This window comes from Schistocerca cancellata, chromosome 3, assembly GCF_023864275.1.
Source record: "Schistocerca cancellata isolate TAMUIC-IGC-003103 chromosome 3, iqSchCanc2.1, whole genome shotgun sequence".
Taxonomy (NCBI): Eukaryota; Metazoa; Arthropoda; class Insecta; order Orthoptera; family Acrididae; genus Schistocerca; species Schistocerca cancellata.
Window position 1 is genome coordinate 749,082,768 of NC_064628.1, and position 144,179 is coordinate 749,226,946.

At 41.8% G+C, this 144,179-nt stretch overlaps 1 protein-coding gene across 3 annotated transcripts; it reads left to right on the plus strand.

The window, feature by feature from the left end:
- The first annotated feature begins 8,659 nt into the window (after positions 1–8,659).
- On the plus strand, positions 8,660–88,957 carry LOC126175773 (hatching enzyme 1.2-like). 3 transcript variants are annotated; one of them, XM_049922743.1, is made up of 8 exons: positions 8,660–8,758; positions 50,533–50,640; positions 50,925–51,025; positions 66,117–66,213; positions 69,697–69,826; positions 70,192–70,388; positions 82,608–82,707; positions 88,437–88,957. In XM_049922743.1, exons 2-8 carry the CDS (start codon positions 50,541–50,543, stop codon positions 88,609–88,611), a joined length of 900 nt encoding a protein of 299 aa, XP_049778700.1. In that variant the 5' UTR covers positions 8,660–8,758; positions 50,533–50,540; the 3' UTR covers positions 88,612–88,957. The 3 variants fall into 3 exon arrangements, with proteins under 3 accessions (XP_049778700.1, XP_049778702.1, XP_049778701.1); XM_049922745.1 differs by lacking the exon at positions 8,660–8,758 and adding an exon at positions 19,414–19,436; XM_049922744.1 differs by lacking the exon at positions 8,660–8,758 and adding an exon at positions 49,589–49,662.
- The last annotated feature ends 55,222 nt before the right edge of the window (positions 88,958–144,179 follow it).

Sequence of the window (144,179 nt, forward strand, 5' to 3'; positions counted from 1 at the left end):
GCCAAGTACGGTGGCCAGCCGCGCACCTGATCAGGTTGTGGCCAGGGAGGACGTGTCCATTCTGAATGACTCCAACGTAGACTGATTCAGACGCCGATCGGAGATGTTACTCCTCCTGCGGCGCCCAATGTATTACCTGTGTCTTACGCGTCTGCGGCGGTGCTGCCTGCTACGCCCCCTCTGAATCAGTCGGTGCAGGCGCCTCTCTACGACGTGATGGACGTTTCGCTTGTCTCTCCTACACCCCTGCCGGAAGCAATACCAATGAGCGACGACCGTCAGCCGGCACAAGCTGTCTCTCCCTACCCCATGGTTACTGATCATGGAGCTGTACCTGCCTCCGACTTTCTGCCATCTGGCCTTATGTCGGACGACAACCGCCTGCTATTTGACACGGAACAGAATGTTAGGAAGCAACGGTCGCCGAGGAAATGGAAGTGACAACGTCGTACCCCTTCTGATGACTGCGTCCATCGGAAGTCTGCACAGGATGATGACCTTGTCGCTGATTGTGCGCTGTCCTCTGACGCCCTGCATCCATCTCCTGTCAGCGTCCACCTCCGGACACCGACCTTCCCCCGCCTGCATCTGATGCGACTGCCTCCCTGTCTATGTCTGACGCTACATGTAGGAGCACCCCTGATAATGTTCCACGAACCGGCCCGGTGACACGTCTGTCTCCTGGGCGGACGACGTCGATGCTGAAGATGGATATTCTGGAGGTGTACAGAACGATGGACCCCTCTCGGTGGTGTCGGCTCCCTCCCTGTCACAGTAATGTGACCTTCCGTTGGAGCCTAACAGGAACTTTCCTGTGCTTCCCCCGTGTTTGAATCGCCTGTCCTCCTGGCGTTGGCAGCTTTCCAGACTTATCGCATAGCCACGGCCAATGCCAACACTATTCACTTACGCCAAAAACTGACTTTACTCCATGTCATGCAAAATCCCGCGGACGTTGACGTAGCTCTCCTTCAGAAGATGCATGTTGCAACTTTCTGTGCTCTCCATGTCTTTACAGCACATGTCTCTCATGCTTCCCCTACTGGTAGTGGGGTGGCGATCCTCTTACATGACGGTATCCTCGCTGATGCAGTACCCTATCTCCCTGATGCCAGAGGTACGGCTCTCACGTTTAGTGACGTCAGGATCGGCATTGTCTATACTCCATCTGATTCGGGTCGCCGCCGTGAGCGTTCCACCTTCTTCTCAGAGACAGTCACGCTTTTCGTCCTAGGTAGGCAGAATGTATTTATCATGGGATGCGATTTCAACTGCACCTAGGCACCCAAAGACCAACTAGCACGTCATTGTCTGCGTGCGGCGCTAGCGACAATTCTCCAGCACCTCAGCCGAGTGGGTTCTTGGCAGTCCGGAGTTTACGCATTTCACTAGCCATTCTTCCAGCCAACTCGATCGTGTTTATATCTCCCACTATATTGTCAGTGGGGGCGGAGGGGGGGGGGGGGCAGGCTGCTGAAGTCTGGCCCACTGCTTTCTCTGACCATGACGCATATATCCGCGCCATCAATCTCTGCCACCAAAGGGTGTGGCGCGGCCGTAGAGCATGGAAACTGAACACGATCCACCTTACTCCACCCGCCTGGCGGCAGCTCATCGAGACCACTTGGGCAATTTGTCGTCGACACCGTGGTGCCTAACAGTCTGCCGTAAATTGGTGGGTGCTCTGTGCAAAGCCTGCTCTCCGCAAGGTCTTAAATTGGTTAGGGAAGGGAAGTTGTGTTCTGCCGCCGACGGAATTAGGAATTCTATTTCTCCATTCTCTGGGAATGTACTACTATGCCGTATTCGCCAGTGCCAGACGATGGGCGAATTGTGCCAAGGCACAGCTGATGTCTGTCTCTAGCCACCACCTTGAAGGAGCTATGGCCAGGGCGCTCACACAAGAGCATCCATCTATCTATCATGTTATGTTGGAACGACGCCACTGTCGGAGGAATTTGATTAATGTTCTTACGACTTATGATTGGCAGCGTTTTGATACCCAACAGGATATCGGGTCTGTCCTCCATGTACATTATTTTACACTGTATTATGAACAACGTCACCGCCCTCCCAACATTGCGGCGGTCTCCAGCCTCTCCTTTGGCTCGGTTCCCGTTGATGCGATGATGGATCTGATTGCTGACGTCACGGAGGACGAAGTCCATGACGCTATCCAGACGGGTTCTACGAACAGGTCGCCTGGCCCTGATGCCCCCCCCCCCCCCCCACTGGATTTTCGTCGGACATTTCGGCCCCTTCTGGCGCCAATGTGGACGAAAGTGTATGAAGATAATATGTCACCTTTCGTGCCGATTCCAGACGCTTTCCTCGATGGTTTCCTCATTCCCATTCACAAGTTCGGGATACCTCATGGATATGTGATTACCTGCCGTCGACGTTACTCAATAGCGATACGAAGATCTTTACTCGGCTGTTGGCTGCGCGGCTTAAACAGACAGCTCGGTAGTTGGTTTCCCCCGATGAAACGTCTTTGGGAGGTACCAATAACAGTCGCACGGCCCTCTGCCACTATCGGGACATAATCGTCCTTGCTCACGTTCGTTGTACGCCTGGACTTTTGACAGCTCTTGACTTCAGCCAGGCGTTCGATCGAGTTGATCACGACTTCCTGGAAGGGGTGCTCCGCAATATGGGCTACCCTGATACTATCGTCGACGTCGTAATGCGTCTAGTATGTGGAGCTACGTCTCTTGCACTCTAGAAAATGGCTCTGAGCACTATGGGACTTAACATCTGAGGTCATCAGTCCCCTAGAATTTAGAACTACTTAAACCGAACTAACATAAGGACAGAATACACCTCCATGCCCGAGGCAGGATTCGAACCTGCGACACTAGCGGTCGAGCGGTTCCAGACTGAAGCGCCTAGAACCGCTCGGCCACACCGGCCGTCGTGCACTCTAGAATGGCCGTCTTACTCCTCCCATCTCGATCCGTCGATGACTGTGTCAAGTTTGCCCGATCTCTGCACTGTTGTATGCATTCGTCATGGAACCGTTGGTATGCGGTCTCCGTCAATGACTCTCTGGGATGTCTCTCGGTGGCCATGTATTTATGCAGACCATCTCGTCATCGTTCTTCGTAGCGGTACTGAGGTCAGGGAGTCACTGGTATGGGTCACCACCTACTGAGAAGCTTCTGGTAGCTGCCTTAACGTCCGCAAATCGAGCGGTATGGCTATAGGTGCGGGACTTCCTGCGGACAGTGCTACTCCTTTGGGTGTAGCTGATACTCTCCGATGCTTAGGATTAGATTTTGCAAGTGGTCTGCGACGGACAATTGCCTTCAACTGCCGACGTCTACTTTTCCAGCTACGAGCTGGGCTCTTAGATCACCGTTTACGAGCACTCGATCTTCTGCAACGCACACAATACGTAAATATTTATCGTCACTTATCCCCCCACGTGACACAGACACTTCCTGTTCCGCCCTTCATGGCCCGGCGCATGCTAGCGGCATTGGGTTCATTTATTTGCCACGGCTTGCTGTTGAAGGTAAGGTAAGAAACAACTCTCCCGCGGTGCAGGGGCGGTTTAGGCCAGTATCATGCGCCTGACAGAGCGGTAGCCCTTCTCATTGGCTCCCACATGACATTGTGGCGCCGTAGTCCTACGTGCCTTACCATCCTATTGCTGGATGCCCTTGCACCACACTCTCTCTCAGCACCTATGCAACTTTCGGAAGTCCCGCTGCCCTTCTTTTACTTCCGCCACTTTTTCCTTGAACTGAGCTACGTCCGTACTGTCGTACTGCTGGCGCAACTGACATCCACGAATGCGACCTATGGTTTCCTTAGCAGCACAGGTCACCGAATGTGGTTGAAGGGAAGCTTCCCCACGTCGACTGGCGTGCCGTTTGGCGATCGATGATCGCTCCCTATCTTGACACGTCCAGTCTGCATGGTAGCTTACTTTCAATGCGAAGCAGGTATGCCGGCCACGCGCTACAGTCTGGAACCGCGCGACCGCTACGGTCGCAGGTTCGAATCCTGCCTCGGGCATGGATGTGTGTGATGTCCTTAGGTTAGTTAGGTTTAAGTAGTTCTAAGTTCTGGGGGACTGATCACCACAGCCGTTGAGTCTCATAGTGCTCAGAGCCATTTGAACCATTTTGAGCTGGCCACGCCTCCACAGGATTCACCTCGCCGACACCCCGTTGTGTGTCGACTGTGATGTTATACGAGCAACGCCTGGTGTGCAGATCGGCAAGAGGTGTCTGGTTCCTGGTGCGACAGATGTTGTCCCTAATTACCCGTCCGACTCCTCATCAGGTACCTCCTCAACTGCTCCTCCTTCCGGACGCGGGAGGTGAATTTGTGGACACGCAGCACACCACTTGTTTGCTGATGGCGAGAAAAGTAGGCTTGACCTTTGGCAGTTTGTTAATGAACGCCATTATGCAGCTGTCCACAATCCAAAATACAGACAATTTTTCTCCAATTTCCTCTGCTGTGCCTTCCTTAACCCACACTAGAGCTGGGGTGTTCCTGTCATGAAGAGTTGATTCCCGCCTCTTTCACACTTAGAACCGATGTGTTCACTGGTAATCGGAATGTTCTTTCGAAAAAAAAAATGCGTTGATAGTCTTAAGTAGTCTGATGTCTTGCTTCGTCCTCCTCCTCGCGTGACGCCGCTTTCCTGATATTCTCGGTGGTATTAATGAGAAAAATAAATATATAAAAACAAAAACAAAAAAAAACGAAAAGAAAAATAAATGAATAAACGACGTTCATACGTTCATTGTACCTCTACTCTACGTCCCCTACGCCTTCCTTGGTTCATGGAGGGTGGGAACGGGACATGGTGGCCAGGCCTCGAGTTGTGATCCGTGCCCACTTTGCCCCCACCCCTCCCTTTGGGCGCCGGGAAGATTCCTTGTGTTTGCGTTGTCCTCATCATTTCATCATCATTCGTGAATGTGGCGAGATAGGACTATGTAAAGATTGGGAATTTGTACGGTCGCTGATAACCGCGTAGTTGAGCTCCCCTACTGCTCTTACTACCCATCCCACTATCACAGAGGTTTTTTTTCCCACGGCACGAGCCTTGGCACTTTTTTCCCTCTGCTCTTCAAATTGCTACCCTTATTCGCGTTTCGTCCACTATCTATCAAATGATGGACCGTGTTAATGCGTAGTCTTACCCAGACGCACGGATAACATCACAGCCCAGCATCCTGTGATCCACCTTTTAGATAACTAACATGTTGACGGAGGTGACAGTAGAACTTTTGGTCTGGTCACCACGTTGGTGCGGGCGTGGAGGGGCCCCATCTCTAAAATCCCCACCAACCAAAAGATCGTCATCATCACATCATCAACTAACTGTCGTGCGTACAACATATTCTTGAAATGTTCGAATACACAAAATTTTATGTCAGTGATCTACTATATTCTGTGCTTTAAAAAACTGCGCAATCATGTGCATATAATCCTACACAGTGAAATTATTTTCAATCGAAAACTACTACTGGCAGATTTCTCTCATCTCAGAAAACAAAGGAAGTAGGTTACAGTACGCTTGTTCGCCCACTGCTTGAATACTGCTCAGCAGTATGGGATCCGTACCAGATAGGGTCGACAGAAGAGGAAGAGAAGATCCAACGGGGAGCAGCGCGCTTCGTTACAGGGTCATTTAGTAATCGCGAAAGCGTTACGGAGATGACAGATAAACTCAAGGGGAAGATTTTGCAGGAGAGACGCTCAGCAGCTCGGTACGGGCTTTTGTTGAAGTTTCGAGAACATACCTTCACCGAAGAGTCAAGCAGTATATTGCTCCCTCCTACTTATATCTCGCAAAGAGACCATGAGGATAAAATCAGAGAGATTAGAGCCCACACAGAGGCATACCGACAATCTTTCTTTCCACGAACAATACGAGACTGGAATTGAAGGGGAAACCGATGTACTCAAAGTACCCTCCGCCACACACCGTGGCTTGTGGAGTATGGATGTAGATGTAGAACGGCTGCAAAGGGTTTGCAAGTAGCCGAACACACACATTTCCAGTGAATGATAGGTTCAGTTGAATCAGAGGACCCAGTTCATTCCATGTAAACTGAGTTCATACCAGTTCAGCTTGCAGAGTGCCTTGTCAACAACTCGGGTCGATAGCTTCATGGGGTCTACGCCACACGCGGACCCTACCATGAGCTGTTACCAACTGAAATCGGGACTCATATGACCAGGTCACGTTTTTCCAGTCGTCGAGAATCCAAGAAAAATGGTCACGAGCTCAGGAGAGGCGCTGCAGGCGATGTCGTCCTCTTAGCAATGTCGATCGTCTGCCGCCATAGCCCATTACCGCCAAACTTCGCCGCACTGTCCTAACGCATACCTTCGTCGTACATCCAATATTGTTTTCTGCGATTATTTCAAGCAGTGTTGCTTATCTATTATCACTGTCATCTCTGCGCAAACGCCGGTGCTATCGGTAGTTAGATGAAGACCGTCGGCCACTGCGTTGTCCGTGGTGAGAGGTACTGCCTGAAACGTGATATTCTCGGCACGCTCCTGACACTGTCGATCGCGGAATATTGTTTCCTACCGATTTTCGAAACAGAATGTCCCATGCGTCTAGCTCCAACGACCATCAGGCGTTCAAAGTGTGTAAATTCCCGTCGTACTGCCGTAATCTTCCCGGAACCTTTTCACATGAATCACCTGAGTACAAATGACAGCTCTGCTTTTTTTTTCTTTATTGTTATTTTGAAACATGTGTACAGGCAGGCCAGCAGCAGCATACTACGCCGCTCTTGGGCCTCAGAGAAACACAAAAGATACAAATGAAGACATTTAGAGAAAAAAATACGGTGAACTGACAGCTCTTCTTTTTTTTTTGTGGTGGTGCTGAAGTCTGATCAACTTCGTTGATTTTTACTTCTGTAGGGAATGGAAGGGGTAAAAATTTTCTCTTTATTTATTTATTCTTCTTTCAGCTTTAGTTTGGGCACACAGAAGGGTCCTTTAACTCGCTGCTTTTGGTGTGTGTTTGAAAACATGTGTGGAGAAGTGCTAAAGGACGATATGTCCTTAAATTATGGAGAATTACGTAGGGATATCATTTACGGAGGCTCAAACACTATCGCCTTCGGTACTTTATATTTGTGGTTGCGTAAGGGTTCTACCGCACCTACTGTGGTGAGTTGTGGTGTACTGTCACGTATCATGTCCAACTTCCGAAATAAGGTTCGTGCCTTCTCCTTGACCTTGTCTGAGAGGTAAGATTCGCTTAAGGCGCGATGAATGTCATGATTTCGGATCCACCATTGGGCTCCTGTGATCCATCGTAGGCATCTGCTTTGTACAACCTGTAACTTCTTGTAGTTAGTGGCACACGTAGTACCCCAAGAGGTCGATCCATACAAAATACATGGTTCGACTGTGGCGTGGTACAACTGGAGTTTCGTGCGTTGGCTGAGGTATGAGCTCTTCAGAAATGGGAGGAGAGCTCCCAGCCTTTTGAGGCCAGACGTCTTCTTCTCCATAATGTGATGACTATACAACAGTTTGGCGTCCAGATGCACTCCCAGGTATTTTACAGTTGTTGCCCAGGGGAGTGGATGGTCTGATATCCGTAGGCGTTCATTGACGATGGGTCTCCGACGTGTGAAGACAATAACTTTGGTTTTCTCTGCATTGGCCGTTATTTTGTTCATGTGGGTCTAGTGGTCCACTAAATCTAGTTGGCGCTGCATCCGTGTGACGAGGTGGTCCATTCTGGTGCCTGCAGTCAGGAGCGCTGTGTCGTCGGCATAGAAACTGGCAGTAACATGTGGCACCGTCGGGAGGTCGTTAATATATAAATTAAACAGCAGTGGAGATATGGCCGATCCTTGTGGAAGTCCTTCAAGGACAGACCGTGTTGTTCTTGTCATCAATGCGAACATATAATCTGCGATCCTGAAGAAAATTGTCGAGAAGTTTTAAATAGCAGTCTGGTAGGGGAGTGGTACGTCGGACCTTGACGATCAAGTTGCGTCGCCATACTTTATCGTAAGCATTCTCTATATCGAGAAAGACTCCAATAGTATGTCGTTTCTTGTTGAAATTGTCTTGGATAGATTCCGTGATGCGCAGTAGTTGTAACTCAGCCGATAGCTTCGCCTCGAAGCCAAACTGCTCCAGTCGGATGGTGTTGCGTGCCACAAGGATGTACAGCATGCGTTTCAGTAGGACACGTTCCAGTACCTTTCCCAACGTCGGCAGGAAACTTATGGGTCTGTAGCTGTCAGGGTGTGAGAGATCCTTGCCCGGTTTTGGTATTGGCACTATTCTGGCAATCTTCCAGGCCTCTGGGAAGTATCCCTGACAGCTCTGCCAACGCAGTGCGCTTTTATACCGTGTGTAAGCGATACTGCTGCCATCTGTACTTGTGCATGTCGCTATCCCATGGCATTTGTCGCCTCAACATTATGGTCCCGTAACAGTTCCTTGAGGGCTTCTTGTCGGGAGGTCTCCGCTTGCGATGACGCACTGGAGGTCCGCAGATGACTGCGCAGATACATCTTTAAAAAACCAGCTCGGATGCAGATGAGGGAGCGGTGTGTTTTGTTTTTGTTCCCACGCAGAAGCGGCGGTCGCGTTTCTGTGGCAGGTCGGGTGGCTTGGCGGCGCAGGTCGCCCACACCTGCGGCAGCCCAGCCGCAGCCGGCAGGTCAGTAACCAGCAGCAGCGGCGCGTGGCGTGCGCAGACCAGTCCGCCAGCAGCCGCCTCCTCGGACGCATCGGATCGCAGGTCAGTGCACGCCGGCGCCCGCTCCTCGCCGCCGCAGCTTTCTGCAGGGCACACGCACCCACTGGACTTTAAAATGTAAATGGTTTCAGCCAATGTAGCTGATGAGAAAAGTGTTCTCAGGTCGAGCATTAATATACAAGTGTGATTAAAAACTAACGGTAATTTTTTAATTTTGCAGGTTGTGTACATCCGATTTTCAAAAATGTTTTTATCTTGTTGGCACACATGTTCCTGATATACGGTTGCATTTCAGCTGTTTTGAACAGTTTATTGTTGACAGTCGAAAGAGTTGTACATGCTTTTGGGTGCTTGGCGAATTTTTACTTTCGAAACAGTTGGATCAAGCAATCTGCAATAAATTTTGTTTGAAAAATGGAATTAAGTACAGCACCACATTCGAAATGTTCACTGTGGCTTTTGGCGAATCCTTTCATAGGTGTCTTCAGTTTTGGGGACAGCAAAAAGTCGCATGGGGCCAAGTCTGGTGAATATGGTGGCTGAAGCATGATTGTCGTGTTGCTTTTGCCCAAAAAATCTCTCACAAGGAACGATAAATGGGCAGGTGCATTGTCATGTTGCAAAAACCATGGATTGTTTTTCCACACTTCCTGACATTTTTCTGCTCATTCCTTCTCGCAAACGGCGCATAATGTCAAAGTATTACTCCTTATTGACCGTACGACCTTGAGGTAAAAATTCATGATGCACTACGTCACAGTCATTGAAAAAAAAAACAGTGAGCAAAACTTTGACATTTGATCGAAATTGACGTGCTTCTTTCGGTCTTGGCTCTCCGGGATGCCTCCATTGGGACTATTGGGCTTTCGTTTGGACGTCATAACTGGAAACCTACGTTTCATCACCAGTTATGACACTTTTGAGCAAGTCAGGATCATTGACGTCATTCAAGAGCTCCTGAGCGATGCTCATGCGCCGATTCTTCTGATGAAAATTGAGAAGTTTTCGAACAAACTTCGCTGACACACGTCTCGTGCCCAAAACTTCCGAAAAAATTGCATGATACAGCCGACCGATATGCCAACATCCTCAGCAACTTCTCTTACAATAATTCGACGATTTTCCTAAACAATTTCCTTAACAGCTTTGACGTTATCATCTGTTGTTGATGTGCTGGGACGTCCAGAGGTTCATCAGTCATCTTCTCGGCCATCTTGGAGGAGCTTGCGCCACTTGTAAACATTTTTCTTTTTTTTACCTATAGCAGACTCACCGTATGCCACTGTCAACATTTCAAGTGCTTGCACCACTTGTAAACATTTTTCTTTTTTTACCTACAGCAGACTCACCGTATGCCACTGTCAACATTTCAAGTGTTTTAGAGCACTTGATTCCATTTTTCACACAAAATGTGATACAAATACTTTGATCAATATTTCATAATAATCGAAAATCGCAGAGCACACTAAAACACGTGTAACCTTCCTATCTGTCAAAAACAAACCAAGTAGTCTATGCTGTGCACTTTAAACTGTTAAGATATGTTCGGGACATGTGTACCAACATAGAAAAAAAATCGGTCGATAATCGAATGTACGTTGCCCGCTCAATTATAAAAATCACCTTACTTTTTGAACAGCCCTTGTATGCCTGCAAGAATGATCTTTTTGTAACGTGAATGTTCCTTCACTGTACAGAATTCGCGCTGAGGGCAGCATCACATCCTTCTAAATGCGAGCGTACCGCCTGCTTTCAAGAGTCCCCTCAATTCTGTACAGTACTCCTGCTCCTCCCTCAAAAATTAAACTCCAGCAGCAAATCGATAGTTGCCCACATCTTCTTGTCATCGCTACGTGTTTTTCACGTATAGTCCCTTGTGACCTGTAAATTGCTGTTGGATAGCCATCGCTTGTGTAAAACACCTTCTTATCAGTGAAAAGTGCGTTGTTCCTCGCGCACTCAGATGGAGCACACTGTGCTGTTAAATGCAGAATACGAACGTAGGTATCTGACATGTAAAATTAAGAGGATTACACGAGGATATGAGAAATAAATTCAAGAAGTATAGCGTATAAGCAAGAACCCAAGACTCAATACAAAATGCACGTGGCACATGAAAAAAAGTATAGGCGTTGTAGAGGTAGGGTTTATGGAGGTGACAGTCTAACGAGGGGACCGCGTCCAAATGGCTCTGAGCACTATGCGACTTACCTTCTGAAATCATCAGTCGCCTAGGACTTAGAACTATTTAAACCTAACTAACCTAAGGACATCACACACATCCATGCCCGAGGCAGGATTCGAACCTGCGACCGTAGCGGTCGTTGGGCTCCAGACTGCAGCGCCTAGAACCGCACGGCCACTCCGGCCGGCTGGACCGCGTCCACATTTATGATATATGCAGGGCTTTGTCAAGACGAAAGTACAGGGTGACAATTATCGAACTATATGAAAAATAACGTAAATTACTTACAAACTACGGCGTATACGCACTTTATTCAACATTTGAACGTCACTCCAGATATTCGGATTTAGATTATGACATATTCGATATGCTTGCCATCCTTGGCGATGACGTGGCGCAGACCAATAGCGAAATTCTGCAAGACCCGCTGAATTGTCGGAACATCGATGCTCTCGATGACCTCCTGAACGGCTGAATAAAATCTAGGCGCTTCAGTCTGGACCCGCGCGACCGCTACGGTCGCAGGTTCGAATCCTGCCTCGGGCATGGATGTATGTGATGTCCTTAGGTTAGTTAGGTTTAAGTTCTAGGGGACTGATGACCTCAGATATTAAGTCCTATAGTGCTCAGAGCCATTTGAACCATTTGATTTTGAATAAAATCTTCTAAGTTTTCAAGGCGCATCAATTAGAATAAAATTCTCGATCTCTTGAATGGCTATTTTCAGCTGAACAATGGTTTTGGGATCATTGCTATATTTGTCTTTAATATAGCCCCACAAAAAGGAGTCGCATGTGTTCAGATCCGGAGAATACAGCGGAAAATCGAGGCCCATGCTAGTGGCCTCTGGGTAAGCCAGAGTCAGAATGCGGTCCCCAAAGTGCTCCTCCAGGACACCAAACACTCTGCTGTAACCGTATCGGGTCGAGCTCCGTCTTGCATAAATCACATCTTGTCGAAATCAGGGTCACTTTGGATAATGGGGATGAAATCATCTTCCAAAACCTTCCCGCACCGTTCGGTAGTCTCCGTGCCATCAACGAACATCGGACCGATTATTTCGTGACTGGACATCGCACCCAACACAGTCGCCCGTTGAGGGTGAAGAGACTTCTCGTTCGCGAAATGCGGATTCTCAGTCCCCCAATGCGCCAATTTTGCTTATTGACAAAGCCATCCAAATGCAAGTGGGATTCGTCGCTAAAACAAACCATACTAATTTCCATCATGCCCCGCGGCCAACGGTACAGTTTAAATGTCCTAACGCAAACCGTTTAGAAGTTATGACGATTTTATTTCATATAATTCAATAATTGTCTCACTGTATATATATGTTGTTTGTTCTTTCGGACAAGTCCGAAAGGACAGATGCCCACGTATACAATTAAGGCGATGCTGGCTAATGATTCCTTGATTTATTCAGTGCAGATACACACCACGGTCGGAATCTTACGAGAAATGGCGAAACGCCACGAGTAATGAAGACAATAGGCAGGGGCACTACATCATTAGTGTGTGGATATTGTGAATTTGGGGCTGACGGGAGGTGTTCCAGCATAAATCCGTGCAGGTGCGATGAACACTGTGTCCGGATGGCTTAGTGGTCAGAGCGCCTGCCTAGTAAACAGGAGACCCAGGTTAGAATCCCAGTCCGGCACAAAAACTTTCCCCTTCGATGTAAATCAGTGCCCACCAGCAGCTAAATGTCAACAATTCCTTTGTGTCTAGAAATGAAAGTCACTGAAGTGGGAGCTCTAGATCGCTAAGCATTTAGAAATAAACAGCATTTTTAACGCGGGTCGGATTCGGATTGAACCATTTATGTGGAGTATTTGCCAGGCAGCCGTTGGAGCCGGGCGAAAAGTACAGAACGGTAATCTGAGGGCGTGGCATCCAGTCCTTTTGTGGGAATTTTTTTTATTTTTAATTTTTGCGTTACTTACATTGCAAATAAAACGAAATAATGGTCAAAATATTGTATTTATTATTACTTTCATCAAAGGTATGAAACAAAAAGGCAAAGGAAAATTTGGGATTTCAAATAAATTTCCAAGAAAGTATTGTACCGTACGTACAGCATCCATAACGAATCTGCAAATAACTTTCCGGCAAGGGCTGTAATTAAAGGGTGCTGTATATCGCATTCCGTTAGTCTTCAGCAACTGCACGCAAACAGTAGGTTTTCAGTATAGATAAAATTGGGCCATCGAGGGAGGAATCGAAATCACATCGTGAGAAGACTGCATCAAAATACATTCCACACCTCACCAGCCATCCTCATCAGTATTTGACGAAGTAATGCAAAAAAAAAAAAAAAAAAAAAAAAAATTGTTCAAATGGCTCTGAGCTCTATGGGACTTAACATCTGAGGTCATCAGTCTCCTAGAACTTAGAACTACTTAAACCTAACTAACCTAAGGACATCACACACATCCATGCCCGAGGCAGGATTCGAACCTGCGACCGTAGCTGTCTCGCGGTTCCTGACTGAAGCGCCTAGAACCGCTCGGCCACAGCGGCCGGCGAAGTAATGCATCAAGCTCGGTTTGCTGCCAAGCTGTGCGATGAGAGAGAGGGAGAGAGCGGAGGGTGGGGCGAGATTCTTTTGCGAACGTCTACAGAAAATTGAAAGCAACCATGTAACTGCAAAAATGCGGCGACAAGAACGTGTGCAAAATGCCGAGGCAATTACCGCTTCCATATTTTGACGAGCACTTGTAAACCATGACCTGCAAAATAATAAAAGTCTCTAATTTTATATATGAAATTCTGCCGTACACCTTACAATCCCTTCCTGGAAATTTATTGACAATTCAAAATTTTCCTTTGCCTTTTCTTCATTATTTCGATTAATTTACAGTGTATGTGAAGCAAAAATTGAAACAAGAAAAATAAAAAACTTTTGGCATAGGGATTCAATCCCACGGCCCTCGGATTACCGTTCTGTACTCTTTCCGCTGTGCCAGCCTGCCTAGTGACTACGCAAACAGAAAAGCCTCGTGTGTCTCCGACGAGTGCAATTTTTTTTTTTAACGTGTGGCCGACTAGAGCTTCCGCTTCTGTCACTTACATTTCTGTCCAAGCCCTGCATGTACCATAAATTTGGACGACATCGGTGATAACAAATAGGCACGGTCCCCTTGTAATGATGTTTGGTTTGTGAGGCTATCAGCGCCCGGCCCTTGTGAGAGCTGTAGGTCTGATCATTCCGTACTCGGTGTTGGATAGATCGGAGCCTTTGCGTTTCTAATGGACGGTTCCGTTAGACATTAATGGAGCCATTATAATTTTACTGTAAGTAGCGCGACTTCACTGTACAACAGGAGTTACTGTTAGCGAAAAGTAGTTAGGTCCTTCCAGTCGTCTAGGTGCGAGGCTAACTAACTTTACCTGTGCTCAATACAGTGTATAACCCGCCGTGCGTAGTTCAAGTCGGAGATGGTTCTCTGATTTTTTGTGCTGTTGTTTTTGTACTATGACTTGGGCCCACTATTTCAGGTTACTGTAAACATGAACTAGGATGAAACTTCCTGGCAGATTAAAGCTGTGTGCCCGACCGAGACTCGAACTCGGGACCTTTTGCCTTTCGCGGGCAAGTGCTCTACCATCTGAGCTACCGAAGCACGACTCACGCCCGGTACTCACAGCTTTACTTCTGCCAGTATCTCGTCTCCTACCATCCAAACTTTACAGAAGCTCTCCTGCGACGAGATACTGTCAGAAGTAAAGCTGTGAGTACCGGGCGTGAGTCGTGATTCGGTAGCTCAGATGGTAGAGCACTTGCCCGCGAAAGGCAAAGGTCCCGAGTTCGAGTCTCGGTCGGGCACACAGTTTTAATCTGCCAGCAAGTTTCATATCAGCGCACACTCCGCTGCAGAGTGAAAATCTCATTCTGGAAACCTCCCCCAGGCTGTGACTAAGCCATGTCTCCGCAATATCCTTTCTTTCAGGAGTGCTAGTTCTGCAAGGTTCGCAGGAGAGCTTCTGTAAAGTTTGGAAGGTAGGAGACGAGATACTGGCAGAAGTAAAGCTGTGAGTACCGGGCGTCAGTCGTGCTTCGGTAGCTCAGATGGTAGAGCACTTGCCCGCGAAAGGCAAAGGTCCCGAGTTCGAGTCTCGGTCGGGCACACAGTTTTAATCTGCCAGGAAGTTTCATATCAGCGCACACTCCGCTGCAGAGTGAAAATCTCATTCTGGATGAACTAGGATGTTTATTTCTACATCCTCTATTAGCCACTGCTGTCATTTCCTCTAATATCTTCATTATGAATATGATGTGTACATTTCTGTCTTTCAAGACGACAACGGCCGTGTTCGCAGGACTGCTCGTCTACGTTCGTGGTTTGATGAACACACAAGCACCCTAACATACGTCGTCTGACCTTGAACGCCACCTGCTTCTAATCCCCTATCCCCACTATTTGGAACGGCGGCTGAATTAACATTCTCACAGTTTGGTAATTCTGCTGCTTCAGCTGAATGCGGTATATCGAAGGTCATAATCAAGACTAGACTGGAGTCCGTGTTACACGGTATTGGCGTGATGTCTCCTGGAAGGGGGAGGGGGGAGGTGGGGTACTAGTTCATTCTGATTGTAAGAAGTATAGAGGGAGTGCAAGGTTTGGGCAAAAGTATAGAAACACCGCGAGAAATGCATACTGGAAGACGTTCGAGTAAATCGTGATGATAGCCAAGTCTGTAGATTGCGCTGTTGTATTTCACCACGAATGGTATCTGTGCAGTGTCCTCGATAGGCTGCATGCGAATTATGTCTGAGCTAAGAGGATTCGAACATGAGAAAATTTTTCGTGCTCGTATGTATGGGTGCTTACGTAATCAAAGGAGCCGAAGATTTTGGTGTTTGAAGATTTATACCTCATACATGGGGAGCCGGAAAGCATCATCTGCTAAGTCACAACGCGGACGAAAGTGTGTGTTGAACGATCGTGACAGACGGTCATTGAAGAGCATTGCGACGAAAAATGAGAGAAGAGCTGGAAAAGTGACTACAGAACTCACGAGCCCTGTCAGCACCAAAATAAGTAGAGAATTGCAGGGCGAGCTCAAATTCCAAAACCATTCATGACTGATGCATGGCCGGCCGTTATAGCCGAGCCGTACTAGGCACTCCAGTCCGGAAACCGCGCTGCTGCAACGGTCGCAGATTCGAATCCTGCCTCGGTCATGGATGTGTGTGATGTCCTTAGGTTATTTAGATTTAAGTAGTTCTAAGTCTATGGGACTGATGACCTCAGATGGTAAGTCCCATAGTGCTCAGAGCCATTTCATTTCACTGATGAATGTTTGCGTAACAGGAAAACGTGGTGCCGAAACAATAAAACCTGCGCTATGAAGCAATGGAAGAAAGTCAGTTGGTCGGGTGAGTCTTGTTTCACACTGTTTCCAACTACACCCCAAAAGTGAAACTTGCAGCGGGTTAGTGATGATACACGCAGCAATATGGGTTGCATGGGTTCTCTGCAAGATTACCAAGGATTTCTGGCCGATCAGGTCGATCCCAAGGTGCAATGCTTTTTCCCCAATGGTGCTGCTGTGCTCCAAGACGATAAAGCCATGTTCACACAGCTCGCATCGTCCAGGAGTGGTTTTGTCAGCACTAGGATGAGTTGTCGAATCTCCACTGGGTACCAGAGCAATCTATCTCCAGATGAGCGCGTATTAGTGGTTAATCATACCCAGATGTACGCAAACATCGCAGTACCCAAATCCAGCGAGACCTCACCTAGTGAAAATTAACCAATGTGCAGAGATGGCGGTAGACCTTTTGTGTTGGCAATCATGCCGAATTATTGAGCCTTTGTGGTCTTTATGGTCCACCTCCATCATCGTTACCTGAACGTGCCACTATTTTGCAGGAGGAATGGTACAATGTTACCTCGAAAACCACACACGAGCTGCATTTATTCACTCCGAGACAAATGAAATTGTTTCAAATGCCAACGGATTTCCTACAACTTATTAGGCATGGTAATGTGTTGTGTTTTAGGTGTTTACATATTTTTGTCCAACCCCTGTACACAAAGTGTACTATTAAACACGAGAAAGAGATGCCCTTGTTGTCCATTTGGAACATGGTTACAATTAAAAATATGGCGTTTCAGTCTTTTGATCGCTACTTTTTATTTTCAATGATCGGTTTCAGGCTAGCTGCCCATCTTCGGATCTGTTACACAAAGTTAAAAATATAATTAACAAGAGAGATACAGTTAGTGATAGAAATATCCTAGTTTACAAAAAGGAATTTTGGAACGTTTTAAATGCCAACATACCATATATTGCAGTTACAGAGTAACTTGTCACTACAGAACTATCGGTTCTCTGTCATAACTAAAGTAAATTTTAATCTGTTAAAACCTTATGTCGCAGTTTTAGAGAAACGTGATTGGTAACAGTAAAAAGTGCCCTCTACCTTTAAGAATTGTGCATATGTTATTATTTCACCGTACATATTAATGGCGGATGTACTTTTTAATAAAAAAATTTTAAAGTAATAACATATGAATAATCTTTTTTTGAGTGGACCATGAACCGAAATAATTTACACTAATTTAAAAATCTTTCGAAAATGTGCGTTTCCTCTTCTTTGTTTTGATTGGTGGTGGAGAGGATTTCCCTACGTCAGAACGTATACAACGCCACGCCACGTCCTCTTCCGCCGCGCCCAATTCACAAATGAAGGTGCTACACTTAGCTCCAAGAAGTCTCTATCTCAACGTGCTCGAAGACATTGAAATATACGCTCATCAAAGAAAAACCCCAGGCCTACCACTTAATGAGCGAAGTGATTTTATGCACAGTAGTTATTATGAGATTTTTAAAGACCTGTTTTAGACTTACTCTTGAATGCAACATCACGATCCAGTAAGAAGCAGCTGTAGCGGAACGGCCCTCAGCGTACTGGCGGCGAAGTGAATTGGGTGTTCTGACGTAGGGAAATCCTCTCAACCACCAATCAAAACAAAGAAGGGGAAACGCACATTTTCGAAAGAATATCTACATCTTAATTATACTTTTAAGTTTCTTTATAAAGAAATTTTAAATTAGTGTAAATTATTTCAGTTCATGGTCCACTCAAAAAAAGATTATTCATATGCTATTACTTTAAAAATTGTTTTATTAAAAAGTATATCCGCCATTAATATGTACGGTGAAATAATAACATATGCACAATTTTTAAAGGTAGAGAGCACTTTTTACTGTTACCAATCCCGTTTCTCTAAAACTGCGATATAAGGTTTTAACAGATTAAAATTTACTTTAGTTATGACAGAGAACCGATAGTTCTGTAGTGACAAGTTACTCTGTAACTGCAATATATGGTATGTTGGCATTTAAAACGTTCCAAAATTTCTTTTTGTAAACTAGGATATTTCTATCACTAACTGTATCTCTCTTGTTAATTATATTTTTAACTTTGTGTAACAGATCTGAAGATGGGCAGGTAACCTGAAACCGGTCATTGAAAATAAAAAATAGCGATCAGAAGACTGAAATGCCATATTTTTATTTAATGAACGATCGCGGAAATCCCATTAAGACAATCATGTCTAGTTTTGATAATATGGTTACAATTCACTAGCCTCCATTTTCAGATGGCTCTCCGAATAATTTGCGTACCAGTTGTAACCTCCCCACAAAAATTTTAAAAGGAAAGACAATATTTAATAAAAATGGAGCCAAGTGTAACCTCCCGCAATGAAATTTACTGACAAAGGCAACAAAAATGTGAAATTCGCAATCTGACTCTGCTGTAAGCTCCCGCAAAAATAATGAAAAACAATTCAGTACTAATGAAATCTCAGTGATAATGATAATTCAATTAAACCGAAATATCGGTCTTTGGCCCTATGCAAATCAGAATTAAATTCTTACCTCATTGTAACTGCTAGTCAAATTTCTGCTCTTATTCTTGCGCACAGCTTGGAGGAACTGCATTGCAAATAATAATATTCCTTTTTTTTTTGAAATTTAACTGAAACTTTTCTTTAAGGGAAGTGGAATGAAATCGTTAATTCAATTAAATAAATTTTTTTGTAAAATTGCTTTTGAAATCAAAATTATTATTGGGGCACTTGTTGGAAATTAATTACAATAAATAAACTTTACATTATCTGATGATTACCTTAATTAACAATATACCTCATTCAGCATCTTGACCAGTGTTGCCGACAGACTACATCACACAACCGCACTGGGCTGCTACTACTGACCGACTGCTCTGCATGACGACTACTACCGTACTGCACGACGACTACCACTGTACTGCTCTACATGACAACTACAACAGAACTGCTCGCAACACTCGCGCGGTCAAGCGCAGACTAACCACGAAAATAGGCTCTCTGGTCAAAGATTTTAACGTGCCTCACCATCGCTGCTATGTTACATACGTGTTTCACAGTACATCAGCCACTTTCTAGCGTACAGCAGACCAAACACAAGATACTTTACATGCAGTGAAGAAACGTCGCGTCGCCAGTTTTCATAACAACCACATCATCTGTCTACCGCCAGGTTTGGGTCTCTCTCATAACCTCCTCAGTTCTGAGCTTAGATTTTGTGAATGAAAAGTGTATATTGGTGGTCACTGCGTTGTTCTGAAACAAAAATGACTGAAATACTAAATTTAAAAAAAATTGGTGTCATTCACCAGTATACAGTCCGAATAATGTACTTTGTAGACTAATTGTCGCATACAATTGTGTTGTATACAGGATGTTTCAAAAAGAATGATCTGATTTTGGACGGTAATAATTACGAAACATGGGACGAGCCGACAAGGAAATGTGTATTGTGTGAATGGGCGTGACCTGGAGTTTCAGAAAATCGCCATTAGGTATCACTCAATGCGTCTTCTCAATTTACAGTCAGTCACAAATAAGATGGCATCCGCTCAACACAAGGCGTTATTTTTACTGCAGTTTCCAAAGCGTGAATCAGTGATTTCAGTCCAACTTGCTTTTTGTCGGCGTTTTGGCATTTATCCGCCAGCACCCAAAAACATTTCTCGTTGGTATCGACAGTTTGAACAAAAAAGGTTCAAATGGCTGTGAGCACTATGGGACTTAACATCTATGGTCATCAGTCCCCTAGAACTTAGAACTACTTAAACCTAACTAACCTAAGGACAGCACACAACGCCCAGTCATCACGAGGCAGAGAAAATCCCTGACCCCACCGGGAATCGAACCCGGGAACCCGGGCGCGGGAAGCGAGAACACTACCGCACGACCACGAGCTGCGGACGACAGTTTGAACAGACAGGGTGCTTGTGCAAAGGTAAGAGTCCAAGTCGACGTCGCACTTCCGATGACATATTGGAAAGATTTAACCAAACATTTGAGGGGAGTCCCCGAAAGTCTACTCGCCGTTCAAACAGACAACAGGCAATGTCTCATACGACTATCTGGCGAATGCTAAAGCGACATTTGGTCTATAAACCATAGAGACCACACTAGTGCAAGCTCTTGTGGCTGGTGATAAAAGGAAACACGTAGATTTCAGCAACGCTCTGCTAGAGGACATGCAAGACGATCCAATTTTCCTACATTTAACTTTCAGTCGTGAAGCAACATTTTATGTTAGCGGTAAAGTAAACTGGCATAATGTGCGCATATGGAGACTCCAGAACCCTCATCGCATTATTGAGCACGAAAGAGACTTTCCAAAGTCAACGTTTTCTCTGCCATTTCTCTTGAAAAAGGGTACGGTCCCTTCTTTTTTGAGGGGAACACAGCGACTGGAATGAGCTATATTCAAATGCTGCGGAATTGGCTTTTTCCACAACTTCGGGAGGACTCCATTGATTTCATTTTCCAACAGGATGGAGTTCCACCACACTCGCACAACAAAGAATGTCAATTTCTCAATGACACTCTGGCTCAACGTAGGACGCCGAAACGCCGAGTCACTGCCCTGCCTTCTAGGCCTCCAGGATCGCCAGACGTGACCCCATGCGATTTTGAGGATATATGAAGGAAAGTTTGTTCATCTCCCCTTTTCCTCGTGGCACAGAAGAAGTGTAGAACAGAATAACAGCCTCCGTAACTTCTGTAAAAGCAGATACACTGTGTAAAGTTTATTACGTATTGAGCATTCTTCTAGATGTTGTTTTTGCTGCTGGTGATGGACATATGGAGCCTACCTAAAACTTAAAAATTTTGTTAGTATTCTGCAATCCATTCCACGTTTGTAGAATGTTTTTATCAATAAAAATGGAGTTCTGAAATCATACTGTTCTTTTTGAAATACACTGTATTTTGTGATGAAATCGAACAAATGTCTTGTTTGTATCATTATGTGACTTAATTGCGTATGATAAAATAGACTTCGCCTCAAACCAAACAAAATAAAAATAAAAAAAAACAATAAAAAACTGCTCAGGTAGATGCTACATGAGAGGTGTTGTGCATCATGGAGATTTTTACTGCTGAAATTCGGAGAGAGCTGGGACATACGTTTCGCGAAATCAGTAACAAAATCTGCATCACAAAGCACTGACGCCATGATTTTTCCAGCTGAGGACTGTTTTGCCCCTATCTGACGACATTCCATGGACTGGCGTTTCGTCTTCGGTCCTTTGTGATGTACCCACATTTCGCCTCCCGTCACAGTTGACTGCAGGGAGGAGTCGTCTCTATTCTTATAATATGAGAGGAGTTCCTGGCAAATATCAGGTACGTGCACTTTCGTTTCAGGTGTCACCGCCTGAGGTACCCATGGCAGTATGATCTTCCGATAAGCGAGCAAAGTAACAATGTGACCTACACACTGTTGTGATGATGTTTGGTTTGTGGGGCGCTCAACTGCGCGGTCATCAAAGCCCATATAAACTCCGAATTTTTACACAGTCAATTTTTTCACAATCCAATCTAGTTACTGTCACAAATGAGGAATAAGATGATGATGAAATGGTGAGAACAACACAAACAGCCCGTCTCCGGGCAGAGAACAATCCCCAACCCGGCCGGGAATCGAATCCGGGACCCCGTGATCCAGAGGCAGCAACGCTAGCCACTAGACCACGAGCTGCGGACTCACACTCTTGTGAAATGCCGATTATGTTTGCAATTTCTCTCTGACAAGAGAAGTGCGTTGATCTCGAGCGCTCAGAACAGCACAAAAATGTGCTTCGGATATAAATCACTATCCACACAAGCAATAGTATGACCCCTGGCTTCAAAAAAATGGTTCAAATGGCTCTGAGCACTATGGGACTTAACAGCTATGGTCATCAGTCCCCTAGAAATTAGAACTACTTAAACCTAACTAACCTAAGGACAGCACACAACACCCAGCCATCACGAGGCAAAGAAAATCCCTGACCCCGCCGGGAATCGAACCCGGGAACCCAGGCATAGGAAGCAAGAACGCTGCCGCACGACCACGAGCTGCGGGCCCTGGCTTCAAAACTGCGCGTCTTACTACGAGAGACATTTGAGTGACCACCTGCTCAAGGTGTAACACAGGAATTTTCGTAATGCCAAAAAACGAAATACCGAAATAATAGGACCGAAAACGCACATATTTCATTGTTGTGACTTACTGTATATCTCCTTAGGCTTACGCTGAGGTGACAAAAATCATGGGACAGCGATGTGCACATATACAGAAGGCAGTAGTATCGCGTGCACGAAGTATAAATGGACAGTGCACTGGCGCAGCTGTCATTTGTACTCAGGTGATTCAAGTGAAAAGCTTTCCCACGCGGTTATGGCCGCACGACGGGAATTTACAGACTTTGAACGCGTAATGGAAGTTGGATCTAGAAGCATGGGACAGTTCATTTCGGAAATACTTAAGGAATTCAATATTCTGAGATCCACAGTGTCATGAGTAAGCCAAGAATACTGGATTTCAAGCATTATCTCCCAACACGGACAAAACAGTGGTCGACGTCCTTCACGTAACGGCCGATAGCAGTGCCGATTCGGTAGAGTTGTTGGTGCTATAACGCCGGTATTACATTATCAAATTTCTTTGTCCAGTTGTTGTTGTTGTTGTTGTTGTTGTGGTCTTCAGTCCTGAGACTGGTTTGATGCAGCTCTCCATTCTACTCTATCCTGTGCAAGCTTCTTCATCTCCCAGTACCTACTGCAACCTACATCCTTCTGAATCTGCTTGGTATATTCATCTCTTGGTCTCCCTCTACGACTTTTACCCTCCACGCTGCCCTCCAATACTAAACTGGTGATCCCTTGATGCCTCAGAACATGTCCTACCAACCGATCCCTTTTTCTAGTCAAGTTGTGTCACAAACTTCTCTTCTCCCCAATCCTATTCAATACCTCCTCATTAGTTATCATCTTCAGCATTCTTCTGTAGCACCACATTTCGAAAGCTTCAATTCTCTTCTTGTCTAAACTATTTATCGTCCATGTTTCACTTCCATACAAGGCTACACTCCATACAAATACTTTCAGAAACGACTTCCTGACACTTAAGTCTGTACTCGATGTTAACAAATTTCTCTTCTTCAGAAACGCTTTCCTTGCCATTGCCAGTCTACATTTTATATCTTCTCTACTTCGACCATCATCAGTTATTTTGCTCCCCAAATAGCAAAACTCCTTTACTACTTTAAGTGTCTCATTTCCCAACCTAATTCCCTCAGCATCACGCGACTTAATTCGACTACATTCCATTATCCTTGTTTTGGTATTGTTGATGTTCATCTTACTTCCTCCTTTCAAGACACTGTCCATTCCGTTCAACTACTCTTCCAAGTCCATTGCTGTCTCTGACAGAATTACAATGTCATCGGCGAACTTCAAAGTTTTTATTTCTTCTCTATGGATTTTAATACCTACTCCGAACATTTCTTTTGTTTCCTTCACTACTTGCTCAATATACAGATTGAATAACATTGGGGAGAGGCTACAACCTTGTCTCACTCCCTTCTCAACCACTGCTTCCTTTTCATACCGCTCAATTCTTATAACTGCCACCTGGTCTCTATACAAATTGTAAATAGCCTTTCTCTCCCTGTATTTTACCCCTGCCACCTTCAGAATTTGAAAGAGAATATTCCAGTCAACATTGTCAAAAGCTTTCTCTAAGTCTACAAATGCTAGAAACGTAGGTTTGCCTTTCCTTAATCTTTCTTCTAAGATAAGTCGTAGGGTCAGTATTGCCTCACGAGTTCCAATATTTTTACGGAATCCAAACTGATCTTCCCCGAGGTAGACTTCTACTAGTTTTTCAATTCGTCTGTAAAGAATTCGCGTTAGTATTTTGCATCCGTGACATATTAAACTGATAGTTCGGTAATTTTCACATCTGTCAACACCTGCTTTCTTTGTGATTGGAATTATTACATTCTTCTTGAAGTCTGAGTGTATTTCACCTGTCTCATACTCTGCTTTCCCTTCTTTGCTTAGAACTGGGTTTCCATCTGAGCTCTTGATATTCATACAAATGGTTCTCTTATCTCCAAAGGTCTCTTTAATTTTCCTGTAGGCGGTATCTATCTTACCCCCAGTGAGATCAGCCTCTACATCCTTACATTTGTCCTCTAGCCATGTCTGCTTAGACATTTTGCACTTCCAGTCGATCTCATTTTTTACACGTTTGTATTCCGTTTTGCCTGCTTCATTTACTGCATTTTTGTATTTTCTCCTTTCATCAATTAAATTCAATATTTCTTCTGTTACCCAAGGATTTCTACTAGCCCTCGTCTTTTTACCTACTTGATCCTCTGCTGCATTCACTACTTCATCCCTCAGAGCTACCCATTCGTCTTCTACTGTATTTCTTTCCCTCATCCTGTCAATTGTTCCCTTATGCTCTCCCTGAAACTCTGTACAACCTCTGGTTTAGTCGGTTTATCCAGGTCCCATCTCCTTAAATTCCAACATTTTTACAGTTTCTTCAGTTTTAATCTACAGTTCATAACTAATAGATTGTGGTCAGAGTCCACATCTGCCCCTGGAAATGTCTTACAATTTAAAACCTGGTTCTTAAATCTCAGTCTTACCATTATATAACCTATCTGAAACCTGTGAGTATCCCCAGGCTTCTTCCATGTATACAACCTTCTTTCCTGATTCTTGAACCAATTGTTAGCTATGATTAAGTTGTGCTCTGTGCAAAATTCTACCAGGCGGCTTCCTCTTTCATTTCTTAGCCCCAATCCATATTCACCTACTAAGTTTCCTTCTCTCCCTTTTCCTACTACCGAATTCCAGTCACCCATGACTATTAAATTTTCATCACCCTTCACTATCTGAATAATTTCTTTTATTTCATCATACATTTCTTCATCATCGGCAGAGCTAGTTGGCATATAAACTTGTACTACTGTAGTAGACGTGGGCTTCGTGTCTATCTTGGCCACAATAATGCGTTCACTATGCTGTTTGTAGAAGCTTACGCACACTCCTGTTTTTTTATTCATTATTAAACAAACTCCTGCATTACTGCTATTTGATTTTGTATTTATAACCCTGTATTCACCTGACCAAAAGTCTTGTTCCTCTTTCTCTTGATAACGACGTGCTTTTGACTAGTCCCCACCCGGAGATCCGAATGGGGGACTATTTTATCTCCGGAATATTTTACCCAAGAGGACGCCATCATCATTTAACCATACAGTAAAGCTGCATGCCCTCGTGAAAAATTGCGGCCGCAGTTTCCCCTTGCTTTCAACCGTTCGCAGTACCAGCACAGCAATGCCGTTTTGGTTAGTGTTATAAGGCCAGATCAGTCAATCATCCAGACTGTTGCCCCTGCAACTACTGTAAAGGCTGCTGCCCCTCTTAGGGAACCACACGTTTGTCTGGCCTCTCAACAGATACCCCTCCGTTGTGGTTGCACCTACGGTACGGCTATCTGAATCGCTGAGGCACGCAAGCCTCCCCCCCAACGGCAAGGTCCATGGTTCATGTCCAGTATCTTTGTCAAATATCTTTGTCAAAGAAATTTGATGGTATAATAGGGAACTTTTGGCAAATGTCGTCAAATATTTGATCAAATCAAGGGCCTCGCTGTAGATTTGATCAAAGAAGTCGCTTGTCTTCTGTTCACTGCAATGTGACATATTACCACGTGGAGTGCTAGCACCGCTGCAGCGTTCTGTCATCTGTAGTGTTTTTCTAACATTGCCGGTAAATACAATTTGTGTGTACTGACAACTACAAAATTAATAGAGATGTATAAAGCTGATGAGGCGCTTTACAACGTGAGGCACACTGAATACCAAAATAGATTAAGAAGATTGGAGAGCTATAAAATATTGCGGAGGTTACTAGCCGTGAGATACGGTTTTCGGACACAAAAAGTAATTGATTTGTTTGTAAAATAGCGACAGTTCTTAATGCACATAAAGTGTATTGAACATTTATTTACCTTCAGACATTGGTCCTTTAGTGCTTTATAAATTGCTGCACACGTTTCAGGTATTATTTTCCTTAATGTGCACTGTGATATTCGAGTGCTGTACTGTAAGCTAGAGTTAACTCTCTCCTGTAAAAAGAAATCGGAGTGTTACAGTGAGCCCGTCTTCTGCATATGTAGGAGTTCTTAAGTGAGTATTGTGCATTGTGATACGAGGATACACTTCACTGAGCACTTACTGAAACGTATGTTCATCCATTCTTAAGCAATTTATGTACGACTTGACGTCCTCCACTACAAGCTCACGTAACAAGTTTTGTCGAATGCTTTTATCGCCTCGTCGTAAAAGTCACGGCTTGACCCAGGTACGTTTCCTTTTTTTCCCCCGCTTCTCTTCCACATGTGCACACAGTGCGATTGTGGTACATGCAACTGCTGCGGTTAATAACAAGTTGTTGTTGTCAGCTATCTTGAACTTTGACGAAAAATATGATGACAGTGTAATAGCCCTTTTTAGCGCCACGTCAAAGATCTTTCTCAAATATATTTGACGAATATTTTATCACATCTTTGATCTAATCTGTGACAAAGAAATTTGATAGTGTAATACCGGCCTAAGAGGGAAGCAGCACTGCTTCAAATAAGCACAGAAATCCATGTACGACGAACGTATCCGTTAGGCCAGTGCGGCGAAATTTGCCGTTAATGAGGTATGGCAGCAGACGGCTGACGCGAGTGCCCTTGCTAACAGCGCGAAGTCGCTTGCAGCGCCTCTCCTGGACTTGTGTACATATTTTGTGGACCCTAGACGACTGGAAAACCGTGGCCTGGTCAAATGAGTCTCGATTTCGGTTGGTAGGAGCTGATGGTAGAGTTCGAGTAGGGCGTAGCCCTGAACCCAAGTTGTGAAGAAGGCATTGTGTAAACTGGTAGTGGCTCCATAATGGACTAGGCTGTGTTTATGTGGAATTGACTGAGTCCTCCGGTCCGACTGAAACGATCGCTGACTGGAAATAGTTACGTTCGGTTACCTTGATACCATTTGCAGCCATTCTTGGATTTCATGTTCCCAAATAACGACGGTATTTTTATGGAGAACAATGCGCAATTTGGGAACAGCCAAGACGGTTCGAGCGAATGGTTTGGGCATCCAGATCGCCCGACATGAATCTCATAGAGCGTTTATGGTACATAATGCTGCACTGGGAACACTTTGGCAAATTTGGCGGCTACAGGGGCAGCATGGCTCAATATTTCTGCAGATGACTTCCAACGACCTATTTAGTCCACGCCACGTAGAGATGATGCCCTACACTGAGCAAAAGAAGGTCATTTACAGTATTACGAGGAATCCCATGACCTTTTCGCCTCAGTGCGAAATAATTACGCTATGTGAACAAGAAACTTTTTCTACTGATCTGATAGTGTTGCACAGTTATTCAGACATCGAAGTGCAGATTTCAGTGAAGTGGTCAAATGAAGGTGAAACAGAACAGTATGGATATCTGCCTAGGGCCACTTCTCCACACTGAATATTACATCTGTATTCAAGCAATCAAGTATCAAATGCCACGCCAATTACACTTTTAAACAATGACATTGGTGTGTCAGTGTCATAACCTGCCTTTCGTCAAGCATATTGTTACATAGGCTTGTATTTCGGTCAGAAAAGTTGATTGTATAGTACAGAATAAAGTCTGATGATGAAATGACGATCGTGTAATTTTACTTGTAATTTTACAAAATCAACGATCATTCTCAAGTAGATCGTTTATTGCCTAAAGGAGTACACATCAAGATGCTGCCAATATTTTGTTATTTTCGGTGTGTTTCGATCCTATTACATTGATATTTTGTTTCTACGTTTTACCAAAGTTGCTCTCTTATGCCTTGAACAGATGATAATTCAAATGTGTCTCGCGGCAAGACGCACAGTTTTGCATGCGAATGGCCCATACCACTCTTTCTGCGGTGAGCGAATTACACTCCTGGAAATTGAAATAAGAACACCGTGAATTCATTCTCCCAGGAAGGGGAAACTTTATTGACACATTCCTGGGGTCAGATACATCACATGATCACACTGACAGAACCACAGGCACATAGACACAGGCAACAGAGTATGCACAATGTCGGCACTAGTACAGTGTATATCCACCTTTCGCAGCAATGCAGGCTGCTATTCTCCCATGGAGACGATCGTAGAGATGCTGGATGTAGTCCTGTGGAACGGCTTGCCATGCCATTTCCACCTGGCGCCTCAGTTGGACCAGCGTTCATGCTGGACGTGCAGACCGCGTGAGACGACGCTTCATCCAGTCCCAAACATGCTCAATGGGGGACAGATCCGGAGATCTTGCTGGCCAGGTTAGTTGACTTACACCTTCTAGAGCACGTTGGGTGGCACGGTATACATGCGGACGTGCATTGTCCTGTTGGAACAGCAAGTTCCCTTGCCGGTCTAGGAATGGTAGAACGATGGGTTCGATGACGGTTTGGATGTACCGTGCACTATTCAGTGTCCCCTCGACGATCACCAGTGGTGTACGGCCAGTGTAGGAGATCGCTCCCCACACCATGATGCCGGGTGTTGGCCCTGTGTGCCTCGGTCGTATGCAGTCCTGATTGTGGCGCTCACCTGCACGGCGCCAAACACGCATACGACCATCATTGGCACCAAGGCAGAAGCGACTCTCATCGCTGAAGACGACACGTCTCCATTCGTCCCTCCATTCACGCCTGTCGCGACACCACTGGAGGCGGGCTGCACGATGTTGGGGCGTGAGCGGAAGACGGCCTAACGGTGTGCGGGACCGTAGCCCAGCTTCATGGAGACGGTTGCGAATGGTCCTCGCCGATACCCCAGGAGCAACAGTATCCCTAATTTGCTGGGAAGTGGCGGTGCGGTCCCCTACGGCACTGCGTAGGATCCTACGGTCTTGGCGTGCATCCGTGCGTCGCTGCGGTCCGGTCCCAGGTCGACGGGCACGTGCACCTTCCGCCGACCACTGGCGACAACATCGATGTACTGCGGAGACCTCACGCCCCACGTGTTGAGCAATTCGGCGGTACGTCCACCCGGCCTCCCGCATGCCCACTATATGCCCTCGCTCAAAGTCCGTCAACTGCACATACGGTTCACGTCCACGCTGTCGCGGCATGCTACCAATGTTAAAGACTGCGATGGAGCTCCGTATGCCACGGCAAACTGGCTGACACTGACGGCGGCGGTGCACAAATGCTGCGCAGCTAGCGCCATTCGACGGCCAACACCGCGGTTCCTGGTGTGTCCGCTGTGCCGTGCGTGTGATCATTGCTTGTACAGCCCTCTCGCAGTGTCCGGAGCAAGTATGGTGGGTCTGACACACCGGTGTCAATGTGTTCTTTTTTCCATTTCCAGGAGTGTATATTCTAAGCAGATCTTCAATAATTATGAGCATTTGAGAAGATGTATTTCCCCTGTGAGTGATACAAATCATTCTGAATCGTTCCCGTCAACGTTTCACCTTTAAAACTCAGTGGTTACTGTCACCGAATGATCAACTAGTTCACTGTCACGCAAGCCTCACCTTTAAACTTGCTGGACCAACGACGCACACATCTCACATCAACACAGTCACCATAAATGGCTTGCATTCTCAGAAGAGTTTACTTCGGTATCACACCTACTGCCATCAAGAATTCAATGGCAGTACCTTATTTAAATCGCTCTGACCACTTGTCTCCGCGGTATTTCATTCTTTAACTGGAACAGCAGAACCATTTCACTGCTAGGCTTCCCGCCAACTCAAGCTGTAGAGGGGAGTATACCGAACAGTCCAGTATCTGCCGCAAGTAAGTGCTCGCGTTTGCTGACGAATTTCGAAAGTGGAGGTATTACTTTTCATTCAACCCTCGTGTTAAAAATTCTGTTCTTTCTTTTCTTCCTCCGCGTAACATTTCTTTTTGAAAGCCCCACAATTCTAGAACGTAGCACCTTGTTTTTCACAGTCTCTAAAGTCGAGTGAATGCATCAGTATCATGTAACGCCACTCTAGTCGCCTGTACACGGAAGTGAACACAAGCGAACGTGCAACAGTGAACAACAATACTCTCTGGTGTAAACGCTAGGCAGGCGTACGCAAAAGGAACCCGGTCGTGCGCAGTTCACATTCGCAGTTATTCGCTCCTGTTCCACTGGTTGTCGGTTTTTCAGCGAACCATGAAACGAAGTTCGTTTGCAGTGGGCTTCGGCGCTGGCTTCGGTGATAAACAGAGAGCACTCGCTTTGCCGCAGTTTGTTGTTTTCCGTTGGGTAGCTGGTATTGGGGAGTGGCCAAACATCGAGGTCATCGGTCCCATCGGATTGGGGAAGGATGGGGAAGGAAGTCGGCCGTGCCCTTCCAAAGGAAGCATCCCTGTATTTGCCTGAAGCGATTAGGGGAAATCAAGGATAACCTAAATCAGGGTGATCAGACGCGGGGTTGAACAGTCAGTCGTCCTCCCGAATGCGAGTCCAGTGTGCTAACCACTGCACCACCTCGCTCGGTTTTTTCCGTGCGCGGACTAATTTTTTGCTGTTGTCACTGTGATTTACATGAACGACGGAGTGGCTGAAAATACCGCATTGCTGTTGATAGAAGTGCACAAATGTCACACATGCTTGTGGGACTCTATAGAGATTCGCAGCTTAAAATACATATAAAAGATATGAGGCTTGGGGAGAAATTTTCGAAGCGTCGAAGATGCCCACAGAAGAAGTAAACAAGAAAATGTACCCTCTATCTTCTTTTAGCCAAGAAATGTGTAAAGAACATACAACATATGGAATGGGTGTCGTGGAAAGTGTAACGCCAGGAGGTTTACCTTCAGATACAGTGTCATTGCTGCTCGATAAATATGAAGTGAAATTTGGAAATTTGTGGTAAGGTCTTATGGGACCAAACTGCTGAGGTCATCGGTCCCTAAGCCTCCACACTACTTAATCTAGCTTGAACTAACGCTATGGACAACACACACACACCCATGCCCGAGGGAGGACTCGAACCTCCGACGGGGGCAGCCGCACGGACCGTGACAAGGAGCCCCAGACCGCGCGGCTACACCGCGCGGCCAAAAATATGAAGTGAGAAAAGGTAGATGTTCAGAGGTAAATACAACAGTTCATGAACATGTAGTAACCAGAATGAAAAATACTCCTGTTATAGCAAAAAAAGTCATATATGTCAGGGGCGAGTTATCCGGAAGTTTCAAAGACATTTAAGTGAGAACATCTTCACACACTCGCGCTTTTTTACTTGTCAGTATTAGTAGTGCCCATGCCAAGTAATATAATGCATCGTGTCAAGTAAAGTAACATGATAAAAGATGTCATCTCATATAACACGACACTTGCTATCATGCCAACCAACACGGCTCTTGTTATTTCGTGCTGTATGATACAACATATCATTAAGGGGTTTTGGGGGGAAATGGTCCCCTCCAGCAAAAAAATCAACCTTTCTCCCACCCACAACTAAAGTAATTGATTTTGATTTAGCGTCACCCCAGGCACAAATCCACCCCATAAATTTTATCCCACAGAAAAACTATTTTTAGCTATTACAAACATGCTCTTCACCCACGTGATATAATATTTTGTTTACTATGGCTGGCGATTAGGGACTGTAGCCAATACATTGCCAGATGCGGGTGTGCCAAAACCTTGGAGCTAAGAGAGGTCACTGCACTGGGGAAGTAGGATTACTTCGTAAAAAAGCGCCAATATGTCAAGATGTTTTGAAAGCTGCCATATAAGACGAAAAGCTACTTCCCTTTTTTGACATCCCTAACTCTGTACAGGACATATCCGCCTTTTTGTGCTATAATAGGAGTATTTTTCATTGTGACCCCCAACTTTAACTGTACCATAATTTTGACATTATCTCGCCATAGCTTGGCAACCAATGCATGTTTGGTGACTCGGGCGACGACTGATAAGGTATAGGTTTTTTTTTATTGTCTTTCGAACTGTGCCGCATGAGCTGGGCATCGTTAGTCTGTGTGCTCTACGGTTACCTGCCTAGTATCTTTGAACCTAGCCCGCCCGGCTAGCCGCGCGGTCTAACGCCTCGGCGAATGCGGGCTGGTTCCCCTCATTCCGCCTCAGTTACACTATGTCGGCGATTGCTGCGCAAACCCTGTCTCCACGTACGGGGCGGCGGTGGGGTGAGTGGACTGCTGTAACCTATTGTGGGGTTGTGCACCACTGAGGGCTACGGTGGGGACGAAACCTCTCCGTAGTTTCTACGTCCCCAGTTCAATAAAATGCAATACAATAGACAAACTTACTTAAATGCATACTGTATCGCAAGCTGAACGATTCGCACAACAAGTAATAAACTACTGAATTGCATCCATCTTGTTATTCACGAAATGTATTCACAGTTGCGAATACGAACAACCATCAGCTGTTTCAGGCCAAATGGTTTCAGTCTGAAACCACATTTTTACTTTGCCTGCTTTTGCGATCCAGAGGTTAATTCTTGAAACCACCACCCCACGTTGATTGTTGGTGACATCTAGGGTCAGCGCCAGCTACTTGTTGCAGTAGCGAAGTGATTGTTGTCGGGTAAAAGCATTATTTGTGTAGTGCTGCGCCGAGTACACGTGCTTTCGACACAGCCTTCACATAAAATTGTTTTGTGACGTTTATACAGCAGATAATAAGAATTTTCGGTAATGGATTATTCTTATGCTTCATTTTATGATATTTGGAAGATATTTTTATTGATAATTATAATGTAAAACTTAGTTTTTTTACGAATATGTAGGTGGTTTCAGAATGAAACCACTGGGACATAACGACCTTCAAACGGTAAATTGTTTTATTCTTTACGTCATTATGGATAATAGACCACCATCAAGAGCAAATCAGCAATTCAGAGCTTGTGACCTTACTGCAAATATGCTAATGGACATAATTGCTGAAATTCCAAGTGATACTGAGTCGGCTGCTTCGGATACTGGAAGTGAATCAGGCGAAATTGATGAAGAACTTCGACTTCTTTTATCTGATGAGAGCATAGTTGGATTGGAAGAGGATGTGAATGAAGGTGTTTGTGCTGAAAGTGACTCTGTTCGCGTTAGTAGTGGCAACAATGACGGCGATGTGTGTGATGACAATACAGAAATAAATGAGCATATTGAATGCGTGCAACAGATACTATGAAATGCAACAACTGAGTTTTCACAGTAATATGGTTCAAATATCCCATCTAACAAATCAAGTCCCACTGAAATATTTGGTTGCTTATTTGGTGATGATTTATTAGACTATCTAGTGTATCAATCAAATTTATATGCAACTCAAAAGCTTGCAGGTTCCACAGTTTTCAAACCAACCGATATTGACGAAATGAAGAAATTTCTTGCCATAAATTTACTAATGGGTATAAAAAAATATCCTTCATATAGGGATTATTGGCCCTCTGATCCAGTTTTCGTGATTCGTACATTCGAGATCTCATGCCTCAGAATAGATTTTCGTGGTTGCTAGGCCATATTCATGCAAATAATAACAGCCAGCAATCAAAAAAGGGAGAAAAAGGCTTCGATAAATTATTCACGATACGTCCACTATTGAACTATCTTAGCAAGAGGTACGCAGAAAGTTATAAGCCGAAATAACACCTTGCTGTGGACGAATCAATGATTCGTTTCAAAGATAGATCTAGCCTCAAGCAGTATATGCCACAAAAACCCATAAAACGTGAGTACAAAGTTTGGGTACTGGCAAATGAAACTGGTTACGTTTCCAAATTTCAGCTTTATACTGGGAAAATTGGTCAGGAGGTAGAAAAGTGTCTAGGTGCCAGAGTTTTAAAAAAACCTTAGTTCAGAATTAGCAGGAAAGTATCACAAGCTGTACTTCGATAATTATTTTACTTCTGCACCCCTGATGCTCGATCTGAAGGCCTGTTGGACAGTGAGGAAAGGCAGAGTTGGGTTCCCAAAAGACTTCGAAAATGAAAAGAACATGTCCCGAGGAGAGTTCCAGTTTCGTTGTAGTGGCCAAGGTATCACGGCATTGGTTTGGAAAGGTCGTAAACCAATACAGTTTCTTTCAAACTTCCACAACATTGAAAATGTGAACACAGCATCTCGGAAATCCAAAGATGGTTCTCGCACAGAAATTGCGTGCCCAGATATTGTAAAGGATTACAATACCTATATGGGGCTTGTAGATAAATCCGACATGCTGAAATCAATCTATGAGATTGATAGAAAAAGCAAGAAATGGTGGCACAGAATTTTCTGGCACTTTCTTTGTGTCACTGTTGTAAATGCCTGCATCATTTATAATGGACGTTGTGATAATGATCAGAAAACTCTGAAGCAATTCAGACTGTCTGTATTTGCTGGTCTAGTTGGAGCAACTTCGTCATCAACTCCTAATCGCAAGAGATCCAGCGGAACAAATTCAAGCCATTTGTTGCACCAGAAAAGCGATTTGACAGTGCATCCCATACTCGAGAAAAAGGAACGTCTCGAAGATGTGCACACTGTAGTACTGCTAAAGAGCCACATCGTACAAGATCATTCTGCAAAACGTGTAATGTGGGTTTGTGCTTAACAAAAACAAAAAAGTTTCACTGAATTTCATAAGTAAATGTAGCCATGAAAATTGTCGTAACAGCCCAGTGCTTTCACTATGAAACCATCTAGAATATTTTATTATGGAATATAGATTTTATTGTTATTACACTATATTATTGCTTTTTGAGACAGTAAAAGTAGATTTTGAAAGAAATTGTTATAATTTTGTTCTTATGTTTATTCATGGGCCTCAAAGGAATAACGGAATTACGACAATGAAACTTAGGACTTGAAAGCGGATTTCCCACTTTACACGAGTGGTCGCCTTACAGCCAATCTGAGTCACTTTGTAACACTTTTTTTCCATTTTGTGAAAATACACGACACAAAATAAATCGAACATCACAACAGACATTGCAATATCTTATCGTTACTGAGTGCTTGCGAAGTGAAAACTGTATAATAACTATGTCCTATTAGAGCAAAATTTCAAATTTAATACTGTTACAAAGTTACACTGTCATTTAGGGTAACTTTAGACCAATCTTGAAGAGCACGGTATGTTTCCTATATCTAATGCTCTGGTAGGTTTAGATAATGCCAGAAGGAAATCATATATTAATAAGAAGTAGAAATAAACAGTATTAATTCAGTATTGCAGCTTTATTTTGAAATATCAGGATATTTGTATCAACCTGGCATTGTTCAACTGAAACCACTGTCACCAGAAGCTTTTTTCACAGCCAATGCAATTAACGGATACTCACAAGCCTAAGAGCTCGTAGGAAGGTGGAAAGACAACTGAAATACTAACTAGAAAGCCGGCCGCTGTGGCCGAGAGGTTCTAGGCGCTTCAGTCCGGAACCGCACTGCTGCTACGGTCGCAGGATCGAATCCTGCCTCGGGCATGGATGTGTGTGCTGTCCTTAGGTTAGTTAGGTTTAAGTAGTTCTAAATCTAGGGTCCTGATGACCTCAGATGTTAGCCTAAGTCCCACAGTGCTTGGAGTCATTTTTTGAACTAACCAGATATCACAGAGGTATAAAACTCTTACTTTTAGTACAAAATAATACAAGCACTGGAGCAGCAGCCATTTGAAACAAAAGTAGGTACGTGTACGAAGATACCCCGACTGGTAAAAAGTTACCTCGTTTGACTGTAACCGCTTTGGCTATCCACTCACGACTCACGGCCAGTCACGGACTTCCACTTGTCATCGATCATGCGTCACAGTCTGCACCCATACATACTATGTAATTCCTGTACATGGGGGGAGGGTTGGGTGACAGAGACAGTTTGGTTGAAAGCCGCTGCCTGATGTCGGCAAATAAATAGCATATTGCAGCGCCTGTGTTGTTAAGATACAATGTACCTTCGGACATGAATGCATAGATGAAGAAATATTACATCGTGCTTCTTAACAACACAGGCACTGTAGTATCTTACTTTGTTATCATCTCTTAACATAAAATTCTTGTCACTGTTTATTTAAAGTCTGCAATACTAAAAATTGAAATTTAAGAAATAGCCGCTAGATAAGCTCCAGTGAATAATTATGGCACGAAATGCTGTGACAACCAATCCGAATTGTGATTGGTTGAAATAAGCGGAAGAACCGCGAAACAATATATGCACAATAAAGTACTATCAATTTTTCAATCCTGTCTGAAAATTAATAAACTTACGGTTGTTTTGTCCGAAAATTAATTTTTTCACAGGATAGCGTAGTAGTTTTTGAAAAAAAACGCAGTAAAACATTTTCTGTTTGTTAGAAATAAGGTGACCTGTTTTTTGACTATTATTTTTTTAGCGATTTTCGGGTTAGTCTAATTTTCTGCGTGTTCATCGCTAAAGCTTTAAATGCTCGACCACCAGTATATTACGTTGTACAGGACTGACCACGATTCTGGTTTACAACGTGCATTGTTTTGCGCGTCCAAAGATTTGTCGATGATTTTAAGGCACTGGTGAATAAAATATTTAACGTATAAACAACGAAACGATAGTAAACTGTAATAACCAATTTTTAATTACATCCAAATGCAGTGCTTAAAATGCAGCGTTTTCCTATGACACAGTTTCATGTGCAAACGCGTGGTTTTCCGCACGTAAAACACGAGCGATGAAAGATTTTTGCAAACGCTTGTTGTAATACCTGTATTATTATAATCTGTATCACTTTAAAACGTCTCAGCTCTCGCGATTCGCGTAAAATCGTATTTTCTGTCTAAATTTAGAACGCTGTATCGTGGCATCTGATGAAGCTTTCACAAAGCATCAGAACGACCATTATTTACGTGTATTTGCGTACCTACTTACAAAATTTGTACCGATTCGCACAAGTTTGAAACATAGAAGTGGCGCGCTTCAAAAACCTCCCATAAAAACGTGTCTTTTGCAAGTAAAACCCAAACTAAGCAAGATTTTTTTAGAACTGTTAAAACGTATCTTAGACCAAGATTCGATACACTGGTCGACCAAATCTGAACCACCAAGCTCGCTCCAATCCGTAATTATTTAAGGGTGACTGTTTTTGCAAGTGAAATTCGAACTGTGCAAATACAAATAGTACCATCAGCTGAGCATTAATTTCAGCCCGATTAAAAATGTTTGCAAAAGGAATTAATCGATTCGCACAATTTGCCTGGGCGCCAGCTCCCGTTCGTTGTTCATACCTTGCTGAATATACTGCAACATAGCTAAAGAAAGCAAGTGTTCGAATGGCTACACAAAAGACCGCTGGTCCGTGCTAAAGCAAATCCCAACGTTATTCTATGTATGAAGTGCGATAGATTTTAATCTCCTACGATGGGATGGATACCATGACGCCTCCAAGCTTGACGGAGAGTGTTAAGTTGCAACTTTTGCTATTATAAAGACACCAAATGCTTGTGAATGTGCTATATCTGTCCCGAAACGAACATGGCGAGTACTTACACTGCTTTCTCAGTTACTGGAATAACCAGACATGCTTTGTAACATATGAGATGAAGAGAGAAACGTTCTGTTATACATATATTCTCGAGATGATCCGTGATGACATTGAAAAGGAAGATTACGAGCACTCTGCACAGCTTCAAATAAATTTTGCAAAACAGGCGTAATTAATTAACCTTCAATGACTGTCATTCAGCGTTCGTTTGAAGGACAAACATAAATTTTTGGAACGAGGCACTTTGAACACCTGAAGCACTGAAAAGTGGGGAGCACTATGGTCCCCTAGAACTTAGAACTACTCAAACCTAACTAACCTAAGGACATCACACACACCCATGCCCGAGGCAGGATGCGAACCTGCGACCGTAGCGGTCGCACGGTTCCGGACTGTAGCGCCTAAAACCGCTCGGCCATTCCGGCCGGCGGTCTGGTGCAACTGCAGTTACTGGGGCGCGAAGATGCCTACAAAATGTGCCCCAAAATCAGTTGCACCAGACCGTTTTCAGTCGGACTTTTGTATTAGCCCACATATAACAAAACAGAGACGGTTTTAAATAATGTAAGATAATTAATGCAAAATTGTCATATGGGCTATAATGCTGGATGACAGCTTTGTATAGCAAAGGGTATACAAGTCAGATTCGTGTATTATATGCGTGTTTTTATTTTTTATTTTATTTTATTTTTTTAGCCGGCCGTTGTGACCGAGCGGTCCTAGGCGCTTCAGTCTGGAAAAACAAACATGCGATCTTGTTGCGATGGCTCTGGCCACATAACGGTCGCTGTATTGGACTTCAAATATACATGTATTTCCTGTAAATAATTTTCTTTTTCACTTAAATATGTTTGGTGAGACTTATAACATGTAGATTCAAAATGTGTAAGTGATAAGCGTCTTTCAGTAATCATGGTTTGGTGTAAATTTTTCCTTCGACTGGCCACTACACCTCCTCGTCGTCGTCATGGTCATGCGGCCCGAGCTGTTGCCCTACAATGTCAATATTGGCTCTTGAGCAAAAAAGTTTCACGACCACTGCCCCAGAGAATTCTCTGCGCATTGGTTGCGAATGCGCATTCGCTTGTGTACGCTTCGGTGTAACGGGGGCTAGGAAACACACACACACACACACACACACACACGCACACGCAATGTAAGTTAGGCAGGGCCGCTACGGGACGCGACCTGGGTTGCCTCACCCGACACCGTAAACACGGCTCAATTTACGTTAGCACGCCTGCATAGTAATATGTTCCGGGCGTTCACCTGCGTCTCAAGGTCATCGCAGAAACCGGCTGCGGCGCTGCACCTCGTCTGTTTTAAGAGGACTCGTTTTCGCGGTGTTCACCCTTATAGCCGGTTTTGTGATCCGCAATTACATCCTTAAGAATGACACAGACGTTAATCTGTTTGCCTCGTCCGGTTTCGTTTCACAGCTTCAGCTTGCTGAATATGCTAATCGGGATCCGAACACCACAGTATTTCCGCAGTAACCTGATCGCGTTAATTAGACAGGAAAGTATCGTCGTTGGACTATCGTAAGAAACTGCAGGAACACTTGTCCAAAATGTCCACTTTGTGTAACGAATGGCACCTCTCTTTAAATGTCGCTAAATATAAGCTAATATCTATAACAAAGAGAAAGAACCATATAGTATCTGACTACAAGACTAGTGGTGAGCATTTCACATATATCACGCTATATAAGTATTTACGAGTAATTCCGTTAGGACGCTCGCAAAAATTACGCTGCCAGACGATAAAAGTAAGGCACCAATAATAAATCGTAGGATGCCAATTTAGCTTGGTGCATGTACGGTGGATATGTGAATAATAAGAGTTGAAATTCTCTGTGACGTGTAGAACGGCCATCAAAATATATTAGTGTTGCTCGTGATTAGTGTTGTTACTAGGCCTTATAGGGTACACACTGAGGTGACAAATGTCATGGGAAAACGATATGCACATATAAAGATGGCGGTAGTACCGCGTACACATCGTATAAAACGGCAGTGCATTGGCGGAGTCGTCATTTGTATTCAGGTGATTCATGTGAAAAGGTTTCCCACGTGATTATGGCCGCACGATGGGAATTTACTGTCTCTGAACGCGGATTGGTAGTTTGAGTTAGACACATGAGACATACCATTTCGGAAATCGTTAAGGAATTCAGTATTCCGCGATCCACAGTGACTGCTGAGTATACCACATTTCAGGCATTACCTTTCATCAAGGACAACGCAGTGTCCGACGGCCTTCACTTAATGACCGAGGGCAACCGCGTTTCATGGACTTGTCAGTGCTAACAGACAAGCAACACTGCACGAAATAACCGCAGAAATCAATGTAGGACGTGTGACTAACGTATCCGTTAGGACAGTATGGCGAAATTTAGCGTTAATGGGCAATGGCAACAGACGACCCACGCGATTGTCTTTGCTAAAAGTACATCAGTTGCAGTACCTCTCCTGGGCTCATAATTGTATATGTTGGACCACAGGCAACAGGAAAACGTGGCCTGGTCAGATGAGTCCCCATTTCAGTTGGGAAGAGCTGATGGTGGGGTTCGAGTGTGGAGCAGACCCTATGAAGCCACGAACCCAAGTCATCAACAAGGCACCGTGCAACCTGGAAGTGACTTCATAATGGTGTGGGTTGTGTTTACAAGGCATAGACTGGGTCCTTTGCACCAAATGAACCGATCATTGACGTGGAATGATTATGTTCGGCTACCTGGAGATCATTTGGAGTCGTTCATGGACTTCATGTTCCCAAACAACGTGGAATTTTTATGAATGAGCCGTGTCACTGGGCCATGTCGCAATTGGTTTGAAGAACATTCTGGACAATTGGTGTGAATGATATGGCGACCCAGAGCATCCGACATGAATCCCATTGAACATTTATGGCACGTAATCGAGAGATCAGTTCGTGCAATAAATCCTGCACTGGCAAAGTTTTTGCGATAACGGACAGCTATAGAGGCAGCATTGCTCCTTATTTCCACAGGGGGCTTCCAAAGACTTGTTGAGTTCATGCCATCTCGAGTTGCTGCAGCACGCCACATAAAAGGGGATGCGACACAATATTAGGAGGTATCCATGATTTTTGTCATGTAAGAGTATAAGGGCATGAATAACGTCAGATGCTGAGTGACCACTGTGAAGGACGAGGAGATGTCACGTAGTCATGTAGGACAGCGTTATCAGGACCTGACTAAGTGAGAAAGGGTCCTCATAGTGGATATCTACTTGGCCAGCTGGTCGAAACTTGCAGCATCTGCATTCATGGGGTGTTTGGATATGACAGTGGCCTAATCTTGGACTGCAAAGGAACGTGAAGGAAGAGAGCCCTGCATCCGCGTGAAAAACCGCGTGGATATCACTCGGTGCCGATTGCTCATTAAGCACGCAGATGTGGAAGCATGTGCAGTCGCCTCACGCGCCAGCACGCGGTGCTCATTCAACAAGTGCGGAACAAGCGGCGCGTGGCACTGCCACGAGGCTAACACATGTGACAAGCAAGCTGTGTGTGTCATACTGTGTCAGATACGTGACACTCATGTGTCACGTGTGTCTCTCTACACTGATAGAAGTGAGAATAATTAACAACGTGGCACCATCTCTTCTGAAACATTTTTGGCTTTAGTCAACTTTATTAACATTAATTAACAGGTGTCTAAAATAATCTTTTTATTGACGTTGGGGTGTATGGCTACAACTGTGACAGTGATGGAGAAATTTTTAAGAAATCTGTTGTGAAACCACGTATGGAAAATACGACACACCAGTTTTCCAGATAAGTGCTATATTTAATTTAAAAACACAACGCGTTTTGGAAAGATATAAACCTATTATCAAGTTATTAAAAATATTATGCCATGCTGTAAACATAATTAAATCATGTCTTTCCGAAACATGTTATATTTTTATGTTAAATAGGCATACGTGTCATATTCTCCTTAATGATAAAATTGTTTCAGTAAGGCGTTGTTTAGAGACGAGCTCCCACTTCCGGAACCTACGCCTCTGCTGCCAGAAGACTTTAAAATTTCTGTTATTTTGCTGCATGAAAAGCTTTTGCTCTCGCAAAATACATAATAAAGTCATATTCTCATTGACAATTAACTGATGGAAGGTGCATATTTAATTATACAGGGTGGTCCATTGATAGTGACCGGGCCAAATATCTCACGAAATAAACATCAAACGAAAAAACTACAAAGAACGGAACTCGTCTAGCTTGAAGGGGCAAACCAGATGACGCTATGGTTGGCCCGCTAGATGGCGCTGCCATAGGTCAAACGGCTATCAACTGCGTTTTTTCAAAAATTGTCAACACCGGTGTTTTTGACATTCCCGATTCTTGCGCAATTTGTCTGCTACTGATGTGCGGATTAGCCGCGACAGCAGCTAAAACACCTACTCGGGCATCATCATTTGTTGCAGGTCGTGGTTGACGTTTCACATGTGGCGGAACACTTCCTGTTTCCTTAAATAACGTAATTATCCGGCGAACGGTCCGGACACTTGGATGATGTCGTCCAGGATACCGAGCAGCATACATAGCATACGCCCGTTGGGCATTTTGATCACAATAGCCATACATCAACACGATATCGACCTTTTCCGCAATTGGTAAACGGTCCAATTTAACACGGGTAATGTATCACGAAGCAAATACCGTTCGCATTGGCGGAGTGTTACGTGATGCCACGTACTTATACGTTTGTGACTATTACAGCGCCATCTATCACAAAACGAAAACAGTGGTCCAACTAAAACATTCATATTTCTTTACGTACTACACGAATATGTAATAAAAAATGGGGGTTCCTATTTTATAAAACGCAGTTGATTTCCGTTTAACCTATGGCAGCGCCATCTAGGGCGCCACCCATAGCGCCATCTGGTTTCCCCCTTCAAGCTGGACAAGTTTCGTTCTTTGTAGTTTTTTTCGTTTGATACTTATTTCGTGAGATATTTGGGCCAGTAACGATCAATGGACCACCCTGTAGATTAGCTAGGGGATGGAGGTATGTAGAATGTTCTTTCGGTATGTTCGAGGTATTAGCTCATAGGGCACCACATTTCATATTTCTGTTTGGTTCTGTATCTTCTTTCACAAATCCCATAAATTAATTTCGATTATTGCACCTGTCCATGACATTTCACTTGCACTCACTTCTCGCTCATTATGTTCTGCTCTCCTATTATTGTCTTTAGCACTACTGTCATAAATGCATACTCCACAAGACCAACGGAATGAATATCGAACTCAGGCTCATTTCTTACTCTGTGAACCATTGCTGGTAGTGATTGAGGAAACTCTGACGACACAATGGTATCTCTCAAGCGACAGTATCCTGGTGCCATTTTTCAACAGGACAATGCTTATCCATACACGGCACGTGTTTACGAAATGTTGTGTGATGATGAGGGACCCACGAGAGCAGGAAGATCCCAAAACCTGTCCCCGACAGAACGTGTGGGATCAGGTGAGATGTCAACTCTGTCCCAGAGCCAGTTGCCAGAATATCAAGCGCCATTTACAATACTTGCGGCCAAACCTGCCTTAGGAGAGTATGCAACGAGTCAGTGCATGCATCCAGGCCAGAGAGGGTGCAACATCATACTGATAAGTGGGCTCGTAATGCCAAGTTCTTTGTAAATTTGACTCTAGTCTGTGATCACTGAAGTAATACTCTCCCATCACGTGAAGCTTCATTTCGTTTTCATCTCCTCTTCTCTATGTTTCATTTTCTTCTGTCAGACAGTGTAGTTTTAGGGGAGTCAAATGAAAGACTTAGTTTGGTTGGAGGGTTTCTGAGACGATTCAACGCAATTGTAAAGGAAATCACTTACAAGGTACGCTACTGGCCATTAAAATTGCTACACCAAGAAGAAATGCAGATGATAAACGGGTATTCATTGGACAAATATATTATACTACAACTGACATGTGATTACATTTTGACGCAATTTGGGTGCATAGATCCTGAGAAATCAGTACCCAGAACAACCACCTCTGGCCGTAATAACAGCCTTGATACGCCTGGGCATTGAGTCAAACAGAGCTTGGATGGCGTGTACAGGTACAGCTTCCCATGTAGCTTCAACACGATGCCACAGTTCATCAAGAGTAGTGACTGGCGTATTGTGACGAGCCAGTTGTTCGACCACCATTGACCAGACGTTTTCAATTGGTGAGAGATCTGGACAATGTGTTGGCCAGGGCAGCAGTCGAACATTTTCTGTATTCAGAAAGGCCCGTACAGGACCTGCAACATGCGGTCGTGCATTATCCTGCAGAAATGTAGGGTATCGCAGGGATCGAATGAAGGGTAGAGCCACGGGTCGTAATACATCTGAAATGTACCGTCCACTGTTCAAAGTGCCGTCAATGCGAACATGAGGTGACCGAGACGTGTAACCAATGGCATCCCATACCATCACGCCGGCTGATACGCCAGTATGGCGATGAGGAATACACGCTTCCAGTGTGCGTTCACCGCGATGTCGGCAAACACGGATGCGACCATCGTGATGCTGTAAACAGAACCTGTATTCATCCGAAAAAATGACGTTTTGCTATTCGTGCACCCAGGTTCGTCGTTGAGTACACCATCGCAGACGCTCCTTTGATGCAGCGTCAAGGGTAACCGCAGCCACGGTCTCCGAGCTGATAGTCCATGCTGCTGCTAATGTCGTCGAACTGTTCGCGCATATGGTTGTTGTCTTGCAAACGTCCCCAGCTGTTGACTCAGGGATCGAGACGTGGCTGCACGATCCGTTACAGCCATGCGGATAAGATGCCTGTCATCTCGGCTATTAGTGATACGAGGCCGTTGGGATCCAGCACGGCGTTCCGTATTACCCTCCTGAACCCACCGATTCCATATTCTACTAACAGTAATTGGATCTCGACCAACGCGAGCAGCAATGTCGCGATACGGTAAACCGCAATCGCGATAGGCTACAATCCATTTTGCGAACGATAGACCTTACTTTCCGAATAGGCCTCACACATTTTAAGATTTTTGGTAAATAAGGTACCTACATTAGAATTCAACGTTGCGAACAAATTTCAAAGCAATCGGTCAAGAATGTTCGGAGATAAACTGTTCTGAACAAACTAACTTTGACATTTTTATAACGTTGCCCCTTTTATTACATATACATTACATATAAACCAGATGGAGCTCCAGTAAGTATATAAAAGCACTTGAGTACTCAAATGTACCGTTGTTTCAAAATTTCAAAGCAATCCATGAAGAACTTTCGGAGATTTGAGATTTTGAAGAAACAAACATCTACGTTCGTACTTATATGGAAAATGTAGATGTTCCTAATCGGAAAACACCGAAATTTTTTGACCGATTGTTTTGAAATTTTGATACGACTGTCGATATACAAGCGTGTTTTTATTTCCTATTTTGAAATAAATGTAATACACAACTTTACATAAATTTAATAACAGAGAAACGTTGTTACAAAAAAATTTCAAAAAGTTACATATACATATATTATACATCATATATTAAATAATTATGTACCTAAAGCACGCCCGCATTAGAATTCAAAGTTGTGTCAAAATTTCAAAGCAATCGGCCAAAAACTTACGGAGATTAACGATTTTGAACGGTCCAACATTTACATTTTTATAATGTTTTCCTTTTATTACATATGTATTACATATATACCAGATAGACTTCCAGTAACTATACGAAACACTTGAGTATTCGAATGCAACGTTGTGTCAAAATTTCAAAGCAGTCGGTCAGGAACTTTCGGAGATACACGCCGCAGGTGCAACCACAACGGAGGGATATCTGTTGAGAGGCCAGACAAAAGTAAGGTTCCTGAAGAGGGGCAGCAGCCTTTTCAGTAGTTGCAGGGGCAACAGTCTGGATGATTGACTGATCTGGCCTTATAACATTAACCAAAACGGCCTTGTTGTGCTGGTACTGTGAACGGCTGACAGCAAGGGGAAACTAAAGCTGTAATTTTTCCCGAGGGCGTGCAGCTTTACTGTATCGACCTAAGTCGAAACAAGACCCCGAGAGTAGACAAAACTCCATTAGAACTACTGATAGCCTTGGAAGAGCCAACCTTGACAAAACTCTACCATCTGGTGAACAAGACAGGCGAAATACCCCCAGACTTCAAGAAGAATATAATAATTCCATTCCCCAAGAACGTAGGTGTTGACAGATGTGAAAATTACCGAACTATGAGTTTAATAAATCACGGCTGCAAAATACTAACACGAATTCTTTACAGACAAATGGAAAAACTGGTAGAACCCGACCTCGGGGATGATCAGTTTGGATTTCGTAGAAATGTTGGAACACGTGAGGCAATACTGACCCTACGACTTATCTTAGAAGATAGATTAAGGAAAGGTAAACCTAAGTTTCTAGCATTTGTAGGCTTAGAATGGTTCAAATGGCTCTGAGCACTATGGGACTTAACTGTTGTGGTCATCAGTCGCCTAGAACTTAGAACTACTTAAACGTAACTAACCTAAGGACATCCCACACATCCATGCCCGAGGCAGGATTCTAACCTGCGACCGTAGCGCTTGCGCGGTTCCAGACTGTAACGCCTAGAACCGCTCGGACACTCCGACCGACTGAACACTTAGAGAAAGCTTTTGACAATGTTGACTAGAATACTCTCTTCCAAATTCTGAAAGTGGCAGGGGTCAAATACAGGGAGCGCAACGCTATTTACAATTTGTACAGACATCAGATGGAACTTATAAGAGTCGAGGTGCAAAAAAGGGAAGCAATGGTTGGGAAGAGAGTGAGAATGGGTTGTAGCCTATCCCCGATGTTATTCAATCTGTATATTGAGCAAGCAGTAAAGGAAACAAAGAAAAATTCGGAGTAGGAACTAAAATCCATGGAGAAGAAATAAAAACTTTGAGACTTCCTGGCAGATTAAAACTGTGTGCCCGACCGAGACTCGAACTCGGGACCTTTGCCTTTCGCGGGCAAGTGTTCTACCAGCTGAGCTACCGAAGCACAACTCATGCCCGGTCCTCAAAGCTTTACTTCTGCTAGTATCTCGTCTCCTACCTTCCAAACTTTACAGAAGCTCTCCTGCGAAACTTGCAAAACTAGCACTCCTGAAAGAAAGGATACTGCGGAGACATGGCTTAGCCACAGCCTGGGGGATGTTTCCAGAATGAGATTTTCACTCTGCAGCGGAGTGTGCGCTGATATGAAACTTCCTGGCAGATTAAAACTGTGTGCCCGACCGAGACTCGAACACCCGGGACCTTTGCCTTTCGCGGGCAAGTGCTCTACCATCTGAGCTACCGAAGCACGACTCACGCCCGGTCCTCACAGCTTTACTTCTGCCAGTATCTCGTCTCCTACCTTCCAAACTTTACAGAAGCTCTCCTGCGAAACTTGCAGGCAAAGTTCCCGAGTTCGAGTCTCGGTCGGGCACACAGTTTTAATCTACCAGGAAGTTTCATATCAGCGCACACTCCGCTGCAGAGTGAAAATCTCATTCTAGAAAAACTTTGAGGTTTGCCAATGACATTGTAATTCTGTAAGAGACAGCAAAGGACCTGGAAGAGCAGTTGAACGGAATGGGCAGTGTCTTGAAAGGAGGATATAAGATGAACGTCAACAAAAGCAAAACGAGGATAATGGAATGTAGTCGAATTAAATCGGGTGATGCTGAGGGAATTTGATTAGGAAATGAGACGCTTACAGTAGTAGACGAGTTGTGCTACTTGGCGAGCAAAATAACTGATGATGGTCGAAGTAGAGAGGATATAAAATGTAGACTGGCAATGGCAAGGAAAGCGTTTCTGAAGAAGAGAAATTTGTTAACATCGAGTATAGATTTAAGTGTCAGGAAGTCGTTTCTGAAAGTATTTGTATGGAGTGTAGCCATGTATGGAAGTGAAACATGGACGATAAATAGTTTAGACAAGAAGAGAATAGAAGCTTTCGAAATGTGTTGCTACAGAAGAATGCTGAAGATTAGATGGGTAGATCACATAACTAATGGGGAGGTTTTTTTAGTTATATATATTACTTATTATGTTTTATATTACAACTGGAACAAACTTTAAAATTTACGATTTCTTGCTTAAGCATGTAACTACCGTTGGTCACCGTGGAGGGCGTTACCGTCTGCCCACGTATTGTTGGCCGTTATTTAAGCTCATGCAGAGAGCCAACCATGCATAGTTACCAACCGTGCACAGGCAGGGTGTCGACTCCAGTGAGCGACCAAATGGGTATAAAAATCTGTTTATTTATGTAACTTTGACTAATTGCTTGTAGATTACATACATGATTACCTACTAATATTATAACTTTACAGTGTAAATTGCCCTGGAGATGACCCCATCGCGGGTTGAAACCGGTTGGCGGCAAAATAAATAATGCGATTGTGACTGTCATGGGTTCAGCAGTAGAGTGTAGGAGGAGTCGGGGTAGACCAAGGAGAAGGTACTTGGATTCAGTTAAGAATGATTTTGAAGTAATAGACTCAACATCAGAAGAGGCACCAATGTTAGCACTGAATAGGGGATCATGGAGGAATTTTATAAGGGGGACTATTATCCAGACTGAACGCTGAAAGGCATAATCAGTCTTAAATGATGATGATGATGACTGTCATTTTGAATAATTGATAACGAGGAGGTACTGGATAGAATTGGAGACAAAAGAAATTTGAGGCACAACTTGACTAGAAGAAGGGATCTGTTGGTAGGACACGTTCTGAGGCATCAAGGGATCACCAATTTTGTATTGGAGAGCAGCGTGGAGAGTAAAAATCGTAGAGGAAAACCAAGAGATGAATACAATAACCTGATTTAGAAGGATGTAGGTTGCAGTAGGTAATGGGAGATGAAGTAGCTTGCATAGGATAGAGTAGCATGGAGAGCTGCATCAAACCAGTCTCTGGACTGAAGACCACAACAACAATCTGTAGATATAGAGTGGGGACAGAAATGAAATTGACAGGAGCAGTAGCTCCAAATGGCCAAATATGTATAAAAAAATTGCACTTCTGGCGAGGCACGAGTCATTTATTTATGTGAACGTAGTTTCCTAGCAGCTATTGACGCAGCGGAAAGGGTAGGGAATGCTAATCCGAGGAGCGTTAAGTCGAGTCCCTAGGCGGAAACATTTTTTTTTTTATTTTCAGAAATAATGCTCATTATATTGCACTTTTATTATCTTCATAAAAAGCATGAAAAGGAAAAAGCAAAGGAAAATTTGAAACTGCAAATAAATTTCCAAAATACGAACGTATTGCATCCACGAGACTTTCGTATGTGATATTAGATCCTTTTATTATTTTCCAGTTAATGATTTATATGTGCTGGGGTGATATTCGTTGTAAAAACAGAGAAAGCTGTAACTTTGGTTCAAATGGCTCTGAGCACTATGGGACTCAACTGCTGAGGTCATTAGTCCCCTAGAACATAGAACTAGTTAAACCTAACTAACCTAAGGACATCACAAACATCCATGCCCGAGGCAGGATTCGAACCTGCGACCGTAGCGGTCTTGCGGTTCCAGACTGCAGCGCCTTTAACCGCACGGCCACTTCGGCCGGCCAAAGCTGTAACTTTCTCAGCATCTTGCAGCATTTTTCCAATTAAATAGTTGCTTAAAGTCTCTATAGAAAAAACAATACTCACTACCTTCTCATAATTTTCTGCAAAAATTGACGTTACTTGGTCGAGAGCTAGTGAGCGAACAAGCTCCGTACCCCAATGGCCGATGGGCAGAATTTACATGCACCGGGAACCCGCTGTTCGCGTGGAGCTGCTGACGGCTCCTTGAAGGCCAAAATGAAACTAATGGATTACAAAGTCCTGTACACATTAACTGCACTTCCTTCTAGGAAAGTTGTTTGGAGAGTCCTCGTAGACACTGTAAGTACAATCCTTTTTCGGAAATTTATTTGCAATGCCAAACTTTCCTTCGTCTTTCCTTTTCATGCCATTTATTTCTTGTAAGTAATGTAAAAACTGAAAATAAAAAAATTCTGGGCAAGAGATTCGCAGTTTCAGAGTGTGGTTTCAGTTCTCTCAGACTGCAGACGTGTGTGCAAGTTGCGTTTGCATGAGTGTGTGTGTGCGCGTGTGTACGTGTGCCTACTTCTGACAAAGGCCTTATTGGCCGAAAGCTGTAATTGTGTGAATCTTTTTGTTGTGCCTATCGCGACTCAGCATCTCCGCTATATGCTGAGTAGCAACTTTCCTTCTCTGGTATTGTTAAATTCTACAAAAGTGAGAAAATGTATAAGATTATTGTTTTCTGCGAGGGTTAGCCATAACATTTTAGTTATCACCTTGAAAAAGTAAATATTGTAATTAATTTGTTCCTTCAGTAATATTTTTGAAAATAGCTGCTGTGATCTCGAACCATTAAGGAAGAAATGATCATGTATTAATTTTTCCTGGTACATATTGAAATCGCCACACTACAGTACTGTAATACACCACCAGACAAGCCAAAACAAAATTGTGGAGAAGGGTCACAACATATTGTTTTGACGCCTCTAGTGGTGTGCCATGGTACGTAGCATGAGGATTTCAATGTGTACCAGGACCACAAACATGTACCTCAAAACAAACAAAAAATAATTATGTAACTTACTTTTATAGATGATAATTAAAACTTTATGACTACCTCTTAAACATGTAAAGCCTTTCCTAACCACTGAGAGGCTGTCATTATTAGTACTCTAACAAAAAATCAATGGCAATGTGTTTACTCACTGACAACCTTTCGGTTTGCAGGGAATACAATGATTAAGCTGTTGCTTATGTCCTACCTTATATCGATGGTAACTTCAAGGACTCTGAATCCTTTACCCAGCTCAACAATGCCACCTGTTCCTAATGAAGGTAGGTTAGACTTTCAAGTGATCCTTGACAATATTACTGTTCTTCCTTTTAAGCAGGCCTTTAACTGACTAAAATGCAGAGTGATCTCTGTTCCACAGCCATGTATGCTGTAGCAACCTATGCTACAGCTACCAGTTCTTCAAACCCTACAAGATGACAAAATTGCAGCCTTATTTCCTTACTCCTAAATAGATGAGCTCACTCCTCTTTTAGCTATATCTCCTTACCAATAATCGGATACACAAATAATGTAATAGTATAGCCTGCTGTATCATTCCTTACAGGTCGCATGAGCATAGAGAGCTTAAATGCCCTGCAAGAGACAGACCATGATCCTGAAGTGAAACCAGGACTTTTTCAAGGAGACATGGCAATGACCAATGAGGTAAAAAGCAAATTGTATAAAGTGGCCACAAACCACTTCCCATTACCTGAATGATGTCATTCCTTTACTAGCATAATGTGTACATAATGTAACGGATATTATAGTTTTTGCTTTCCAGTGTAACAATGCAATAAAATGACACTGAGAATAGCTCATGTACCTGAATTAAATATCCACATGGTAAGGGGTCAGATTATACATTTTATCTGACTCTTAATTTAATGATGCAAATTCTGTAGAAAACCATCACTGCTTTGATGAAAAGGAAAAATAGGCTAGTTCATGCTATAATCAGTGATGTAAATATGGTAATCTTTTGATCTCCGCCATTAAGAAATAATGCATGAAACAATAACTACTATAATCTTCTCAATCAAAATAACTGCTAGAATATTGAAATCCAATGTTCCTTTATTTTGCCGTTTATTAGCTATGTTTCAACAACTGATTGAAATTGCAGAGCGAATTATTTTGGTATTTCATATACTGGGTGCTTCAGACTAACATATAGGTGGCTTTTTTTCAGAAATGTTCTGCCCTTTTTTGGGTGTAATGTGTTTTAGGCAAACTGATAAGGATGAATCGAATGATGTATCTGAAATTGGCTTGAGGCTGCTATAAAATGTATAAAATGAAGTAACTTCCAAATTTCAAGTGGGAACATGAGGAAAGTTAGTTATTCAAAACTGAACATTTTTCCATCTGAAAAGTTTTTTGTATAGTGTGTGCTATTTTAGTAATGTCATCAAAAACTCTTCCCATGGATGATTATTTGAACACTTACTGGAGGAAATAAAAATAAAGTCTGTAGAATAATGGATGTTCTTTTTAAATATTATGAAGTGGGAAAAACTTTGTCTTACCCTTTAATTTTAAATAAACTTTCTTTGTAATTTTTACATTTGCAAGAAGTTATTTGGAAACATCAGATTTTTTGGTTATGGTTTACAGCAATAGTTGTTAAAAATATTTGCCTTATTCTAAGCCTAGTCATGCTCACCTTTGTGCATTTTGTGTAGTACCTCTACATCTGGTAGTGGCCAGTGTATTTTACTAACTATATCTTTCATATAATCTCGTGGTGTAGAGCCCTGTTGGTATGCAATGGCTTTGATACATCCACAATATAAATGATAAAGTGTACTTTAATTTAGTGACCATGGTTAATAAGTCTTTGGCCGTCCTGCCCAAATCCACTGGGCAGGAAAAAATTGATTTAAGGTACACCTAGTCACTAAGAAAACCCATCCTGGTGCAACCACATTAATATTTTCTAGCAACTCTGCCAGTGCTTTTAGGAGAAATTCAGGTTACTGTTCATCATTTAATTATTACTCAAGAAAATAAGGTTTGCTAACCTTGTTGTGGATGAATCTGCATAAGGTATATGTGCTCCATATGATCTGGTTGTCTTGTGTAAATGAGGCTTCCCTTCTGACCAATAGCAAAGACTGTGGATATTTACCTTGCTTTTAGGTATGAAAATGGTTTTGTCACTCCACAGTGGGCAGTTGTGAAGTCCATGCTTTTGATTTAGGAAATAGGTTCAGAAGGCATTTCTTAGCCAGAAATTAACTTTGCTATATACCTGATAAACATTGTGATACAGAGTAAACAGTTATCATGTAGAATTCTCCAGACAGTATTTCTACTCACCTCAGAATCCCTTGCTATTCTTCACATATAAAAGGGGCGGGTTGATATTTATTACAGCAAGAACCTCACACCACTGGTCTTTTTCCTGTGGGGATTCTTCAAGGTTCTAGTTCACCCATAGACTTGAACCACTTAGAAATGAAGAGGAATTAATGGATTGCATTTAACATGCCATCAGTCACATCAGGGTAATACCAGGAATCGTTGAAAGAGTTCAGCAAAACATAATTCAATGTTATCAAGCTTGTGGCGCATCAGAGGGTTGCCAGTTCGAGCACCTGCTTTAAGTACACAATGTCCTAGCTACAAAAGAGGCCCTTTTCAGGGCTGACACAATTTGTAAAACACTTTCTGTATGTGAACTAACAGCTATTAATTGGTTTGTTCCCGGTACGACTTATCATGAAACTACAATGAGTGTGCCGGGACCCCGGCACATTCGCCCTCAGGCCCCCAGTGTGGAAGGCTGGCACACTGCCACCAAGTCTGCAGGCTGCTTTGGATACATTGCGATCTCCAACAGGCAAAGTATTTGCAGTCATACGTTGTCCAGGGCATCCATCAACATGGCAATCCTGCGGCCAATTGGAGCACATGGCACCAAGTTTCAGTAGTTTAAAAATTGTGTATTGTCAACCCACACAAAATTAGTGATTTTGGTTCCTACTGGCATCAGCCATCCAGGGTTAAAACTTCGTGACACAATTTTTCTCCACCCTGTATGATTATTGAACCAAGAATGTAAGAAAATTGAAGACCACCATAGAAACCTTTGACAATGTACTGTCAATACTTTCCAGTATTTTTGCAGTACGAGGTAGACCATTCTCTTCGCTCATATTAGTTTGTGTAAAACACGTATAGGAGAAACATAGGTTGCTACATACTGTTAGGAAGACACATGAAGTTGCATACAGGTACAATTAAAAGACACTTACATAAAACTTTCAGCCACAGCCTCCATCAGCAAAAGGGACACACACACACACACACACACACACACACACACACACACACACACACAAGCAAGCACATCTTATGCACACATAATGGTCAACTCTGTCACTTTGGGGCACAATGCAAGTGTCATATAGGATAGAAGCAGCAATCTGGAGGGCGTAGAAAAGGGTAAGAGATAGTAGTGTGTGGGTGGGGGAGAGTGAAATGCTGTCTGGCACAAGTGTCAGGGACTAGAATGCCAACAGGCTCAACATCAGGAGATTGTGAGGTAAGAAGATGGAGAAAAAAAGGACTGAAAGAGGAGGGAAGTGGGGAAAGATGGGCAGGTGCATTGGCAGTGGGTGGCAATCAAAGAGGGTGGGAGATGAGAACTGGTGGTAGATGATAGACTGAAGGGCTGGAAACTGTTGGGTTGGGGGTGTGGGGACGGTATGTTACTGTAGGTTGAGCCCAAGATAAATACGGGAGTGGAGAATATGTTGTAAGGATAACTCCCATCTGTGCAGTTCAGAAAAACTGGTGGTGGATGGAAGGACCCAGAAGACATAGGCAGTGAAGCATCCATTGAAATCAAGCATGCTATGTTCAACTGCATGTTGTGCCACAGGATGGTCTTGGGCACAGTTTGATGGTGGCTGTTCATCCTGGTGAACACCTGGTTGGTAGTCATAACAATATGAAAAGTTGTGAAATGATTGCAGCAGAGCTGATAAATGACACAGCTGCTTTCACAGGTGGCCCAGCCCCTGGTGGAGTAAGATAAACCTGTGACAGGACTGGAATAGGAAGTGCTGTATAGGTGTATTGGGTAGGTCTTGCACCTGGGTTTTCCACAGGGATATGATCCTTGTGGCAAGGGGCTGTGATTAGGAGTGGCATAGGGATGGTCTTTGAGGTTGTGTGGGCGGTACAACACCACTTTAGGAGGGGTGGAAAGGATCTTGGGTATGATGTCCTTCATTACAGGGCAAGATGATAGGTAATCAAAGCCCTGACAAAGGCTGTGGTTCAGTTGTTTCAGTCCGGGGTTTGCTGGGTAACAAAGGGGACACTCCTTTGTAGCTGGTTCTTGAGGATGGTGGGAGAATTGTGGGTGTGAGAAGAAATGACAGGAGAGATTTGTTTGCACATCAAATGAATTTACAGTTGTGAATAATGACTATCATCAGCTGTAGAATGGAGTGATGACAATGAAAATTTGTGCCAGACTGGGAATCGAACCCAGATTTCCCACTCATTGTGAGCGGTCACCTTACCATTTGGCTATCTGTGTACCCAAACTTCCATATGTCATCAACCACAGGCACTGCAATATTGTAGATTTGTTTGCAGAATAGGTCTGGGGTATAGTGCCCGTCTGTGAAGGCCTTGGTGATTCCCTCAGCATACTGGGGAGGGGAGTTCTTGTTGCAGCAGGTGTGTCATTCCCAGGGTGGCCAGGCTGTGAGGGAGGGATGTTTTGGTGTGAAAGGGATGACAGCTGTTGAAATGCAGTTACTGTTGGTAGTTGGTGGGTTTAAAGTGGACAGAAGTGTGGATGGATCAATCAGAGAGGAGGAGATCAACATCTAGGGAGGTGGCATGCTGGGTTGAGGAGGACTAGGTGAAGTGAATGGGAGAGAAGGTGTTGAGGTTTTGAAGAAATGAAGATAGGATGTCTTGGCCCTGAGTCCAGATTACAAAGATATCATCAGCAAACCCGAACCAGAATAGTGGTTTGGCATTTTGGGAGGCTAGAAAGGTCTCTTCTAGATGGCCTATAAACAGGCTGGCATAGGAGGGTGCCACACAGGTGCGCCCATGGCTGTGTCACAGATTTGTTTGTATAGTTTCCTTTCAAAGGAGAAGTAGTTGTGGGTTAGGGTAAAGTGCATGAGGAATGACCTAGTGGATTTGGAGTCTGAAGGATGTTGGGTCAGGTAGTGTTCAGTAATTGTAAGACCATGGACATGAGGGATGTTGGTGTACAGGGAGGAGGCATCAACAGTGATGAGTAGGCATCCAGGAGCTAAAGCAATGTAGATGGAGGAGAGTCAGTGAAGGAAGTGGTTGGTATATTTGATGTAGGAAGCTAGATTACAAGCAATTGGTTGGAGGTGTTGGTCAATGAGGGATAGAATTCTTTAGTGGGGGCACAATAACCAGCCACAATGGAGCATCCAAGACTGTTGTGTTTGTGGATCTTGGGGAGCCTGTAGAAGGTGGGTGTGTGAGGTGTCATGGGGGTGAGGAGGGAAATGGATTAAGATGAGAGGCCCTGGGAAGTGCTTAAGGTTTTAAGCATGGATTGGAGGTTGCGTTGCACTTCTGGGATGGGATCACTCTGGCAGAGTTTATAGATGGAGGAGTCAGATAACTGGTGGGGGCCTGCTACCAGGGAGTCACTGCAGTTCATAACAACATTGTTGGAACCTTTGTGTGCAAGTTGGATGATTAGATCAGGTTGCTGAAACGTGGGTGTTGTGAGGGACCTGGAGAAGAATGATGGGGGAACTCCTGGAAGGTGACCAGAGGGTGGTTAGGTGGGAGGGGCAAGGATCACAGTTGGATGGTGGTATGAAGTGGGAAGGATAGAGTTCAATTTTGGAATTAGATTGATTTTGGTTGGAGGTATTGGCAGCAAATAAGTGCTTCCATTGCAGGGATCAGGAGAAGGAGAGTAGGTCTTTGACAAGTCCAGCACAGTTGAATCTGAGTGTAGGGCTAAAGATGAGCGGTTTGGATAGGACTGAAATTTCTGCAGAGCTGATGGTTTTGGTGGAAAGGTTAACAGTGTTATGAGAATGTTTCTGCTCTGCATTTGATGGAGCATTGGTAGGGAATTTTGGGGAATGTAGCAAGTTGAAAAGGTCAATTAGGCAGCATTTAGGTGCTATGTGGGGTGAATGAGGAGGAAAGCTGTGGGTAGGATAGGAGTTGGATAGTGGTGCCCCGAGGTTGCAGTATGATGTCATACACCTTACTAACTTTATCCAAACCCACAACTATTTCTCCTTTGAAGGGAAGATATACAAACAATTCTGTGGCACAGCCATTGGCACACACATGGCACCCTCTTGTGGCAAGCCTTTTATGGGCCATCTAGAGGAGGCCTTCCTAGCCAACCCCTATTCTGACTCAAGCTCATAGAAAATATCTTCATGATCTGGACTTAAGGGCAAAACATCCTATCTTCATTCCTTCACAACCTCAACACCTTCTCTCCCATTCACTTCACCTGGTCCTCCTCAACCCACTTTGCCACCTTCCTAGTTGTTGACCTCTTCTCTGATGGCTCCATCCACGCCTACCAACTACCAGTAGTACCTGCATTTCAACAGCTGTCATCCTTTTCACAGCAAAATATATTTCCCATACACCTGGCCACTTGGGGACAGTGTACCTGCTGTGACAAGAACTCCCTTGCCCACTATGCTAAGGGTCTCACCAACAAAAAAAGCCTTCACAGACAAGCACTACCCTCAGACCTAGTCTGCAAACAGATCTCTACTGCCATTTCCCCTCACACCCACAATCCTCCCACCATCCCCAAGAACCAGCCACAAAGCATGCCCCTTCGTCACCCAACACACTGTGGACTGAAACAACTGCACGACATCCTTCGCCAGGGCTTTGATTACCTGGCATCATGCACAGAAATGAGGGACATCCCGCACAAGATCCTTCCCATCCCCCTTAAGTGGTATTCTGTCACCCACCCAACTTCCACAACATCCTAGTCCAACCCTATGCCACTCCCAATCCCACCCCTTGCCACAAGGATTGTATGCCTGTGAAAGACCCAGGTGCAAGACCTGCGCAATCCACCCACCCAGCACTTCCTATTCCAGTCCTGTCATAGGTTTATCCTACCCACCAGGGGCCAGGCCACCTGTGAAAGCATTGACGTCATTTACCAGCTCTGCTGCAATCATTGCACAGCTTTTTATATTGGTATGACCACCAGGATGAGCGGTCACCACCGAACTGTAGCCGAGAGTGAAGTACATCACCCTGTGTCACAACATGCAGCTGAACATAACACACTTGATTTCAATGGATGCTTCACTACCCAACCCATCTCGATCTTCCTGCCAACCACCAGCTTTTCTGAACTGCTCAGATGGGAGTTATACATTCTCCACTCCTGTAATTATCCTAGCCTCAACCTACGGTAAAATACTGTCCTCATATAACTACCAGACAATTTACACTCCCTCAGCCCTATCATCCCCTCCCTATCCTTGTCTCCCACTCTCTTTGATTGTCACCCCCTGCCAATGCACCTGCCTATGTTCCCCTGCTCCTCTCCTTTTTTGTTCCTTTTTTCTCCATCTCCTTGCTCCACAACCTCCTGACACTAAGCCTGTTGGCATTCTAGTCCCTGCACACTCTGCCACACAGTGTTCCACTCTCTCCCCACCCATAGACTACTATCCCTTCCCCTTCCCTGCCTTCTCCAGATTGCTGCTTCTATTGCACATGACAATTGCATTGTGGCCCAAGTTGCTGGAGTTGGTGGTTATGTGTGCATAAAGCGTGCTTGCTTGTGTATATGAATGGTGTGAGTGTCTCTTTTGCTTTACTTAAGCATCTTTTAATTGTGCCTGTATGTAATTTAATGTGTCTTCTTTATGGTAAGAAACGATCTATGTTTCCCTACATTGTTGATATTCCTAACTGGAGCTTCTGTTGTTTGATTGTGTAAAACCATTTTACTCTAAATACATCATAAACTATTTCCAATAAGAAGTATCTGAACATAGGTCTAAAATGCCCTATGCGTATCTATTTACTTACCTTTTTGTTATTTTTATTAGAATTTGCCTAGAATAAATGTCATCATGAATATTTTAAAGGAAGACTAGAAATCTGAGATAAAATAATTATATACAGGAGATGTAAAAGCACTCAGGCAACTGCCAACACTGCTGTGAGAATAGTTCTGCTTAGGTTTAGCCCTATTCACTTATCTCTCCAATGTCTTCAGACCCTGGCAGGGTAGTGTTCCATGTATAGGCTTACTGAAGACCCTACTGTTAAGCATGAGTAACTATTGCAGCCCTGGTGAAAGAATATCAGAAGCAGTGGACTGAAGGATCTCGAGTAATGGCTTTAGGCCATATCTACACACACATCTTGCTACAGAAAGTTTGGCTAAATAATAACATACAGCTTAGAATTCCAAGTACTTGTACTTCTTTTTATGTAGGGACAATAACTTACAAAACATTAAAAGTAGAGTTGGGAGAGAAATTAAATATCATAAAATATGTCTGAGTAACCATAGGTGTGGCAAAAAATGAAGACAAGGTAAAATAAAATCAGTATGCAGGTTTTATTACAGGGCTCATGGTCTTTTTTAAAGTTGTTGTTAAAGACAGGCCCTACTCCAAGGAAAACATTCAAGTCTGCACATCAAAAACATCAAATTCAAATGAAGGCTGGAGACTTCCACTGGAAAGAGTTACAGAAACTGATCCATTCTACTAATAAAGAGGGGCTTTGAGGCATTAGTACAACAAAAACTGAAGAATGGCTTTCAGTGGAATACTTTCATTGCGATAGCAGAAATAACGAAGTTCACATATTAGTAGAATTTGTTGAGAAGAATAATATATTTGTCATTAATACATTACTCCAAAAGAGTAAAAATAAAAAGTCAATTTGAAAAGTGCAAAATGCAACTAATAATGAAACTGACTGTACAGGGTAATTGCAGAATGCATAAAACATTAGTATAGGTAAATGGCTAAACATAATGTAACAGATGATACATTACTTGAAAGATAAACTCCCAATTTTTTTTTTTTTTTAGACATGATGCCACCAACGGTAGTTGCCAAAAAGGGTTGTGCACTAGGCAGGGAAACCCCTTTTTGTGCTAGAATTTGCCCATTGTCAATCAATGGTGAGTGATCAAAGAGCTTTCTATGGCAAATTTCACAAGACACAGGCAGTTTACAACAGCATATTGAAGTTGTACAAGAAATTTGAGGAGGATGGTGGTTATGGCCACTGATCTGGCAGTACTAAAGTGGCCACCACAATCGCTGGACTTGATGCTTTGTGATTTTTTTCTTGTACGGTTAATAAAGAAGTGTGTTTATGTTCCACCTCTACCCCAGAACTTCGAAGATTTGCAACACCACATCACAGCAGCTGTTCTTACCATCACTCCTGAAGTTGTGGATTAGGTTTGAGTGGAAATTGACTATCAGTTACATCTGTGCCATATAACAAAGGACAGACATATAGAACAATTATAAACATTCTAATTTGCCTTTCAGATATTGCATCATTTGTTGTATTGTTCTTCACCATTTATCTGTACTGATTTTTTGAAATGTTACACATACTTTATAATTACCCTGCATTTCGATACAGACATTTTTTTGTCCAGCATGTTGAAAATGGTGGTTCAGCATCCACGACCATAGTAATTACACTGAAATGAATAATAGCACCAGTTGATTTTATTTTCAAATGCCACGGCTGGTTGCAATCATCAAGACCATTTTCAAGTGATTATCTGAACAACATTGAAAAACAAGGTAGAAGTAGAATAAGTTACAGAAAAATGAAGCAACTATAAACATTGTCAAAACAAGACACAATAGTAAATTGAGTAATGTTGTACAACAGATCATCTGTAATTTAAGAAAATAACATTAATAACATGAGCTTGTAAGTGCAGTATTGTGGAGTTGACAAGTACGAACAACATCTCTCTGCTATCACAAGTTCTTTGACTCTGTTAACCTAATGGCCCATGCCATCTTGCTTGTAAGACTTATTGTGACGTGATGTCTGTAATGAAATATACTGAGTCTTACAGAAATGTGTGTGTTTCCTTGGGCTACAAACCAACTGAAATCCCACAGTATCATGGACATACATAGACAAGCTAGTAAGTCATGTAAATATGCAATGCTTAAACAGGGAAGGAATGGGAACTGTAGATGGCATGGAAGGTGGACTGGAGAATAATAATAATAATAATAATAATAATAAAAACATAAGTACAATGCTTTAAAAGTAAAGCAAAGTACAGAAATACGTGGAATTTAAATTAAAAAATGTGCTCCTTAGAACACGTTCAATATGTTGCAACATAAATGAATCTAGTGCACTCACTTATCATTACATAATATTTGTAAGTCATTTTAAACAACAGTCCACAATCAGTACCACAGGCTGTGTCACATAAACATTTTGTTTGCCCACAGATATGAACATGATAATTTACTTGTTTGTCATGGTAGCTTTCCAAGGTTGGCAATTTTTTCATCTTAAGTTCTCTAGCGCCATCTGTTGTCTTTACTTTTTTCATATTACTTCTTTTTATCATGCCTTCTCTCATGTGACCATGTAAATCTTTTAAATGCATTACATTTTTGTATTTTGTTTTACTTTTAAAAGCAGACCACCTTCCCCATCCTGTTCACATTCTCCCTAGAACCCACCCCTCCCCTACTTGAGCACTGTCTCTTCACATGTCTCACCAACCTGTCTGTGTACCTCCATGACACTAGGCTTGAAGTTAATTTCTTAAATTTCAAATGAGTCGATAATACAACATTGTTTACATTACTACACTGTCTTGTTTTGATGATGTTCGTTGTTATTTTCTCTTTCACATGACTTATTCCAATTGTACCTTGTTTTGCAATACTGTTCAGATAATCACTTCAGAATGGCTTTGGTGGCTGAAACCAGTCATGCTGCTTGAAAATAAAATTGCAGATGGTGCTGCTACTTGTTTCCAGGTAATACAGATATTTTTTTGATGGGTGGAGTCATAGTATTTAGTCCATGAGATAACAGTTAGTGTACTTCTTCCTGGTACCCTTTTTAAATAATGAGGTAATCACTCCGTGCTTCCATTATTTAAGTACTACACTTTCTTTCCAAATCTTGTTTTGAACTGTTCAGAGCCATTGGTGTCTGATGTCTTTTTTTTTTTAGATATCACTTCATCCATTTCCAGCCAGGCCAGGCTATCTAACTTTATGTGATCAAAATTGTGCAGTTCATCAACAACAGGAGTACCATATCCATAACAGTGTCATCTCCATTAAAATGAAAAAAAGGCCAGAATACCTTTTGAACTACAGCAAAATGTGGTAAAATGATTACATGGTGAAACCAAGGATTGTGTACAGGTCTAAAATTGAAGTCAGGTTGGTTTGCAACAAAGTGTGGAGTCCAACAAGGAAGTTATCTTTCAGCATTCCTCTTACCTTTGTACTGGATATACTTTTAAAACTAGTTAAAAGAAGGGGCCCAACAACTAAAGACTTAATTTTTGTGGGTAATGTAATGTTCTGGAGAGACAAACGGGGATATAAACCATGCTAGAACCTTGGCATGAAGAATTCAGGAAATGGGTTAAAACCAGAAAACCAAGGCAGTTGGTTTGGTGTTAAGTAGAAACTGTCCAACAGTCCATATAAGAATTGGAAATGATGAGATAAACATTATGGACAATATCAAGTACTTGCATAACTTGGTTTCCTCAGTCAACACCAGGCATCAAGGAACTGGAAACACAGTATAAGCTTTTAAGTTTCCAACTTGTGTAATGTAGTAAGTCAAATATTTTTGGATGAAACTTTTCTGCAAGCTTCTAAGATCAGCATATACAAAACATACCATCCACCTATATGAGTATATGGATTATAAGCAGAAATGGATACTGGGCTGAATAATAATTTCCTCCAGGTAACAGAAATCAATTTCCTCCATTCTTATCTGCAGAAAACAGAAATAGATAAAATAAAGACTGAGAATATCACACAATAGCAAGGATTAGTAAGAAGTCTGCTGGAAAACATTGAACAGAAGCGAATGCAATGGTATGGGCCTATGAAGAGGGCAGCTCCCCACACAACCCGTCAGGATTATTTTGTCTGAAATGTTTTGGGGAAGAGACGGAGAAAAGACCTCATAGTAGCTAGGAAAAGGAGATCCTCGAAGACCTAAAAATTGGGAATGCCGAATGGCACCAGATAAATGAGCAACAGCTGTGGGAAGAGCAGAAATTACTTATTTATCTATTTTATTTTGTTGGGAGTTCCATTGATCCCAACAGCATTACAGTTGCTAGAAACAAGTCAGTGTTCATACAAAATTTATAATGATGAATTTTCCATAAAATTTATGAAATGAGGAATATAGAGTACAATATGATAGATTCATGATAATATTCATACCAGCTAATGTCATATTGTAACCTATGAAAATAAATGTGGTTCATAACACAAGACATCACAATTCATATTTATGAAAACACTATGAGACGTTGTGTTACTAATAACTTTATATTTGAAAATGATTTTATCTTTACGACAAAAAATAATTTATATTTATGCTTGCACTAAGTGGGACATCCCAATTATACAAGAAAACTATACACTTATCCATTTACTTAAATTGAAAAAATTCATTAATTGAGTAGAATGAGTTTTGCAACAAGTATTCTTTCAATTTTCTCTTGACTTTCAGTGTTCAAACACCAAGAGTTCTGATGTGTCTTGTTAGAGCATTAAAAACTTCTATGCCTGAGAAATTTACTCCATTTTGCACAAGGGTAAAGTTTGTTTAGTTACTATAAAATCATGTTTTGATCTCGTATTGTGGCCATGGTAGTAGTTTTTACTAATGAAACAAATGAGGGAGAAGCTGTACTGAGAAATCATTGTAAAAATATGTAGTTTCTGGAACCAATTCCTGCAAAGTGCCTTGGATGAACACTACTCATAATATGTATAACTCTCTTCTGAGTGCTGAAAATTTTTTCTGATAGAGACTGATTATCCCAAAAAATGGTGCCATGAAACAAAAATGCTTGGAAATATCCAAAGCAAGCAGCTCTGAAGGCATTCTTATTTGTAGATTAACAGATTTCAAAACAAATTGCATAACAATTTAGACAAGATATCTGTATGGTGCGAAAAGTGGCAGTTGACTTTAAATAATGAAAAGTGTGAAGTCATCCACATGAGTACTAAAAGGAATCTGCTAAATTACAGGATAAAAAACACAAATGTAAAGGCTGTAAATTCAACTAAATACTTAAGGATTACAATTACAAATAACTTATATTGGAATAATCACATAGATAATGTTGTGGGGAAAGCTAACCAGAGACTGTGATTTGTTGGCAGAACACTTAGAAAATGCAACAGGTCTACTAAATAAACTACTTACACTATGCTTGTCCACCCTTTTCTGGAATATTGCTATGTGGTGTGGGATCTGCATCAGATAGGATTGATGGAGGACAATGAAAAAGTTCAAAAAAGCACAGCTCATTTTGTATTATCATGAAATAGGGGAGAGGGTGCCACCAATATGATATGGGAATTGGGATGGCAATCATTAAAACAAAGGCGTATTTTGTTGTGACAGGATCTTCTCATGAAATCTCAGTCACAAACTTTCTCCTCAGAGTGTGAAAATATTTTGTTGGCACCCACCTACATAGGGAGGAATAATCATCATAATAAAATGAGAGAAATCAGAGCTGTCATAGAAAGATTAAAGTGTTCATTTTTGCCACACATTATTTGAGAGTGGAAGGGTAGAGAAATATCTTGCAGATGGTTCAATGAGCCCTCTGCCAGCCACTTAATTGTGAATTGGAGAGTGATCATGTAAATGTATGTGTACATGTAGATTATGCAATTATGCATAAGGCAATAGCTGCAGAATGAAGTCTTTCTGCCAGATCTGGTATAAAGTAGGATCAATTTATTTGCAATCAACGTACACACCCAAGGACTTAAGCCAGCTGGTGTGGCCGAGCGGTTCTAGGCACTTCAGTCTGGAACCACGCAGCCGCTATGGTCGCAGGTTCAAATCCTGCCTCGGGCATGGATGTGTGTGATGTCCTTAGTTTAGTTAGGTTTAAGTAGTTCTAAGTTCAAGGGGACTGATGACCTCAGATGTTACGTCCCATAGTGCTCAGAGCCATTTGAACCCAAGAACTTAGCAGAATCCACTTGCTATATTTGTCGTCCATCATTTTTATATTTATGTCCATTTGTTCTTTTTGTGTCACAAGAGACTGTATATAATGAGTTTTTTTTATATTCAGAGAGTGTCCATAACAGCTAAACCAGTTGATGATATCATTAGATATGCTGTTAGCAGAGAGTTCCACATTTCTTGCTTCTGTTTTAAACACTAAGAGAGAAGTATCACCTGCAAAGAGGGTGAACTTGCTCACTGTTATGGTACAGAGTGGGAAGTCATTTATAAATATAAGAAACAGCAAGGGCATCAGCAACTAGCTTTGTGGCACTCCAGTGTTGACAGAGCCTGTCTTGGATGAAGACTTAATTCATGTCCTGATTATTCCACGTAACCTGTAGAATTCTGTTTGACTTAGCAGAATGTCATGGTTAATATAGTCAAAAGCATTGGATAGGTCACTTATGTATCCAATTGGTGCTAACATTTTGTTAAGTATGGCACAATTTGAGTAGTGAAGGAGAAAAAAGAATCAACAATTGATCATCCTTGCTGTAAACCAAACTGACACTGATTCAGATTGTTGTGGCTGTTCAGGTGATCAACAGATCTCCTGAACATCGGTTTCTCTAGGTACATGAAAAAAAGTCGTTAGCAGGGATACTGGCCAGTAGTTTTTTCACTTCAGTTTCTTCATCTTTGAAAAGTGGGTTCACAGATGTGTATTTAATCCACGTTGTAGGTGGCTTATCTATAACTTCATCCTGCTTGCTGTAATCGAAAAACATGGATGAGGACGAATAAAGATATTTTACAGGTCATAAACTAAAATATAAACTAAATATTTCACATGTGACAGGCTAAAAAAATTGAAGATTTTGTAATTAAAAAAAGTAAACAGAAAACAAAATAGAAACTTACATTTAACAGACATCTCATTTCACCAGTGAAGTGTGTGCTGCATTATGCTCTGAGGAAAAACTCTAGTCAAAAGATGTGCTACAGTGCTTATCCACTTATGCATGTTATAGCCACAGGTCAAAATCACTCCTATGTGATTAATAGTTGTTTCTATTCATTTCATTCATTCTTTTTGGCTCTGTCGTACTTCTCACCTCATTCTGCTGTTTTGCTTCCCAGTTTTGAGCTTCACAAAGCATAAGAAATGAACACTGAATTTTAATCTTATTCATGTACTTGATATCATTGTTATTAATACTGCACATTGATGCAACACATTTTCTGTCACTTGCCCAGTATTACAGTCACTGACTGTAGAATTGCTTTGAATTCCTTCTTTTCTTAATTTAGTGTCAAAGAATAACCACTTAACTCACAAAGCAAAAGGTTTATTCCTTTTCTGAAGCTATGAGTTGTTAGCAAAAATTTTTGTTATCCATTGTTCTCATGCAGTTCATTGCAGCATCCAAAAATGTAATATCATTCACAAAGAATAACATTTCATCATCAAATATTGAAATTTTGTTGGTGTACATTTATAGTTTCATTGTGTTTACAGATGTATGAATACTGGCGTGTTGGCCTACGGTGGGATGTATTTCCTGAGAAGCTGTGGACAAATGGAACTGTTCCGTATTACATCAGCCCACTTTACGGTATTAGACAAATCTACTTATTTGATAACTAACACAAGAAATTGTAGTCATGAAATTTTAAAGAACTGTAAAAGGGAAAGAAAAAGGAACAACTAAAGCATGAGAAAAATAACAAGTTGTCCCATTGTATACTGTATGTTACAGAAAAGATGTTGAAATCTAATAGGCCCTTCAAAGTGCATCTGTAATCTTCACTATCTATGAGTGCATTTCCCAAACTGGTTGATGTTTATAGTAGCATTAACTAATGGTCAGAAACAAAGGAAATCCAGTTACATAAGTGTTTATGTTTGTTCAGAAATAAGTAAAAAATGTATCTTAGTAGCCACTTATTTTACAAGTTACATGAGTTATTAGGAGTGAGATTAGAAAATGGTTTTTGTGGAGTACTTCCTTTGTATACTAAAACATCTGTCACACAATAAAGCTTCAGTCTTTTAGCAATTTCATGTTTATCTGTCTAACATTCCACATTTATCTAATTACAGAGTTACACAAAATTTGTTTTCAAAAAGAAACTACAATCAATGACAGAAAATGCTTCTATTTACCAGATCATGTTAGCCACAGAATAGAGCAAAAGATGAAATGAATACCAGCTTTCAGAATCAGCCAACCCTCTCATCTCACAAAATAGGGGGCTTCATTGCTGAGTTTCCTTTCATTCCATTCTGATGTGCCTCACTTGACCTCTGGGCCTAGATAACTTTCAGCAACTCTGAATAAATGCATTTCCTCTAACCTAAGTCTTTATTACAAAAAGTTAGCTTTGTTTCAGGATTTTGTTGCTGTCTCATAAGATGGGAACTTAATTTTGTCTTTATTTAATTACTTATAATTACTCACCTTCTGTAGCTACCATCCAATTATACAAAGTAATAATCGTTCATTATTTGAATTATTCAGAAATTAAGTTCATGATTTCCAGGTGGTTTTATCAGTGTAGCAAGCCAAGAACATCACTAAGAGATAAAATATTGGACTGGTAATGTAGAATAAAATACCTTTGGGGTGCAACAGAAATACTACGTGGATTTTTCATCTACGAGTAAAATAATAGCCAGACAAACTTTTTACAATTCGCTAACAATCAAAAAAACTTTTACATCACCCTGGTCCCCAAAACTCCTGAATATAGACATTGACTGTGGATATTGTGTCACAGACACAGTTCCTTTGACTGTTCAGAGATGTCACTAAACCTGCCTAAAAATGTAAACAACCATGCATGAGCAGCACCTATTAGATGGAGCGGGTCTGACAGCCAATCAGTTCCAGTCATTCCACCAGGAAGGAGGTACACAGCTTGTGTTGTCTGTAGTTCAACCATACCTGGACAGTCAATACCACGGTTGGATTGTGTCCGCATTGTTATTTTGTGCCAGGAAGGGCTCTCAACAAGGGAAGTGTCCAGGCAGCATCTGGAAGTGAACCAAAGTGATGTCTGGACATGGAGGAGATACAGACAGACAGGGACTGTCAATGAGTAACCCTGACAGCAATGCCACCATGTTGAATAATGCTTTTTGTGCAGCCACAGGACATCATGTTATGACTCAAACTGTGCGCAATAGGCTCCATGATGCGCAACTTCGTTCCTGACGTCCATAGTGAGGTCCATCTTTGCAACCACAACACCATGCAACGCGGTATAGATGGGCCCAACAACATGCCAAATGGACCATTCAGGATAGGCATCACGTTCTCTTCACTGATGAGTGTCGCATATGCCTTCAACCACACAATCGATGGAGACGTGTTTGGAGGCAACCAGGTCAGGCTGAAAGCACTGTCCAGCAAGTGCAGCAAGGCAGAAGTTCCCTGCTGTTTTGGGGTGCCATTATGTGGGGCCAACGTATGCCGCGGATGGTCATGGAAGGCTCCGTAACAGCTGTGAAATTCGTGAATGCCATACTCTGACAGATAGTGAAACCATATGGGCAGATTATTGGCAAGGCAGTCATCTTCATACACAACAATTCGCTCCCCCATCGTGCACATCTTGTGAATGACTTCCTTCAGGACAATGACATCACTCGACTAGAGTGGCCAGCATGTTCTCCAGACATGAACCCCACTGATCATGCCTGGGATAGATTGACTGTTGAGGAAAGGGACAATATTGATGAACTTGTGGGTAGTATGCCATGATGAATACAGGTGTGCTACTATTCAAGAGGACATGCTATTGGGTATTAGAGGTACCGGTGTGTACAGCTATCTGGACCAACACCTCTGAGGGTCTCACTGTTTGAAGTTACAACATGCAATGTGTGGTTTTCAAGAGCAATAAAAAATGTGGAAATGTTGCTTATTTTGATATCTATTCCAATTTTCTGTACAGGTTCCGGAACTGAGGTGATGCAAAACTTTTTTTGATGAGTGTATTTAAGAATTTTGAACAGGGATGAGTACATATATAGTGTAGAGCTTACTACTACACACTTGTCGCTAACATAGATTAACTTGACAGGTGCTACCATTGTGCTATAAATAAAATAACAACAATTAAAATTTTACCCAACATTATTCAAATGATTATGAAATAAATTTATAATTAAAAGTTACATATTTATAAAGTTTAAGATATTGAAATTGAAATAAATTTTACATAAACAGAATTTTTGTTTTATATTGTCACAAAAATCTTGAATAATAGCTGAAAAAATTATTGTAGTCTGTTATCTCACTACAGTACACTGGATATATTTTTAAGATAGTTACATGTTATCATGTCACCTAAAATATTCCAAATATTAGTTTCATTTAACATAATAATACTGTGACATCCCAACAGCATGCTCTTTTAAGTGTAATAAAATTTCTAATTCCATGTACCATGAATATTGCAAAATACAAAGTATTGAAAGTTGTTATACAAAATTAGTATACATGCAGCCTTATATCATGCTATACACTATTCTCAAGGATCATGTTGTATACTATTCTGGTACATTACAACCCACTTGCAAGAATTTATAGAACATGACTGCATGCAGAATAATCCACAAATTTAGGCAGAATTAAGAAAATCCAGTTGTGATGTGGAAGTGCAAGAACTTTCAACAAGGAACTGCAGTCCAGTTTACACAGTTCTTCAGGGTCTACTTGGTAATGTCGGGAATTACATTTGATGGTGTCTTGATGAGGTTCTGTATTGGACTTGATGTTTTTCTGGAGTGCTTGTAGATTGTTACATGGTACACTAAAATGGAAATTGAATGTAGGCCTGAGTATTCATGTAACAATATGTATGTATAATTTTTATGAATTTTCGAAATTGATGTAAGAAAATGGTGGGAGACTATAAAAAATGCTTTTCGCAAAAGACAGATTAATAGAAAGAACTTTGAAGAGTCATAAGTAATTCTAAATAATATATGTATATCTTCATTTTGAAATGTTATGTTATTTGAGGAATAAACTGTTACCATAACTGAAATGGAGACAAATATAACAGTACTGATTTTTACTTTGTTTCAGAACCAGATGATTACATCACAATTTACAAAGCCATAAATATTTTGAATTTCATGACCTGTGTCAAATTTGTGCCTTGGAATGGCAAACAAAAAGATTATCTGCTTATATGGCCAATTAAATACCCAAAAGGGTAAGCTACATAAGTAATCAGAGCTACAGATGATGTATCTACTCAGATCGTCATATGAAGCTTATGATTAAGTCATTTATTTATTTTTCATACTGATGAACACTGGAAAGTTTAAGCTTCTTGACATGCTAAGGTTCTAAATCACTTGCCTTTTCAAAGTAATTTTCTTTTCTTTTTTAGGTAAAATAATCCTTCATTAATTCTTTGCATTCTTTTGGTTATATCTGTTCAATTTAGTCTAAGCAACAGCCAAGACTCAACACTCTACCAATAATTCACACATGTCTCTAGGACACTACAGAGTCCCAGTAATAAAATAAATGATAAACATGAAGATTTTAAACAACAATAATAAACTTTTACAGGTGCTGGTCATTTGTAGGGAAACATGGTGGAGCACAAATAATTTCCCTTCAGCCTCCAGACAGTAAGGGACCAAACTGTCTTGGCCAAGAAGGTCGCTCTATCCATGAGTTATTACATGCTCTTGGATTGTTCCATGAACAATCTCGAGCAGATCGTGATCAGTTTGTTGAGATTGTAAAGGAAAATATTATACCTGGTAAGTTTTTTACCTACAAGTGATAGTCTTCAGAGGAATGCTTGAGTTTACTTATGATTATAAGGGTTGTCAAAAAAAAAAAAAAGAGGAAATTAAATGTAACTTAATCATATTGTGAAAAAGTAATTTTCCTCACAATAGATAAAAGCCTCCATTCTTTACAATGCTTCCAGACATTTAATGCCATGTCATTGTAATAACTGGGGCTTGTGCTTTAGATACTCCACACAAAAACCACAGTTAATCTAACAAGCAATAATATTTATTTATGAAGATATTACACAGATAAAAAGATATGTTCATCACTGATCATAAGTATTATACACTGGACATATAAAGTGCTATTTAATATCCACATGTGTCAACCAACAACACTCCCACTTCTGCAACACACACACATGTAAGTGATTGTTTTCATAAACCCAATCTTCACAAACATTTTAAATTCTTAGAAAAGACCCATCAGCAACAAAACTTCTCTTGAAGCTATTGCAAAAGCAGCATATTCTGCTTTTGTTGTAGACAGCGAAACACGTATCTTCCTCCTTGTTTATCCAGCATAAAGTATTTTTGAAAGCCTGGAATATTTATCCTGTTGTAGCTCTTCTGTCTTCTCCACTTCCTCATTTAGAATCAATATAACAGAGAAGAACATTTGAGCTTCAAGTAGTGTATTAAAGAAATCATTTAAAATTTTTGCAGTCTTGTTCTGTAGTTTTTATATTTATGACTTGTAATGATTACCTGATGAACTTTCTGGCCTTGTAGCCATCACTGCACACATCAGAAACTCTAGTAATTCTTTGTGTGGTTTATTTTTAACTATATCTCCATTAAAATCTTCACTGAGGCTTGCTGCCATTGACATCTTGTTAGATTTACAATCTCCCGTATCAAAATCTTCTCAATAAGTTCTCAAAAGAAATGCATTAATGAAGAAACAGTTCCCCAATGGTGCTCTTTATGTTAATCTCCAGGAAAGATTTTCACTCACCAGGGTGTCTCACTGGAAAAATTACTTTCAGTTTATTTTTAATATTATAAGTTTGTTTTTATAATTTTCAACAAGCAGAATACCAACATGTAGTACTATACAAAGGGTAGTCATCATAGCTTCCAACATATATATACTGGTAGGCAGCTGTCAACTTCACATTTTTTAAAATTGATTTTCTTCATTATTAACTCAAGCTCTGTTTCAGCCCACATAAGACACTATTAAGCCTGCATACATGACCTTCATTAATCTTTTGGTGTTGAGGCATGTTCATGTAAATTTCTGCAGATGTTCCAGGATGTATAGCTGTGGTGGATGGAATTTTTTCATTCCTGACATTTTATCCATAGCTCTGTTGTACATATTCAAAGGGTTTTCCTGGTTTTGCTGAGTGTTGCTGACTCAGTGAAGCAGATGTCAGAGAATGATATAAACTCTGCAAGAGGAGGGCATGGTGAAGGTTCACACATGACTGGCAGAAATAATCTTTGTCAGTGGCAAAACTTAACTATCAAACTGTCCTCTGTCAAAGATAATGCTTAGATTGGTTGGTTGGTTTGGGGGGATTAAAGGGACCAGACTGCTGCGGTCATCGGTCCCATAATGCTTAGATATTAATTCTGTAGAACTACCCATATATCACTAAGTATCACGGCTTCTTCTTGTTTGTTAAAATTGTTACCACAGTTATATATTTTTGTGGCTTCTCCATGTAACCATGGACAATAGTCTGTCATTTTAACATCGACTCACGAGTACTGATATTACTCAAATAGACATTACTTTGGTGCAATACTGGAACCAAATTTTTGAATTTTTGTTCTAGAACCCATACCCGATACAAATTAACAAAAGTAACTGGCGTGATAATGACAATAAGCAAATGAACTATGGATTTATTTTCAACACGTTTGAATACATCCTTGTGCAACACTGTTGTACTTTTGTAAGAGGCATGTGAGATTTTCATTCTTAACAACATTAAAAGAATTAAGTATTATGTCATAGTTCAATGTTAAATTCAAACATGAAAAAACTGAAGAAAATCTTGAAAATTACATCCCCTTGAAACATTACAATTGGCGTTCAATAAGTAACACGGCACATTTTTTTTTTTTTTTTTTCAACCAATTTCAGTTGAAAAAATACGAAATTTAAGTGCAATATCGTGGAATATTTCCACTTCAGCCCCTATAGTGTCATGATGTTCCAATGGGTGGCAGGGCTATACGTAGTCTTCAAAATGACATCTGTAATGGAGGTGTGTACCAAGTAGAGGGCTTGGTATACAATTTTGGCAGAAAAACAGAGCAGCAGAGGTTTTCATAGACACTTGCTGAATGTCTGGGGAGACCTCACACTGAACAAAATCATAGTGAGCCATTCGATGAGGCATCTGTCATCATTGTAACAAAGTTGCGCAAAGCTGTCCAATTTCCCATGTGCTGGCTCGCTGTGACTTCTAAAATGTTGAAACATGCAGACACTCTCATTTCAAGATCATTGACAGATCACCATTAGACACACTGCTGCTCAACTGGACTTCTGTTGGTAGTGTTAACACACTCATCCACCAGTTTGGTAACTCAAAGGTGTGTGCCACTGGGTTCCTCAACACTAAGCAGAAGATCATAAAGAGCAATGAAGGACCATCTGTGCAGAATTTCTTGTGTGCTACAAGGTTGATCATGACAATGTTTCATCAAACACTGTCACTGGTGATGAAACATGGGTTCATCACTTCAAACTAGAAATAAAATGGCAATCCATGGAGTGGTGCCACACAACCTCTCTTCCAAAGAAATTGTTTAAAGCCACAGTCTCAGTCAGTAAATTCATCATGATGGTCTTCTGGGACCATGACAGGATAATTTCCTCCCTTGTGGTGCAACAATCCACTTGGAAGTGTATTGCACTACCCTCAGAAAATTGAGGAATCAACTTCAGCATGTTTGTTGCCACAAAAATGCAAATGAACTTCTCCTTCTCTATGACAATGTGAGGCCTCACACAAGTCTGCACACACAAGAGGAGCTCAGAAACCTTCTTTGGACTGTTCTTCCTCATCTGCTTGGATCTTGTACTTTCTGACTTTCATCTGTTTTTCAATGAAGGATGCACTCTGTGGGAAGCAATACAAGCATTGTGGGTAGGTTATTGAAGCAACAAGATGTTGGCTCCAATGTCAACCAGTAGAATGATGCAATGTCAGCATACAGGTCCTCTCAGAAAGGTGGCATAAGGCCACTGCACTGAATGGAGATTATGTAGGAAAACAGCCTAAACAGAGGGGAGTAATTTGATGTATTGGAATCCTGAATAAAACCAACTAGCTTTCAGAGAAGAAAAGTGTTGCATTATTTATTTAACACTCCTTGTAAGTACAGTGCAATACCTATATCATGAAAAATGGAATATTAAATTTGCATTTCTATAGCTAGAATATTTGGGATTTTAGTACTTGTGAATAATAAGAAATATGACATGTCAACAACCTACAGGCATTACTAATAAGCAGTAACTTTAAGTGGCTTTTGGTGTAATAAAACAGCTGCACAATAAAAATCGCTCAACAAAAGCTTACTTGTTCAAAATTCAAATAACGAATGACAACTTTCTGTCACTGACTTAAAGTAGCATATTGTGTTATCTTTTCATTTGCTGAAGGGCATTCATTTGTACTGTTTGGTCACTGATAGGTATATGTCATTACAAGTAGGAAGTCATTGTGACTGGAACAACCACCAACTTTTGTGATCTAACAGTTCCTGGCACTCATTGAGAAACCTTCATTTAACCTTTATTTTAAAAATTTCATGGGCAATTCTGGAATAAGCACAATATTTGAGCATTAAAATCTTCATAATGCACTGTCACAGAACTTAGCTGATTAATACGCTGCGAAGGCATTTTTGGCAGCCAATGAAGCTACCTTTCAATTTTTCCATAGTCGACAATCAGCTGTAAGTGAGCAGTGGTGCATGAATGTGATTTACTTAAAATTTTAGGCATTGTGAGGTGTAAAATCTCAGGGAACAGAAAGAAAAAAAATCAGACATTCATAAGCTTTTGATAAGTCAGAAATGGATAAAACCCAAAAATGAAAATGAGGGAATTGCAAAACATACTATCTGCAGTGAAATATCACCAGAAAAGTATGAGTCAAACTTAAACATCTTCTTTTAAAAATCCCAGTAAGTTTGCTCATGAAGATAATATTGACATAGCCAGTAGTGCTACTGGTTTCCAGTGCTTTGATGAAAAGGGTAGTAGTCTTCTGGTCATTATATCTGAAGTCAGAAATTATGTTTGGGGGAGTGTGTGGGGGGTGGGGGTGGGGGATGGGGAGATTGATGACTCCCTAAAGTATAAGATTTTATTGAATCTGTTGCAACCTGATAAAAATTATAATTTCAAGAATGATGTAGATGGCATAAAGAGGATGTTTCAGTTGGAATGACTGTTAGTATATATGTGGTTTATTTGTTGTAAATTATTTAAGGGTGTAAGTTCTGTGTGCTTTCCCAGCCTTCTATAAAGCATGACAGTCATCATGGCACATTCACAAGCCATCCGTCATCAATTTAAAAAGTTTAACAAATCCGAAAAAATGCACATGAATTCTGAATGTCATGAAGGTGCAGTTAATTTTATGACAAATCAAACTAAGAGTGTAAAGGAACTTATCAATGAGAATCTTGCAAAATTAGTTCAAACTAATCATGCTGAGTTGAAATCAATTGTTTCTTACCAATTGTTTTGTTCATTACTACTTTTAAGAGGTAAAACAAATTCAAATTCTGTTTATGATTTATTGCTGTTAAGTGTTGAGTCTGGTGGCAAAATATTGTGGAAACATTTTGCTCCTATAAACGCCACATATATTTCTCATAGAATCCCAAGCAATATAGATTCTGAAACAAACTGTAAAGTGTTATGTTACGCATTTCCAACAGGTTGTGCATGAGTGGGAACATGATGTACAGGGTGTCCCACTCAAAAGAAGGCCCATAAATGAACATTTGCTTAAGTTACACTTAAAGGCTTCACATAAAAATCAGGAAATGAAATGAAATGAACATATCATACCTTGTTCATGGGGAAATAATCACAAAGGTGCTGGAAGTAACCACTGTCAACTTGTAAGCACAGTTGAACACGATACTGCAGATTCTCGAATGTTGCTGCCTGAACCTCTGGTGTCACTGCCTGGATTTCATGGATGATGTTCTCTCATAAATCTTCCAAGTTGTATGTTTTGTTACTGTAGACCTTGCCTTCTAGGTCACTACAGACAAAAAATCAGATGATGTTGCATCAGGTGACCTTGGGGGCCACAGTCCTTTCGAAATCACTCTGCCACGGAAAAATGATTTGACCTCAGCCATGGTCACTTGAGACATGTGACATGTGGTGCCATACTGTTTTGGTACCAGCCAAGGGTAAGTTCTTCATCGTACAATTGATTCACAAATTCCCGAAACATTTCAATGTAAACTGCACTTGTCACTGTAGACTTGAAAAAAATTGATCCAATGATGCGACACTGTGATATTGCAAGACCATGCCAATATTTTGTGAATGCTAGGGTTGCTCAACCAGTGCATGTGGATTTCCATTACACCAAAAATGTGTATTCTGAGAGTTTACATAGCCAGAGAGGTGGAGCTATGCCTTATCACTGAACCCTGTGTACTGCATTATTCCTGGCCTCTGAGCAATAAATTCCTGAAACCAATGGCAAAATGTAATGCATTTGTCTTTGTCATTGACTTTCAGTTCCTGAAATACTGTAAAACTGTATGGATAAATGCCAGCTTTCTTTGCAGCTCTGTAACAAATGTTTTGTGACATTCCATATTCCTGAGATAAATACTAGATAAATACTGAACAGGCTTTGTTGTTTCACATCCCCCATTGTGAAGATCCAACACTGTTCCACTGCTCTCCATCTTGTTCACTGACTTTTGTATGCAGAAATTGGATGATACATGCTGGTCATCACACTGTTCAACAAACATTCGCTGAAATGTCTTAATGGAACCGGTAATCCAATATTGTTTCACAAGAAAACGTGCACGCTTAGACAGAATAGCGATACATGGTCATGAAACACTGAACACTGATACCATTTGCTTGCTTTTGTTAATGACACTAATGGTATTAAAAGTACACTGCAGAAACTGATAGGAGAATATAGTGAGCAGGTCACAATGTGCTCAGAATTTCTGACGACATGTATGAGGAAAATGTTTTACCACTACTGACATGAAAACTGATTCTTGTGTTTCAATGTTTCTATTTCTTCATAACAACAATAGTGGTTTCTTTATCATAATTTTGTACGTAATGTAAACTAATCTTTCCTCTGTATTCTTGTTTACTATTTTAGACTCCTGTAAACTGTATATTTGTATTGTCTTATCCCATATCAGTTGTACAAGCTATTGTACTGATTTGATCTATGGGACAAATAATAAATAAATAAATAAATAAATAAATAAACTGCAAGAACAACTATCTCTTCATTTGGATTGATATCTTTGAGACCCTATATCAGACTTTTCATCAAATTACTTTTCAAAGGTTAACTGCAGCACACTACCCTGGTGATTCTGATTGAAATAACATTTGGAGATTTTTTGGAGGACAATGTTACACCTGCTTCTACCTTCATAATAATCTCCTCAATTTGTACTTCCATAGGTGTTAAAGCACAGTTTCCAAATTTAGAAAGTTATAAATCTCATCTTGTGCAATATTCTCTCTGACTCATTAATAATGGTGTCAGACATTACAATATTGTTTGTACTTTCCATATAAGTTTGTAATTTTTTGAACTTTGTCTTATGCCTACTAATAGTCATTTCCATAGATCTAAATGCAAAATAATCTGTTGTATTTCACAGATCTGTCTGTACTGTACTGTCAATCAATATGCAACAACTCTATTAATAGAACCCATCTCTCATCTTCTACAATGTATCCTTTCACAGAGTAGCACTGCTTCTGTATAATCATATGTACATTGAACCGAAGCCTTCCGAAAGATCCTCTTTACTTCCAAAAATTTTGATATAGAAGACAATACAACAATAAATGTAAAGTACAATTTACATGTGGTCTCTTATGTAGAAGTTCCAGCCACCTGATTGATTCTGTAGTTAGTTCTCAATGTAGAAATGTGTTCTGTGCATCCATTTGTTACTTGAGAATGACCTGTTATTTCACCATATTGTGAAAGGTCCTTACAATATTAAGTAAAGCAACTGGAGCACATTTTATCTCATAGTTGTATCCTTTTTTGTAAACAATGTTTTATAACTAAGTGTGGCCCATAAATTTCAATACTTCCCAAGAAATCACATTTTACTCCGAACTCGTCATTTGCTGTCTGTGACTCTTTTATTTGCTGGAGTCGGGTATAGTTACGTGTTTCATTGGCTGAAAGAGAGTCCAATTATTTATTTATCCCATTAGTTCATTTTCCTTCATCCTTTCTTCATGTTATCAAAATTTTGAAGTATATCTTCAATAAACAGTTCTGGATTCAAGGACAATATGGTGCAATCATCCAGAGATTATGCTCTTCTCATTATTATTTTACTTGGTTATTGCAGTTCTGCTCTCTTCGTTCCTTCTGAAGTCACAATATCTGGTTTGTTTTTGTCAGTTGCCTTGAAATTCATATGTTTGTTTGCATGACTATCTCACACAGCAGTTGTTATAATCAGTTATTATTGGTTTCTCTGTCTCAAGCTTACTGCAATTAATTATGGAGAATTTCACACCAGACATGTTCCACTTTTGTTTACAAAGCATCTTTTGTGGTCATTCTGAAAATATGGATACATAATAGAGGTGGCTAAAGGCGTGGGACAGGTTTGATATGCACACATACACTGACTTCACAGAATGTAGATTGGAGCTAGACACATGGAACATTCCATTTCAGAAATCATTAGAGAATTCAATATTTTGAGATACACAGTGTCAAGAGTGTGCCAAGAATACCAAATTTCAGGCATTACCACTGGCCACAGACAATCCAGTGGCTGATGGCCTTCACTTAACAACTGAGAGTAGTGGCATTTGCGTAGAGCTGTTAGTGCTAACAGACAGGAAACACTGCATGAACTAACCACAGAAATTCACCTGGGACATACATTGGATGTATCCTTTAGGACAGTGCAACAAAACTTGGCACTGATGAGCTATGGAAGCAGACAACCAAAGTGAGTGCCTTTGCTAAAAGCACACCAGTGCGTGCAGCGCCACTCGTGGGCTCATGACCATATCGATTGGCTCCTATATGACTGGAAAACCATTGGGTGGTCGGATAAGCCCCCTTTCAGTTGTTAAGAACTGGTGGTAGGATTCGAGTGTGGTGCAGATCCTACATAACCATGGACCTAAGTTATTAACAAGGCACTGTGCAACCTGGTGGTGGCCCCATAATGGTGTGGGCTGTGTTTACGTGGAATGGACTGGGCCCTCTGGACAAACTGAACTGATCATTGACTGGAAATGGTTATTTTCGGCTACTTGGAGACCATTTGCAACCATTCATGGACTTCACATTCCCAAACAACAATGGAATTTTTATGGATGACAGAGTGCCATATCACTGGGCCGCAGTTGCTTGTGATTGGTCTGAAGAACATTCTGGACAGTTTAAGTGAATGATATGGCCACCAAGATCACCTGACTTGAATCCCTTGAAACATTTATGGGACATAATTGAGAGGTTGTTTGTGCATAAAGTCCAGCAACACTTTCGCAATTTTGGATGGCTATAGAGGCAGAATGGCCCAACATTCATGCAGGGGAGTTCCAGCGACTTGTTGAGTCCATGCCATACTGAGTTGCTGCTGTATGTTGGGCAAAAGGAGATCTGAAACAATATTAGGAGGTAACCCATGACTTTCATTACCTCAGTGTATGTATGTACATTTTGGTTGTTATCCATTAAAAACAGTATTTCTTTATAAAGTTGACTTGCATTTTACTTTTGATATTTCTGCCTCTTGTTCACATATTCTGCACACAATTGCTTTCTCTTTCATTGTTAGCAGAGGTTAAGATTGAAAGAAATATGGTTTTACATTCAAACTCAGAAGATTTTGCCTTTTTTGGGGGCAGTTTCTCTTAAGCTGCATTGGTGATATTCCCACATCACCTCACTTTAGAGATTAGTTTCATTCTAATTTCCTTGATGTTCTGCAACATTCTGCATTATTTTGTCCATTTAAACAGTTTAATTTTGAGATCCATTACAATGATCTTATAGTGCTATTTGTGAAAATAATTTTTTTCTTCAAAAATGACATCTCTTCAAAAACAATTTTACAATACTAGAACACAATAATTTTAACGATTGTAACCTGGCATGAAACACTCTAATGATTTTGCTTCATACTTGTGAATTCCTTAGGAATCTGCTATTACGCAGTATACCCAAACATTTATTTTTTTTTGTCTTTACCCTAGTGCTGCTGGAATTTCACCATCTAAAGCTAATGCAGGGGTACACTTAGTGATAAAAAGAGCTGCCATTACAACTTCTGGCTGAACTGCATTCCATGCTTGCATCGAACAATCAACCATTGGGCCTTTTGAAAGGTTGTGTGATTTAATCATTCTGCCATTGCAGTTTGCTGTTCTATATCTAAATGACTTCACAGCAATTCACACTTAAGTGCCTGGCAGAGGATTCATCAAGCCTCTTTCACTCTGCTTCCCTATCAGTCCATTCTAGAACAGCATGCCGAAAAAAAAAAAACACTTAAATCTTTCTGCACGAGCTCTGATTTATCTACTTTTTATTACAATGATCATTACTACCTATGTAGGTGGATGTCAGCAAAATATTTTTGCATTCAGAGGAGGACATTGGAGATTGGAATTATGTGAAAAGATCTTGCCACAGCAAAAAATGCCTTTGTTTTAATGATTGCGTCCGCAGCTCGTGGTCTCGCGGTAGCGTTCTCACTTCCTGAGCACAGGGTTCCGGGTTCGATTCCTGGCGGGGTCAGGGATTTTTCCTGCCTCGAGATGACTGGGTGTTGTTGTGTCATCTTCATCATCATCATTCATCCCCATTACGGTCGGAGGAAGGCAATGGCAAACCACCTCCACTAGGACCTTGCCTAGTAAGGCGGCGCGGGTCTCCTGCGTCGCTTCCCTACGCTCTGTAAAGGAGTATGGGACTCATCATCATCATCTTAATGATTGCCACTCTCAACTTGTGTATCATATCTGTGACTCACTCTCCCTTGTTTCACAATAATACAAAATGAGATGCTCTTCTTTGAACTTTTTCAATGTTCTTTGTCAATCCTATTTGGTAAGGACATATACTTGGTAAGGGCATATACTGCACAGCAATACTCTAGCAGACATATGAGTACACAGTTTTGAGTCTTTTCATCTATATATACTTCACAGGCCACTGTACGGTGCATGGCGGAGGGCAATTTGCACCACAGCTGATCATTTCTTTACTCTTACATTTTCGAATTGAATGAGAGAAAAAGAATTGTCTATATGCTTCTTACAAGCTGTTATTTCTCTCTCTCTCTCTCTCTCTCTCTCTCTCTCTCTCTCTTTTCATGGTCCTTATGTGAGTGCATGTTTATGGTGGAAGAATCATTTTGCAGTCTCTTGCAAATGCTGGTTTTCCAAACTTTGTCAATGTTTCCATACAAAAGGAATGTCATCTTTCCTCCAAGCCATCCCTTGTGAAAAAGTCCTGGTTCATCACTGTTTAAATGCTAACAAAAGCCCCCTCCATTCTACATCTTCACAACCAAAAATTTGTATTCTTAATGAAAATATTTGATCTAATTATCACAGAATATTTTTAATTTTTCAAAAATCATTCACCTATGCACACGTAGTCTACAAACCACATAATCCACACTCAAGTAATTGGGAACTTGCTGTATGGAGGGGATGTATTCAGTCACTGATATTTTAGCTTAAATCCCTTTTTAAGAAATCTGCAGATATTAATTGCCTTCAGTTCTTTCCAGAAAGCATGTAAGATTTTTTGGGAAAAACTGAATACTTTTCAAAATTTCTCCATTTGCTATGGGAGTAAGTAATTTTAGTTAACTATGGTATTGGTTCTAAATACTGATTTTCTCTTCACCAAGAAGTGTCACAAGAATAAATAACTGAAGTCATGTGTGTGTGTGTGTGTGTGTGTGTGTGTGTGTGTGTGTGTGTGTGTGTGTGTGTGTGTTCGTGTGTTCATGTCCAAGTACACATACAGTTGTATGAATGTAAGTGCACATTCTGATAAAGAAGGAAGTATTGAAACCTGGAATACATTACTGAAAATTTTGTTATGTGCCTAACTTTTGCTCTGTTTTATCATAAAGATAAGAAAATTTCCATCTTTTGCAAATGAAATTTATTCTTGAATACCTTCAAGAATAAATTTCAGTTACAAAAGATGGAAGTTGTGTCATATTTATGATAAAGCATAACAGAAGTTCTCAACTGATGAAAATGGTTGCAATTGTTAACAATACTATGTCTAACTTCCACTTCATGTTTCCTCTATACTCTGTGTGTGTGTGTGTGTGTGTGTGTGTGTGTGTGTGTGTGTACACACAAATGATCACAACACAAAAGATATAACAATCTATAAAATGACAGTCTCTTCTAGGTGAAAAGTAAATTAAAAGAATATCCACTTAGCCACTGGGTCTATAAATTATGAAACTAACTTGATTTGGAGAATATTTTTAATAAAACAGCATGTTATAATTACCATTGCAAATAGTTTTTCTGTATTGCAATGTGCAAAGTGGCTATTACCTTTTGGCTGTTATCAATTGGAATCTATTATCTTTTTACTAATTGTGGAAGGGATTTGTTTAGAGACTTAATAAACACAAATGTAGTAAAGTGGATTATAATTATTAATATAGGCTTCAGAAGTAATTTATATCTGATTTCTTTGGTTAATTCCATGTTGTTAAATCTCAGCTTTTATGCAGAGAGTTGTGGAACACAATCTGTGATTGTATAAATACTGGAAATGATTGAGCAGTTACAATTTTTTCCCATAAATATCTGCTTAACAATTCCCACACACAGTTTAAATATTTAGTATGTATTTTGAACACACATTGCAGTGGCTGAACCTTTCATAAACTTTGCTGGTAAGAGATTCTCAAAATATGTAATAACAATAATTGTCTTTTTTACAGAATTTTTAAACAATTTCAATAAGCAGAGCCTGGAGAACACAACATACAGTTTTGAATATGACTATGACAGCATCATGCACTATGGAGCATACTTCTTCAGGTAACACAAGTGCCTATTTAATGAAAAGTATGCTTTCTGTCAAAATACTGTTTCTTAGAGTATTAACACAAAAAGTATTTACTTAAAATGCAAAAACTTCTAGAAGCCAACTTTGAAGATGATCAGTTTGAGTTCCAGAGAGATGTAGGAACATGAAAAGCAGTACTCTTAGAAGATGAAGAAATGCAAGTCTGCATTTATAGCATTCATTGATTCAGAGAAAGCTTTTGACTATGTTGATTGGATACACACTTGAAATTCTGAATGTAGCAAGAATAAAATGCAGAGAGCAAATCATTATTTACAAATAGTACAGAAAACAGACTTCAGCTACAAGAGCTGTAGGATGAAGGGCTGTGGCCTATCTTCAGTGTGATTCAGTCTGTAAATTGAGCAAGCTGTGAAGGAAACCATTGAGAAGTTTGGAAGGAGAATTGAAGTTCTAGCAGAAAAAACCAAAATTTTAAGGTTTGCTGATGACATTTTAATTCTGTCAATTGAACAGAGTGGAGAGAGTTTCGAAAACATGTTATAAAATGAACTTCAACAAAAGTAAAGTAATGATAACAGACTGTAGTTGAATTAAATCAGGCAATGCTGAAGCAATTAGATTATGAAATTATGCACTGGACACAAAAATAATTGACAGTGGCCAAAGCAGCAGGTGCAGCAGTGAAATGGATGATTTTGACCTCAACCACTGATACAAATTTATTCACAGCAATGCAGAAGAAATGCAATATGAATTTACTATGCTTCCAATTTAAAATGTGCGTCACTTTCAAATTACAGCACATAGGTGGCTGCCATGTTCCTTCAGACCCACTTCAGGTCTTTTACAGAGGTTAGACATCACATCTTGCAGGACTGGCACTGGAATTTGATTAACTTCCTCCCAAATTCGATCCATCAGTTCCTGGATGGTGTCTGTTGGAGTACAGTGGAAGATCTGAGATTTGAAATGACCCCAAAGGGGTCAGGGGGTGTTGGAGGCCAGGAAATGTCCCCATTGTTGGAGATGAGATGACCACAGAAGTTGTTCTGCAGTATGTTCATGGAATTCCACGAGGGCACTGTGAGACCCTATCTTGTTGCAAGAATATGTATTCAGTTACAGGGAGATCAGAAAGTCATCACACTAGGAAATGGTTCAGCATATGAACATAATGTTCTGTATTCATTGTAACGGCACTGGTGCAGTTATCTTCAAAAAATAAGGTCCTATGATTCCAAACAATGATATACCACACTGCACTACAATTTTGTGACTGTGAACTAGCATTTCATGAACAATTTCAGGATTTTCACATGACCAGTATCTAAAGTTTTGCTCATTAGCAAATGCTGACACACACAAATAAGCCTCTTCGTTCATGATCAAATTGTTACATAGGCATAGGTTGTCATTTGAGAGTTCCAACAGTTTGTAGGAAAAGCATAGCCTCTTTGGCAGGTCACCTGCTTTCAGTTTTTGCACTATCTGAATTTTGTATGGGTTTTTCTGCAGTTCTTTGGGCAATCAAAGTACACTTTGATCCAGTATGTCAAGTTGCAGAATGTCTGTGACTTCAGCTGAAGGCTTCTTCCAACTGCAACATACCCTTGTGTGCACACGCATTTAACACTTGCAGGGGAAGTATAACCCATTTCTTCAAAGGACTATACCAACACTTTGATAGCACATGCCGATGGGACTGGGGCATGACATGCAGGGTTATAATGAGCATGAAATACATGCTGCACAGCCATGTAGCTGTCACTGTTTTTGTAAAACACCTTCACAGCAATAGCGCATTGTTCGTGGTCCATGACACCATCTCAATTGAACATCGATATCAAGGTCAATGGCAAAGGAATGCTCTCCAGGTGGCACAACTCCTATTTTCTGATTCCTAATGTAGCATGCTATTTCCAAGGTTGCCAAATTGCCCATTTCACTGCCACACCTGTTAGGTAGGCTCTAAATTATAGACTGGTATTTATTTATTTAGCCATCCATGGACATTTTAAAATGTATGGATGTTGTCAATTGTGTACATTCATATATTTATACAGTTTGTTGCTGCATGTAGTTAAACATTGCGACATATAAGTTATTTACAATCATTTTTGCTCCTTATCAAAATATCGTGAAACAAAAGCTATTTACAATCATTTTGTACTAAGGAATTCACTTATGGTGTAAAAGCAGTGTTCCTGCAAAATAGCAAGAAAAGTATTTCTGAACAAGAGAGCTTATTTAAATTCAAATAGATGGTGCTGCAATAGCATCTGGAGAAGAAACAACACTTTTGTTTCAGTAGCATCAATGCATAACCAACTTCCCGCTCCCCCTCTCCACTGTGCCTCCAACAGTTTGGTTGTCATGGTACACTCTTTTGCTGTACTGTCTGCTAACAGAAGTACTTTGATTCAAGTATGAGAGGTTTTTGTATGGTACACTTTGAATGCAATGGTAATAATGCTCCCTTGTACTCACTCGGCACTGAACTATCAAAAGTCATGAGTTATTTCAACCACATCATAACTGCACATAGTGGAAGTATATGCATACACCAGAGTGTGTAGTAATTACTCTGTGACAATAGGCATAAGTAACATAAGTAAGTCACAAATAAAACTGAATTTATTGAACCAATGAGCATTTGTTATGGGGAATAAGAGAGAAAGAAGAAGCAAGGAATATAAGAAAGGGTTATGGAAGAAGGATATGGAGGAGGTTGGTTTTTCGGTTCCAGATCAACAAAAACAGAAGAAATGTAAAAGGCAAGCATTTGTAATGGATACTGGCTCACAAAATTAATTGCTCTGTCCACAGTTAATGATGCCAGGGTTACTAAATAACTGCTATACATTTTACAAAATGCAACATAATGTGTCAACCCAGGATGCTGACAACTTCCTCTTCAAACTGTGTCCTGAAATGAGCTAGGGTTATTGTTCTAGTCTGGTAACATGACACTCTTCAGATGTCCATACAAAAAGAAGTAACTGTCCAAAAGGTCTGGAAAACAAGGCAGCCAAGCAATGTTAACATTCCTTGAAATTATGTCATCCCCAAGCAAACATTTTACTGATGCCACACGCTCACTGGCAACTTGCAAACTAGCTCAATCCTTGTGAAAGCAAGTGCATTGAATTTCAGGATTTAGAAATGTAGAGAGTCATGGAGTAAGAAACAGCTCTAACATAATGTCACAGTGATAGCAATGTCTCATCCAATCTCAAAGGGCCTCTCACCTCATTACATGACACTGCACACCATGTGGTAAACTTGGTACTATGTAATGATTGCTAGTGAAGTTGAAAACGGTTTCCTTGACTTCAGAAAGGAAGTTTTGCATAACCAGTTATGTGAAAATGCAGTTTGTTAGATATCTGAAGAGTTTTCTCCATACGTGAATGGAACAGCAAGAAGAACTTTTAACTGGTACAGTGGGAAGTACCCTCTGTCATGCACTTCACAATGGTTTGCAGAGTGTAGATGTATATGGAATTTCATTTTCTGCCTTGTACCTTTAACAAAGGCATTCATGTTCTTGCTGAATTTAGCAACATTTTAACAAACTTACAAATTTTCTATAAGTAAACACTGCCAAGAGATTAAGTAATTGATTTCAGAATAAGAGAGTTTTGTATTCAATTTGAGCTCCTATCAAGAATAAGTTATGTACTAGTTTATTGTGATAATCAAAAGTACTGGATGGTTTAGTCATCATTCACCTTAAATGTAGTTTGGCAAACAAAGAATAGCTACGTTGTGTTGATTTCTGCACTATCCTTTTTTAATATTTTTTCTTTCATAATGAGGACTGAAAGAAAAATCTACTTCTGATGCAGTTGTGGAAAATAACTATAGCATAATTAAAATTAAATTCATGTGTATTTGTCATATGTTGCTATCGTGTTGCCACAATGGTTGTCGGCTATTGTGCTGTTGAGGCTTGCTGAAATAGATACAGGTTGTTCACGCAACCAGACTGTGCTGTACCCTGCTTTAATCAGTGATATGTTAACTGTGCATTTCAGTTGTTAAATGAGACTTGTTACAGCAGCATGAGGTGTTTTGCAATAATTACACAATCCACACAACCTGTGATTTTGTTTTGGCATGTAAGTGGTGATTAACAGTTCTCCTGTACACTGACAGATCTTACTGTAGGTCTTCAGTTTCAGGGCAAGAAGTGTCAACTAATAAGTAATTTCAATCAGACTACACTGAGGTGATAAAGGCACAGGGTAGCAATATGCACATATACAGATTATGGTAGTATCACATACACAAGGTAAAAAAGTTCATTGGTGAAGCTGTCATTTGTATCAGGTGATTCAGGCGAAAAGGTTTCTGTTATGTTTATGGCCACATGATGGGAATCAACAAACGTTGAATGCAGAACGGTAGTTGGAGCTAGACACATGAGACATTCCATATTGAAAATTGTTAGGGAATTCAGTATTCTGAGATCCACAGTGTCAAGACATTACCTCCCACCACCATCGACACAGTGGTTGAATGTCCCCACTTAATGACCAAGAGCAGGGGAAATCCATTGAGTTGTCAGTGATAACAGACGAGCAATACTGCATGAAATATCTGCAGAAATTGATGTGGGGCATACTTTGAACATATTCATTAGGACAGTGCGGCGAAATTTGGCATTGAATGAGCTTTGGCAGAAGATCACCAACACCAGTGCCTTTGCTGACAACATGGCACCACCTGCAATGCCTCTCCTGCACTTGTGACGATATCAATTGTGCCCTAAATGACTGCAAAACCATGGGTATGTCAGATGAATCCTGATTTCAGATGATAAGAGCTGTTGGTAGTAGGGTTTGAGTGTGGTGCAGCCTCCTCGAAGCTGTAGGCCCAGGTTGTTAACAAGGCACAGTGCAAGCTGGTGGTGGCTTCTTAATGGTGTGGGCTGTATTTACATGGAATAGACTGGTTCCTCTGGTCCAACTGAACTGCTCTCGGTTGGAAATAGTTATGTTCAGCTACTTGGATACCATTTGCAGCCATTCATGGATTTCATGTCCCCAAATAACAATGGAATTTTTGTGGATGAAAATGCACCATATCATCTGGCCACAATTGTTCACAATTGGTTTGAAGAACATTGTGGACAGTTTGAGTGAATGATATAGCCATCCAGATCACCCGACATGTAGCCCAATGAACATTTATGAAACGTAATTGAGATGTCAGTTCACGCACAAAATGCTGCACTGGCAACACATTTGCAATTGCAGATGGATACAGAAGCAGGATTTCTCAATATTTGTGCAGAGGACTTCCAATGAACTGTTGAGGTGCTGCACTACGTAGGCAAAAGGAGGTCCTACACAATATTAGAAGGTATCCTATGACTTTTGACACCTCAGTGTACAGCAGTCTTTAATCATTGCATATGTATTGGTAAGAACTTCATTGTATGGTGAATGACAGTATATACACTCATTCATTATTTAAAACTGAGGCTTACAAACAAGTATGCTACCACATGTGTAAATACACCAAAAAGCATGCTTCACTGTGTATTATTTTATTAGTTTCTTTTTTCTTTATGTCTAGATGTGATTTATTCATTGACAAATCAATCAGTCAAGTTAGTTAAATAAAGCTATAATGTTATTACCTATTTTTCTTTTTACAGAATAGGTCCTGCAGCTTAATTTCTTTCATGCAAACAGAACCTTGATATTATGTACTAACTTTTTTTTTACAGTAAAGAAAAGGGAAAACCAACCATTGTTGCAAAGAATAGTGGTGTGAAGTTGGGTCAACGCAGAGCAATGAGCAAGACTGACTGTCTGAAGATCAATGATTTATATGGATGTCTCACAAAATCAGCATATCATCAAAGGAAGTACTACACACTTTGTAATTTCATGGGAATATGAAAAAAATTGTGTTGTGTTTTTACAACATAGCATGTTCAGGGTTGTTTCATACTGAAATGCACTTCACAGTTCCAGATTTGTTTCGACTCATTGTGTGCGTGTGTGTGTGTGTGTGTGTGTGTGTGTGTGTGTGTGTGTGTGTGTGTGTGTGTGAGTGAGTGAGTGAGTGAGTGAGTGTGCGCGCGCATGCCTACTGTAGCTGTCTTTTTGAAAAGTAAGATGTGCCAAATAATTTAATTAAAATACCAGTAAGTGCCAACTGTATTGTATCACGATACATGCAATGAAATAAAATATAATGTTATGCAAATAATATGTGACATATTAAAGCACTCAGAAAAGAAAAATTGTGGATAAAGTTGTTTTAGTTACAAAAGTCTATTTTCTTTATGTTCTATGGTTTTCACTCTAGAAACAGAATATTACATTTTTGTATACCTGTTCAGAACATAACATTACGTGAGTTGTCTGCTCATCCTGCTACAGCTAATTCTGATCTTCTATACTATACTTATGCAGCATACTAATGAAACCCCAGCGTCTGCTGTGGTGCAACAATTCCAGGAAGTGATGTGATTTCACTTAAATATGAATGTGTATTCTTCAGCAGTGCCACAAGCAGCAAGCTATAGTCAGCATTCTAGTCTCCATTCCTAGTACCCCACAATAAACTTTAATTTTCTTCATCAGCAACGGCCATGTAAACAACATAAGTAGATATTAATGATCATGCACTAATAAATTGTGGGGAGTACTTCACTGGTGGGCGAGAGGATAGAGTTTTCATCAATCCTAGAGAACAGAACCACAGACTCCAAAAATTGGCTTTAACACCCTACTATGGAAACCCTACAAAGAATGATGCAATGCACATAGTAACTTTCATTTGAAATCTGAATCATACTACAAAATTAACTGACTAGTTATACAAACATGTGATCCACCTTGTATTCATTAGGTATGGCAGAAAAAGAATAAGCTTGACTATCTACACTACAGTAAAGCTAACCATCATCACAAAAGTATGCCACTCCAACCATTCAGTAACTTTCAAACAGTATAAATACTCTTTGTGCAAAACCTGTACCACTTTAATGTTACCAGATTGTAGACAACAGTATAAATCCTTACCGTATGTCATCATTTAGTAAATCAGGCATACATAACTTCATTATAAAATGAATAAAATTGTATGCTGTTAATCCTGTTAATCTTGTCAGAGGATTGACACAACAGTAAATTAGAGCATGTCTATATAGAGGAAGATGACTAGAAGATGTTCTCCTTCCTCTTGCATCACCAAAACTAACATTACCATTTCTGGTGTACTCTCATATACAACTTCTGACAATAAAGTCCGGTGAATGAAGTCAGAATGGTCAATCGGGCAACATTAGTGACTCACAATGCTGCGCCTGCGTAGGGCCAGTGTTGACAACCTGCCCCCACTGTAGCTCAGTTGAGCATTGTGTGTGTTCCATGTTAGACCTGTTGGACGAAGTGCTTGTTTCGCGCATTGGTTCCGAACTGAGAACAGGACAATGAACAAGCAAAGAATCAATTTAAAGTTTTGTTTTAAGCTTGAAAAGACGCCAAAAGAAATTCATGCAATGCTGGCACATGTTTATGGGGATTAAACACTGTCCATGAGATGTGTGTATGAGTGAGTCACACGTTCTTGAGGAGGACGGGAAAGTGTTTATGACAATCCCCATAGCAGACCACCGGTGACTGCCATCAGTGATGAAAACATTGAGACAGTGTGGACATTAATCATGAAGAATTGTTGGTTAACTGTGCACATGATAGCGCATGAACTGCAGATGAACCGCGAATCCATGCAACAAATCCGTACCCAGGAGGTAGGGAAGAGGAAAATGTGTTATCGTCTTGTGTCACATCACTTGACTGATGATCAGAAACAAGCATGTTTAGAGGCTTTACAGGATTTTGTCATGGATCTAACACCCAATTTCTTGAACTGTATTGTCACTGAGGATGAAACCTGGTGTCTCTGATACGACCCTGAAACGAAACAGCAAAGTGTGGAATGGCATTCTCCGACATCACCTCATTGGAAAAAGGCCAGAGCCGAAAAATCACACACCAAAACGATGCTCATCACATTTTTTGATAGTCAAGGCATTATCCACAAGGAATTTATATCTGAGGGAACGACTTTGAATGCTGCATGGTACATGAAATTTTGACCCATTTCATGCAACACAGGGTTCGACCCCAGTATGCACAACAAGGTTCCTGGTTTTTGTTCACACAGCCAATATCATGAAACAGTTCCTGGCTAAAAAGGGGGTGGTGGAACTTGAACATCCACCATACTTGCTGGATCTCAATCCTCCAGACTTCTTCCTATTCCCTTGACTCAAACTCGCTTTTAAAGATAAGAGATTTGACAATATTCCTGACATCCAATGAAATGTGACACAGCTTTTGAACACCATCCCAAAGGAAAACTTCGTGCAAAGTTCCAAGGATGTGTATCACAGAGCTCAACGATGCACAGTTGTGGGAGGACAGTAAGGTAACTGTAGTTCACAGTTCTTCTATGTTTATGTTACAGGACTACTTCACCAAACTTTACTGTCAGAGGCTGTATGAACTAAATTCCAACCAGAAAACTTGTACATTCCTGTAACAAGGAAACTAATACTTCCTCGCACAGAGAGCAAAAATTACTAAGACCACAGTAATCATTTCTGAACTCTCCATGAGTCTACACTCTTTCACCCTACATCAATATACAGTCATGTTCAGGGGGGAGGGGGGGGGGGGGAAACTTCGAATGACTAGAGATAGGATGTTCATATTCACAGGATGTGTACATTCGTATGTTAGCATTTCAGTCATCTCGGTTCAGTATGTGTCCCATTGTGTTGTAGGCACAAGGTCTTCTGTGGGCTCTGACAACTTGTTCCATGCTTGATCGCATTGATGCAGATAAGGTGCAACTGTCATTCTGTTGTATAGCCACCCATGCTGGTTCCAAAGTTCATCTGTGGTGGTTGGCATTGGGTCAAAGCGCTTCACCTGTTGTTTCACCATATCCAACACATTTTTGATTGGTGACGAGTCTGGTAATCTTGCAGGCCAGGGCAAAATGCTGACATCCTGTGACACCAAGAAGGAATGCCTTCATGTGGAAACAAGTGGTCGTGCATTGTTTTGCTGAAAAATGGCATCTGGGGTGTTGTGCAGAAAGGGTGTGGCTACAGGTCACAGGATGTCATTCACATAGGTCACACTGGTCGTAGTACCCCGAACGGGCAACAGCTTTGATTTGTGGTTGCACCCAGTAGCACTCCACATCATAAGGCCTTCGGCTGCTGCTGTATGTTTAGTGTGAGTGCAGTCATTGTGATGCCACTCTCCCTGTCTGCAGCGAAGCAAAATGCGGTCATAATTTTCAGACAAACAGAAGCTGGATTCACCCAAAAACAGTGTCTGATGCCATTCCTGTCCCCAGTGATGTTATTCCATACAGCACTGCCATCAAGTATGTGTCTGTTCATTCATAAAAGGTAGGCGAGAAGTGGACGACAGCGCAAGTAACCCATGCTATAATAAACAGCAATGAGCTGTCAACACTGATAGTGTATGATGTGTTACTTACACTGCTTCACTGTTGTTCCAGACTTGAGGAGGATGCAGATGCAGCTCTGTCCTGTAATGATTTCTGGATGAGGTGTCAATCTTCTCGGGGGGCGGTCTAGGAGGTGCGACCTGACCCATCTCATTGTGTTCTGTTGCCTTCGATAAACCATTCTGCACATGCCTGTTGCACTGCCAAAACACTTTGTGCCACACAAGCAGCAATTTCCCATATGGAAATTATGCCAATAATGCGCCCTCTTTCAAACTTGTTGATTTAATGGTACAGTTCATACATACATCTGCAGGGCATCCTGCATATCTGCTAAAGCCATACTGATCCGTTACCTTCAGTTTATTACAACAATGAGAGCCATGGGTACATTTTACCGGTAGGTAGTGTTGTGCCGTGATATCGATACTGACATTGAACCCGAAGAGCTTTCATGATTCAAATGGTAATCATTTCTGCAGAACATACTAATGTACATTTCGTGTGAGTGTGAACATCCTATCTCTAATTGCTCAGGGGGTTCGGTTTTTTTCTGAACATGAGTGTACATCACTACTGGTGCCCACCCTGTAAAAGGGAAAAGAAAATGGTTCCTAGATCAGAACTTTTCATGAGCCTTCACACTACATAATCTATTACAATAAAATAGAATTGGTGCTGTGTCCTAGCAAAGGCACAAAGGCTCTGCAGACCACAACCCATTAAAAACAGTCCCCCAGGGTTAGTAGATGCAACAAATGTGGTTATCTGTAACACTTCCTCAAAATATCCTCTCAAATCATTACACTGCCAAACATTTATTCCATCCAAGTGCACAGCCATGGTTTGAAGATCGTGGAGATACTTCAATACCTGCCTAGTGAGCTGCGCAGTGGGTAATACACTGGACCCACGATCAGGAGGAAAATGTCTCAAATTCATACCGGGCCATCCTGATTTTGGTTTTCTAGGATTTCTCTACATTGCTTCAGGCTAATGTAGGGATAGTTCCTTCGAAAGGACATGATCGATTTCCTTGCCCATATCCTCTTCAGTCCCATACACATTTTAAAAGAGCAACTGAGTTACATTTATGTTAATGGTAGTTAACAATGAATGGCCCTCAAAAGTTTTTGAAATGATAATGAATTTTTTTATAGATTGTATCCATTGTGTTCTGTTTCAAACTCGTGAACAAGTGAACAAAAGAAACAGTTTGTTAAAAGAACAGACAAATATCCTACCACTTTATTGATGCAAAGGACACTTATCTTTTGTTCTCCATTGCTGTGCCCATGTGAACACATGTGGAATTAATTATGCAATTAAATGAGTTGGTGTTCAAATACACAAGAGGCAGCCATAGATACTGAGCTATGTTAAAGTGCAAGTCAGCAGATAATTAACTCTGAATGTTTACTGTAACTATGACACGTACATGTCCATTGATGGTGCTCAACTCTCTGTACAGTTAAGACTGAACTAGGCTCAGCTGAGTGACAATATGGTAACACTGTCCTATGGAGGTGGAAGTAGAACTTTGATGTGCTACTGTACTCAAGGTGGAATTGTAGACACAACTCTTAGACAGAATAGAACTGTTTGCTCATATGTTATGCATAGATATTTGAAGAGTGCCATGCGGCGGCTGCACCTCGTAACTATTAGAGGCATAGCTTACTGCTTCTTCCTGTGTGGTGCCTGGTCATGGTGCATGTGCATGCTGAATCTCTACATTAAAAAACATGGCACATATTGTTTATACTTTCTGTAGATTTTAAAGTAAGTCACCCTACAATCTTGCTACAGAAGCTTTCAACACCTGAAAGTAAACAATTCAAAGTATTTAAAATCAATCATTGTAGCAAAATTTTTCAAAATATTGTTGCTTTTTTTATATTATCCCATTATGTTAATGTTACTTGCCCAGTTTAATTTTTTATGGAATGTGTTAAAATAATTATTTTCAGTAATAAAGCAAAGGTACACTTTGCACTGCTCACACCATACATCTGCAGCCTCCTGTTCAGCATTTCGACCTGTTTTTATAAACATGGTTAATCATTTCAGGCAAATTAAACATAATTGCTTGCCATATCTTCATTGGTGGCAGTGAACAGGACATCTTGGTCTTCTTCTTTCTTGGAAAAAATCTTCATCTTCAGCACTTACTTGTTAGCTCTTGCTCCATAGGTTCCATCCATAGACTTGATCTTTGGTGAAAATATGTTAAACTTTCTGCAATATCAATGTTGAACTGATAGAATGGGGCTGTATGTTTCTTTGCAGTACAATTCTACATTGCAGTCTCCCTGTACTCCAACCATGCAGCAGCAATTGCAAAGCCATATTTTCCCACCATCCCTTGGTTATAGAAGCACCCACCACATGAACACCAACAATTTTCTGACATTTGAAATCATTAAGCTCTGACAAAATGCACTCATAACTTCAGAGAACACTTTTCTGACCATGGCTGAAACTTGCAATGTATTGAGGAGATTACACAGGTGCTATTCATGGTCAAATACAACAGTGAAACATGAAGGCTTGGCTAGCATCTGCGTTAATTTTTAGGCATACATCTCTAATGGTGTTTCCACATTTTTATCCAACACGTGCATAAATCTGTGCACAGTAGTTGTGTCTCCAGTGCTAAAAACTTATACATGTGACAGGAGGTGAATGTACAAGGAGTGCTGATGTTGGTTATATACATTTTGAAGTTTTCTTAGTAAATGCTAGTGACTTGGTAATATGAGTCACTTTTAGAGCTCCAAGTGGTTTGTGGGATTACTGGCCCTTCCTCCATCTGACTCAGATGACAGACACAGCAGTTTGTTGGCTTCATGGCAAGATTTGTATTGTGTCACTGTGTTTGAAAATGGGTAAGGTGTGCTGTCTGGTGAGGAAATAGAAGGTATTCTTATGGAAAGTGGTAATGAGAGTGGGTTTTCTCTTCCTTCATTTGAAATTGAGGACACTGTACCTCTTGATTCTCGTGCTTCAATATCTCAGGGCCCGGAAAGCTGCTTTGCTCACTGCATACCTTCACCTTCCTGTAGTATGGGCTGAGAGTGATAATGAAGATGGAGATGATATGCCCCAGTGAAGAAAGACATGTTTGTGACCAAATTTCACTGGTATAGGAAGGAGCTGAATCCCAGCATTCATCATTTTGGCATGCAGCATTCATTCCAGAAACCCTGGCGCATCACAAGTTTTTCTCACATTGTTCACAGAGAAATTGGTCCCAGTTATAGTAGATGTGGCAAATAGTTCAGAGTACTGGTACTTCTCTGTATGAGAAATGCTGTTTGAAGGCATAGAAAGAAACGTGTATAACAGAAACATATTGGTTCCCGTCAGTAACTCTTCTTGTATCAAGAAGTAATGAAATGTTCTGAATACTGGTCCAATGTTCCTCTCCTCAAAACACCATTTATTAGTGACATATTGTCCCGTGATAGATATTTACTGTTCTTACAAATGCTGAATTTTTGCAGTGTACCTGCTCTAGATTATAGGGTGTATAAAATAAGATCAGTTGTTTCATACAGGAAAATGAAGTTCAGAACGGCACTCCTCCATTTCAGAATTCTGTATTGACGAAAGTCTTCTATTATTCAAGGGACACTTGGCTTTCAGACAGTACATTCCATCTAAATGATGTCATTTTGGTATTAAAATATTTGGTATGTTACTGTGTGTTGCGCCGTGTTTGGAATGATTCCGGATTTCTGAAATGTGCTTCTTTGAATGTTACGTGGTTTCAGGAAGCTCAACAATACAGAATATTCAAAGTACATCTTATTTTAAGAACTTATTGGCGAGAACGAATACAGAAAAGTCTGCGGTGATCACTGCTATAGTAGCAGATGTTGCATTGCTCAGCGCCATATCATGCCAGCAAGGCGGCTTCGCCAGGACTTGCTGCAGACGTGACGTCATTTTGACGTCACACGCAATATCGACAATCAATGCGGCAGGTAGCATATTCATTTACTCGGCCCACGCACGGCGGGCACTGCTGAGTGCTGCTTGCAGCGGTCAGACAGCACACGCAGTGTTTTGGCGCTCTCAGCAACGAAAGGGTTATTAAGTAACGGCAGCTTCTGCATGTTAATTTCCCGGTACTTCGCGACTTACACGGCCAACCCGACGACTGGCGAAATTATTTGCAAATGAACATGGAGACGTATGAATATCAGCTGCCGCTCGTAACTCCACACATAACACTTAAAATTACACGGTTATTCTATATGATGGGCTCATTTCCAAAACTTCGTATTTATTCAAGTACAAATCCAAAATGAACAACCTTTATACCAATGAAATGAGGAAATTTCAAAGTTTTTTCATAATGTTTGATATCAATTCAAAAAATTTAATAATTTTTAATTATTTAATAATTAGAAATGTGATAAATGTTCAATGTGACCACCATTGGCTGCACGGCAAACATCGACGCAGTAGCTGAACTCGCCTCACACACCCAAAAGCGTATCTGCTGTTACTGAGTGTACGGAAGCTGTGATCCGGTTCCATAGATTGTTCAGAGTGGTTGGTAGAAGCAGGACATAAACAGCTTCCTTCACATAACCCCATAAGAAATAGTCGCAGGGTGTGAGCTCAGGAGATCTCGATGGTCAGAAGTGCAGAGCCAGGTCCTCAAGTCCCCTGCGACCAATCCAGCGCTGAGGAATGGAGTCATTCAAAAAGCTTTGTGCCTCATGGTGGCAATGTGCCGGAACTCCATCCCTTTGGAAAATGAATTCCTGGGAATCTTCCATAACTTGAGGGCACAGCCATTGTTCTAACATGTCCAAATACGTGATTCCCGTTACAGTTCTTTCCACAAAGAAAAATGGTCCATAAACCTTTTTACGGGATACTGCACAGATCATGTTGACCTTCGGTGAATCTCTTCCGTGTTGCAATGGTGAATGTGGATTTTCCAAACCCCTTATACGAACATTATGTCTGTTGACTTTTCCACTAAGGTGGAACGTCGCTTCATCGCCAAAAATTACACACTGTCGAAATGCGTCATCCTCCATCTTTGCTAGCACATAACCACAAAATGTAAGACACTTCTCTTTGTCATTGGGGTTGACAGCTTGCACGAGTTGTAATCGGTAGCTCTTGCACAGCAAACGCCGTCTCAGAACTTCCCATACAGTTGGTTGGGGTAATCCATGTTCTCAACTGGCTCTATTAGTAGACTTACTGGCACTGTGCACAAGACGTTCTTGGATCCGTCGGACATCATCCTCTGACACACGCAGACGGTCTGCGCTTTTTCCTTTGCACACGCTGCTCCCAGTCTGTTTAAAATGCTTAAACCAATGACTAATGATTTTGCGAGTTGTTGGTTGGATACCGAATTTGGTACGAAATGAGAGCTGCACTGCAATTTGCGACTCACTTTTCGCGAACTCAAGAACGTAGAAAACCTTGTGCTCCACAGTCGCCATATCACTCAAAACTGAGACTGACAATGAAACGGAATGACGGCCCTATTTCCGCGCGAATTTTACGGGCCGCTTCTGAAACCATCACTGCCCTCCCGCCGCCGACCACTAAAAACTTTGAAACTTCCTCATTTCATTGGTATAATGCTTCTTCATTTTGGATTTGTACTTGAATACATACGAATTTTTGAAAATGGGTCCATCATTTAAAATAACCGTGAACTTGTGTGAGGAGAGTATTTTCACATGAACAGCTGATAGTGGTATTGCGACTCCTGGCAATAAGAAGAAGGAAAAAGAATTTGGAATTTTCAATCCTGATGTCCAAACAAGCACTGAGCAAGATAATCGTAACACATGCGAAGTTACGCTGACCTAAAAAATACCGGAACACAAAAAAATTAATATAGAGTAATAAAATTTGGGGAATGCATTTGTCCAGAAAACATACTGAAGTGGTTAACAGTGCAATATCATAGTTTAATGTAAGCGCAAGAAAAAGCCATTGCAGATGTGAAATACTCGTACATTAATAACCGGTCTAGCTGCCTGAATTTTGAAACGTGCATGCATTGTGCTGTAAAGGTGCCAGATGTCAGTAGTTTGTGGGATGGAGTTCCATGCCTGTTGCCAAGCTCGACGAGTTAGGGAGGGGGTGTTGGAGGAGGGTTTGGTAGAGGGAGTAAAAGTCTCTCAAACGCTCGGATCACCAATAGTGCTATTGTAAAATAAATTTTGTAACACATAATGAATAAAAGCACCAGCATAACAAATCTAACTCTTCCTTTCAACTTCAATTTTATAAGTAATACAGGCCAACTGCATACAATGCTGTTTCCCGTATAATCTTGAATTCACTATTTTTTCTTTAGACATTGTGCACCAAAACCACCTTGTGATGGAGTTTAAATGCACTTTCTTATTGCTAAAAAGCCCACCAACAAAATTCCCTAACAATGTGCACAGTAACATTCGGAGATAACGCCTCCCAGTTCCACCACAAAGTGATTTTACACGAAAAATGAGTATACAGAAAATATTTTTCATTCAAGAGTAAGCACAAAATGAAATATTTGTTTCTATAAATTTGTCCTGGAAGAATAGTAAAAGTGAAGAAATGAAATGACATGAATGGTTATGTTCTTCTTTCATTCGTCCATAGTATGTTACTCGATGTGACAATATTTCTTGCTTAAAGAGGCTTGGACTTCAGGGCTTAGCTCAGAAAACTGGAGATCCAAACATGCAGATTTCCTCGGAATGTTAGAACTTTTAAGTCATTGTGATCTGTTTCTTGGAAAACACATTAGCAAGGTCAGAGCCCGACAAGAAGCCGAAAAGTGGTTACCAGTATCAAGTGACACTCAGAATGAATTTACTTCTGGTTGTGCCCATCATGTCAGAAGTGCCATCTTGGAAGTATTATTCAATATTATTATGTATGCAACTCCTGATTTCAAGTTCAAACAACAGTAATCCTGTGTTATATTTACTTCAAGAAGGAAACTGATAAAAACAAAATAAATAAACGGTTTTTTGAATTTATTGATTGTAATCAGGAAAAGGAAATTACTGTTGCACATTTAATTTTATCAACACTTGTGAAATGGTCGTTTCGTATCAGTGAATGCCCTGGACAAGGTTATGATAACGGAAGTAATATTAGAGAGTATATAAATGAGATCAGACACATTTACTTCAGAATATCATCTTGCAAAATTTTCTGTGGGTGCTTGTCATAGCCTTATGTGGAGATCATGTAGCTGATAGTTGTCATGAAGCAGATAGTTTTTTCAGAGCGATTCATCTTTTTTAAAACCTGTTCAGTAGCAGTCCACAACTATGATAAATTCAGAAACAGTGTGTTGGAAGTTCTTTATATTTCATGTCTGATGAGTGTTGGAGTGCTCACTGTAATAAATTACTAAAATAATAGATATAGATTGCCGTTGTGGACGACCTTACAAGAAAAAAGTTAATTATGTATTGTTTTTTACGTAACAGTATGAAGATACGTTGAGTCATCAATCTTGATTAGCTTTGATATCAGTTTGTTCATGCACTCACGCAGTCTGTGTCCGTAAATAGTGTAAAGTTCGTCTTTTTACTTTTTATTCTTCTGATGGTTTCTCGTAAGGAATTATGACTTGAGTTCCACAGATGATTTTTGGCATTTGTAACACTTGAAAATGACCTAAGGCTGAAATCTAGATCATATAATAAAGCATATCATACAGTCAAATGGCAGCTATATCTTTCCATAAATTTTATAGGATTGTGGGTCCACAAAAAAAAAAAAATCATCAACTACCTTGATGTTGAGGTAATACACTCTGAGAGATTGGGACGCTATTCTTCCAGATCTAAAGTTGTTGCCAGTGCAATTGACATCGATCCTAAGTTTGTGAAGGTGCACACCTTAAGAAGAGGGAATTATTTCGTGATGAAATCAAGAATAAAGTGACAAGTATTAATTCAGAAGATTTATTCAGGATACATGTATTTTATGTCATTGTTGACAATCTATTGTCTAACTTGAGATCCCAATGAAAAATAGCGAAGATTTTAGATGAAACATCTCGGTTTCATGGAAATACTCGAAGATGACTGCAGATCTAGTCACTGAACACCATAATTATGTGGCAACAGATTTAGAGGAAGAAATTAAAAATGTGAAAAAAATCATACTTCAAACTTTGAATACATTTATTTGGAACCATTAGAACTCTTGAATAAGATGCATGGGGCTAAAATTTTAAGTTTGTTTTCGAATGTATGTGGAGCAATGCCCCTATTTTACACTCTTCTGGTGTTTGAAACTGAAGCAAAAAAGTCATTCAGCACTCTGACTCATGTTAAAAGCTGTCTAAAATCAACTATGCATCAACAATATTTCACAGGTTTGGGATCCTAGGTAATTGAATATAGTTTCACAAGACAAATTCTGATGCTGTGATTCAAACATTTCCTGAACGAAAGGCTCGCAAAGCGCTGTTGACAGTGTTATAGTCAAGTAGATTATAATATGCTACCCGTTTTACGACTCGGAGTAGGTATTAAAATCCGTGGAGAACAAATAAAAGCTTTGAGTGCGCTGATATCTGTTTACCGAAATGTGTAGGTGCGGCAGGGAATAAGCGGGAACAAAACACATTGAGTGAATGTATAGGCCTCTTGCTTTAAAGTGGAGTGAAAGTAAACTAAATCAATTTAAAAAAGTTATATGAACTGGAGCGTACATACATTCTACAATAAATCATTATTGAGTAGCATCTGAATCTGAATTTGTAAGTTTATCAGTTGTATCAGTTTTCTCTCATGCCGTGTGGTTCATGATTGAGCTATCATCCAATTCCCTAGCAGTGGTAGTCTTGGGCTCCTGATAACTCTGTGGCTTGGTTCTAAATAGGCCAATATCAAGATTCTTAGTTTTTAGTTATAAGCTTCTGAATATTTTCTGTCACTTTCTGAGAACTATTAACAATGTATTTGGAGCTATTTGTTACTATTATTATATAGGATGTAGAGGCTTATCTCATTAGGGGTAAGATAGATACTGCCTACAGGAAAATTAAAGAGACCTTTGGAGAGAAGAGAACCACTTGTATGAATATCAAGAGCTCAGATGGAAACCCAGTTCTAAGCAAAGAAGGGAAAGCAGAAAGGTGGGAGTATATAGAGGGTCTATACAAGGGTGATGTACTTGAGGACAATATTATGGAAATGGAAGAGGATGTAGATGAAGATGAAATGGGAGATACGAAACTGCATGAAGAGTTTGACAGAGCACTGAAAGACCTGAGTCGAAAGAAGGCCCCAGGAGTAGACAACATTCCATTAGAATTACTGACGACCTTGGGAGAGCCAGTCCCGACAAAACTCTACCATCTGGTGAGCAAGATGTATGAGACAAGCGAAATACCCTCAGACTTCAAGAAGAATATAATAATTCCAATCCCAAAGAAAGCAGGTGTTGACAAATGTGAAAATTACCGAACTATTAGTTTAATAAGTCACAGCTGCAAAATGCTAACACGAATTCATTACAGACGAATGGGAAAACTGGTAGAAGTTTGTATTCCGTAGAAATTTTGGAACACGTGAGGCAATACTGACCTTACGACTCATCTTAGAAGAAAGATTAAGGAAAGGCAAACCTACGTTTTTAGCATTTGTAGACTTAGAGAAAGCTTTTGACAATGTTGACTGGAATACTCTCTTTCAAATTCTGAAGGTGGCAGGGCTAAAATACAGGGAGCGAAAGGCTGTTTACAATTTGTACAGAAACCAGATGGCAGTTATAAGAATCCGTACCATCTCCTATCCTAAATTGAAAAAAATATTAACTTCTGTCCCTCAGCAAAGAGTTTGGGAGTAATAATAGATGAAAATCTAAATTGGACAGAGCACGTAACTGCAGTGTGCAAAAAAGCATCAGCATCCCTTCATGTCCTACAAAAATATAAAAACATTTCCCTTTCATACGGATATTAATCAATTTGAGATGAGAGAATTCTGATATATTTTATACACAAATAACAACATTTCAGTGAAGGTACATACTGGTTACTATGTTTTATAAATCATTTTTTAACTAACTTCCAAGCTGTGTTGTCAGTAGAATCTTTCATTGATTGTTGACTAACTTCTGGGCGAACTCCCTCGGAAAGCTGACTGGCAGCACTATTGTCTTGGTTACTGTTCTCTGTATCTTCACCTGATTCAATAGTGACATTGATTGACTGCATAACAGCTATTGAGACTGACAGTGGTGGAGTAGTTGCCTAGTTCATGATTTCGTCGATTGGCTGTAATACTCTACGCTTGAATACCTTTAATTGTTGCTCATTCATTTCATCCAGCTGAGACAACAAGCTAAGAGGAAATAGTTTGGTATTGTCTCTCTTCTGGTTGTGAGGTTTAGACGGCTGTGAGTCACTTTTGGCCTTCTTAGCTTTTATAAACTCGATGAATAATTGGTCAATTTCACCAGCTTTAGAACGCCATTGTATAAGCTTTTTTACTCGTGGACAAGAATCAGATGTCATTTGGAAATTTCTGTCAGCTTGACAATCTTGGAAGTGTTCATATTGGCTGTTCTCATTCAACTAATTAGTCGCGGTGTTTTGTAGGAGTGGTGTTTCTGACGGAGGTGTTGGTGTTGACGAGGATGATGGTGGTGGTGAACATGGGAGATGCTGAGAAAGAGATTTCTTCACTGTTTACAGTATAAATTACATTTTCTTCGATAAGGGGTTTATCTGGTAAATTTCCAGTGGCAGCAGAGGTTAAGGATTTCACATCGGTAATGCAAACTGCATTGCTTGTATCACATAATAAGGCTTCTTTGTCTTTGTCCCACTGGCATTTGGAGGAGGTTTGAGGTTCCGAACATAGACCGTTCGCAAATTCCTCCATTTCTCTTTGCATTCATGCACTAAAACAAAAAGAAGGCCTATCTCTTAAGAGCCTAAAAGGTAATAAAACGTGGAGAATCGTGAATTAAACTGATAAGCTTATATGTAGTTTTTCGCTTACAGGTACTTGGCTACTGGCTGCACATTTGTATCACTTTCACTGTACTTTGCACGAGGAGAGACCACCATTGGCTGTGTAGTAGCGGAGATCACAAAGATATTTTGGGATGTTCTCAAAGAAATGTACATGTCAGTTCCAAAAAGGAAGGACTGGAAGAAGATTGCCGAACGTTTTTGTCATTTATGGAATCTTCCGAACTGTTTTGGAGCACTGGATGGCAAGCATATCAGAATAGAAAAATTGGCGAACAGCGGTTCAACTTACTTCAATTACAGATCATACCCCTCTGTTGTGCTAATGGCCTGCTGCGATGCTGATGGATTATTTACTTTAATAGAGACAGGTTATGCTGGAAAAGACAATGACGGAGGAATATTTCACGCATCAGCAATCAAAAACTGGATAACACATCCAGGCCTTGATATTCCATTCCCATCGAAATTAATGTACGATGAGACTGATAACCCATTTCCTTATTATTTTCTAGCAGATGAAGCCTTCCCCTTATCACGCTGCTTAATGAGATCATTCTCTGAAAAGTGTCTCAACCACCGCTTAAGCAGAGGAAGGAAAACGAGTGAATGTGCATTTGAATAGCTTCAGAAAAGTTTCAAGTTTTAAATAGCCCAATACGTTGCAAGAATCCTGACAGAGTGAATGATGTTCTCAAAGCCGTTTGTGTTCTCCACAACTACGTACGCAAAAGTGAAAGTGTAGAATATGCATCAACACACTTGCAAGAAAACCATGAACCCACTAACGATGTTGCAACATTGTAAGCAATTCATAATGTTTCAATTTGTGCTAATTCATCAGCGATTGTATTGAAAAATTATTTAGCAAATTACTTTTTAATCCCACTGCCTCTCATGCGTGGCGATGGAACTACTGTACTTGAATGTTCATTTCATTTGACTATAGTTAAAGTCTGTGAATGAATAAAACCTACATTCTTCACTTTAACCTGTTGTCGATTACTTTTATTTGAAAACCTGGACGTGATACATTTATACCCACGTGAACATGATGGTAGTCGTTTATGCTCTTTGAATCATTTTTACGGGGTGTTCAAAAAGTCTCTCCGCAGTGCCGTTTGATTGTTAGCCGCGCGTGAATATACCGCAAAGAAACTCAGTGAAATACAAGTTAATAATTTATTGAATATTCATTTTTACTTACAAATTTTCACATTAAATGTTGAAAGTGCCCCCGCCCCCCTGTTGTTGAATACGCAATTCAATTCGTCTAATCACGTTTCCAAACACAAGCTGTAACACTTCTTCTGCAACAGAAGCAGTGAAAGTGGGTATTGCAGTTTTCAATTCATCGATTGGTTTTGGACGGTTTTTATTGACAGTTGCTTTCGCTGCACCCCAGAACAAAAAGTCAGGTGGTATTAGGTCAGGAGATCGTGGAGGTCAAACTCCCTGTGAAATTATGCGATCACGAAAAACATCAGCAAGCAGTGACATTGAAACGCGAGCTGTATGTGCGGTTGCACCATCTTTTTGAAAATAACCGTTCAGTATTTCACTTAACACAAGTTCTCCTATGAATGGGTACAGAATATCACTGCAGTATCGTTGTGCGTTTATTGTTTCGTTGAAAAATATAGGACCCACAATTCGACGACTAGAAATTGCAATCCAAACTCCTATTTTCACAGAATGAAGTGGTTCCTCACGAGTAGACAATGGATTTGCAGTACTCCACATACGGGAATTTTGTCAGTTCATGTACCCGGATAAATGAAATCACCTCTCATCAGTGAAAAACTTTTCCTTAAGAACATCCCTTCCATTTTGTTGAACGAAATTTTTGAACCATTGACAATAATGCAGTCTTTTGCCATGATCAGTATTTTTCAGTTCTTGCACGACTGTCACTTAGTATGGGAAAGGTTCTAATTTTTTCCTTACAGCTGTGTGGGCCATTCCGAAACTAACATCCATTTCCTGAGCGAGTTTTCTTACTGATTTGATCGGACTCATGGACATTTTATCGGAAATATCGAGTAGTTTATCCTCAGACAAAACGCTAGGACGACCACTTCTCGGTGCATCTGCCACTGAACCCGTACTTCGAAATTTGTTAATCAAATCTCGCACAGTATCGCGATGTGGGAGTGTTGTTGCCGGGAAAACTGAATTAAATGTTTGACGAACTGAAAGTGTGTATTTACCGCCAGTTTTGAACACTTGCTCGACTAAAAACACGTTCTTCAATGGTTAGCATTTTAGCAGTGACAAAAACGAAACAAACGAACAAAGGAACTAAACTTAAACGTTCACGTTAACACGTAACGACACACACCAACGATACTACTGACGCTGGCTGAGATAAACGACACAGTGGAATGTTGGGAGAGTCCACTTGAAGGGGAGTAACCCAGGCAGGCGAATAACCATACTGCACGCGCGGCTAATAATCATACGTCACTGCGGAGAGACTTTTTGCACATCCGGTATTTGAACACCACTGTACTTAACACTTATCGTAGATTTGTAGCATCTCTGTCTTTTCCCGCCATTTCAGGTTTGTTTGCGCACAACAATGTGATTTTACAGAATGGAATTGTCACACAAAGAATACTCCAGGTATCATCAGTATATTACATACCGAAGCTGTCATACGAATTTCTTTTCCGCCTTCACTCCACGGCTTGTCTGTCAAATGTGATGTTTTTCTACTTCCCGCACAAAAGTAATGTTTAAAACTTGCTCGTTCATCTTCAAAATCACGTAGAACAAAGCTGACCTGACGTCGAGGACACGACGCAACCCGGATCGCATGCAACGCGGACGCCGAATCGCATGCAACTGGTTGACAAACCGTTACAAGCGATTCACCGGTGAGTCGCGCAGTCTACGGGGCACCATTTAACAGTAAGGAAATGGCTCGGTTGCCAACTGGCCTCGGGAGTCGCTGTGTGTGCGGAAGGCCTTAAGCGTTAAAGTTCGCCAATTTGGGAGGGTCCAGTCCCCCTTCTCCTCCCAAGCCTTTGTACGGTGTTCACTAATCTCTCTCTTTAATTTCCACTGCCTCCTTTCCCTTTTCCTTCCACTGCTTCTGTCTCCATGCAACTCCCCCCCCCCTCTCTCTCTTACTACTACTGCCTCTCACTAACCATCAATATCTCCTTTCTCTTTGGTTGCCACTGCTATTTTCTTCATCAGTCTCTCTTTCCCCATCACTTATACTTACTCTCTCCCACAGTCACTGCCTTCTCTCTCTTTATCTCCCACTTAGCACTGTCTCCTCTCTCTTCCACCGTCATTGTCAGTCTGCTACTCTCTTTCAGCTCCTGCTGAAAAGATTCGGACAGAAATGTGGGTAACCAGCTGCGTCAATCCTCATTCCGCCTTCCTCCCCAAAATGCGAACATACTTGCGCTTTTTTATGCTGAAAGAGAGTAGCAGAGCGACAATGACTATGGAAGAGAGAGGAAACAGTGCTAGTGGGAGATAAAGAGAGAGAAGGCAGTGACAGTGGGAGAGAGTAAGTATAAGTGATGGGGAAAGAGAGACTGATGAAGAAAATAGCAGTGGCAACCAAAGAGAAAGGAGACATTGATGGTCAGTGAAAGACAGTAACACTTTTTGCACATTGACGGGAGCATTTTTCCTCTGGTTCCCTTATTTTCCCTGCTACAGCAGCTTATACAAAACGAATCCTGCTGTGCTGTTGTGGTCTTCAGTCCAAAGACTGGTTTGATGCACCTTTCCATACTACTCTATACTTTGCAAGCTTCTTGAGTGACTACTGCAATAACCTCTGAATCTGCTTACTGTTTTCATCTCCTGGTCTCCCTCTACGGTTTCCACTCCGCTCACTTCCCTCCAGCACTAAACTGGTGATCCCTTGATGGCTCAGAATGTGTCCTACCAACCGATCACTTCTTCTAGTCAAGTTGTGCAACAAATTTCTCTTCTCCCCAATTCTATTCTGTACCTCCTCATCAGTTATGTGATTTACCCATATTATCTTCAGCATTCTTCTGTGGCACCACGTTTCGAAAGCTTATATTCTCTTCTTGTCTAAACTGTTTATCGACCATTTTTTTCTTCCATAAATGGCTACACTCCATAAAACTACTTTCAGGAAGGACTTCCTGACACTTAAATCTATACTCGATGTTAACAGATTTCTCTTCTTCAGAAAAGCTTTTCTTACCATTGCCAGTCTTCATTTATGTCCTCCCTACTTCGACCATCATCAGTTATTTTGCTTCTCAAATGGCAAAGCTCATTTACTACTTTAAGTGTATCATTTCCTAATCTAATCCCCTCAGCATCACTTGACTGAATTCGACTACATTCTATTATTGGTCGGTAAAGTATTGGCAGTTTACTTGTATACTTTGACACATTTGTATGCTTTGACACATATAAACAACAAATACGCACACGTAACATAAGGTTAACACAAAATGGTTTGCTTTATGTTTTTGCTCAATACTTTGCTTATCGATCGCATTTCACTGGAAACTCCCGGCTAATGATTTGTATCATAAAAGAGTCATAATGTTATTAGAAATATTTTATTGAATTTCCAGTCTTTCCAGTTTTACATAATCTTTGGCAATAAATTTAAGTTCTTGTCAGGCATGTCAAGACAGTTTTTAGCCTATTTTTTGTTACTGCAGTACCACTACTTTGGCCATGTTTCTGCAAGCCATTCGGAATTCCCGTTACAAACCTCTAGGACTTGCAGAGGGGAGTGAGTACATAACACTGAATAGCAACGCATGTCCGGAAACTGTACGGAAACGTACCGTTTCCGGTCTACGACGGTTTCAGTTCAGATGATTAACTCATCCACTTCTGCTTAAGGAATTGAATGAGACCTTTCGCAATACAGTTATTAGATAACAATTCGAAAGGACACATAACGAAACATCCTTGTATCACTTAAGCGCATTTGTTTGTATTAAAACTTAAACATTACGTGTTTATATTATTCTGAAACAAAACTGTACGTAAAGAACAGTAATGATGCATTACAACAGCGGCTCGATGTGGTGACCACCAACGTTGTTACAGAAATTGAATCTAGAAACATACTCTGGCATAGGAGTAGGCTCTCCTCCCCATCTGGTCTCTTCAGTTCCTAGTGCAGCGGCCTGAACTCGACCCAATAGATCTTCCTCTGTCTCTACATTAGTCTTGTAAATTCAGCTTTGCTTACGACCATACAAGAAGTAGTCCATACGAGGTAAATACCGCGATCGCGACGGCTATGTGGTTGGACCACCTCGGCCCATCCATGTTTCACCATATCGTCTATCGAGATGTCTCCGAACCGCACGTGAGAAGTGAGGTGGTGCACTATTGTACTGAAACCACATTTCCTGACGGACATTCAGTAGCATAGCTTTCAAGAACGGCTCCAATACGTTTTGTGGAAATATCAGGTATGCAGGACCATTTAGCTTCAGTGGAAGGAAGTATGGTACATCTGAATTAAAACAGTCGTAGAACGGAAACGGTACGTTTCCGGACGTGGGTTGCTATTCAAAATAAGGTATACTCACTTTCCTCTACAAGTCCTAGGGGTTTGTAACTTGAATTACTGAACGCACTGCACAGACACATTGAGTCGTAAAATTTTATTGGTGAAACAATGCTGATTAAAAATGTAGTTTGGTAACTTTTTAACGCTTGCGATGATCTAGAACCCTTGTCAACAATGTCAGTTAAAACTACATTTACGCTTCAGATCTGCTATTGTGTGCATGTTTTACTGGATAAGTAGTATAAATTTGAACCTCTGGATCTTGGTAATTGATAATGATATCGAAAAAAAATTCAAAGTTCGCCGAGAACATCATATTAAGAAGATACGGTAAAATTTTCGACGATCTGCCATCAATAGAAATTATAGAAGTGCCCATTCCCACAACTGGTACTTTTCGTAACCAAAAATCGTAGTTTTTCCGGGTTTCTTCAGGAATCGCAGATGAACAAATGATGCTTTTATAAGCCGCCTGAGGTCCCCCCAGACCACACCTAATGCATAAAAACGAACCGATTTGCTCAATTTGCCTGGACAGGAGAGAGTGTGTAAAATTTAAATAGCTACAGCATGCCAGTTCTTCCGATAAGCATACAAGTGGTCGCTAGGCTAAGGACTATCCAAAACGCTTGAACCTCTATCTCCGTAACCAATAGAATCCGAGATATGACCCTCTGAAAAATCACATTTTCGTGAGAGGCTTTTTGCAACATGGTCTAGGGCGCTGCAGTCATGGACTGTGCGGCTGGTCCAGCCGGAGGTTCGAGTCCTCCCTCGGGTATAGGTGTGTGTGTTTGTCCTTAGGACAATTTAGGTGTAAGCTTAGGGACTGATGACCTTAGCAGTTAAGTCCCATAAGATTTCACACACATTTGAAGTTTTTTTTTCTTTTTTTTTTTTTTGCGTCATGTGGGATCGTGCAATGTTGTATATGGATCGATTACGTTTGTGAAGATTTGTTTAGTGTTTAATAAGAAATTATATTTATTCTGTATTTAATCCCAATAAGAGTTTTTTTGTGTAGCTCCAATATTCCCCGAGTTGCTTTATGTTTAAATCATATATATAACAATAAAATTGGGTTCCTATGATTATAATGTGTGTGAATTCTTAAGGGACCAAACTGCTGAGGTCATCGGTCCCTAGACTTACACACTACTTAAACTAAATTATGCTAAGAACGACACACACACCCATGCCCGAGGGAGGACTCGAACCTCTGGCGGGAGGGGCCACGCAATCCGTCACATGGCACCTCAAAGCACGCGGCCACTCCGCGCGGCCTCCTTTGTTTAGAAGTGGAGCCCAGCCACACATCTTACCTCGGGCCCAGTCCTGGCTCTTATCGGCTCTCTCTGTTGCACCAGGTTGGTCAATACAGGGACGCTTAATGCTGTTTATGGATGACGCTGGAATTGTCGCCCAATGATGTCCCATATGTCCACGGTTGGATCAAATGTTCAAATGTGTGTGAAATCTTATGGGACCTAACTGCTAAGGTCATCAATCCCTAAGCTTACACACTACTTAACCTAAATTATCCGAAGGACAATCACACACATCCATGTCCGAGGGAGGACTCGAATCTCCGCCGCCTCGGTTGGAGACCGATCTTGTGATTGAGCTGGCCAAGGCAACATATTGAACTGCGGTAAGAGGGCGAGCGTTACCCTGTTGAAAACATCACCTGGGATGCTGTTCGTGAATGGCAGCACAACAGGTCGAATCACCAGATTGACGTACAGATTTGCAGTCAGGGTGCATGGGATAACCACAGATGCTCCTGCTGTCATACGAAATCGCTCCCCAGACGATAGCTCCATATGAAGGTCCAGTGTGCCTACCACGCAGACAGGTTGGTTGCAGGCCCTCAACTGGCCTCCTTCTAACTAACACCTGGCACCACTTGCACCGAATAAGAACCAGATTTCATCAGGAAGCATGACAGACCTCCACCCTACCCTCCAATGAGCTCTTGCTTGACGCCACTAAAGTCACGACGGTGGTCTGCTCTCAGCGGAACGCACCCTACAGGGCGCCTGGCTCGGAGCTGTTCTTGAAGTACCTGATTTGTAACAGTTCGTTTTGCCACTGTGGTGCCAACTGCTTTTTAAATTGCTGCTGCAGATGCAGTACGATGTGCCAGAGCCGTACGCCGAATACAATGGTCTTCCCTCTCGGCAGTGGCACGTGGCCGTCCAGAGCCCAGTCTTCTTGTGGCCGTATATTCTCATGACAACCGTTGCCAGCAGTCATTTCTACACAGTATTTCTGTAGTATTCCAGAAGGAACATCCATCTTCTCGTAGCCCTTCTACACGACCTAGATCCAACTTAGTGAGGTGTTGATAATGGTGTCTTTGTCACCTTAAAGGCATTCATTACTAACATCAACTCAAGACGTCCACTGTCAAAGGTAACTAACTCTTACAACCATTACAACGTGTATTTAAAGCAAAGCTGATTTGCATCCTCATAGTGGCGCTGCTAGCCCCACTCGTATGCGACTGACGCGATATCTGAATAGACCTTTCAGATGTAGAAGCACGCCTACACAATTTCGTTTATGTCGCATAACTCCTTCTTGGTGATGCGACTTTTTTTGCCGTCATTGTTGTAACGGCTCCATGTGACCCGCTACATGGCTTGTTACAAGAGTCACATGCTCAAAACATTTTAATCCGGAATTATATTATATTATCACTATTAGTATAGTCTGCAAATGTGAATGCGGGTCGTCTGCTGACGTATGCGTGGGCTGTCTGCTGTGGGTTCTGTGAATTTGGAGAAGCAGGTTAGTCAACCATTGTATCAAGTAGAATGCGACTGCACTGGACCAGAGAGACTGGACCGCGAATTTACTTTCAATTTTCTTTTTTTTTTTAATTTACTTTATTTACTGGCGATTCATCAAGAACATTGAGACATTTAATCACACTAGGTGAGCGTGGAAGTAGTTGCCAGGAAGTAACTGATGGAAAATTACTTTTAACAAATGTGAATTTATTTCTAAAAGCCTTTTCAAAACAGATTTAAAATTATAAGCAGGAAAGCACACTCGAAATATCAAGTTACAATTTAACAAATGTGAATTTTATTCCTAAAAGCCTTTTCAAAACAGATTTAAAATTATAAGCAGAAAAGCTCCCTCGAAATATGAAGTTACAGTTTTATTTAGAGTCAAAGAACAATATTAACAGTAGGAGCCTTCGGACTGAGAAGCTTGCCTGCTCCCTTTCAACACGGCCGTAGTCATGACCGCTCACAACAACCTCTGAAAGAGTACACTGGTGCAAATCTGCAACGTATCAGATTACTTTAAACAAAAAATTTTTAACAACTCATACAAACATGTAAACTATGCACCCCGTAAGAGGAATGGAAATGGTACAACCCTCAAATTATTTGCCACCGAAAGTGATTTTTTTTTTTTACGGGATCTTACGATGGAAGGGTGGCAAGCTTATAACCTAAAATAACTATTTAAATAAAACCCATAAAATGCTGACTTACATAAAATGTACAACATGGTCTACATTACACATATACCACCTCGCAAGATGATAAGCAAGATAGAAACATATTTCAAGAATTCGCCTTTTAAGCAATAAATTTGTCAACACAGAATCCGACAAACATGACAAAGGCAGCTATTAACGTACGACAGACAGACAGACAGACACTAACTGCCTAATAAATGCGGACGAGAGACAAACGAGCAAGCTGGGGACGAGAGACTGACCAACAACACAAGTAGAATTTAACAAGTAACTGAAACAACGTATCACTAATCACTCAGCTTCTAATAACTGCGATTTCTGGCGAAGACCTGGTGCAGCACTCCCAAAACGCTCTCCCGAACCGTCCGCTGCGAGCCGCTTCAACGGACGCAGGAAGACGCGCCGATCTCCCGTCTCACGGCGTCGCAGCTCGCAGCGGCCAGACCGAAGTCGTGGGTTGACTCCTGTTGCCCTCGTGTCGGCCGCGAAGCCACTTCGCCTCGCTATACGGCGCGGCCACTGGACTCACGTGGCGACCTCACATGCGCCGACGCTCCAGGCGGACAAGTCATCTCGTGTCCCAGTGTACGACCGACTAACGGACAATCCAACCTCCAATGACAGTTGCCAGAGCAACTCGAGCAGACTGGCGGCCTAACGCGCAGACTCAGATGCAGGAACACAGCACCGAGCGGGCGACCACTAGCTGAGTTCTGTTACTGGCGGAGTGGCAAGACTCTCATTTCCTGGCTTTGAGGTTTGATCCAAACGACAGACATACTAGCACTCCGACGACAGACAGACACTAACTGCCGCACAAATGCAAACGAGAGCCAGGCCATCAACTGGTGACGCGCGACTTATCTAGCCTCACTCCGACTGACCGACCTACTAGATTCGCCGAGACTGACAAACTCCCTTTTGGCGAGCTTATAGCGCCCCTCAAATGCACGTGAACAGGCAACCTTTTCCCTTTCCCACCAGAGGGAGACATCAAAGCTGCGACTGCCACAGCGGCGCCACCGCCAGAAACGGAGGGCGACCGCTTCACACTACGCGCTGCGGCGCGCTTTTCAAAACAGCTAATTTTACCACGGCTCAGAGACATTCGTTCCCCACACATTAGCAGGCCCCGTAAGGTTGGCAAATAGCCGCTGTGCAGACTCTCTGAGCCCTTCCGGTCACTGTGTATGGATCCCGGACGATGAGAGACGATTAGGCATTCCCTGCTGAGACTCTGGTGAGTATAGACGCTCTGCGTGATGGCTCCTATAGTCATCTTAGTTAGGACATATAGCTAAGTTGCATAAAATTGCTGACCGCTACGGTCGCAGGTTCGGATCCTGCCTCGGGCATGGATGTATGTGATGACCTTAGGTTAGTTAGGTTTAAGTAGTTCTAAGTTCTAGGGGACTGATGACCTCAGAAGTTAAGTCCCATAGTGCTCAGAGCCATTTGAACCATTTTAACCATAAAATTGCTATTTTTTTTGTATGATGGGCCAGCATTCCATATAACAGTACGACTAAGTAGAGTGAGTGATCGAGGAGTTATTTTCATGATTGTATTAAATAAAATGTTGTTGTTATATAAAATTCTTTGTCTCACAGCAACGTCTTATTTCCGTTACCATTCCAGTTAAGTTATTCAAACTTTCAACTTAAAGTTAACCAATAATCAGAAATTTTGTAGTGATATTTGCTCATACAAACGGTCGTAGGCGTCTCTCACAGAAGATACAGGTGCCATTTTCAAGTTGAGGATGCCTGCCAAGGGTTTGCGGAAAGCAAGTATCATGCAGTGTATAGACACCGAAGTGACAGAAGTCATGGGATAGCGATATGCACATGTTACAGATGGCGGTAGTATTGTGTGCACAAGGTATAAAAGGGCAATGCATTGGAAGAGCTCTCATTTGTACTCAGGTGATTCATGTGAAAAGGTTTCCAACGTGGTTATGGCTGCACGACGGAAATTAACAGGCTGTGAACGCAGAATGGAGCCAGACGCATGGGACATACCGTTTCGGAAATCGCTAGGGGATTCAATATTCCGATCCACCTGACAAGAGTGTGACAAGCATACCAGATTTCAGAAAATACCTCTCACCGTGGACAGCGCATTGTCCGACGGTGTTTACATAACAACAGAAAATGGTTCAAATGGCTCTGAGCACTATGGGACTCAACATCTTAGGTCATAAGTCCCCTAGAACTTAGAACTACTTAAACCTAACTAACCTAAGGACATCACACACACCCATGCCCGAGGCAGGATTCGAACCTGCGACCGTAGCAGTCCGGCGGTTCTGGACAGCAGCGCCAGAACCGCACGGCCACCGCGGCCCGTTACCATTCCAGTTAAGCTATTCAAACTTTCAACTTAAAGTTAACCAATAATCAGAAATTTTGTAGTGATATTTGCTCATACAAACGGTCGTAGGCGTCTCTCACAGAAGATACAGGTGCCATTTTCAAGTTGAGGATGCCTGCCAAGGGTTTGCGGAAAGCAAGTATCATGCAGTGTATAGACACCGAAGTGACAGAAGTCATGGGATAGCGATATGCACATGTTACAGATGGCGGTAGTATTGTGTGCACAAGGTATAAAAGGGCAATGCATTGGAAGAGCTCTCATTTGCACTCAGGTGATTCATGTGAAAAGGTTTCCAACATGGTTATGGCTGCACGACGGAAATTAACAGACTGTGAACGCAGAATGGAGCCAGACGCATGGGACATACCGTTTCGGAAATCGCTAGGGGATTCAATATTCCGATCCACCTGACAAGAGTGTGACAAGCATACCAGATTTCAGAAAATACCTCTCACCGTGGACAGCGCATTGTCCGACGGTGTTTACATAACAACAGAAAATGGTTCAAATGGCTCTGAGCACTATGGGACTCAACATCTTAGGTCATAAGTCCCCTAGAACTTACAAGGGAACCTCCCCATCGCACCCCCCTCAGATTTAGTTATAAGTTGGCACAGTGGATAGGCCTTGAAAAACTGAACACAGATCAATCGAGAAAACAGGAAGAAGTTGTGTGGAACTAAGGAAAAAATAAGCAAAATATACAAACTGAGTAGTCCATGCGTAAGATAAGCAACATCAAGGTGAGTCTCACATCAGGAGCGCCGTGGTCCCGTGGTTAGCGTGAGCAGCTGCGGAACGAGAGGTCCTTGGTTCAAGTCTTCCCTTGAGCGAAAAGTTTATTTTATTTATTTTCGCAAAGTTATGATCTGTCCGTTCGTTCATTGACGCCTCTGTTCACTGTAATTAGTTTAGTGTCTGTGTTTTACGACCGCACCGCAAAACCGTGCGATTAGGGGACGAAAGGACGTGCCTCTCCAATGGGAACCGAAAACATTTGATCGCAAGGTCATAGGTCAACCGATTCCTCCACAGGAAAACACGTCTGACATATTCTATAAGACACTGGTGACGGCATGTGCGTCACATGACAGGAATATGTTGTCGACCCACCTAACTTGTACACTTGGCGAATGGGTAAAAAGATTCTTCTACCTTGCCCGATTTAGGTTTTCTTGTGGATTGTTATAATCACTCCTAAAAAAGTGATCGAATTGGACGGACGGACAGATAATAATTGTCTGAAAATAAAAACTTAAACTTTTTACCCGGGGAAGACTTGATCCAAAGACCTTTCGTTCCGCAGCTGCTCGTACTAACCACGGGACCACGGCACTCCTGAGCTGAATGCACCCTTGATATTGCATATCTTGCATGGACTACTCAGTTCGTATATTTTGTCTTATTTTTTTTCATAGTTCCACACAACTTCTACCTGTTTTCTCGATTGATCTGTGTTCTGTTTTTCAAGGCCTACCCACTGCGCCAACTTATAACTAAATCTGAGAGGAGTGCGATGGGGAGGTTCCCTTGTTGGAACTACTTAAAGCTAACTAACCTAAGGACATCACACACATCCATGCCCGAGGCAGGATTGGAACCTGCGACCGTAGCAGTCCCGCGGTTCCGGACTGCAGAGCCTAGAACCGCACTGCCACCGCGGCCGGCTTAACGACAGAGAGCAGAGGTGTTTGCATAGAGTTGTCAGTGCTAACAGGCAAGCAACACTGCCTGAAATAACCACAGATGTCAAAATGGGACGTACGACGAACGTATCCGTTAGGACTGTGCGGCGTAATTTGGCGTTAACGGGCTATGGCAGCAGACGACCGACATGAGTGCCTTTTGCTAACAGCACATCATCGCCTGCAGTGCGTCTCCTGGGCTCGTGGCCATATCAGTGGGAACCTAGACGACTGGAAAATCGTGGCCTGGTCATATGGGTCCCAATTTCAATTGGTAACACCAGATGTCAGTGTTAGAGTGTGGCACACACACCATGAAGCCTTCGACCCAAGTTGTCAACAAGGCTGATGGTGGCTCTATAATGATGTGGACTGTGTTTACTTGGAATAGACTGGGTCCTCTGGTCCAACTGAACCGATAGTAGACTGAAAATAGTTATGTTCAGCTACATGGAGATCATTTGCAGCCATTCATGAACTTCATGTTCCCAAACAACGATGGAATTTTTATGCATGACAACGCGCCACGCCACTGGTCCAAAATTGTTCACGATTGGTTTAAGACCGGTATTCTTCGACCATAAATATAATAGACTGGCCCTGACGTCATTTTCGTGGCTCCAACATCTCTGGGCTAAAGTCACGTGAATGTTGGCAAAACATGGTTGTTTCGTGTTGCGCTTATGGCTGTACGCAGCGTTTTGTCGGGGGAAATGGCATTACATTTGACGTGTGTTTCTATGATAATGCAGATGCGTTTATTGAAATCTGCTGAAGTGACTTTTATATGTTTTTTACACTTGAAATAGCGTATCATGTAAATTAAAGCATTGAAAGTGATGCCTGTAAAGTCAGACTCATATTACATTTTGGAAAGTATCTGTGATAATTCGGTTACAGAAGTAAGTATAAGTGTTTCTCGTTCCTACTCATAGGTTCCCTAAGGATGAAAACCGAAGACAGCTTTGGATACAGGCCCTGAAACGGAAAAACCTTAAGGCATCTGCACATAGGCGCCTTTTTGTGTATACAAGTGAGATTATAATGAGGTAAGAGCACCTATAGTCGACACATGAAGAGCATTTTTTTCTACCTTCTAATACTATTAAATAAATGTAGGTTCCAAAATTATTTTCTGAAACTTCAGAGTCTCACCTTTCATCTAAAATATCATTTTTTTAAACTGATAGTTTAAACTTTTGTAAAAATAGTAGGAACTGAACCTTTGAAGTGCACCTAAAATTGATACTCTAAAATGGACCTGCTCCTAAAGTCGACAATTTTGGGACCTATAGTTGACATAATTCCCATATCCCATTTTCTTTTATAAGTGACTAGAGCTCAAAACGCGGCGAATCCAATATTTAAAGTTTTGACACGAGCCCACTCTTATTCTTTAAGAGAATTTTAACGACGTTTTACTTTAACTGATAGTTTATAGTAATTTAGGCCCGCTGCCCACCAGAGGGGCCTTCGATATATTTTTTAGATTTTATAAATGGTACTGTGAGCAAATCCAGCTCAAATGTAGTTCTGACATAATTTTTCGCAAATAAAAAAGTAATTTTAGTTGGAAGCGTTTGGCAGTCAATTGAGAAATGTGGGTAAAATACGATACAAACAAAGGATGGCAGACCGCTCATTTGAAATCCCGCCACGTTTTGCCAACAGTCACGTGGTTTATGTTGGAGCCACACCAGCCCTATAGCTTCTGCACAGCAAGGCCAGTCTACTAGTATCTATGGTCGAAGCCGGTATTACACTATCAAATTTCTTTGTCAAAGATTTGATCAAAGATATGATCAAATATTCATCAAATCTATTTGACAAAGATCTTTGACGTGATGCTAAAGATGGGTATTACACTGTCATAATATTTTTCGTCTAAGTTCAAGATGGCTGACAACAACAGCTTGTTATTAACCGCAGCAGTTGGATGTACCACAATTGCACATGTGGAAGAGAAGTGCGGGGAGAAAAGGAAACGTACTTGGTTGAAGCCTTGAGTTTTACGACGAGGCGATAAAAGCATTCAACAAAACTTGTTACGTGAGCTTGTAGTGGAGGACGTCAAACCTTACATAAATTACTTAAGAATGGATGAGCATACTTTTCAGTAAGTGCTCAGTGAAGTGTATCCTCATATCACAAAGCACAATACTCACTTAAGAACTGCTATATCTGCAGAAGACAGGTTCACAGTAACACTCCGATTTCTTTCTACAGGACAGAATTAACTATAGCTAAACAGTACAGCACTCGAATACCACAGTGCACATTCACGAAAATAATACCTGAAACGTGTGCAGCAGTTTATAAAGCATTAAAGGACCGATGTCTGAAGGTAAATAAATGTTCAGTAGACTTTATGTGCATTAAGAACTATTTTTATTTTACAAACAAATCATTTACATTTTGTGTCCAAAAATCATATTTCACAGCTAACGACCTTTGCAATATTTTTATAGCTCTCCAATCCTCTTAATCTATTTTTGTATTCAGGGTGCCTCACGTTGTAAACCGCCTCAACAGCTTCATATATCTCTATTAATTTTGTAGTTGACGGAACACACCAATTGTATTTACTGGCCATGTTTATAAAAACATTACAGATGACACAACGCTGCAGCGATGCTAGCGCTCCGCGTGGTGACATGTCACATTGCAGTGAACAGAAGACAACCGACTTTTATGATCAAATCTACAGCGAGGCCCTAGATTTGATCAAATTTATTTGACGACAGACGAGATTTGACAAAATGCCCTGTTACACCAGCAAACTTCTTTGACATATCAACCTTGACAAAGAAATTTGATAGTGTAACTCCGGCCTAAACAACATTCTCGACAAATAGAGCGAATGATTTGACCATACTGGTCGCCCTACAGAATTCCACCGAATAATTATGGCACTTAATCGAGAGGTCAGTTCGTGCAGCAAATCATACACTGGCAACACTTCCGCAAGCTATAGAAGCAACATGGCTCAGTATTTTTCTGCAGAGGACTTCCAACGATTTGTTGTTTCCTTGTCACGGCGAGTTGCTGCACTATACTGGACAAAAGGAGATCCGACACGATATTAGGAGGTATCCAATGGCTTTTGTCACCTTGGTGTACATTGGACTTATGAAGGATTTTATGAAAAATACCATACCTCAGCTACATAAGATATAAATTGTGGCAAATTGTAGATAATATTGTTTCATTCTTAGACCTGTTTGAGCTCTAAATATTCTAATAAATTATAGGAGTAGCCAATGAGGTTTCTTTTTCTTTGCCTCTGGGTATCTGAGGATTTTCGATCTGCCTGAAGTCTATCAGCAATTAGAGACCAGAATCGGAACGAGTACGAGTGTAATGTTCGGGTTGCATCATTACAAATAAAGGCACTACTATTAAGGTGCGTGTCCATTATAGTCCGATTAAAATTACTTGATAGTTGACATCTGTCACTTGCTGTCACAGTGTTGCCACGTCGGCTGCCGGCTATGGCTGTGTTGTAGTTGACGCACGCACATAGCTGGTCGCTTCAAAAAATGCGGCAAATATGTAATGTGGATCAATGTTGGAAGTGGCCACCGGAAATGCGAGATGCTCTGTCGATTGTGTGTTCTAACACACAATTCAACAAAACCTGACGTTTTAATTTCACAGAACGGGCAGATGATGAGTGAAACTGAACGGTTCAAATTTCTAGATGTTCAGATAGACAGTAAGCTGTCGTGGAAAGTCCTCGTTCAGGATCTTGTTCAAAGACTTACTACTACCATTCTTACTATTCGAACGGCATCAGAAGTGAGTGACCGTTCGACACAAAAATTAGTCGACTTTGCTTATTTTCATTCCCGTATGTCGTATGGTATTATATTTTGGGGTAACTCTTTCCATTGTAAAAGGATATTTCTGGCTCAGAAACGGCCGGTTAGGGCAATAAGTGGTGTTACTTCACGAACCTCTTATCGACTCCTGCTCCACGGGTCTGGGTATTTTGACATTGGCCTCTCAATATATATACTCCGTACTGTCATTTTTTTGTTAACAATACTAGCTTATTCCCAAGAATAAGCAGCTTTCACTCGGTTAATACTCGGCAGATATCAAACCTGCATTTGGATTGAACTTCCATAACTCTTGTGCAGAAAGATGTGCAGTATACCGCAGCATCCATTTTCAATAAGCTACCACTCGAATTTAAAAATCTTAACAGTAATCCACTTAAGAGTTTCCTCATGGGTCATTCCTTCTATTTTGTCGAGGCGTTCCTTGAAAAATTAAGCTGATTCTTATTGTATTGTTGATTGTGGACTGACTTTTTTCGGGTTCATAAACGTTTATTTTTATCTGTTATTACATTTACGTTGTAATTTAATGTGCTGACAAGTTCCATGATCTTGGAGATGTGCTCATCAATTTGGTCCTACGGAACTTGACGCGTAAATAAATAAATAAATAAATAGCTTATTTTAAGTGACCAATGACTGAACTGCGGCAGACGATGCGTTTTGTAGGCATGAATTTAAACCCAAGCTAACCACAACGACGCGATGTGCAATGTGCCAGAGAAAACGGCGCTCATCAATCTACGGCAGAAGTAAAATCACGATCGCTTTATTTACGGCAATTAAAGCTAATATCTACGAGCAAACTCAAGGCAGAAAAAAATCAGTTTCAGCGCTAAATGGAAAATGTAATTTCTCACTATCATTGGTTACTGGTACTTAAAACTATCCTCATACTGGCTACATGAGCTCCCGTGAAAAAATTCCACTACTTTTGGCGAGATTTGAACATAGATCTTCTAAACAGCAGGTTTACACGCTATCCAGTGCGCTACGCCGCAACACTGGGTAGGCGCTCATACAGTGATTAACCGGAACTTATGACCACCTACCTATTAGCCGAAATGTCCACCACTGGCACGGATAACAGCGGCGACGCGTCGTGTGTGGAAGCAATGAGGCCCAGGTAGGCCGCTGGAGGGAGTTGGCACCACATTTTCAGACACAAGTAGCCACGCAATTCTCGTAAATTCCAGGGAAGGGGGCGTTGAACTCTGACGCCACGCTGAATCACTTCCCACATGTGTTCGATCGGGTTCAGATCAGGCGAGTTGGGGGGCTAGGACTTCAATTGGAACTCGCCACTGTGTTCCTCGAACCACTCCATCACACTCGTGGCCTCGTGACACGGCGCATTATCTTGTCGAAAAATGCCACTACTCGAATCTTCATATGGAAATGATTCTCTAAGGCCCCCCTTTTCTAACTCCTACTTTTGCCGAACGTAGTGAGAATTGAAAGGGTTCCTCTACCGATTAATAGATTGAAAGTTCTGTCCAAAATAACAATTTGATTTATTATGACTAAACTCAAAATCATAAACAAAACACATGAAACATTTACAATACATCACATTGGATCAAACTGGATACTCAAATAAATGCTGTGAAGGTGAAGTTGTCCATAAACTAGATTGTGACATTTATGACGGAGTGGTATGTGGAGCCAATCCCTTGCAACTCAGATCTTAAGAGAAACACCCAGCCAACCCAACATTAATTGCTGCTACAGTAGTGAGAGCTCAGACAACGAACATCCAAGACAGAACCACGTAAGAAATGACGGGAACAGGCGCGCTCTGCTGAGCTCTGATTATCATAGAACAAATTGCCTAATCTGCCGATGCTGCGGACATACATTACCAAGCTGTCTTCTTAACTGCAAGGACACGATCTGGCGTACCGGAAGCGGTGCCTGGTTGCTTCGACGTCCCGTCGTGGTGATGATAATGTCGCGAGTATAGCCCGAAACAAATTATCCTGATCTGGTTCTTTCAGACTAAAGACTTCCTATCAATAAAAATGCGCCTCTGAGGGAGACGAAGAAGGCTCGTCACACAATCACTGACGGTACAGTGATTGATTTTAACAAGCGAAGTCACACAGTAACTCCCATACAGTCAACTTTAGCCAAAACTGCTTAAGACAGACAACATAGGCCGATTGTATGCAGAACGCTCAATTTCCAACTGTACTCGGAAAGTTATGTTGAAGTCGAAACTTCAGCAACTTCGTCAAACAGTTACAATCAAATAAAAGTATATTAGACAGCCAACGGAAGGCAGGCTGTCCAGAGCAGCGAGAGCTCAGTCTTGTAACCTACTCCGACCGAAAGGCGAGAGCCGACTCCCTTCAAGAGCACCCATACAAACCGAACACAGAACATTCCTGCCCCCACGACAGTGGTCGTGGTTAAACGTTCCAATCAGCAACTCGAAAACCGGCGGACAATTCCACTCTATTGCCGAAGCCCTACCTTTCCACCAATGGAGATCCTTGGCGCCAATTTCTGCGCCGAGTTTGCTACGTCACGGAGCTATGCCCTGAGCAAGCCAATCACAGTGACGATTTTGCAGAAAACGCGGGAATTTGCCCGCCAAGACTGCCTGGGACACAATCCATTCCCACGCCTCGCTGGTAGCCCGCCAGAAAGTGTTTTCACTAAGTTTCTGCGAAGTAACGGAATCTCTAGCCCAGCCGCCCCTTCTGGCTCCTTTCGGCATGTCGCTTCCGCTCTTGTCGACGTTTGGAAAGCATCCACTCGACTCCCTCACACCCGTTGGCTTAACCCTTTCACACTCAGCAGAACTCGCCTGTCACCGGACCACCCGGGTGACGAGAGACGCTGCGTGGGAAGTCCGCGTGTGAAGGAATAGCAACTTTTCACCGCATGCAGTTAGAGAGAAAATCGAATTACTCAGACTAAGATATAAATATGAGAGGGGGCTCCTGCCACCTCTCACACTTTGACTGTCATGGTGCATTGCACGAACTCCACTGGAACCACCATGCCCATGTGAATGTTCCCCAGAGCATAATGGAGCCGCCGCCAGCTTGTCTCCATTCCTCAGTATAGGTGTCATGGATCTGTTCCCTTGGAAGATGACATATTCACACCCTCCTATCGGCAAAATGAAGAAGGTATCGGGACTCATCAGACCGTGCAACGCTCTGCCACCGCGCCAGTGTCCAGTGTCGATGATCACGTGACCATTTATGTCGTAGTTGTCGAAGTCGTAGTATTAACAGTGGACATGAATGGCTCGTCTGCTGCCGTGGCCTATTGTTACGAGTGTTCGGTGCACTGTGTGTTCAGACACACTTGTACTACGCCCAGCATTAAAGTCTGATGTTAGTGGCACCATAGTTCGCCGCGAGTCCAGTTTTACCAGTGTGCCCAGCCTTCGATGTCCGACATCTGTAACGAAGGGTGACCGCCCAATCCCACGGCGTCTGGGCGTCGTTTCACCTTGATTTCACCACGTGTTGAAGACACCCGACAGGTCGTGCAGTTTCTGAAATGTTCGTGCCAAGCCTCAGGGCCATTACAATCTGTCTCGGTCAAACAAGATAGATCGCGCATCTTCCCTATTCTACACATGGACAATAAGCTCATTGATACTACGTGCACCATGCGTTTTGTTTGACTAGCAGTGATTCCTCGCCAGGTGACGCTGTTATCTCCTTTACGGGTTTATATCGATATTAGGTCGGTGGTCATAATGTTCTGGCCGATCAGTGAGTTAATAACCGTAGTGACTCAGTTGCAACGATGAATTGCAGCCTTCGAAAATCCATCGTCACCCAGTGTCGTTCGAAGTTTATCTAATGTAGGCCGATCTCTGTGATTATGATAACTGTATATGTGACGCCGAACTGCGTCTTGCGCGGAAGTATCCAGTAATGGTTGGTTAGCGAGTAACAACAACAACTGTACATATTATAAATTTTTTTTCTTTCTGAATTTCGAGAGATTAATGTAAGCAATGTTTCGAATTTCTTTTTCTTTTCGTATCGTTATGTTAAAGAAACTGTAAGCAACTTTTGAAATGAATATTATTATTTATGTTAGATTTCAAGTAATGTGGTAATCAAAGGGAAGTTTACTTAATGTTGAAACTCTTGTAAGATGTGAAAATTGTATTTATACGCTTGGTCCATACGTAGGAAAGGTATTAATATATGTGTAGTAGAAAACCTGTGGTGAATACCCTACCTGTAGGGGAGCGGGAAAAGGTGGAGGCAGGCGAGTGCGGGAAAACGCACACTGGCGCGGTTCGGCACAACGGGCTCAGTATTACAGTCGGAGTTGGGCATCGGTCAGAGGAACACGTACCATATCGAGGAGGCTATCCAGGAAAAGTGGATTCCATTGATGTGCCGGATGTGCCGATCCCGACGACTACATGGCATGGCTATATTCTTAGGCACAAAATTGGAAAGATTACGACGCTAAGAAGAAGGAAAGTTCCGATGCAGTGAGAGCCTTAGCCGTGCTTGTATGTGTGCTGTGCTTCTCGCTATCTCGCTGCCCGCCACCCGCCGCACCGACTTGCACAGATCAAACATTTAATTCATCTTTAGAATTGTATCTGTGTGGACCAGTGTCGAAAATGTTTCTAACTGTTCAATAATAATGTGACTTTTACCAGACTTGCCCTAACAATTAATCATCCTTATCACTGACCTAGACAGGGTCCTTACCACATATTGTGCAACCCGAGTATCCCGAACTGAAAGTTTAAAGTTAGTGTTAATGAGAATTATCAGCAGACAAATCTATGCTATAAAGAAGTTTAAAGTTCTGTGTGTTAATGCAAATGTTAGTAAAGAACAACAGTTTGATTAAATTGGAAGATAATTTTTTGAATTGAGCTAGCAATGAGACTTAATTAATTTGAGACAGAAAGAATGATAGTTAAATAATCCAGAAGTGAGACAAAAGAGTAGTAATCCATAGCTTAATAATTCTGAGTGTTAATTTACCTTCAGTACTTAATAGTTTCAGTATAACGACCATAACAGTTTCAGGGCCCCCCTTCTCTTGTCCATTCTTTCAAACCTTGAAGTGTACTGATCAGATTTGACCAGCAAAGTTAAGTTCCATATTAAACTTAAGTGTATTAGTGTTTATCCATCCTTAATAGTGACATTGTATGTGTACTTTCAAGATTGCTAATTCTAGGGTAATCTATGCCCGATTTCAGTCTGATCAATATACAAAATGCAGTTCATAGTAATCATTGCAGTGTGGTGTTGTGTATTTATAGCTCATCCAAATTAGTTCAAAAGGAGAAAACTTTAGTTCAGTGGATTTTTCCGGTTTCAAACTTTGCCATAAAACGCAACATTACTACGTGTTATTATGCTTGTACATGCACCCACTTGTACAAGGAAAAACTCACTCAATGCCTAATTAGGCTGGCGACCGTATTATTAATCATTGGTAGTATCTACTGTGTGTACTTCTTGTCCATGCGAACGAGTAGTTATGCTTTACATTTGCTTGACGCATCACTGTAGTTACTGACTGGATATAAGTCCGAATTGCTTCCAATTAGGTACACGCGGTCAACTTATTTACTAAAATCCTTGTTTATAAGGTGAAGCCCGTGAACTTATTACAGTACAGGCTTTAAAGAGCTAACGTACGCCCGAGCGGGCAGTAGCGTTACAAGTGGCTTCCCGGTGACAGGACATCCAGTTGTTGTCGGTTACAAATTAACGTAAAGACCGAACAGTGGATGTTCAGTGGCACGAATAGCAATAAAGTTCAGTAAAATAAACTGCAGTGTGAGTCAAGTATAATAGTGTGGTGTAATTGGCATTTAGTATGGACAGAAACGTAGATGGGGTAGATGCGCCAAGCGAAATGGAGAATGCGGCTGGCAGTAGCCGGAGTTTATGCGGCCAGATAACAGATGGCGTTAGCGGAAGACAATTGGCGTACATACAATACCATGAACACGTCAACGAACAGATTGAAATGTCGAGATCGTCTCGAACACAGCAAGGGACAAAACAGGAAGTAGAGGGTGACTTTGTAGATGATAGTGGGTACGTGAACGAATCCACTGACATATTTGATTCACCACAGATAAAGAAAGAACCGAAAGAAACTTAAGAAGTAGGACTGGAACACACGGATTCCGTAGAACAAAACAGTGTAAAAATTTTAAGCATGAACGACTTATTTGAACAATTAACCAAACAAATTGCAGGACAGACTGAGCAACTTAAAACACAGAGCCATCAGCTAAAAACACACGTTGCAGAGCAGCTTAAAACTCAAAGTGATCAGATTAAAGCACAGGTTGAAGGACAGGGAATTAAAATTAGTAAACAAATAGAACAGGTAGAACAAAAAATGGGTAATTTAAGTGCTGTGGTAAACAATATGAAATTTGAAATCGATACCATTAACAAAAATATGGATACTATGCAGGAGGAAATTGGAAACATTAATAGTAGATTCGATGTTGAAATTCTCAACATCCAAGAGAAAGTAGAACCTCTGGTTGAAACTAAGGTAGACGAAAAAGTTTTCGGTCTTAAAACTGAGATCATAAACGAATGTCAACACGGGATATCACAATTGAAAAAGGTAGTTTCGGACACTGAAAGAGATTTAGGTGAAAAAGTAACCGGATGTGTTCAAAATTGTACGAAAATTCAAGGCAAAATTTTCGATCTGGAGAGTAAAATTAAAGATAGGCCTGGTGTTGTCTGTAATGGCACACCAATTACGAAGCTATTAGAAGGTGAGGAACGCTTCGATCCAGCCAAGAAACATAACGGGTGGCATCCGTTAGATTTTATCAAAAATTGCGAGAGAGTATTTCCTGAGCACTTGTCTGATCAGGAAAAGATAAATGTAGTAATTAGCGCCTTAGCAGGTGACGCTAAGCGCTGGGGAATCAATTTAAATACCGAACGAATGACGTTCGAAGAATTCAGGCAAAGATTTACAGAAGAATATTGGTCTGAACAAAAGCAGGACCATTTATGGCGCGAGTTCATCATGGCCAAACAGCATGATAACAGGGGCAGTAATTCTTTGAAAGATTTCTGTGAGTAAGGTACCGGAAATTGACGCATTTAAGAGGCCGAAGATCAGATTCAGAAATTATCTGGGAGCTATATAAAAAGCTTCCAGAAGATGCAAAAAGGTATGTAGGAAGCAATCATCGCAGCTTCCAAGCATTTCTCGAAAGAGTCGAAGACGAAGATCATTGGCGCGAAAGTCGTGCCAATTATCAAAATTTTGGTAACCGTAATAACCGAAACAATGACGAAAGAAATGACGGCGATGGATTTCGCGTCAATGTAATACAGAGAGGAAGAGGCAGAGGAAGAGGCAGAGGAAATTATCCAGGTCGCGGTAGAGGGTATACCGCACAAAATAATAACGACGCGGGAAACTAATTTCCGCGAACGTTGCGGGCCAAATGGAAGCGGACAATACATACAGGCCCCGATTTAAGAAAAGATACCGGACTGACAGTAATATAATGAGACAGGTTAGAGACAGGCTTGAAACGACGCAACGTGTTGTGGCGAAACAAGCGTCAGGTGCGAGCCAGAATGAGTCATCTCTGCCGCACAGAGCGCTACATGTTAACAGGCGAGTGGAGCATCAGAGGGCAACGACCCAGCCTAGCAGAACATCTGTTCGGAAAGAAGCCGCTAGCAATACGGCAGCAGTAGGTACGAACATAGCCGTCAGAGCTAATGAAAATTTTACGAGTGATAATTCCGTGGCAAAGGAAACAATAAATGAGACTGTGAGTACACAGAAAGGTGCAGTTAGCAGTGTTTGCAATGAGGTAAAAGGCGAAAATGAATTAGCAGAAGTAACTGATTGGCGTGTGCAGATCGACGATCTGTACAAGGGCCTAAAGCAATGTGAGTGGGAGGATTTTAAAAGGGAGTATGAGGCGAAGAAATTAGTTAATAGAAAAGGAAATGATAGGGACGTCAATAAAGTAACGTGGCCCAAATTTGAAGAGGGGAGAATAAATAGTGCCGCGCAAAGTACGCGTGCCGCCAATAGGACGCAGATTAATGATAGGAAGGAGTTGGAGGATGAAATCCTCAGCATTGACGAAGAAATAACTTCTGCTAACAATCCGCCAATAGTACAAGCTGCTACCGAGAGGCACCGTGGAGAAGGGGCAGATGATTACCTGAAAGTAATTAAAGTCCACGAGGATTACACTGAATATGAAGCCACAGTAGATGTAAATAAAACTGATGATGAGGCCGTTTTGCCAAAAGAGGAGATTGAATTAAAATCCAAGCCTGACGACAATACTGAGGAAGAACTTAGTGCCTGTTTCAGAAAAGCTTTTAAGTTAGAACCTGAAAGCGATCCGGAATGGTCGGATTCCGACGATAGTTCAGATGATGAAAGGTACGCAAATACAAACAAAATTGATTATTCTAACTTTACCTATTGTGCAAAAGTAGCGTACTTAAGTGAATCTGATGGTGAGGAAGAGAGTAGTGATGACTCTAGTGTAGATGAATTTTCAGGTGTAAAAGAAAGTGAATATACTTTTACTGAAAGAGGGTATGAGAAAATCAGTGAAAATAAAGGGGATGCAGTTAATTGCGATATTGTACCTAACGATGACGACGTATCAAAACAAAATCCAGACGCTGAAACAGAACAAAGAAAGAAAGAACCACCTGACAACTCAGTGTTTATTTTGCGAAGAGTTCACGTAAGCAAAGACTTTGAACTCCAGAAGCCTAAGAAGCCACCAGACTTAAGTGACTGTTTTATGAACTATAAAAGACTGCCTTGTTAATAAAGAGACTAGGGGGCAGGAAGCTGTATTTGTATATATTATTAATATTATGCATGACTTTATTATTACTGTAACTCAGTGTTATCTGAAAGTGAATTATTGTTTTGTTGAATTAGAGCCTGGGGCAGATTTATATCGGATTTTGAGAATGTCATGAACACATTACATCATGAAACGACAGGATTCCCACTGGAATAAATTTTGTTAGGCAGAAGTAGTAAAAGTTTAATTGAAGAAAAACTAGAGTTTCCACCTTGTACAAATTTGGGATTGGATCAAAAGGAAGAATTGGTGATAAAAAGGGCAAAGCAAAAAGCTGAATCTAGATCTAAAAGACACAATAAAAATCTAAAAGTTTCAAAATTTAAAATTGGAGATTATGTTCTTTTAAAAACCCATGAAAAGTCTAGTGAACTAAACCATGAAATATCCAAATTTAAATATATTTATAATGGACCATATATAATACAGAACATTCCACACGATAATGCTTACTACCTGATCTACCCGAAATCCAAAAGACCTTTAGGTGTAAGAAATATTGTGGACCTGAAACTGTATGTTCCTAGGAACGAGTAATTGTGTTGTATCTTATGCTGAACCCAAGTTATTTCAAATGTAACTAATCTTTGTAAATGTCTGTATACCCTTGAAAGTGTGCTAATGTAGTTATGTGAGTTTCAGATTACCAATTGTACTGTAACTGTAAAAATGTATGGAGAAAAGGATTGAAAAGAAAGGATAAATGCTATCAGCCAGATAAAAGATGGGACTGTCAAAATGAAAATGGGCAGTGTATGAACCATAATATGAAGGACTGCCAAATGCCAATGATGGCAGATAAATAGTCGATGGAAAATTGTAAATGTAATCCAGGGGATGTAACAATATGAAGTGAAAAAGACTGCCCAAATCCGCATAATAGGCAGCAGATTTGTGTAGTTAATTTTCTGAATATATGTGTGTGTTTTGTTTAGTAAGTAAGGAAATGGACTGCTATTCAAAGCAAGCAGCAACAAATTATCTTATAGTGTATACGAAATATGCATTTGTTTTTGTAGTTAAATGTTTGTATTCCATAATCTGAAATTATTTCTTTGAGAAATTTAGAAAAAATGATTAAATTACTATTTTAATAATGTTATGATGGGAAGTTGGACTGTGCAAAAGGCACTTGAGTAAATGACAAGTAATTATTCTTGATATGTTAAAAAAGTGTAAACCTATATACAGTGAGTAAAAGGAAATATGTAGTGTAAATCTTTTTGGGCATTTAAGTAAAGATTCAGAACCACTGTATAATGGTAAGATTTAGTGTTCCCATAAAATTTAGACTTAAGAAAATTTTTTGGAAACAGGGGCATGTGTAACAACAACAACTGTACATATTATAAATTTTTTTTCTTTCTGAATTTCGAGAGATTAATGTAAGCAATGTTTTGAATTTCTTTTTCTTTTCGTATCGTTATGTTAAAGAAACTGTAAGCAACTTTTGAAATGAATATTATTATTTATGTTAGATTTCAAGTAATGTGGTAATCAAAGGGAAGTTTACTTAATGTTGAAACTCTTGTAAGATGTGAAAATCGTATTTATATGCTTGGTCCATACGTAGGAAAGGTATTAATATATGTGTAGTAGAAAACCTGTGGTGAATACCCTACCTGTAGGGGAGCGGGAAAAGGTGGAGGCAGGCGAGTGCGGGAAAACGCACACTGGCGCGGTTCGGCACAACGGGCTCAGTATTACAGTCGGAGTTGGGCATCGGTCAGAGGAACACGTACCGTATCGAGGAGGCTATCCAGGAAAAGTGGATTCCATTGAGCCTCGGATGTGCCGATCCCGACGACTACATGGCATGGCTATATTCTTAGGCACAAAATTGGAAAGATTACGACGCTAAGAAGAAGGAAAGTGTCGATGCAGTGAGAGCCTTAGCTGTGCTTGTATGTGTGCTGTGCTTCTCGCTATCTCGCTGCCCGCCATCTGCCACACCGACTTGCACAGGTCAAACATTTAATTCATCTTTAGAATTGTATCTGTGTGGACCAGTGTCGAAAATGTTTCTAACTGTTCAATAATAATGTGACTTTTACCAGACTTGCCCTAACAATTAATCATCCTTATCACTGACCTAGACAGGGTCCTTACCACATATTGTGCAACCCGAGTATCCCGAACTGAAAGTTTAAAGTTAGTGTTAATGAGAATTATCAGCAGACAAATCTATGCTATAAAGAAGTTTAAAGTTCTGTGTGTTAATGCAAATGTTAGTAAAGAACAACAGTTTGATTAAATTGGAAGATAATTTTTTGAATTGAGCTAGCAATGAGACTTAATTAATTTGAGACAGAAAGAATGATAGTTAAATAATCCAGAAGTGAGACAAAAGAGTAGTAATCCATAGCTTAATAATTCTGAGTGTTAATTTACCTTAAGTACTTAATAGTTTCAGTATAACGACCATAACAGTTTCATGGCCCCCGTTCTCTTGTCCATTCTTTCAAACCTTGAAGTGTACTGATCAGATTTGACCAGCAAAGTTAAGTTCCATATTAAACTTAAGTGTATTAGTGTTTATCCATCCTTAATAGTGACATTGTATGTGTACTTTCAAGATTGCTAATTCTAGGGTAATCTATGCCCGATTTCAGTCTGATCAATATACAAAATGCAGTTCGTAGTAATCATTGCAGTGTGGTGTTGTGTATTTATAGCTCGTCCAAATTAGTTCAAAAGGAGAAAACTTTAGTTCAGTGGATTTTTCCGGTTTCAAACTTTGCCATAAAACGCAACATTACTACGTGTTATTATGCTTGTACATGCACCCACTTGTACAAGGAAAAACTCACTCAATGCCTAATTAGGCTGGCGACCGTATTATTAATCATTGGTAGTATCTACTGTGTGTACTTCTTGTCCATGCGAACGAGTAATTATGCTTTACATTTGCTTGACGCATCACTGTAGTTACTGACTGGATATAAGTCCGAATTGCTTCCAATTAGGTACACGCGGTCAACTTATGTACTAAAATCCTTGTTTATAAGGTGAAGCCCGTGAACTTATTACAGTACAGGCTTTAAAGAGCTAACGTACGCCCGAGCGGGCAGTAGCGTTACAAGCGGTATGCACAATATGTTTATTTATTTTTTTATCTTATACGTCTAGTTCCGTAGGATCAAATTGAGGAGGAAATCTCCAAGATCATGGAACGTGTCTGCACATGAAATTACAACATAACAGTAATAGCGATAAAATTAAATGTTTATGAACCCAAAAAGAAAGTCAAGCCGTACGCTTAAGTAAACACAATCAACAATATAACAATTTTTCAAGTAACTCCTCAACGGAATAGGAATGGGGAAACTCTTCAATTTCGATTTGAAAGCACGTGGATTACTGCTAAGATTTTTGAATCCTTGTGGTAGCTTAATGAAAATGGATGCAGCAGTACACTGCATACCTTTCCGCATAAGAGTTAAGGATGTGCGTTCCAATTGCAGATTTGATTTCTGCCTAGTATTAACTGAGTGAAAGTTGTTAATTCTTGGGAATAAGTTGACAATGTTAACAAGAAACGACAGAGCCAAAAATATCCTTTGAGAATGGGAAGAGTTACCTCAAAATATAATACCATACGTCACTTCAGATACCGTTCGATCAGTAAAAATGGCAACATTAACTCTTTGAACAAGATCCTGAGGCCGGCCGTTGCGGCCGAGCGGTTCTAGACGCTTCAGTCTGGAACCGCGCGACCGCTACGTTGGCAGGTTCGAATCCTGCCTCGGGCATGGATGTGTGTGATGTCCTTAGGTTAGTTAGTTTTAAGTAGTTCTACATTCTAGGGGAGTGATAACCTCAGATGTTAAGTCACATAGTGCTCAGAGCCATTTGAACCAAGATCCTGATTGTGGGCTGTCCACGAGAGTTTACTATTTACCTGAGCACCTAGAAATTTGAACTATTTAATTTCACTAATTATATTCCCATTCTGTGAAATTAAAACGTCGGGTTTTGTCGAATTGTGTGTTAAAAACTGTAGAAACTGAGTCTTATTATGATATAGCATTAGTTTATTTTATATAAGCCATGAACTTATGTAGTGAACTGCATTATTTGAAACAGTGCCATTGTTGTACACAACATCCGTTACTACCAAGCTAGTGTCATCAGCAAACAGAAATATTTTAGAATCACCTGTAATACTAGAGGGCATATCATTTATGTAAATAAGGAAGAGAAGTGGGCCCGACACTGACCGTGCCCCACTCAGACCCCACATCATAGCCATTCTCAATACTTTAGACAACGACCTCTTGCTGTCTGTTGTTAAAATAAGAGGTGAACCAACTGTGAGCTATTCCCCGTATTCCATAATGGTCCAACTTCTGGAGCAATATTTTGTGATCAAGATAATCAAACGCCTTAGCTAAATCAAAAAAGGTGCCTAGCGTTCGAAACCTTTTGTTTCAACCATCCAGTACCTCATAGAGAAAAGAGAATATAGCATTTTCAGTTGTTAAACCACTTCTAAAACGGAACTGTCCATTTGATAACCAATCATGTTAAATAAAATGACCAATTATCCTTACATCCATAGCCTTTTTAATAACTTTAGCATCACTTTAGACGACAGCCATACCTGAAGGCAGAAGAACCACCACGAACGGAACTGGAGGTGGGAGCAAACTGCAGAAACAACGGATGTGCTACTGGGATTCCCATATTTTGTTAGTATGGGTTATATACCCATCCTGTTAATTTCCATTCACACAAAGGGAATCATTGTGGATAATAGGCACAGTGACTATAGTCTCACAAATAAGGCCAAATAATTCGAATAAATAACAAAATATAACAGAAAAAAATTTTGTCTTTCAAGGTGTTTCGAACCGTTACTATAAATTCACCATGTTTCCCAGCCCTTCCCATTCACCATTACACTATCAGTGATACGTCAAACAGATTGCTTGCAATTATACCTACATCAAATTTATGTATATGCCTAATAACTGTCACTCTACGCCTTTTTTTATTCAAAATGTTGTAGGCTTACTTGCGTTTCTTAATGTGATTACTGTACATGAACAGAGAAGCGTATGTTATAAAAAAGTGTAATTTAACTGAATGATTTTCACATATTTATTATTTTGAATGTGAATAGTATGCGTTGTTTTACTGTTTGGTTAGTGTTTATAAAGCAGATGTTACGCCATTTCGTAATAGGACAGTCAGCTAGGAACGAAGCTTTATTTTCGGATATCTTAAGCTTCATGCTATTGTTTGCCAAAAAGATTTCGACACTCTTGAAAGTGTTTCATGAAGTGTTATGTTGTGTTTCAGTACCTGTGCCGAGCCCGAATCTCGTCCGACACAGAGCGGAATGAAACATCACTGTTTCGATACAATTAGTGCGTTCCAAGCACAAGTGGACTGAAACAACCTTATTTTGAAACAACGATACAGTTTCTGTGTCTGGCTCGAGATCGAATCTGGTCCGGTTGTCCGAGACAGGGGCGAAATGAAACACCATTGTTTCGAAACAGTGAACCACAGCCGTTCCAAAACACTGAAACAGTTCCACGTATCGATACACTGTATCGAAACATAGAAACAGTGGCCAAGTCTAGTCGCGACTATAGTGGAAACACTTCTGCAAGTACTTGCAGCAAGTTGCTAAAATTAACTTGCCCACACGACACGCAGAAGTAAACTTGCACAAGTTTCAGTTCTAATGTAAGCATCTCAACAAGTGCTTGCAGAAGTTACTTGCGGAATACTTCTGTGCTACTGCAGTTCTTTCGTTCCCGCTGTAGTTCCGCGAATATGACGGGTCTGAGGCCTGTGGCGCTGCGGTCGCCTCGTACTCGTAGACTAAAGGGCGGAGAAAAAATGCCGAACGTGGAAGTCGGCATACGATTCCTCATTCAGATTTAAGACAACAGTTTATTTAGCAAAATCAGATCGGGTTCATCTTGAAAACACGTGTATGGAAACGAGGAACTAGCAACACTGTCACATCGCGCAGTGCACCGAAATGTATAGAGCAACATTTACCACGCTGCACTACAGCACCAACCGCCGTAGCTCAATGAGTAGACAAGTTCAGTCCGGCTTTCGCAGCCGTGTAGTGGCGAATGTGCTGTGTGCTTCCGCCTGCGGAAAGCGCTCGCTCGCTGTTGTTTACTTTCAACGGCCGTCACTTACGTATACTAGAACATGTCCAACCGTTTTCGAAAATTCACACTACGCTCACCTCCTGCAATGACTACACCCGATCAAAGTCCTTGGAAATGGAACGATTCCTACGTGGTGTAGCTAAGATCCCAGCTTCCGACATTTTGGGCGTCCATTTGTCCATCTTAAGCAGTACGGTGAAGGTCGAAATCGTCAATCACGCGATGTACGAAAGAAGATCACCATCGATCATCATTGCCATGTGCCATCTTATCTGCAAACCAGTTGGTTAAGGAAGATGATGATACGAAAACAGAAGACATTTTGGGAGTTCGGGTTAGGGACAAGGGTGAGATACGGAAAAGAGGCGAAGACCTATAGCAGCAGTAATGGGAAACGGACTAATCTGGTACAAGAACTTTCCAACTCTTACCAAATATAAAGGCTAGATATGAGGTATTTTGAGCCAATCCGGGGTTTGTTCCATTTTCTCACTGGTCATGGGCCCTATCCGACATATTTATGCCGGTTTGGGAAGAGGGCTACGCCTGTGTGTGACTGTGGCGCATAGGAGGGTACTCCCGACCGTGTGGTTTACGAGTGCCCCCTTTTCGATGACGTAGCAGCTACATTACAACAGCATCTACCAAACAACGACACATACGACTTGCTGAGACATGAGGACACATTCCAAACGTTGAATAATCTGGCTAACGAGGTATCACGAAAAGTTTTGACAGCTTACTTGAGGGACATTCGTGATCAATAGGAAACTACCGAACGCGTCCTAGTACCCTGATCCTGTACCGCCTGTGGGTGGACAGATCGACTTGTAAGTTGGAATCGGCCACGTACAGGGCTAGGGGGGAATGGGGTACACTAACTTCACAACAATGACATGCACCGAACTTAACTTAGGTTAGTTAGTAGTTAGTAGGATTTAGAAATACACTCCTGGAAATGGAAAAAAGAACACATTGACACCGGTGTGTCAGACCCACCATACTTGCTCCGGACACTGCGAGAGGGCTGTACAAGCAATGATCACACGCACGGCACAGCGGACACACCAGGAACCGCGGTGTTGGCCGTCGAATGGCGCTAGCTGCGCAGCATTTGTGCACCGCCGCCGTCAGTGTCAGCCAGTTTGCCGTGGCATACGGAGCTCCATCGCAGTCTTTAACACTGGTAGCATGCCGCGACAGCGTGGACGTGAACCGTATGTGCAGTTGACGGACTTTGAGCGAGGGCGTATAGTGGGCGTGCGGGAGGCCGGTGGACGTACCGCCGAATTGCTCAACACGTGGGGCGTGAGGTCTCCACAGTACATCGATGTTGTCGCCAGTGGTCGGCGGAAGGTGCACGTGCCCGTCGACCTGGGACCGGACCGCAGCGACGCACGGATGCACGCCAAGACCGTAGGATCCTACGCAGTGCCGTAGGGGACCGCACCGCCACTTCCCAGCAAATTAGGGACACTGTTGCTCCTGGGGTATCGGCGAGGACCATTCGCAACCGTCTCCATGAAGCTGGGCTACGGTCCCGCACACCGTTAGGCCGTCTTCCGCTCACGCCCCAACATCGTGCAGCCCGCCTCCAGTGGTGTCGCAACAGGCGTGAATGGAGGGACGAATGGAGACGTGTCGTCTTCAGCGATGAGAGTCGCTTCTGCCTTGGTGCCAATGATGGTCGTATGCGTGTTTGGCGCCGTGCAGGTGAGCGCCACAATCAGGACTGCATACGACCGAGGCACACAGGGCCAACACCCGGCATCATGGTGTGGGGAGCGATCTCCTACACTGGCCGTACACCACTGGTGATCGTCGAGGGGACACTGAATAGTGCACGGTACATCCAAACCGTCCTCGAACCCATCGTTCTACCATTCCTAGACCGGCAAGGGAACTTGCTGTTCCAACAGAACAATGCACGTCCGCATGTATCCCGTGCCACCCAACGTGCTCTAGAAGGTGCAAGTCAACTACCCTGGCCAGCAAGATCTCCGGATCTGTCCCCCATTGAGCATGTTTGGGACTGGATGAAGCGTCGTCTCACGCGGTCTGCACGTCCAGCACGAACGCTGGTCCAATTGAGGCGCCAGGTGGAAATGGCATGGCAAGCCGTTCCACAGGACTACATCCAGCATCTCTACGATCGTCTCCATGGGAGAATAGCAGCCTGCATTGCTGCGAAAGGTGGATATACACTGTACTAGTGCCGACATTGTGCATGCTCTGTTGCCTGTGTCTATGTGCCTGTGGTTCTGTCAGTGTGATCATGTGATGTATCTGACCCCAGGAATGTGTCAATAAAGTTTCCCCTTCCTGGGACAATGAATTCACGGTGTTCTTATTTCAATTTCCAGGAGTGTAGAAACCGGAATAGGAACCTGCAGCGATTAGTAATTTTGGTCTGCCTAGTGTCAGGGGCACGCTCATCAGGATTAGCTCGATGAGCAAGGCATTGCAGTAGGTTTATATCCACACTGACACACCTGTGACGCTGCAGGCAGTTGAAATTAGCTATAAGTAAGTATTAGTGTGTATAGCTTAACATAGAACTTAAGTTTGCCCATTAACCTGTTCTGTCTGTAGTTCACAAGTAAAAATGTAATTAGCTGCAAATAATAACGTTGTAACACCTAGGACCCATTAAGGTGGTGGGTTACATTTGTATAATTATAATGTATTGTATATAAAGAATTTTAAAAAAAGCACCAGTGGGTGCTGTGGGGTCGTTCTACACGACGGCCAACCAGATACCTGTTCTGTGCGCTGCAAAGAAGGGCATTGAGGTCTGAGCGCTTCAGGGGCGCATCACCCAATGCTGGCCGACTCCGACGACGATTTTACCGACCACCCACACATCGGCGCTCTCTTCTCCTCCCGCCGACCGTCGTCAGTCGAACCACTTACCAGTGTCCCTTCGAGCTGCTAGGGATAACATCGGGATCGCCGCGTCACGCCCATAGCCTGTCGCTAGTCCGGCGCCACTACCAACGAGCGACGACTTCCGATCTCCTCCTGGGCTATGAATGGACGTCCCGCCGTTTATCGTCCCCCCGCCACGGCCTTCCTCCCAGACCGCCGCGACTCCCTGCCGTCTTCCGACACAGAGGGACGGACATGCAAACAACGTCACCTAAACGGCTCAAGAGGAAGCACCATACAGGCTCTGAACGAGACAGCTCACCTCTTCCTAGGGCTCCAGAAGCGTCCGGCCAGACGAGGCCTTGGAGAACCTGTACTGCAGCAAGAATGACAGCAACGCGACTCTGGCTCTGGCTGTGCCGGTACCCACTCTGCCTGTTCGCCCAGGTATACCTGAACCGAAGGACTCCACCGTTATGACTGCTGCCCAGAAGTGCTCCGCCCTTGCGGATCAAGTGGAACATATGAACGCCACAACGAAAGCGGCCTGGATGGCGTGGAGTGATATCGACGACGCCCTGAACCACACGCTGGGGGCGGGGTTACCACAGGCAGAGTTACGCTGACGGTAGCGCCGTCAGGTGACGTACGGTACGGTTCCCCGCTGCCTCACCCCTCTTCACTCCTTGCTGATGGAGTTCCTCACCACGGCGGGACTCGATCGCAAACGTACCGAATAGCAACGACCAAAAATAACAACACTGGAACGGAGTTACTTAACAGCTGTTTTGTTTAACCTATAAATCTAAACGGGATAGAAGGGCTGACCCAATAAAGTGAACATTTCAATTTAAATGGGTTTATTAATTAACCAAAACAACTTACAATCTGACAAGCGCCACTTGGGCAAGATTATTTGACAGACATTAATTACATAAATCATGAGCAAGTTAATAAATAACTTTAACAAACAACCCTAGTTAAGACACATTATTGAAGACCCTTTCAATTAACATTACATGTAGCCCTCGATTTTCTACCAAAATTGACAGAAGCCACTGAGGCTGCATTTAACCACAACTTTAACAAACAACTCCAGTTAAGACACGTTATTTAAGACCTTTTCGGTTAACATTACATGTAGCCTACGATTTTCCACCAAAATTGACAGAAGCCAGTGAGGCTGAATTTAACCGCAACTTTAACAAACAATTCCAGTTAAGACACATTATTTAAGACCCTGTCAATTAAAACCTTACATTATACGTAAAATAACATTTGACACACAGCCTCACTTCAGCATGAACACTTAAAACATATTTATACCTTGGTCAATCTTACAGAGCGACCCCGAAATTATTCAAATGCCCATTAACTTGTAAGATGGACTTTTAGGACATAGAAAGTTACAACCTTGTACAATGATAAATGTTTCATAACAGAACCAAGGTCCAAGGCCGAAGTTTAACCACGAACGGTGGAACCGACTGAGAGAAGTAATATTTAACTTCGAACCAAGACGTGCAATCCCACGTCGAGTAGACCACCAAAACGTGAACCAAACAAAGGCAGCCGGAGAGGAACACCTGAGCTCTGGCAAAGTCCACCGCGCCGGCCGCGGTGGTCTCGCGGTTCTAGGCGCTCAGTCCGGAACCGCGCGACTGCTACGGTTGCAGGTTCGAATCCTGCCTCGGCATGAATGTGTATGATGTCCTTAGGTTGGTTAGGTTTAAGTAGTTCTAAGTTCTAGGGGACCGATGACCACAGATGTTAAGTCCCATGGTGCTCAGAGCCATTTGAACCATTTTTGAAAGTCCACCGCCCGTAAGCCAAACTTGTAATCTAAAGGGTCCTTAGGTTGGTTAGGTCTAAGTAGTTCTAAGTTCCAGGGGACCGATGACCACAGATGTTAAGTCCCATGGTGCTCAGAGCCATTTGAACCATTTTTGAAAGTCCACCGCCCGTAAGCCAAACTTGTAATCTAAAGGGAACCCCTGCGCTTCGGTTGCCCGCTGCCTCAGCTCACTGAAACACAGACCACACCCGACAACAGAAAGCAGAAAAACCTTTCTTAATCTTGACGTTTAAGATTGATCAGTAAGTTAACTCTATAAAATCAAGGCTAAACAACAACTACTTTCATTAGGATGTGCTTCCTTTAAGTGAAACAGTACTTGATAAACAAACACTAAGAGTGGGAAATGATCTGGCTCACAAGGACCGGCACTCACTAGAACTTAATGACACACATCTGCAAATACGTCAATATTATGCGGGAGCAGAGCACACGCTTAGTAGGAGGCCTCAAATGAAATCGAACAAGCACCACATCACACGTCGTGCAACGTCTTACTGTATCAAGAGCGATCACAATCACAGTTAACTAAGCGCTCGTAGTAATTAGCGTACTAAACTGAGTGTCTAGATAATGGGGCGATTTTGCGAAGATGTCAGACCATGACTTCGCAAGACCATGACAGCGTGTCCTTCCAAGGAGGCAGGCACATCCACAGCTCACGAGGCTGCCGAAGAATGCACAGCGCCGGCCAATTCCCGCCGACTCCAGTACAACCACGTGACAACCGCCGCCCGGCCTCAGGCACGCCGTCTTCGCTTCTGTCCGCCAACCAATCGCCGACTCGCGCACCGCAGCGTTCCGTTCTCAAGCGTTGTGTCCTTTCCTTAGTCGCGGCCGGCACTCTTTTATATCTCGAGCCGGGCGAAGCCCAAAGACAAACCTGTGCACTAGAAAATCGACGGTACTCATGTCAGAGATACTACTCGCGCCAGTCGCGCCACGGCTCAAACATTAGCTTCCGAGTGAAAAATACAACTGCTGTGCGAAATGATATGGGCATTGGACGTCGACATCGCACTACTACGGAAGTTCACTTGGCGACACTTCCGGACGTCGCGGGATATAACACCTATCCTTCTGGTGACCACTTGGGAGGTGGCGTAGGCATCTACCTCACGAAGGCATTCCAGTAGCTGATATCACATACCTTCCGTCTGCTAGAGGCGTGGTAATCACCGTTTTGGGGACGCGTATTGTCAACATTTACGCTCCGTCAGGCTCCACCCTCTTACGCTACAGAGTACACATCTATTTAGAAGAAATCGCCTCTTTATTTCTTGGGCGCTGTGACCATTACTAGCTTGGGGGTGATTTTAGTTGTGTTCTGCACCCTAAGGATCAAATGCCCAGCTACAACACCCGCCAAGAAATGCATTTTGTCGTCTGTGGTCTATCGCTCCGCGACACTTGGGAGTTTCGGCACGGCGACGCGCCTGGACCTACCAGATGGGCCACTCTGCGAACCACCTTGACGGGGTTTACGTCTCACAGGAACTCACACCTTGAACGTGCAGAACTTTGGTGCTTGGCCTTTTCGGACCACTGTGCCTACATCTCCAACATTCTCCTCCCACAACAAGTGGTCTATTGCAGTCGTGCACCGTGGGAACTAAACGCCCCCTCCACCACGATCCATACTGTCTTTGTGGTGTCACCGCCAGACACCACACTTGCTAGGTGGTAGCCTTTAAATCGGCCGCGGTCCGCTAGCATACGACGGACCCGCGTGTCGCCACTGTCAGTGATTGCAGACCGAGCGCCGCCACACGGCAGGTCTAGAGAGACTTCCTAGCACTCGCCCCAGTTGTACAGCCGACTTGGCTAGAGATGGTTCACTGACAAATTACGCTCTCATTTGCCGAGACGATAGTTAGCATAGCCTTCACCTACGTCATTTGCTACGACCTAGCAAGACGCCATTACCATTTGCTATTTATCTTGTGATGCATGTACCGTCAGAGCGATGTTCACCAATTATGAATTAAAGTTAAGTATTCCAGCAGCAACGTACATTATTGGCTATATTAATTGTTGTGGCGTAGCAAGACAGCCACGCCACTCGGAAGTAGCCGAAATGCACGCGTTAAATTCAAGCAGGCTTGCTGAGGTCTGAAACAGGATACGTAATGAATGCTATAAAGAAAAGTACGTAGCTTCTGTAATACTTAACTTTAATCCATCATTTGTATACAGCATTCTTGATGATACAAGTGAGACTCTCTCTAGAAATGGTTAATGGCGCCTTGCTAGGTCGTAGCCATGGACTTAGCTGAAGGCTGTTCTAACTGTCTCTCGGCAAATGAGAGAAAGGCTTCGTCAGTGTAGTCGCTAGCAAAGTCGTCGTACAACTGGGGCGAGTGCTAGTACGTCTCTCTAGACCTGCCGTGTGGTGGCGCTCGGTCTGCAATTACTGACAGTGACGACACGCGGGTCCGACATGTACTAATGGACCGCGGCCGATTTAAAGCTACCACCTAGCAGGTGTGGTGTCTGGCGGTGACACCACATTAATTACATTGTCCTGTTCCAGACCTCACGCCAGCCTGCGTGAGCTTAAACGCGTGCCTTTCGGCTACCGGTCATAGTGACTTGGCTGTCTTGCCAAGTCACAACAGTCTTCAATGCTTTAACCAGACATGGGCCACCTGTGAACGTCGGTTACCTAACTATTGCACAACCTTGACCTTGTGACTGGAATGTGCCAAACCTGCTATTACACATACCTTGATTCAGTATGGCAAGGAAGTAGCTGCGTGGCGCCAGCTCACTACTGACCATTTCTACGTCGTTCTCCGCAACCTGGACGCCCAGCCCCCCACCCCTGTAAATGGTTCAAATGGCTCTGAGCACTATGGGACGTAACATCTATGGTCATCAGTCCCCTAGAACTTAGAACTACTTAAACCTAACAAACCTAAGGACGTCACACAACACCCAGTCATCACGAGGCAGAGAAAATCCCTGACCCCGCCGGGAATCGAACCCGGGAACCCGGGCGTGGGAAGCGAGAACGCTACCGCACGACCACGAGCTACGGACCCCACCCCTGAAACCCAGAGGGAAGGCAGCAGGATTAAGGCACAAATCGTAATGTTGACACCCCGTAGACTGAAGATGGAGGTGGTGAGGACCAAATGTCAAGATTCGGCGGAACAAGAACACCACACCATGCATCACATCGCGTCTGATAGGAAACACCAAGGACAACGACTCATCACCTAGATTTACTCCTGTAGCGCCCAGCACATCACTTGTGAGCCGTGCTGTGGATCGCATTGGTGCCGTTGCTAGGTTGGCATCGTTTAGTTGGTATAGTTATGGTTGTCACCTTCTTCTTGTGTTTAGTGGCGTCACTCCATTTGCAAGCGTTGTCTGTCCGCTAGTTGCAGCATCGGCGTTATCGATATCTAGTAACGGTGGTACTATCTTTGGGAAGACGTTGTGGTGTTTCCGTGTTGTGTGAGTCGGCATTTCTGTCGGGGACGGACGAGCAGCCAGGTCCGCGCAGCGCAGGAACACGGCGGTACCACTGGCGGCCCGCATGCACTGCCGGATGGAAGAACTGTAGTCGCGAGAAGTACAACCTCGTTGTCAATCGGACCCAGGAAGTTGAGTGGACCTTAATTAAAGTAGTGCAACCTCCACCATTGTGAGATCTCGCGATTTGCTTGTGTGCTGCTGCTCGCAGTGGCCCCGAGAATAAGAGCAGCGCGTGGAGCGTTTGGGGAAGGCGAACTTAATTAGCCTCCCTCCACTTCTTATTATTAATTGTTGCATTCTGTATGTTATTATTTGTGAAGTTCAACCAGTGGTATTTTTTCCTGCCTAGTGGCCGCTAACGCCCCAGTTACCTGCCCTGGAGCTTTGTGTATGTTTGTATGTTACAGCAGTGTACTTTTCCTCGCCTTGCCGCTGCTGTCCGGTAAGGCTTGTAGTTCGACAGCTTCCTTGATTTTTTGGGCGAGTGGTGTTTTTTTTTTCTCTTACTCTGGTAGTAGTAGTGGTTCCTTTGTCCTTCCGGATGCTCTAAACGTCAGAGTCTGAAGACGTAGCACTGACTGCCAGTTCCGGCTTGGGTGTTTTATTCAATCATTGCATTGCTCATCGAACGTTAGGTAGATTTGGCAAATGATTATTGTCATGCGTTTAAACTGCCACTAGTCTGAGTTACCATCTCCTGAAGTGAATGCAACTCTTCGCTGCCTCTCTCATCGCTTGCGAAGTTTTGAGGGACCTTCCCAGGCCGATCCTTGGAGCAACGTCTGCGCCCCCCCCCCCCTTTCCCCCTTGGTTTCGTCAGATTTGATGATAGTTTCTTT

Coding starts and splice junctions, on each gene's coding strand:
- LOC126175773 (XM_049922743.1), top strand. CDS start 50,541: ATGATTAAGCTGTTGCTTATGTCCTACCTTATATCGATGGTAACTTCA. Junction 51,026..66,116: donor ACATGGCAATGACCAATGAG/GTAAAAAGCAAA, acceptor TTGTGTTTACAG/ATGTATGAATACTGGCGTGT. Junction 82,708..88,436: donor TATGGAGCATACTTCTTCAG/GTAACACAAGTG, acceptor TTTTTTTTACAG/TAAAGAAAAGGGAAAACCAA.